This window comes from Morchella sextelata, assembly GCF_020137385.1.
Source record: "Morchella sextelata strain SCLS chromosome Unknown scls_2, whole genome shotgun sequence".
NCBI lineage: Eukaryota > Fungi > Ascomycota > Pezizomycetes > Pezizales > Morchellaceae > Morchella > Morchella sextelata.
In genome coordinates, this window is record NW_025408617.1 from 1,621,699 (window position 1) to 1,723,876 (window position 102,178).

Consider the following 102,178-nt stretch of genomic DNA (forward strand, 5'->3'; position numbering starts at 1 on the left):
AGTTAGCTGGCCGGTCATTCATGATGGCCAGCGCGCTGCACATGTCGGTATGTAGGTACACTGAGATTGAATCATGAACTGTTGCGAATCATGAACCTCCACCTCCCTCGCGAGTCATAGCTATATATAATCCTATGATCACAATCATTTCCACTCTATGTAGCTCGAGCGTCATTGTTATATGTCTAATTCGTTATTATCACTAGCTTAATTCCCAATACCATATCACCAACATAACCACGCCGTGGGGAAAAAGCTTCTTATCAGACGATCTCGAGTGCGAGGGGCGAGGGCGGCCGGCTTTCCGCGACCGACCCCACGGGCTTGGGCTCGAGCATGAGGCACAGAAAAAGAAGGAAAAAAAATTAACCCGAGGTGTTGTGTGTGGGAAGGAAAAAGCCTGGCGTGGCGTACTCTTCTAGACAGAACATGTAATTAATTGTTTGTGCTCTATCACGTAGTACTAGCTAGGTAGGGCCCTAGAGTTTGCCATGTGCGCGACGTGCGGGTGATACGATTTTTTTGGCTTTCGGGCTTCGGGCTTTCGAATCTGGCTTTCGTGTTTCCTGAGATGTATTGTTCTTTAATTCTTCAACGTCTGCTAGTGCCGTGATGTACAGTTGTGCATACATACTTCATCATCATATTTGAGTCTAGTACCGGGTATTTTGTTGATGTTTCTTTAACCTCCCGATTGGTGTTGGTTATTAAATCTCTATCTCCTCTATCTTCTTTATCTGTTCTAGCAGCCCACGCCACGCCATGCCGTCCCAGTTGGATCCTCATAAACCAAAGTAGATCTGAGACCACTTTTTTTTGATTTTTTTTCTAGTGCTTTGCTTGTTTTGTTGTCCAGACCCTAAAGTACTAGTGCGGCATGCATGTCTAACAGCCATGAAATCAAAGCTGATAATGTATTCTCTACCAAAAATACCCATCGGGGGAGATTAGAGTCTGTAAAGTATGTAGTTGGGTACTATCGTGTAACTAATACTACCACATACTACTTAGAGTTGATGTTCCAGAGGATAGGTAGGATAGGATAGGGGTCTGTTGCTATCTACATGTAGCTGGTTAGTGGTTACTCTAATGTATGTAGAAAAGCCCATTTTTGGCACTTTGTCTTGCAATCTATCTAGAACTCTAGCTGAGAACTTCGATCCCCCACAGAACAGGAAACAGCATGCGTTTTGCTACTAAAAGTACTTACCTCCTCTCTTCTTTTCGGCCCCCAAAGTCCTGCATACAGTAGAGTAGCGAACGAACGAAAGGAAGAAAAGAAAAAAACCTTTTTAAAGAATTCAAATCATATCTAGAGTACCCTCTAGCTTCATACCTAGCTCTCTAGCTAGCTAAAACGCACGCAGCGCAGAATTAACCTGCATATCCATTCATTCCTCTAGGGTTCGATTCGCCCAAGTCGAGCCGAGTTGCGGGAGAGAGGGAGGGAAGGGAAGGGGTGTCCCACTATTTTTAACGTGCCACTTGGGAGCGACGGATGGGATCTGCTGCCAGGGGTGGTGGTGTGTGTGGGAGAGGGAAGAAAAAAAAACAAGAAAAAGATCACCATGGGGAGCTGACTGGGATGGGGAGTGGGGTGGTGGAGTGGATAACTTGTCGTTCAGGAGAGAGAGAGAGAGGGAAAGATGGAGTTGAGTGAGTGATCAGTGAACGAGTGAGTGATTGAGTGATTGAGTGTAAGTATAACCACACGCTAGGCAGAATCGGGGTGTTTCCCGAAAAAGCGTAGCTCACTGACTGGCGGTGGCAGCCAATGATGGATGGCTGAACCGGGGACTGCCATGGCAGGATGCTTTTTCTCTCTCCTTTGCGTGCGTCAACTCTATTTTGGTTGTGTGCCACACAAGGGTAAGTTCTTGCTTGCAGTGGAGTTGAGAGGGGAAAGGTCGACAGGGGTGGCACCGAGTGGGAATAGGAATAGGTTGTGGATGGTGTTCGCTGGTTGGTCGGTTGGCTGGCTGGCTGTACTGGGCGGGCAGGGAACTTGCAGGCAGAGCAGCGAGCACACCACCAATCCAGTCCACTCAAGCAGGTCCACTCACTCGCCTTCGCTCTTGGGAAGTCGCACTGAGCTTTTGTGTTTAAAGAAGCCCTCGCCCTCCCCACCAAGAATCGAATCTCACCACCTCACCACAGAGACATTATTAAACCACACAAACCAGATCAGATATCCACCCTTCGGATTCTACAATAGTCTTTGTTGATCTTTAGCATTAAAGATTCTTTCTAAATACCTTTTATACAAATTCAAGAGCCTCTTTGTTACTACTTTACTTTAGTAGCTTTAGCTTTTCCATACATCACATCATACATACACAACAACAACCACATAACGTTCAGAATGCTCGCTATCCACTTCCCAACCTCACCCATCGTTGAGTCGCACTCACCCTCACCCTTCTCATTCCCCTCATCACCTGCCCACCACCACCAGCAGCAGACATTCTCACCACTGTCATTCGCTCCTCTGCCACTCCAGAAGAAGCCCGCTGCCCGACCAAAGCTCTCGCTCAAGATCACTGCGGCAGACACCCGAACATTCGGCTCAAAGTCGTCATCTGCTCTCAAGGCACCCCTCACAGCTGGTCCCTTGAGCCCCAACGCCCTCGCCACCATGCGAAACACCCAGATGAATGCCCGCCGTCCCACCAGCGAGGTTCCCCAGCTTTCAATGCCAGCTGTCCAGTCATTTTCATCTTCTTCATCCTCTTCTTCAGATGAGTGCAGCACTCCAGTAGATGATGACATGCACTCAGAGATGAAGGAAAAGAGCCGAAAGCGCCGCTTCCAGCGTGCATCTCACTCATCTCGTGATCTCTTGGTCAGGACTTCTCACCCACTTGCTCCTTCAGCCATCCCGCATAACATCGAGTTGCCAGCGCCCCAGCCGTCAAAGCGGGCCACTAACCCCTCGGCTCGCCGTGTGCACTTTGCTGAGGGCCACATTGTCATCCCTGCCGTTTCAGTGCTTGTCACCGAGACATATGATAGTGCGGATGAGAGCTCCAGCGATGATTCATCGGACTCTGAGGCCGAGGAGGCACCAGTAAGAACTGTGATGGAGCAGATGGTCGAGATCAACAAGCTAAAGAGCAAGGTTGAGGCGATGGATATGATGATGCAGACACCCAATGCGGGCGCTGGCGAGAAGGAGGAGAAGGTTGGCGGCGAGTGCAGCAGCTGGATGTTCAGGCTTGGGAAGATTGAGTACGACGAGATCTCGAAGCAGGAGGCATCGGAGCAGTGTTCGACGCCTGTCGGGTTCGGATTCGGGTCCGGGATTAAGTTTTGATTTTTGGGAGGACACGGGAAAAGGAAAAATTTGTTTTGGGGGGAGGGGGGGGGGCGTTTGATTTCAGCTGGAGGGGTTGCTGGATGGGGGCTGTACTATAATGGACCATTATGATACTGGACTGGTGGGGGCTGGATTGGGCTTTTTCTTTTATTCAATTCTTTTGTATATCTTATTTTCCTTTCTCGCACTAACTATTCTTTCATCTTTACGATGGCTTTTCTTTTGTTTTGGCTTTTTTTTTTTTTTTTTTTTTTTACTATTGGGTTTTCGGGAGGGGTTTGGTTTTTTTATTATACGAACTGGTATTCTTCTTTTTTTGCACATTTTTCACAAAACCACCCTATACTTTACTTTCTTCTTTTGTCTTATTACTACTACTACTTCTACTACCTTTACTACAAACTACTTCATTAGTTAGTACTGCTACTACCAATTATCAAAAAAACTACCTCGACTGGTACTTTTTTTTTTTGGCTATCATCTTACTGGTCTTCCATTCCGTTCGCTTGCTTGATCGTGTGATATGTACTATGCCGTGAATCCGTTCGTTCGCTTCCTTCCTTACTCTTCGGGCGCTTAGTTACAATTGGTGGCTTGCCTTTTCTTTCTTACTTTGCCCTTTGCCTTGCCCTTGACCCCTCACGCGGATTACTTTTTTAACCGCTTTTCTCGTATTTCTGCGCTGAGCAAACATATGTAGTTTTTCCCACAAGATATCAATATTATATACACATCCTATATAATCATAATCTATCTGCTGTATCTAATAACTAACCCAGCCAACTAGACTATTAGCGATGACAATAAATAGCAATACCCCCATCCAAACCACCAGCTGCACGGCGAACCAGCGGGTATGTAGCTGGTGCATAGTCTACCCCCCCCCCCCCCCCCCCCCCCCTTACTCTACCTGATCCTCTACTCTACCCCCTCTACATATCTCTACTCCACCTCTACATCGACTCTACTCTGCGTTCAGCCGGGGGTGAGGGAAGGGTGGTGGGCGGATAAAATCAAGTAAATTGCATAGCCCCATTAATAGATTTTTTTTTTCTTCTTCTTCCGTAGTGGGAGTGGGTACCACAACCCCCTTTTTCGGTTTGGCCGTTGTGGTTACGTGTTACATGCCTTTCTACTTGTGGTGTTTAGTGAGCCTGTGTAGCTATGTAGAGGGAGAGGGAGAGGGGAATGTGTAGGTTTAGGTTTCGGGGGATACGTGAGCGGGCGGACTTCGGGATCTACTTTTGGGTGTGTACGTACGGGAACGGTATTGTGTCGTATTTTTGTGCACTGCTACTGGTACTGGTACTAATCGGTGGACGATAACTACATGAATTAGGTAGAGTACTGGTTTTGTTTCTGGCGGGCACATACCGTACTGTGTGTGTATCCGTATCTTACTCGGAGTTGCAGTAGGTACAGTACCGGCCGGTGTTGTTTCTAGCGTTTGAGTTTGGCCGTAATTGTTAATAGGCGGAAATAATTAATGCAGAATACTCTACTACGCTACATTTGTCACTCGGTATCGTGGACTAACTCGATTTTCTAATATTTGAGTTTCCAACTTACCGACTAACTCACTCGCTCGCTAGCTAGCGCACAGGCCCAGAGGTAATCCAAATCATTGATCATAGGGTTAGGTTAATTTCCCCCACCCAGTTCAGTCCCAGATCCAGCAAAAGAAAAAAGTAAAAAGAACTCTCCGACTCCCAAATACTCTTCTTACCTGTCCTCTTTTTTCTCCGGGGAGCCGAAAGGAAGAAAGTGCCGTTGTCGCCCTACGTATCTTCAGGGACCCCCGTTTTTCTCATCATGTAGGTATGAATATGTATGTATGTATGGCGCCGGCCGTAGAGTACCGGCATAACCTATAGCTCTTAGACTCTATATACAGATAGGTAATTATTAGTAGGATCACGATCTTCAAGAAGCTCTTTGATGTTCATCCCACGTTTTCTAGATACCCAGGAAACAGATCCCCATAATTGCAATTAAGCGGGACAGGTAGCCTGTGTGCCCTACCTACTCTACTCTAGGTACATGTATCTCCACAAACATAATCAAGACAAGAAATTTAACGGCATGCAAAAACACCCACAGGTACCCCGCACTTTCTGTCTCTGTTTAATTCCTCCTACATAGAGTGTCTAGGCTCGCTTCACTCTGGCCCCGGTACACTCTACTGAGTACTCTAGAGTTACTAGCTCTCCAAATTTACAAATTGCCGATTGGGCTGGCTGCTAGTAGCTGGGCATTGGGGGAAGGATGGGAGGGATGGGATGGGACGGCATCTTGTTGGTCGTTGGAATCTAAACTAGCCAGCCGGCCAATCGAATCGATCAGAGAGGGCTCACTAGCTAGAAAGGGGGGGAGGTTAAACTTGTTGGAGGTTATTGTTGGTTCCGTCTCGCACAGGGTGCAGCAGCAGAAGCAGCAAAAAAAAAAAAAAAAAAAAAAACGAGTCGTTGGCAATTATCTATGGAGGTAATTGGTGGGGTTAATTTGTTCAGGGTTTCTATTTCTATTTTACATATGATCATGATGGTGGTGGGTTTCTAGATCGTCCCTCACGCGGACACAAGGGAAAAAGAATTTGGGGGTCAATATAAAAGTAAAACCCTACCTATCCTTGAGGTACTGGCCAACATCTCAATTGAATCAAAACCAATTCAATCAATCGGTTTTTACAGACCTACATGGTAAGTGACGTACCGTTCGTAGTGGGGGCCGGGATGAGATATTATCGATACCAACGTACGTGCGCATACCCAATTCTGCGATAGAATAGTAGAGCAGATCAGAGAATATCAGGCTATCCGCGGTTTACCCACATCCACCTCTCCATTGTCGTCTTCGGGACATTCGATTCTCGTACGAAAACCCACAAACCCGCAATTGAACGAATGACAGGTAGGCGAGCAGGGCTACAGATCTCGGCGCCTAACCGTCTTACTGATCCTCCTTTAATTCCGCGAAATAACCCTAACCCACCCTTATATGATGCCCATCACATGAGGCTCCACCAAGCAAGCAAACATTCACATGTCGAGCGCCGCGGCGTTGGAGAGTGTGCATCGAGCCCCAGCCAATCGAGGTTATTCCTCTCTGGCAGCATGCTGTCCCTTGCGTGAGAGCTACTTCAGCCGGGTTGTGGTGGCTCAGCAGCACTGCAGGCGGTGCAAAGCAGGAACAAACGTAGCCACAGGCCAGTTACAGGGACCAGGAACAGATCCTGCGGTGGCGGTGGCACGCTCGGAGGAAAAAAAAAACGTCATGTACCCTAGATACCTGGTAGCACCCGGTGCGGTGATGGGTAGGTGGACGTGTTTCTTTTTCTCCCTCGGTGGCACTTCTCGGCGATGGAATATTCTAAATATTCTCTCAACAGGCTGGTGGGGATCGGCAGAGATCTACACGCATGTCTAGCAACAAATGCGAAATAGTTACCGTATGTACATGCAAAAGTCCTTGCCTACTTTATACAGAGTATCATGTTCACCGTGGAACATATATTGAAGGGACGTTGCAAACACGGCGACATGAGTATGCAACGAAATGTTTATCGAGATCTGGGTTTGTGACGTCAGGGCAGATCTTTTACATGAACCCTGCATCGGTGATAATGCAGATCAGTTTGTAAGGCTTCGAGCGAGAGTTGCTTGATATGATCTGCACCCTGACCTTGCTTTGCCTAGCTGGGGTTGTGGTAATGTATTGGAAGAAGAACGTAGAGTAGTCGGCGGTTATGACTGGAACGGGCGTGTTTTTAAGAATAGATGAGTATGTGCGAGCCTAATCATGATTCTCATGAGTTTTAATTTCCAAAGTTAGAACCTCGCGCGCTTCCAAGACTATAGCTGACTCATGGCAACCGGATCACCTCTTGCCTTGTGTCGAAAAGGTTGGTATATGTTATCTCAGCTGTAAGTTATATATCTGCAGTGCTCATTCTCGGCGGGTGCGGTTGTTTGGTCCGGGTCAATGAATACCAGTAATTTTTAGCGGGTTTAACAAGGGAGAATACTTTGTCAACTATTCGTCTCATGTGACCGAGTGATATCGTATGATTCCATCGTTATTGTATTTACTACAAACCATTCCCATGCGAGCCCCACGATATCTACAATTTTGATATCGAGGCCAAACAGCATTTGAGGGTATCGTATAGAACACCCAAGTATCCACAGCTTCCAAGCCCCAGGATAATGACTTTAGGCCCGCTCTGCTAAGGCGTTCAGTGAAAACAGGCCCACGACCATTTACTGAACGCCTAAGTAGTCCGTTCAGGAAGGTCGATCATTCAGTCGGAAAATATTTCTTGGCAGACAAGCGCACGGAGATAGATCTCCTATGGATGCCAGTTCTCTTGGGGATATTGTAACTTCCTAAATAAATAAATTGCATACCGATAAAGAATTTCTTTTTCTTTTGTTTAATTCAGATAATATTTCATTACTCATACTGCATACTCAAATCATGTTTCTGAAACCCTTTATTAAAGGTACATAGTATAATATATGAGATATGTGCCCGGAAATATCGCTAGAAGATTCGCCGATATGGCTTCACGGTTTTCAATTGAACGCCCATTAGGATCTGTATGAGTTGATATAAAACCAATCAAAATTTGGAATTTCCTAAATGGTGTGGGAGATTCCTTAAATTTCGATGTATAAGCCATTCTTTTATATACCGTGATGCTCGCGGGGACTAGATTCAGGTGTATCGAATTCTTGACGAACCAGTAGGTAGGTGATGGACATTGTATTATACCAAAACCTTCTTGACTATTATGAGGCCGATGCAGCCGTATAGTTGGTTATGTGAGAAGTCTCATACTATGGTCACCCCTTCCAGGAATTTAAGGCACAACATTACTTGGTAGACCGGGCTTTGTCTGTTGTATTCATAGATATCCAACCTTCTAATCGTATAGAATAGAGAAACCTTGGCTTATTCGGTTTCCTCTTCGAAGCTTCTTTGATGCCATTTCCGACCAGACGATCCTGCTTGAAAGGCCCCCCTCGAGGCCCCCCTAACGTTGGGAATTGTTCAATTATACCTCATGGGGTTAAGAGCTTAAGCCCCCGGTCATTAGATAAGTATATCACTGTAGACTCTTTCGAGGAAAAGGCAGCGTAAATGCAAAAAGGATAGGCCGAGATAGTACGAAAGTTTTGAAAGCAATTGTTCTCTGCCTTCCTAAATCATGAGGTAAAGCTTACCGGCATCCTCCCAATCTTGCTAGACTTTTTCCAACTTGTCACCGTTTTTGAGAAAATTGGTGGTAGTGGTGGTGGTTGGGTGGAGGAAATTCGAAACGTTGGATGGTACTGGTGGTGCATGAAGTTTCGAAGGAGGAACTGATCATGAAAAAAGACGTACTAGGATGATGGCGGAGAAAGGAAGGACTGCATTAATATCGCATACCAGAATGACTGGCACGGCCCTAGATAGAAGAGATGTTTGTCCCCAATTATTGAGGTGTCAAGATAGATGGTGTTCTTTAGCTATAGTAGGAGGTCGGGTCGATATCCATCTACGTATCAGTAATGGGACCCGCTCTTAGTTACCCGCTCCTACACCACTACGTGACGTAGATCTAGATGTCTTCCTATACCGCGGGGTATAATTAAAAGACAACTTAGGTTCGGGATATTCTAGTATTTTCTCAGAGAGATGGGATCTCACCAAATTCATTTACTACACCTAACGATCCGGACTACCACCTATCTGGTGCGTGATTCCAACCTCTAATACGTGCAGTACACAGTACCGTTATACCGTACATAAAGTTATTATAGGTAGCTAATACTGACGTTAACCTTGCTGCTCAGGACAGGCTTGGAAATATTGCAGCGCACTATACCCGCGAATACTGGCTACCCACGAACATGACCGTGATCATGGTATCAAAAGATACCAACACATACTCCCATCCACTGAACCGGAAGATGCCAAATAGCTAGGACTACGTATCTAGTTCAGTTTGTGGATAGCTAGTGTTCCTTATTTGCTGCACAGGCGTGTTAAGACCCTCGTGCATGGGTTTCTCTTATCCCCAGAATTACATATGGCCTCTCAAGAACGTTGGATTATGGCCTCGTCTCGCCTGTTGGATATACAGTTCAAGAGGCGCGAATATGAAGACGAGTGATAGTACATGATTATCTCATCCCTGTGCGATGGACAAAATGCATCCACAAGGGAAATCAGTTGTAACATCATCAAGATTTAGATTTAGATATGACTATCTGGTCTATACTTCCCGTATGATCGATGTGGTCCAAGAAGCCGCCCCGGCGAGGTGATAATATTACCTCGTGATCGATAAACGTCGCTCTGGTGAGGCGTCTGTGACTTTTTTTTTTTTTTTTTTTTTTTTGGGGGGGGGGGGGGGGGGGGGACCATCGTGCGAACGGACGGCTTTTCAAGATGTTTGAGGCATCTCAGAGAGTATCAGCATAGACATAGCTGTGGGTCAGTAAAGGGTGAAACTCATAAAATGAAGTGTAAAGACCCTACCAATCTATTCTATAGATATATTTCAGTGTAGTTCTCCAAAGAGCTAGTCAATATTATCATGATATCTTCTTTGGCACCCAAATTTAGAGGTAGATCTATCGGGGTGAACCGGCAAGATAACTCGTGGACCATAGCGCCGGGGCTTCACCTACGTACATCATTCAGTAGGCCAGGTGTTCGGATAAATCATTATCTCCCTGCCTGAACCATTCTTTCTTTTCTTTTTGTGTTCTTCTCCCCATCTTTGCTCTTCTGTTTCAAGGCCGGCTATGGAAATTTGCTAATGATAATTAATGAATTATCAATCAATCAATCAATTAAATTTGCTAACATTGATGATTACCGAGTGATTTTTAATGACTAAAACGAACGCTAAACTTAAGCGACCACATAGAATTGGTGGAAACCTTAATCAATTAATCCCAATTACGGCTCTCTGTGAATAGTATATTATTTTGAATATTATTTTGAATACTAGAGTCAAGACTTCTATCACGTCGGCCGACTCTATTAGCAAATATTGGTAAGAATCTACTCATATTTCATATGGCAATAGGCTATGCAAGACTCATCATACGATACCGTAAAATCTGAGAAATTTCGTTGCGCTGCAGCAGGGATCTTTTACACCAAAACTTGCAGATTGACGTTAAAAGACTGCCTCTGATAGGTCTATATGCGCATTTATCCCTGCTGCAGCGCAACGAAATTTCTCAGATTTTACGGTAGTGATGATCAGAAAAAAAAGAGACATAAGAAGCTAATTAAATAGATAGTTAGCCGTACCAAGCTAACGTGTGTAGGAGTTCCAATTAAAAAAAAAAAAAAGGTCCTTGTTTCATACCCCCATATTCGAAAATAAATAAAAGCCCATGTAGTCATTAAAAACATAAGAAAGGAGAAAAGAAGGAAAGAAGGAAAAAAAGAGGAAGAAACGCTTGATAATCCAACATGCAACTTTAAGTTCTCACTTTTGTCCTTTGATCTCTCTGATTTACTGTTCCCACTCTTTTCCTTTCCCCTTCTTCTTCTTCCCAAACATTTCCCTGAATAACCCACCAAAGATCCTCTTCCAGATAGCAACCCCACCACCCAGCCCCTCCTTCCTCCCCTTCAATGTGGCGCTTCCAACCTTCTCGTCCAGCTTATCACCACCAATCTCCAACATTGTCTCAGGCGTTACCTCATGATTTCTCTTAAATAGGTGTCTTATTGCCTTACTGGTCTCCCTCGAGCACCTCAACTTGTCTTCCACCCCGATAATCGCATGGCATACGGCCCTAAGATCTGGAGTAGTCTTGTCGAAAATCTCCAGAAATATCGCGGCAGCTCTCTCAGGTGTTGTGTCCAATTCCTCGGATAACAGCCACGAATACTGTGTTACGAAGTCCTGCACAGTCATAGCCGCGGGGTCCCACCCCAGGCCGTGAAGGAGGGTTTCGAGGTATGCTTTTAGGGCGAATGCTGTTGCAGCCGTGGAAAGGATCTTTCCAGCGGGGTATTGATCTGCTGGGTGCATTGGTAGTGGGGTAGGCGGGGGGAGAAGGTCGCGGGCAATCGAACGACCGGTGGAACGACCCGTGGACCTGGAGGTGGGGGTGGAGAAAGGAGTGGCGAGCTGAGCATTGTGAATGGGGGTCATGCCCGCTGCTATGGCGGGGCCGGGGCCGCGGCGGCGTGGAGATGCCATTGTTGGTGATGAGTTGGATACTCGGTGCGTAAAGAGGTGTAGGTATAGGTATAGGGGTGGATTGAACGCGTCCCTTACTTTCTTCCCTTTCTAGAAGCTATAGGTATGTTTACTCAACAGGGGAACCGCGAGCTTCTTTGTGTAGCTACAAGCTAGCCAAAGTGTAGCCTTATATGCAAGTAGTCTGTGATGTCCAGTGTTAGCTCATCTGCAGTCATCTGTCTGTCGTCTGTAGCCGCCCGAGGAGCTGGAGACGGGAGCGCAGAAATCGAGGCATAAAATGTAACAAACCTCGACAAGAAAGACTCGTATGCTATATATAAACAGGTAGTAGAAGATGTGTGGCCGCAATTCGTCACTCGTAAGGGGGAAACGAAACGAAACAACACGATATAAAACTTCCTCCTTTGAATGAGCAACCTCAGCTTCGGGGTTGGGGGGTTGGGGGAAGTTAAGCAACACAAACAAGCTAAGGAGCGAGTATTATTGAGATAAAGCTACAGGACGGGCTACAAGGAGATAACTGGCCGGCCAACGAGAAAAAACCATGCGGGCTAGCTAGGTTGACAGCAGCAGCTCAGGGCCCGCATTATGGTTGGTGTGGAGCGTTGTGCTGGCTGCTCTTGGTGGCTGCAAGGGTGCGCAGAGGGTATTGCAATTTGCTGTGTTTTATATGATGAGCTTTTGAGACACAACAATTACAACAGTTGGTCAAAAACCGCAAAGCAGCTCATCGGCAACAGATAAAGAATGAAGGATATCCAATTCGACTGCTCTTTTTTTCTTTCTCCACAGACTCGCTTCTTCTCCTTGTCTCTCTGTCTACCATCTCTCCATCTTGCCTTTGTACCCATGGATCCCACTCAGAAACCCGACAAAAAGATTGGCGAGCAAGACGGGTTATCCCATCCTTGCAACGGGAACCTACCGCGCCCGGGATGAGTGGATACTGTGTAACACTGAGACTCACCCTACTGCGAATTGGGAGCAGCTCGCAATTCTAGTTATCGGGCTAATGTTCGATATTGACATAAGGCGCAAGCCAAGCGAGGTCCGCATCATCTAACATATCGTGGGCATCGATAACGATACCAATTTTCCTAAGCCAATGGTTGTAAACGGGGAATCAACTGATTGACTGGAACTTCAGCGATGTGCGCGGTAGTTCAGCTATGACGAGGCGGCCGGCCACGTCGTACGCATCCAGCTGTTCCACAGAAGTGCAGAGTTTGTAGAGATCTCTACACACTATTCTCCTCGGACTGCGATGGGAATTCAATTGCGCATTACCATGTAAATGAGTATTCGGCTGTGTCATAAAGGAGAAATAGGCACAAAAACTAGATGCGTTGCATTGATCACTGGCAAGAAATTCAATAACTGCTATCAATTTCCTGATATTGGGTCCTTGACTTATCAACACATTGTCATAGTCTATCACTCGACAACCGCTGTTCCCCTGCAGTCCTGTTAGCTTTCGTTTTGCGACCCCAACGAGCACTATCGACCACATAAAAACGGCCCAGCCCAAGAGCGATCATTAACGATAGTTCAGTTTTTATACCGATACAGCTGAGGTGAATTAACCTTGTGTCTACGGTCAGGAAGGGAGGCAGTCAAACGGAATAGGAAAAAAGGAACCGATCTTGTCACACCCGCCGAGTGAGGGTATATTGCAGTTTTCTAAGTACGCTAGCGACAACTTTAATTTGACCACATTCCTTCGATCATGCAACCACATTATTTTGTTAAGATACGCCTAAGGATATCGGAGTTACTGCTGGAGTTACATCAAACGGAATCCTGGCCATCAATTATATAGTATCTCTACCCCCAACTTTTCCACCACTACCGGTAGTACGGAAAGCGCATTCTGACTGTTAATTCCTTCAATCACCTCCCCCGAGAAATTTCCATAAGCCGCTATCGCCGCTGGATAACCTTTTGTAGAATTTCCGGACAGAAAGGGGTCTAGTTATCGCCATCTTTTAATCAGCCATGGAGCCAAAAAGAGGATTAGAAAGAAAGAAAGGCAATGGCCTACAATCAGTGCCCGTCATCAACCTCCCAGCAACTCCAAACTCATCCAGCGCCGCTAGTTGCGGTCTACTGACAGTACTAGCCGTATCAAAGAAATAACCTTTGAACTGGTCCAATACGTCTTCAGGTCGATAACCTCCAAAGGCAGGCTTCTCCACTGAGTATGCCACTCTCTCCGCTAGGAATGGGAGAACACCACCCCCATGAGAGAGTATCATGTTGATATATTGATATCGGGCCCGTGTCCCGGTAAGGAAGAGGTTCATAATGGCTCGCATGGTATCGAACGGGAATTCAATCAACGGGGGTGCATTTCCCAAAGAGACATCTTTCCAGCAGTTTGGTACAGTAGGATGTACAAAGGCAGTCAAGTTGCGGGCGCTTAGAAGGTCGAATATAGGGTCGAGGTTGGGGTCACCGAGGTAAACCCCGTCGTGGTTTGTGAAGAGGCCTACACCGGCGAAACCCAAAGTGTCCATACAATACTACAGCACGAATCAGCATATATTCTGACTTACAGTTGAAACTTTTATAACCTCAATCTCCTCCAACGCAGCCTCCACATTTGGTAGTGGTAAAACGCAAAACGCGCCAATTCTCCCCGGATACAGTTCCATCAGCTCAAAAAGATAATCGTTCAACCTTCTCGTCAAGTTCACCGCGGCGGGGTTTCCATGCAAGAATGCAACACCGGGTGCAGATAGGCTCAGTACTGAGTAATCTACTCCGTTTGTATCCATCGTTTCTATCTGTGCTTCGATGCTCCATTCAGGTATTATAGTTCCTTCTGACCAGACTTCCGTCCCATTGCGAATTTCGGCATTACCGCCGTTTATGAGGGCTTCCCGGTAGAAGTCGGGAATAAAGTGGGTATGAACATCAACACGAAAGTTAGAGGGGACATTAAAACGGGCAGTTGCAAGTGTTGAGAAGATGAGGAGGGAGGTAATGGTGAACATGGTGGACATGGTTAAAGATATAGAGTATCTCCGTGGCTGTAACTAAGAATAATATATATTCGACCCATACTTCTATATATTTGGGGGGAGAAAGAAAAGATATATACTTGGTTGTGCACCATGAGTCCATGACCACGATTCAGGCACCATTCGCCGCCGAGACTTCCAGTCCGATTGGGCAGGGCCACCTCCGGTCCGCATTAACTGAAGACACCTGGGTATTCCGCAATACGTCTAGTCTTAAATTTAGTAATTGTTGGTGACCATTATATAGGCTGCGTTTAGTAAGATAAGCGAAGAAGCAGCGCTCGGCAGGTATTATCCGATATTCATATGTAGCTAGCTGTATCCGTATGTAAATCATCCACATCTCAGCTGTGATAGAGCTTTCTCAACCCCACAACAAGGGTACCCAGGTCTTTTTAGTCGGTAGCTATCCGTAAAGAGGACAACTATGAATCATGAGCAACATACTTATCATTGACTATTACTTCTTTGTTATCGTACCAGACCGAGGCCGGGGTATTAAACAGCACACTCCTTTTGAGTTTCTATTGGTGGTCCAACCAGTACAGACTCGCCGAGCAAAGAAATAAGCCCAGAGGGAATTAGAGCCTTTAATTTACCCAATCTACTCGGGCGAGTAAGTGAGGTTAAGGGAATGCCTGATAATTCACAGTTATCTCACTCCTACATGTATACGTAGTATTCGTATCTTCCTACTCTCCTACTATGCTTCAGATCTCAATATTTGGGTTAAAAGGGTCCGATATAAAGTTGTGATGGCTGTGGTGTCGACCTTAAGCTTTGCCAACCCAAGTCCTAGTCTCGTTCTAGGTAGTTTTCTCATATAAACAAACTGCACCGACGGACGAAATCTTCCAACTCCAGGGTTCTTTCCGTACGTGTGATATCATGATGTCAGAGTACCTATAACTATGTAGGCTTTCGTACTACTAGTAAGGATCAATTTACCCTGGTAGCGTTCAGCCTGAGAATACTCCTACCACAGCACGTATTATTAGATCTTGGTTCATAGAAGACGGGTCTAGATTAGAGCACCTACATAATGTACCTACTCTACCTACTCTATTTACACTGCCCACATAGATGTATCTAGCCATGCTGCGGCGTGGTCGGCGACCTATGTTCAAGGGTTCAGATCATGGAATGAAAAAGAATGAGTTATATCCGTAAAGGAAGACTTAGTTGACGTACTGTCGGATTACCAGCAGAATCTGTCATAGCTCTGGCCTAACCTTAAAATTGAGCCAAAGGATAAGACCAAAGTGTCACTCTGGTCTTAACACCCAACCACTCAACTAGCCAATCATCCACAACTGGGAAAACTGTCGGATCGAAAATCCTTGCTACCATCGGCTGTTACTCCGTCGGACCTGGCTTTAATAACTCTCACGCCCGCCATCACCAATAGCTCTCAGAAGTATCGATTATTCATGTACTATATGTAAGTTTGTGCTTTCGGCCGGCACGTGCGATTCGAGAGCTCAGCTCCAGGTCAATCTGTGGGATGTGGGGTGGAAATTTCGATCTCACCCTAAGGATTCTATATTTGCGTCATGTTCCCCCATTATTGTCCCTCCATAAACTGTTCTTTCCGGGGGGCGAGTGATATCTAATGATTTCACACTGAGAAGTAATGACCTGACCAAGTATAGAATCCCATTTCTTCAGATAGACGTGCTCTACTCATCGCTCGACTTGGGTAGGACTAAAGACGAACAGCCCTCGTATACTGCAGATACGATACAGACCTAATACGAGTTACGAGTAAGAAGGAGTGCAACTATCTCCGACTATTTCTGGAAGTTATTCGTCAACTGGCTCGATGTCTTCAAAATATGTTCCGATCGCCATGGACACAGACTTTATTTCATTTGAGCTCTTCTCCTGGGCCCGATAAACTCGCGTAACAACATACTCCGCATGGCTGTTCGACCTACCAGGTGATCCCAAACGAACCTGAGAATAAGCCCAAGGCTATCTAGTCTATTGAGAAGGGGTTTTGGTAGAAGTCTGACTGGAGGATGAGGGTCTTGATAGGCAGAGTGCCGAAGAAAGAGTTTAGAAATGATTTATTAACGATAGTAGGCTACCTAAAAATTGCAAATCAATAATCGGAGTCCTTCGCTAATTGAGGAGTTTAAGAATCGACCTGGTTTTGATTTATGGGAAAAATATGACCCCCACCTTCCAATCGAATTCTATCGCGAATCGCAAATAACAACGCGCCATAGATCCAAGATGGGTACTGCGAAAAGGGCCAGTGTACCTAGCGGTATCAAGAGCTACTTCTCGACCGGGTTTAAAATTTAGCATCAGATAGTTTTGAATGTTCTTAACGGAGCAAGAGCGAAAGTTTTCAGCGACAAAAGGCAGTTATATCGAAGACCTCGGCAAATACGCCGGAATTAGACAGTCAGCTTCCTAATATCTGCCCCGTCATAGGCGTTGGGTCTAAAATAAATGGTATGGAACACCCCAGAGAGAAAATATAATTCGTATCTCTCATAGCTAACGTATAGGGTAGATCATTACAGGCTTACTACCCGTCGCTATTAATGAAGTAATCAATCAATCAATTACTACCCGTCGCTGCACATTTGCTTCACGGCTAATCACTCGCTCGATTTATACGCACAAGAAAATTCTTACAAATATTCAATAGGTCCAATAAGGTCTCACGATTTCCCGTCTTGTAGAAAGTTGCTCTCATCGAATTCCCCGGCGAGGTCCCGGGTCCTAGCACCGGGGCCTAGTCTTGTATTCCCATAGTGACAGGAGGTAAGGGTATTGGGGTACTCACATCGCTCTCTCTGGAGTAGAGGTTTCTTCTTCTACCATGGCGAGAATATACGAGTTACTACTATCTATGATTGGTATTTACAGTTATTTGACATCAAGTTGTTAAAGTTTGGTATACGAGTGATAAAATATGACTAAATATCTCGATTTGGGTTTACGACAAGCACAAAATACTGCTGAGGTGCAGAAGATCGTTGGAGATCTAGGAGAACAGATAAACCTGTTATTTGTGCCATCACAAGAAGCTCATTACTCGCTTTCGTGTACGATGTAAGAAATAATCAAATGGAAGCAATCGATTCCTTAGTCAAAACTTTGATAAAGCCAGGTTATCATTGAAGTATATGGACTAGAAAGAAAATAGATCTCACTGATAACATCAGAAGCTGACTACAATGATAGGTAGAGGGCAGGAAAAGATTAATAATAATTCCAATCAACACTGTAACTGATTGAAATTGTGCGGCGAGTTGATACATCACGAGCAGACTGTGTTAAGGGCTGCTGTGAGAAATCAATGCTCATTACATTCGACATACAACATATCATGATTAAAGTAGCTTCATCTGGAGTCTGTAGCGTAAGGAGTTAGATGGTTGAGTAATCAAAAGGTAATGATAGGATCAACAAGATATTCACAATTGACGCTAAATATCATTACTACTAAGACTTGATGAAACCAGGTCGACTCGTTGGTAACCGATGAGGTAGTCGGTGCGTTTTGGGACAATTTGAGACAATTCGAGGACATGGACCCGGGACAGAGGGGCCCCACTCGAGGGTCCCGCTCGAGGGTCCCGCTCGAGGAACCCGGAGATTACTTCCCATCAGACCCAGCTTCTAGACTCACGGTAAAATCGGGGGCGGCAAAGTATATGATATGCATCGTTGCGATATCTCCCCTACTCTAGCTGATTGTTTTGGGCTTGGCTTCGAATCAGGATCAACTATTGATCATGGCGATAAATGATATACGCCGCTTACTACATGCAGTGTATGTGCTACCAACCTAAGGCGGAATAATTTCAATGCAACCCTGGACAGTAAGAAGAGGCGAAATATAAGATTGTGATGCACGTGGAATGAATAATGGTGGGATTAGAAAACCGAGTGCGATTATGTGCTGAAACCTACCTCGAATGAAGCCGGGGCGGCACGCAGGGATTAAGAAGTCCACAAGTCTTTAGACTTTATAGCGTAGTCTGGGCAGATTAAACCTAGAAGGCTACTAAACAATGCAGCTTAGATCTAGTAGACTACATACTAAATAAGGCATCTGAAACAAACGGTTTGAAATCGGCTTTGTATAAATAGCCAGGACAGCATATAGAAAGAGACCCTACCAATAAAAGCACTCAACCGGGTAGTCACTTACATGTAGAGTAGGTATCTCTCAAACACACGGGGATCCGGGACCTTGTCACCGTCATGGTTACATGTACTCTAAGCCAGGCAACCGTCCCATACATATCAAGTTTGTCTTGACATGTCGCCTGGACTAAGTGAATAGGATTGGAAGCGATCGATCCCCCACAGTCCTTCACAGCACTGACGCTCGGGTGCAGCCCCTGGAATTCGTCTTCGGTAATTTAGCCCTGAATGCTTGAATGCTGAGTAGCTATAGCTAAAGGCCAAAAGGCCAAGCCGGAATCGGCACGGACGGATGAATAACGAGCTGGAAAACTCTATCTAGACCTTACAGGCCCGAGAATACTAGAGTTAGGGCTGTAACAGGTCTCTCTTATTGATTGATTTGTTCGTTTAGGACATGCAGCATTGCATCTTTTATTGCAAGTATGTATGTGCTCGATAGTAGTATGTGAGGAACTACATTCTGGTTTGTTTCATTGCATAAGCTAGTAGGCCCATGGCTAGAGGTTTCACAAGACTTGTTAGATCAGCACTAAGCTCGAATAAGTGAATCAGAATAATAGAAAGTCAAGTACCATATGTAGCACAGTTACCAGTAAAACGAAAGCGAAGATGGATTGTAGGTTCTAGGCTCCCCAGGCTGCCACTGCCGGAGTGACTATACCATCTATACTCACCGAAAGTCATGCCGTATCGTAACATGATAGAAATCATCTCCTTATACAAATTTAGTCTTATCCCCGGACCCTGAGAATTGATTGTTTTGCTATCTGAGGTCCAATTGATCAAGGATACATGTAGTTGCATACGGGAATATTCTCAGTGAACTGTGGCGCCTGATCATCGATTTATAAGTATGTAGGTATCTAAGCAGCTAGAAATAGCTGTCACGGTGGAAGTGTTACTTTTCGTTTTGGACAGCAGCGTTATAATACGCACATGTGGTATGTATACATGTATTTAGACCCTTTCCTTCAAGCCACAATACGTATTGCAGAAACAGACGTGAATACTGATTGGTTAAATTCCAAGATCACTGCAGCTGCGGATTAGTATTCGATGTTTAGCTACACTTCGTTCTTTCGAAATATCGTTGGTTCCGCTTGCCTTACCTGGGCTAGAGAGGATCGTGCGCACGGCTAGTAGCTTAGCTAGTGCATGTTACACACTGTGGGGAGGCTGCTCTACAGTTCCTGAATATTTCCCGCATCTTGGAGTTCCCTAGTGTGCACATGCACTGCGTACATACTCCAATGTGCGTGGAACAGTCGAATTGATGTCGCACCATGAATACATGTATTCAGTAATGATAAAGGGGTAATTATTTGGATTAATGGGTTACATGTACTTACCTGACTTGTCGTTTCCCGGAGCACAACCTGAGAGGAGAAAGTAAATGTAGGATCGGGTTGGACTGTTTTCGACCACCACAGACGTACATCTACACTACTTGGACAAGCATTCTTCGGAACCTCCGGAACTCTGGAGCTTGCTAATGGCCGTCTGTGGGGAAAGAAAAAGAAAAGAACTGCTATCATGACAGGCGGCAGATTTTTTTTTGTTCAGTGAAGAACTCCCAGCCGGCAATTGAACACTCCTACATCATGTAGTGGGGGCATGTATCATGCAGCTTCAACCAGTAAGATTTCAACGCTCTGTTAGACCTTTTGGTTATACTTTATTTGCTTCGGCCCGAGGTCGAATGGGCCGGGTGGCTGTCTGCCCGTATGTAGGTACATTTATTGTTTGATTAAACAATATGTAGTCCTAGCCCGGCGCCTGTATTCAATACATATTTCCACATATGTACATACATGTACGTACATACATGTATGTATTTGCCTGCAGCCCGAGACAAGTGAATGCAGAACCGTTCCTAGTTTCTCAGCGGTTAGACAAGCTGTATTGATATGGTATTGGGGACAACAATAGAGAAAAGGCCGCCCAAATTGAGCTTTTATTTGGCAACATGAGCTTTTTAAAGTTCATGCAGAGCTTTTACTCTATGCTGTGCCTTCAACTATGTGCTCTACTCTATCTCATGCATCATGTTAAACCCATAGAGCACGTAGAAATACGAATGTTGACATGTCAATACAGTGTAAGGTATCGTCGATTCGATCAATATTTGGTCACGCACCCTCGGCAGGTGTTAGCTTTGTAACCTGTCATGTCGACTCCGTTTGGCACTCCGTGTAAGAATCTAAAGTGTTCATATCTAGGACCAAAAGAGGTTCTCTTCCGGAACTAGCAAGTCATTCCTACCAGAAAGCATATATAATGGGTGTTAATACTTCGAGTAAGGATCGTAATGGAGATTATGCCGTGTTTCTAATCATCTGTTAGCTACAGAGGTTCAAACTACTCCTAATAGATCATGAAACCGAGTAATCTTTCGCCTCGTCTCTATTTCCAGGTCGAGACAGGTGATAATCAAACCGCATCCCGAGAAAGCGGCCTTTTACGCAATGCCGGACTTTCTGATCTGATGTTTCGTCGTTAAAGCGGAGAGATTTCCATTCCAGATACCAAACCTTCGGAGAACGAAGAAACAATTCCGGGCCAGATATATTGTCACATAAGCAAGACACCGGGTCATTCGGAATATCATTTCTCCGGAACCGAATACTTCAAATGGCCATAAATACCTAGGAAGCTAGTCATATGATTTCAGCAACGGATTTGAGTCCAAAAGTTCTTTTTTTGAGGTGTTCAAGAAGCTTTTCGTTTCATTAATCGTAAGTCTCGCCTCCGACTATTAGCAGCGAATTTAGGCAACAGACATCTGCCCGCTTGGCGATAGAACTTTCGATCGCTAAGTTCCTGCAGGGGGAATATATTCATGCAAGGTCTTTAGTGATTCCCGGTCAGGTCCTTCTTTGCACATCGCACATCGAACGGGTATCTTATGACTGGCGGCCAACTATCATTGGGATAGCGTCACGTCTGTCGTGCTTTCTGAAGATGTTAGTAGACATGTATGCAGAGAAGAAAGGTCTCAGTGCATGGTTTCAGTGGTTCGCCGGGTTCTCGGGCGAACCTCTCGAACCCCCTCTCTAGTACCCACCTCGTCTGTACCGTTGTGATGTGGTTAAAAAAGATCTTGCTTGCGGTGAAAGGGTAAAAAAAAAGAACTTTGTAACTGATCACAAGTCCTTTTTTTCTTGCTTGCATGAGGGCGAGGTGATCGTGATCGTGGTCAGGCTGAAATAAAATAATCCCCAAAACATGATTCTTTTGTTAGATGCCTCCAAAGTAGATCCCAATATCAGTTCGCCAGGTTAGGACATGAGCTACGTACGTACAGTCGGCTTTACGTATAAAGGTTCAGGTTGGCCAGAACTTGTCTTGTGATATTATCGATCGGTCTTCAAAGTGGAGGTCCTCGGAGGGAACTGCGGAGTCGGTATGGATTTGTTAATATAGGATACGTGGGGAGATGTTGGTATCGATATTGTTAATTGACCTCTAAATTTCGACCTTGGGGACATCGATATCTGAGGTAATTGATGACTGAGAAAACAGGTGGTTTTGGGGGCCAGTCAGCAAGTCTGAGGAGATTAGAGTCTGCATTGACTATGAGAGCTAGTAAGGCTGTATGTACTTAATATCCGTGAAATTATTACAGGGGACATGGCTTTAGTTGGTGGCATTATTATGTACCAAGGAAACCCCAGTCGGAAAGATCTCGATACGAAAGTGTCACAAGCACTCATATATTTCTCTTGTAGTGGTGGACGTTTGCTTGACCACCGGACTGATATGATGTATTATTAATTTGGGAGGAACGACCGATAATTCTATCGCGGCTCAACCAACTAAACACCAGATATTACTCCCCCTTCATACTAGTCATCTACCAAGTGAAATCGTAACTACATGAACCATGATTTAAAACATCTTTGCCCCCAAAATGCTTTTGGTCACCCTAAATTTTGCAAAGGACTCCCGATCCCCCAGCAAATATAAAATAAAGACCAAAACAGCCTGAGAGTCTCCCGAGACTTTCAAGTTTTGGTATGTGGAAGTAAAACATGACATCGCTGCTTCAACCCCTTCATGTACGTACGTGAGAGAAGTGGAATAAATAAATAAAAGATCAACCCCGCGCCCCAGCCCCGGCCCCACCAGGATTCATAGAACATATGAAAAACAAAAGAAAGAAAATGCATAATCAAAGTGCTGGCTCCAAGTCGAGTAAAAAAAAAGGACTTAGGTTCCAAAAGAAATAGACAATATGTAATACAGAGTCATCCGAGTAGATCTCAGAAAGTATAACAGACATGCGTCAAAATAAACCAAGAAGTGAAAGAAAATGTGTGATATCGCCTTCTACTCAATACCCCAGGGATTAAGTAATAGTCTCAAAACCTTCCAATAACTGGCGCCGGCGTAATCACTAATGTAACGTGATTCGTTGCTCGTATTGTCACCGGATTCCACCCTTCTCCTCCAATATGGCTCAGCCATTAGGAAGTTATACCCTCATCCCCGCATTGCGAAGATAGACTTGTCTTCTATCCTCAGCTTCTCGGATGATTTCTGCCGACATTCTCAAACTAGGTGCGAGGTGGGCGTAGCGTTCGACTTCCTCGATGACATCTTGGAACATTATATCCATTTGCTCTGGTGCGGGGAGAACCGAAGCAAGCGACGGGGACATTGTTGCTCCCATAACAAGGAGAGATTGTGATACAATGCTACATAAGAGTTAGATACGTGTCATATTTTGCCCTCGCTCGGATAGGTTATACTCACGATAATGCTCCTTGCCAAAGGTAAGGCATATGTCCAGCGTGACTAAAACCTAATGTCAGTGGTACCCCGAGAAGGCTGGGTAAAGTCTGACTTACTGTTCCGTAACATGCTCTAACTGTCGAATACACGCCTCCAGACACTTGCGGCAATTTTCCCGAACCGTGCTATCCATCCCAAGCTTCTCATTCTCCAGCACTGCCAGAATATATGGCCTAAATATGATAGTCCTGCAAGCAAAATATCTCAACCGCAAAACTGTTTGTACCGGGTTTGATAACATGATTCTGCTATGTGGAAATTGAACTGGTATTGGTAGACTCTCATACCACTGTGTGAGCTGGTAATCAAGCTCCGCAACAATGGGTGCTAGTGAAGATATCGCAGTGGATGTGCCTTTGGAGTAAATGAGGTGGCTCACGCGGTTGAGCAACCGACGTAAAGCGATCTCGGCAAGGAAATACCACAGATCATCACGACCTCCACCAACGGGTTCCTCGTCTTCCTCCTCAAACCCACAAGGCAGTCCTACGGATTCTTCGAACTGAACTATACCCGAGTGAGGCAGATCAAGCTCCGCAAGAAGGTCACTAATACAAGTCAGTTTCAAGAAATATAGACTTTAGGTCAAGATAACTTGGTTATTACCTTTCAAACAGTAAAGCATTCCAGTAAACCCTTTCACTCAACTCCCTGCTGGCGGTTGGCAACATCGCTGGAGGGTTGGTGCTTAAAAGCAATTGTAGTTTCATGCTGGTGCTACTGAGCAAAGTCCACGCTTCGAGTGGCCTGACAATATAGAACAGGTATGCCGACGTAAGAATCATGCATTGAGCAGAGATCATTGTCGTTCTTGTCATAAGTGATGGCAATAGTCCCCATGCCGCCGAGAAGTATGACATCCCGGGAGGGTCTTCGTCTTGCGAAATGCGGGAAATACTGCCTCTAGTACTGGCACAACCAAGAGCTAATACCAATAGAACGATGCAACTCTCGGGCCCGCTTCTGAACCCTTGAGACAGAGCTGTTCGATAGTAGCTTGTCCAGTTATATGGGTTAACACAGGCATACCACACATTAACTCTCTCGAAAAAAGCTTGTACATATGCGGCAGTATTAGATAAATCAAGTGTCAAAGAGGTGTTTAGTTGTAGCGGGGTTCGAGCCAACTCAAGTTGTAGCAGATGTGATGGGCTGTAGGGGCGCGAGACCAATTGCGATATCTTGGGCCATTGAAGGAGATGGAGCGCAGGCGTTGAATGGATTTTGGGCATGCTGGAAAAGTTTGACCATGTCCCCAAACCGACCGGCCCAGGGTTACCAATACCAGAAAGATTGAGGGTGGATTTCATCAGCATATCCTCAGTACTAATCCCGGTGGCATTGCTGATAGCTGGAGATCCAGCTGACATCGGCATACCATTGTTGCTACCAGAAGGGCTTGAAGGAAGTGCGGTTTGGAGTAGGTTTTCGATTCGGGAGAGATGTTCCAGGATGAGTTTGTCACCAGCGTCGAGTTTAATGCCGGGTTCCCGGTATATACACTCTGCATTCAGCTCGATACAAAGACGACATTTCGGTCTTGAACCATCGCATCGTGACTTCCGAGAACGACAGACCTCACACTATTTATGCGTTTAATATCAGTAAGCTGGTATCATATGATAGGTGAAGTTTAAGGGTTAGGGTTGTAGAAGAGAGTAAGCACTATGCTTAGGATGGAGCTAGCTTACTGCTATTGTTGCACGTCTGCGAGGGTATTCCACACCGTCTACACTTTGCCTCTTCCTGCTTGTAGGAGTATTGACTGACCCATTAGTACCATTCGAGGCTGTAGACAAACCGGTCATTGTAATATCTCTGTCAGAACTCTGTGAAGGTGCTCTCTCGCGGCTGTTACTTCCTCCATTCTCACTGCCATTTCCTGTTACTGTACTTCCCCCTCCATTTGAATGACTTCCGCCGCCGCCGCCACTACCCCCTCCAGTTCCGCCGCCGCCGCCCCCTCCCCCTCCCCCTCCCCCCCCATTCGGAGAAGAAGAAGACAATGAGAGCGGGAAGCTGTCTCGAAGGCCGGGTAGACCATTTTGAGGTGCAGAGGTAGTTGGAGAGACATCTGGAGATGATGATCCTAATATGGACGCCATTCTTCCCATGCTTCTAATAAGAGGGCTTCCGCTTCCGCTATCACTTTCGGTGCTATTCTTGCGAATACCCGCCGGACGGTAAATCGAACGACTGCTCCGACGGCGAGGCCGAGGTGCAGGTGCCAACGTAACAGAAGACTGATCAATGGTTACGGACTCCACGATGGGTGGCTAGGGATGTCTACCGACCACGAAGGGTGGTCTTGGTGGGGTGATGATAGATAGGGCTGAAGGGTCCGGAGAGAAGGAAGGAAGGATGGTTTTGGTGGCCAGAGCAGAGCACAGTGAAGTGGCTGCTTCCCGTCGGTTCCGAGTAGTATTTTAAAGGATATACGGCGTGAAGGCGGTGGACAGTCTTCCGAAGAGTAAATTGAAGGACAATGCTTGATAGAGCAGTTGCCTGTCAAAGCGGGTTGCTTCTGTGTTGCAGCTCTCTTTCTAGAAGCTCAATATATATCTGATACGAGAGAAGTGGTGACGACAAGACACCTTAAACCTTGATCTGTATATATATCGATCTGGTGAAAACTGTAGATGGCTCGGAAATTCCTACTGGAGCTCTCTCCGATATTAATATTTCAAGGCCCTGAAGCTTTCTGGTGACAAGAAGGGGGAGGAGTGTGAAAATATAAGGGTTGGAGTTGATCTACTTGTCGCTTTCCGACTCCGATTGCCCGTAGTTATTTTTTATACATGTGTATATAAAAACGTCTGCGGGGTGGACGGACCTGGACAAAAGGAGAAAGCAAGGGGAAATAAGAGAAAAAGAAAGGAAAAGAAATGGCGACAGGGAGATGAGGAGCAAAGATAGGCCCGGAGAGGGGGAGTCCTTGTAAATAGAGTACAGGGTGCTTTTGGGCAACGATGGAGTAGAGTACCTACTGTACCCACACTACACGCGCATGCACACACATACATACACACCGTAGGCTAGCTAGGGTAGAGAGCACACGGGCACACATGCATAAATAAGACTTGCACAATGAGTGTGTGCCTACTGACTAGTTTTGTCAAGAGGTTTTGGGGTTTATACGATGGCTTAGGTGTGGGGAACTGAGCAGACAGCGGGAATGGCATGCCAGGGATATCAAGAGTGAAAAACTCGGGTGCAGGCTGTATGCTGTCAGTGCGAGTTACTCTAGAGTAATCTGGGGGCGATAGATCCCCCCAGAGCCTAGAGTAGGTAGGAGGATGGGGCAAATGTGATGATGTGATGTATGTGATGTATCAAATTTTTGGTGGGGATGACATGGGCTACCCCTGTACGTCGTGCAACTGGCAGGAGTGACAGCAGCAGATAACTGATTTGGTTTCTTAGCAAGTGAAGTTTAATGCAGACAGCTAGATAGGTACATGTATCTAGGCTTCGGACGTTCGTACTTCAATTTTTCTGTGTGTACACAAGCGAGAAAACATTGTTAGTCAGATACAAGAATTTAGGTGGGTAGAAGTAGAGCGGACATAAGATGTGGCTTGCTCAATATATTGCGATTAACGGGTATTGAAAACCCTTACACTGTGGGTATCATCAGGGTTGTACAATTCCAACATGGGTATGACATTTAGTGTTTGGGCAGTTAACGGTTAGATCGATGGTGCTGAGTTCCTGCCTAGGCTCTCACGACAGCAGCAGCAGTCTCCATGACCCACCAAGTGCAACCACCTTTACTACATACATGAGCCACGGAGCATCTAGGCTCCGAGAGGTTCACAGAGATACGACCTGGATAAAAGAACGAGCGAAGTGATCAGTGACATGATGGAACGAACTTCACTAGCTGATCTACACATCAATGTCTGTCTTTAATACTCCTTCAAAGCGTCAAGACATGATAGGTACCTACGTACTTCTAGACTTATTTGTCTCGAGGGGTTCCTGTCTAAACGTTCCGTGATGTAGATATAGAGCCGGTGTGCGTGGACATAGAGTACATAGGGGAACTCAGCCTCTCTCGATCGCAAATCGAGTTACAGGAGCATGCAATATGAGGTCAACAAAGAAAAAATCCCGAGCCTCTCCAGCTCGTTTAACGTGGTTACTTCAGCCGGAATATTCTGCATATATCTCAAGCGCCAGTATTACACAACTTCCTGCACAGTGCCTTTTTGGTCTTGATTTGGTTGTACATATTCATACGGTACCATCAGCTCATTTGTTTCGCGGTGGCCGCTCGCCGTTCATCTGGTCAGGCACAATCTTCTGAGGAATTCAACATCTGGGGTTGAGTTCGTTCACACCTGTACCATTAATTATTGGCAATTGTCCTCTATCACAACGACCCAAAAAATCCCTCATGGTTAGCCTAAAAAATAGACTTCCGGGGTATCAATAATTATAACTGGAAAGAGAGCTTGGGGTTGAAAGAATACGGTGCCTGTGTTCCAAAACCCCACGTCCCAGTCCGTCACACCACGAGTACCAAATCGCAAAGGCGGAATCAAAGTGTGGTTGAGTTCTAAGAAATAAAAATCCAGGAAATCTCATTGAGCCTGCTTCAAACAAGCTTTTGATTAACTGGGCACGGGCAACCTGAGCACTTGCAGCAAGCTTGATGATTCTATGTTTCCCTTAAGCTTATCTGGGATAGGTAATGTCATCTCATACGCCTAGGGTACATGTTCTTACATGTTCCTGACAGGTTCAAGGCCATCGCAGGGTCATCGTTGCTACTTAATAGATTATGGGCACCTCAACCTTTCTTAAGATAAGGACAGCAATCATACTAAAACATGAGTTGAGAGCTCCCAGTATCATGATTCATATTGCAATCTCAATCCATCAAACCCGTTGCCTACGGATGAAGCTTTATTTGCTTATGTTATATCACCATAATTTAACCTACTCAGTTCTGCCTCATATCCTCTAATTGGACCTATTCGATCAGAAGAAGATCATTAAATCGTACCTTGCATCAAGGATAAACAACTCGCCAGAGTGCTATCAAGCTTGTGATTGATCCGGATCCTTGCTTCATCATCACTATATACGGGCGTTCCAGTAATTTTATGTGGATCTTAACATGATAAAATGCTCGAATTAAGGATCCGCGAACGGTTTTACCTTAAGTGGACCTATGATCCGGAAGCTTTGAAGGGGTGGATGTGTGGGGTCCTGCTGTATCATCTCCCACAGGAGTTACTCCAGCCAATGAGGATTTGCGCTTGAAAATTTCAACCTGGTTCGAAAGGAGCATGAAAGGTCATGTGAGGCACCTTACTTGTCAAAGTAAAATAAAATCCCGGGGCATGAAGTGTAAAAGGCGTAGACAAAGTGAATCTCGCACAGAAGGGCCAGGGTTATGGGGTTGGAAAAAGCAATTTACACGGATAATCTTTATGCATTGGGGTATCAAGGACTAATAATGGTACATGGAAAGAAAGGTACGAACAAAAAGCCTTTCCTTTCATTTATGAGGTTGGTAGGCTCAGATCCTATCGAAGGTGCACGTAATTAATGCCAATCAAGCCCTCATACAAATTTCCTGGTAGATGATGGTTTAAGTTGGTTTCTGCAGCAGCAGATATTCTGGAGATTAACTAATCTCTGGTATTAGGAAGGACAGTAATCATGAACGATTTTAATGGTACTGCTAAGACCTATCTCTCTTTACTGCTTGTTTCTTAGGCGGCGAAAACAACACGATAGATTCAAACATTTGGAATTCTTACGCACCGGAGACATCTTCCTGATTTACCGACAGAGGATTAAGGGATTGACATCCATCAGATATTTCGGAATATCTATTCCTAGAATGCTACTCAGCTTCTTGGTTGGGGTCGAATGAGCCACGCTTACACCGTTTTCTCCAGGATCATTGTGGTGCTTGAATCATAATGTATGTAACCACATCTCTAGCTATTCAGACACTGTTCTCGCTTGTCACATTAATCGTGTCTTGATCTCGACCCAAGCCTGGATGAAGAAATATCAATCACAGCATGAATCGTTCCTACCAGTACGTGTTCGTTTACGATTGTTTCGTACTTGAGCAAATACGGATAGTACGTAATGGCGCAAATACTTAAGCTAACAATACGTTACTGTATTCAAGGGGAGCGGTGAGGCAAGGTTTTCCAAAAGGTCTAACGCAGGTTGTAATGGGTTCCGCACTGCACCCCGCGATCGATGCGAGTGATTTTCTAACGTCAATATGCATAAAACAGCTTTCTTTTAGAAGGCGCAAGCAGAAGCAGAACTTTCCCCTTCCCTTTGGGACCTGAGCCAAAGTGGTGTTCCTACATAAGGAATGGACCCTTATTATTCATTTATCCGACGCCTAATATTATTGATTCTTCAAACTGAGAGTCAACCTTTCAAGCATCAAGTATACGCTTCTCTACCCCTTCCCCGCAAGTTCCCCGCAGTGTAGTGCGACCACACCCCACAGTTCTCTTTCGAATTACTCAGAAGGAGAAGAAAGAAATAATTATTACTATCCCACCATATGTGCGGAGGATTTCCGTAACTGCAGCCCAGAGCGTCTCGGAGCTGTGCGAATCCCAGCTTCACGTTCCTGACATAGGGCTCCGGGACGTGCTTGTTACCAGACGCCCGTTCAAGAAGGCAAAGGTCAATAATAGCCGATATTATCCCAGCTACTTCTTATGGCACTTTTAATGATCCGAAGAAGTATCCAGGCCGACAGCCTACTTGGAAATAGGATAGGAGCGCTAGCGGCGGTTCCGAAGCTCGGATGCCTCCCCATATTGGTCTCGACAAAACCAGGCCGAGGTGTGCATCTATAGAGTCTTTGGGATTTCCAGAGGATTAATGTCGAGGACACAACATGTGTTCTAAAAACAATTTATGTATGCATAATCAACCACGTTTCTTTCCATTTACAGAATGGTGGTTCGCAATAAGCAACAGCTCATGATCACGTTGCTTCCCTTGACCCAAGGAAAAACCGAAATTCCGCAGGAGCGGTTTTCGTAATAACTATGGTATAATATATATCCAGGAATTGCTCTTGTTTCGTTAGAACTCGTTTAACTAAAGCCTATGCATGAAACCGAGAGAGGCGCATTGAAGATAGAGTACGTTTAATTGATATCACTATTTTCCTATCTAGTGAGACATCAGCACTTTATACGATATTCTTGAACACAGCCAAGAAACAATGCAGAGTGAGTTTCAACGCAATCACAATAGAGTGTTTAGTCGGTGACAATTTCCATTTTTTGCCATTGACGCACTGCTAAAATATTATAACTTTGTTCGGTGAATTATGAATGAGAGAGACTGACTAAAGCACTCTAAATGTGGTGAGACGGAAGGCAAAGCTGTTCCTGATCTGCAATAACCGCTCCCCTGATAATTAGGTGGCCCTCGGAAACATCTCCAATCAAGAAACGCGTTGACTACCTGGCTCTCGGCCCGAACGTCCGCCATGTGGTTCACCAATACGGCCAAAACCGAAATTAAGGTGTAAACAGGGTATTAAAAGAAGGGAAGAGACACAAAGTTGAAGAAGTGATAACTGACGGGCTGACTCAGTAGCTGATCTCTGACTGGCTGCCCGTTGTGTAAAAAAAGTACATAGTCGCAGAAATATTTACTCCATGCAACTCATCTCATCATGCAAGATGGAGACTTAATATATACGAGGAAGGGACAGTAATTACCCCTCTCAGCTCGATGATCTTCTAAAGATCAAGATATGTTATGCAAGGGTCGAGCTTTTCTGCACAAAATAGGATGATGGCCGTCGGGAAGAACATAGTATTAACTCGCCAATCTCTGAAATAGAAAACTCACTTATTACCCTCGAGGTTTGAGGATTCGGTTTAAATTATGAGGTATCTTTCTCCAATCGCAACTAGCTGAAGCTGAATCTGATATTATATACTAAACAGCATTAATCTTGTTATGTAGTTGGCCAATAAAACTTAACTACCATTAATCGTGTACTGGAGATTGTACTAGTAAATATATAGGCATGATTAGATGCATAGCTGTGATGTGTCGTGGATCGAACGATGAAGAAATAAACTAGGTCCAGATTGAAATGAGGTAAAGCGACGGCAGAAGTGGGAGTTTATCACTATCTAATGTACATGTAGTCATCTACAAAATATTCACAGGTGTCTGGAGTCTAGATGGTGAGAGTGCACAAGGATAGATAACATTAGTTTAAGCCCAAAGTGTTCATATCTGGTACTTCCCCACCGGCATTTTAATGCAGTATCTGAAATTAGCCACTTGATCTATGCCTTCAAGATTCTTTTAGTGTCGATCAACTACCTAATAACGCCCGTTCATAGTTCTAGTTGCTGCTGTTGGCACGTTTCCTAGTATGCTTTCCCGGTCTTTCACTACTGCATTACCGTGAAGTTCCCCACCACATTAATTAACCGAAGATATATTACCTACACATGCACATGCACATGCACAACGAGACGACTTTTGGGTAAGTAGCGGAGTTCCGGCTGGGTTGATCTGATGACCACCTATAATGAAGAGTGGCAATTTTCGACCTCTTCGAATCCTGTCCGTCTTGATGAGATGGGGAAAAAAAGATCTATGCCAGGTTAGAGAAGAGATTTACAAAGCTATAACACTTCGGTACAAGTGAGCTCCCGTATATCTGTGGTCTGATCGCTTTATTACTGTCTGGACGACGTATAGATGAAATACAGGTTTACAAATATAAATATTAGTTGTTGCTAAAAATCTACAAGAAACCTAGGTCAAAGATATCAAAATACCAGTTTTGACATTTTAAATAAACATTAAGAACTATTCTACATCTGAAAAAGGAAGAATATCGCTTATTGCAATTGTGTCATGATGATTGTCCCAGTAACTAAATTCACGGCCGGCCGGCCGATTGGTGTTTCCGAAAATTATGGTCTTCAATGAACACCTAAAACTAACCATTGACTCTGGAAAAGCACTTACTCATACCGAAAGCGTGTCCTTTCATTCGTATCAACAACAGAAATATATCGCGAGTACACTATCGTCAGAAACAGTTTCCTCTCAAGCATTGCTAGATAGGGTTCACGCAATATCACTCGTTAACACTCCTCCGCCAGATCACCAGTAGAAGCTAAACCTACTGTCCCCGTATAAATTCTCTAATGCCACTACCTGAAATACACGGTCTTCTCCCCGTAGCTTTGATCTTCTCTTTTATATTATAACCCTCTCATCCTCGAGAATGCCACCGACTAATACGTATCAGGACAGATTAGAACTGATCCACTGATGTGAATGTATCGTATGCCGTGGCCAAAATTCCCCAAATATGATGCCTGTAAATGGGAGGTGTCCGTCAATGTGTCGGTCGTCGTGCTTTGTATCATGGGAGGCAGAGCTCGAGGCATGAAAGGATTGGTGGGGCTGCGGGGTAATGCCCGAACGTTTCTTCCAGGAACGCGTCAATATAGAGGAGCTACTATACTAGTTAGAGCTTTACAAGGGTTTCGACTAAGAAGACTTTTAATATCTCCTAGGATTGTGGGATAAGGCTCGGTTGTGGGTGAGAAAGGGGAGAGGTATTCGGCGCGGAGCTGGAGCCTTAATTTGTTGGACATGTTTGATGGGAGGCAGCTAGAAAGAAAGATTTGGTGCATGGGAATTCAAGGTATCCCTTGACGGATAATCTTAGTTATTATACCTCGGTGGGTTTCTAGTCTCCTAGTTCTCAGACTGTTTTCTCTCAATATGTGCATGGAACTATAGTCGGGAAACGGGATATCTAGCTGGTGGGAACTATTGATGACTCTTTCAATAGGTAATGTAAAACGTGGAAGCCTTGAAAAAACACACAAACACAAACTTATTTGCGGTAGTAATTCCCGCAATATAGTAGTCGTTTATCAGTTCACTACATCACCGTCCTTCGATTCTATCATATCAGCCAAAGATTTATCCGTTTTGGGTCATTATATTCATCAACCAAAAACGGACTTCTCTGCTAGAGCTAGAGTCCTATCGGGATCCGAATTATCTTTAATTAGATGCTCGTTAAAACTTAAAAAACTGATCCTCCATCGGCTGGGCTTTAACACGGATTTTTGTAGGTATCCCGTGCTCCCCACTCGCGAATATATTGAAGAATGATTCCAGTAGGTACTCCCATCCCCCTTTATGGTATAACCCATCGTATACCAACTCACCAGCGTCCTCCGTCATCGCCAGTCATGGTCGTCATCTGGGTCAGCTGAGGGAGCCAGCTTCATAAAAGTTATAAAAGCTACCGTAGAAGGCTTAAGGTGGGGTCGTAGAGTACGTAGGTCCGAGTAGACGGCCTTTATTCCATGGGAAATAGTAGAACTCAGTGATCAGAGCAGACGGTAGGACCATGGTACCCGTGTCAGCGATAGGGAGTAATGTAGTGCTAACAGCTAACTTAGCACCGTGATAAGTGGCCCGGCTCGGTAGTATGCGATAGTGGGGAGAAATGGCGGCGTTGCGGGAAATTCGAAAGGGGAAGGAGGGTGAGCGTCTTGTTTGTTGGGAATGTGAATGCGTTACTGACTGTGTCTAATATATGCAGTTGTATCACTGTGCGGACTTTCAATTGCAGCCTGCGAATGGAAAGTTCCATATGGCCATGCAGGTCATATATATGGGGCTCAGACTCCTAAATATATATAAGGACATTCTTCGCCCTTCTGATAGTACGTTGCTACTGCAGGAGAGTTTCTCTCGTAACTACCACTATAATCCCGGCATAATTTCGGTTTGGGAGTCTTTATCTCTCTGTGTAGAAATCAGTGAATACTTTATTGTCTTGATATGTGGTTAATTCTGCAAGAGTTACTATTTATGGCCGATAATGGGCTAGCACCGGATACCAGCCAAGTGTGACTAACCAAAATTAGTTGGTTCGGCAGCGGCCCGCAGTACTCTAATAATATCAAACCTCGGAGCGGCCCCAGCTTGCGGATTGGAATGGTTACCTTGGCACGCGGCCAAATTGTTATAGCTTGTAGACTCTCTACCTACATGTAAATATACATGTAGTTATAGGACATCACGATCAGTCTCGCCTACACTGATCAGTCGCGTCTGGATCTAATCATTCGCCTTTTCGAGTGTCAAATGATGGAGTTTGATATGTAATGAGCCATATAACTATAGTCGTACAATACATCAAGGTCGCCCATGGCTCATGTGGTCATCACCTTGAACTAAAGATTACTAGACCCTTTTGGCTCTAGAATCTTTGTTCCAGACATTAAATACCGGGAGATCGTACTCCACGCCATATATGTACCTATGTGACATTCATGATCCAAAGTAGAGAGATGGCTCTAAATGTTTTGGGATGGAGATATTTTTCTCAACCTTTTAGGTTGCATAAGTTGTATGACCAAAGCGTAAATAGAATCAGGATGTGAAACTGAATATATACTTGTAATGAAGAAATAAACTTACAAGTACTTGGGTAAAATATATGTACATGTATATATGTAAGTATGGTTTGATGATTGGCACGAATCCTTTCAAACCATGATTCAAGATCAGAGTTCGTCATTCCCAAACACTTTAACCTCCATGTATATACAAAATCCCATTTAAGTATCCTGGAAGAACCCTCTCCGTACAACTTAGCATTGTCCCCCTGTGTTGCCTTTATATCTAGCGCAAAATTTATGGCCCAGCAATTTTTGCTTGGACTTCCCTTCTAATCTTGAGTTGCAGCCTTAATAATTAGCGCGAAAACCTCCGTAAATCCTTTCATTGTCAGTGTTGAGCACTGCGCGTAGGAAAACCCTTCCCCCATCTCCTCGTTCTTCTTCTTCTTCTTATTCTTATTCTTATCCGCCCCGAGAATGATTTCCTTCACCTTCTCCTCATACCATCCTCTCTCCGGATCCTTATCTGCCATCAATCCTACAACCACAATCGGCACATCTTTGGCCGCATGTTTCACGATGTTCCACCACTTTGTTTTGATATTGTATATACTCTGATCATTTCCAATTTCAAAACACAAAATAAATGCGTTGACCTTGGTATGGACGTTGAGGAACAGGACGCGTAAATGATCGTGGTTGGGGCTGCCGCCGAGGTCATGTAGAGATATCGTGGCGGTAGAGCTATCTCCGAGTATAATATCGGAGGTGTAAGTATACTCGACAGTGGCTGTGTATTCGCCCGAGTAATAGTTACTGGTGAAGGTCGTTATAAGGTTTGACTTTCCTATCTGTGGGTCGCCGAGGAAGGCGACCTCGATAATGCGCGGTTTGGATTTGTGAACGTTGGCCATTGTGGTAACTTGGTGTGATTGATATGTTATAGATGCATTGATAACTATTAATTAGGTAGAGGGCTTTATATAGTTTGATGCTAGTGTATGTCGAGAATAGAATTATTTTCAGGTTAGTTCTGATACATTTCTATAATGTCAATTCTTATAGAATGAGTCGACAAAAGTATACATGTAGTAGTGAGCCTAGCCCGAGTTCTTTCTTGGATTAGCGTACACTCTAAATTTCTACGCGGTAACTACATGTACATGCATATATGTATGTGTTGATAGTTCGTAGCTTAACTTTACCCAAACAAAAACGACGTTTGAATCAATTCTTTCAATAACTTTTGGACTTTTTTCATATAAGGGAAAAGGGATGAAAGGGGATCTTGTCTCCCAACTGTCATTTTCCTGATTTACCAACTCACAAGGTTTGAATGCCAAAAACCTTGGTTTGTAGAGTTCCTCTTAATATGAGGTGAGCGCCGAGATTCCTAGATCTAGGGGTTTTTCTTTCTCCAATCTCTGAATAATCAACATATAGTACTAAGATCGATTAAAAGTGAGAACTATTGAAAGAAGCTGCAATCGAATGGAGTCTGGCACATTACTTAGTCATGAATGATCACTCGAAGTTGTTGTCTTTCACTATTACTTATTGTCAGCCTGTATTTTCCCAAAAATCTAAGACCACTCATAGGCCTTGGCTGTGTATAAAGTAAGTGATTCGAATAAAAATTCCCCCAAAGAGGCCGTCGACAATTTGATCTCTCTTTGGGATAAAATATTACTGGCCCTTCAAAATCCGAAATACACAGATTAAAACAGGCTTAAGGTCATAAACGAAACCTTTGAGCTACATGTATATTAAGGCACCTTCGTCTCACAAGACGAACTCCATGGATCCAACCACAGATTCCAACAACGAGAGAGAAGAGTGGACTACAATCGAGGTCCTTGATTATGAGATACATGCTTAAGTGCAATGTATTCGGCTACACACCTGTTATATCCCTCTTTTTTATTCAAGGGCCATTGGGCTTATAGCTAGTCTTATATCCAAAGAGCATAGTTAAGCCTAACTCTTAGTCATCAGCATAAACATTTCTACTGGCTGATTTATAAGGACTTTTCTGTGTTTAGGCCTAGGTAGTAGGTAGTATGGTGGTCACCGTTAGAGTGAGGTTTGGGCGAGACCAGAGAAGTTTATCTACTTCAGTAAGGAAACCCGATCGTTAGACATGCACAAAGGAAGAAATGACCAACACGCTCAAAAGCTGTATCAGATTGGTTACTATCCTGCCGAGTTTCCTATTTGTCCATTTTTCTATCGGATAAACCAGAGCGTAGGTAATTGGCCGCGGAGTTGTAGTATCCAATGAATCGTTATTCAATCCCTTCGTCCACTCATATTATAGCCCACTGGAAATACCCTGCGATGTATCACAGTACAGATCTATACCTCTCAAAGCAGGTGATTGACGGTCTGGCGGTGAGGTTGATCAACGACTAATTGAGCCAAAAGAGCTGGATTGAGTGCTTGGGTCGAAGGGCTGTTGGCGAGATTCAGCCAACTGCTCATCCCATTCGTCACCACACCCAACTCGCTAGCTCCCACTCACCAACCGAATTATTCCCCTCCCAAAGTTGTATGCTCTGTAATACAGGCGATGGGATGACAACACCTCCTCTCATACCTGACTACGAGTCCATGTCTTCAGGGTTTTATCCTCAAACCGTTCTCTGCTTTCAGATCTCTATTTATTACGGGGTTTCTGATCAGAGCATAGTATCCTGCGGAACATCACTCCCTCTGATAGGTGGGCACCAGTTGGGTTCTTCATCTCGCAGATCAAAGGAATTGTTGTTTTCATGAGATCAGGTGCTCCCATAAATCAAATTACAGATACGTTTTTCTGATTATTGATCATTCACCATATCCCTTGCCGATATTTAACATGAAGAATCTTCCAGGAACGTTTGTCGGCTGAATCCGCAAATTGATCTCACTGGTACAGCTATTGAGGATATCAATTGATCAGTGTCACAACATGCCGCAGACCAAGTCAAGGACGAGGCAGCGCTTCTAATTCAAAAGGATTTGGAATGGAATAGAGTGTTACAGGGCTTTCTTGCAGTTTTCAAAACCAAGGCCACATGGGAATGTCGTCTCACGCAGAAACACTAAAAACCAGGCCTATTTCAATCTCCCAGCCAACTGCTTCGGGCTGTTATCGTATCTCGCTATCTCCTACAATCCCCTCGGGCTCGCCTTCACCGTCCCGGTCGTCCAACTTGTCGTGATTCCCATTATCGGAGCCTGTGCTTTCACCCCCGGTCTTGGAGCGTTGGGCATATCTCTCCAGAAGCTCTTCTACTCGTACTTGGACCGCCTGTTCATCGAGGAACCCCTCTGGTGCCAGCCGTCGCTCCCGTATGTGCGATAGTTCTGCCTGGTACGATGTTTGACGCTCAGCAAAGGTCTCCACGTCTTGCAAAGCGCGTCGGTATCGGTAGTAATCGGCGGCTAAAGCTTCCTTCTCCTGCGACCGCGCAACGGCAATAGCATTCCGGATCTTCGCTACGGCAGCAACATTGCGAGATGCATTGCTCGCCAGGCCCTCCAGCATCTATTGTTTTTTTTAAGTCCTTAGTCTCAACACCTCCAGGAAAATCGAAAATGAAATCTCGCACTTTAACCACATCACATCTCATCAGGTCTCCCTTCGTGTGTCCCACAAACATTCCACATTCCGACTCCAATACAAAATACGGGTTCCCCATATCAATGGCGAGAAGTCCTTGATCAGGTGCTCGTGGAGGACTCGGACTACGCTGCCGCTTCATGCACTCCACTTGCTCTTTCCGCGCTTGTTTCCGCAGCCTTGCAAGCAGCCTGTGTCGCTTGACCTTTTCAGGGTCTTTCTGCTTCTGTCTGATGTAGGCATCGTGGTTGATTCTCTTGGGGCCCTTGATGGGACGGACGTAGGTACGATAGTACTCTGTGTGTACGTTTTTCAGGTGCGAGTTGAGGTTCTTTTGGGCCGTAGTGCCACCAAAGGAACGGCGGCAGGCGGGGTCAGCGGGGCATCGAGTTGGCGGGGGAGCGGTCGTGACGACGGACTCGCCGTCCATTATCGTTTCTTTTTTTTTTTGGTGGTAATTTCTGGATTTCTCTCCACTGAAGAAGAGCAAGGAGCTTGAAGGTGAGGGAAATGATATGCGGGCAGTAAATGGGTGAGATTTGGTGATACTCTCCCTTCGTGAGAATTGAAATGGAGGCTGAGAATTATGATGAAACTTTGTGGGTTCACGTGACGGCGGCTAGGTCGGTTGTTTTAATGTTTATGGTTAGTGAAAAATTCGTATCGAGGGCTCGGTTACTGTAGAGGGGCGGGATAGAGGATTGGACGGGGATACCCGAAATCATAGCTTTTCACTCGGTGCGGATATCTGCACGAGGAAAAACGAATGTTTCCACTTCTCAGCCAATTTATATGCGACCAGATCAATGGGAGATGAATACACATGTCTCTACTAGAAAAAAACATCATCCGTTGGAGAAAGTCTGGACCTTTCGACAAACCAACACACATGTACTATGCTATCTCCATTTCTGATGTTGGGGGGTCTGGCCAATAGTCGGTGCCGGTCTTTATACACACTTTCCATATCTTTATGAGTGTTAAATTCGTATCGTCGTCGTCGTGCTCCCCATATTGAATGTTTTGATAAATCCCTTGCTTCTGCTTCAAGTGGTACGGATGCCTCCTCACTTCGGCTGCAGCCTGTACCTTACAGATTCGACCCTTACTTGCGCTTGAAACCGACAGGTAGATAGATGCCCAACCTCTGTAGATCTGTCTCGAAGATGGCTATCAATATAGCCCACCTTTATCCACCTTCAAACCAGGTCACCAACCATAATCTCTAAACCCATATTTGCAACAATATCTATCATGAAGGCCACGATATACTTCGCTCTCTCAACCCTGTTCTTTGCAACTCAGGTGTTTACACATGCAAACAATCACCTACATCGCAAGTCACCTGGCATGTCAGAGTAAGTAGATCAAAAATTTTAATCTTCATAAACAAGACTAACATGTTACATAGTAAAAATGACGGTCCAGAGGCATCACAACACCTTGAGAAGCAGGAGCCTGGATACGTCCCGGAGCTCATGACACCCATCTCTTTACCCTCAGGGTTAGATGGCTCCTTTTGTGCAGATAAAACAGGATTCTGTGGATCAAAAGGTATAGAATACAAACGCCTTCATAAGATCTTGCTCGTTAACAAGTTCCGATAGACGCCTGCTGTAGTATGGGTGGGGTCTGTTGTCCTAGTGGTGGCTGCTGCAACGAGCCTGGTACTGGGTGCTTTCCTGACAAGGACGGGCGAACCCTCTGTTGCAAGGTTACCGAGAAGCTGTGTGGGAACAAGACCTGTATACCGAAGAATACAACTTGCTGCAGGAACGGAAGCTACGTAAGTTCCCGCGCTGGATTTGTGCTATTCTTGATTATTTGGCGCTAATGAAGAGTTTGATAAGTGTGATGCTGGGAGTACTTGTGTTAAGGGCGGATGTGTAAGTTGTCCCTTTTTCCTGCGGGCTTGGAGTTCTGTTGCTTATAAGTAATAGTGCAAAGCCGGTACGATCTGTAACAAAAAGACGGGCGCAAAGTCGAGTGGCCCTGACACCAGGGCTATCAAGCCGTCGAGACTCAAGGCGACTACGTAGATGTATATTGCATGATGGTGACCTTGCGGGCTGTGAAGGATCTCTCTGGTAACAATTGATATTTGAATATGTGCAATATCACTTGAAGTATCCTATTCTCTTTTCTGCGATGTGTTTGTTTTCTGTCGGCATACTTTATCAAGATTATCAGTCGAATCATCCTTAATTGATTTCTTGCAATCGTGATATCAAAAGAAATGGTTGAAGCCAAAATATTTAGTAACATTGGTGACTTGGTCCTAGCCGCGATGATACTAAACGTCAAAAGGTGTTGATTTGATGCTTGACAACGCGAATGAGTCCGAAAACGAGCTAGCCTTGTCGATGTCGTCGATAGAACGAACCGTTGACGCCGGTTTCTCCGTCCACCAGGATGTCGAATCCGCAGAGCTCGGTACAATCAATGCACCCATGACCACCGATGATTATCGCGAAAGGGTTGACGGTTTGCCGTTCCGTCCCCCTTCCCCACATTTGAAGAACCAGGCCTCCTCGTCGGGCTAACGAAGGGACAAGTACTCACTTCGATCATGAGTGACATCATGCTAGATTATAGCGATATCAAACCCTTATGACGCGAAGTGGTGGTGGTGGTGGTGGTGGTGGTGGTTAACGTTGTGGGGCCAGGAAGCTAGAGAAAATGATGACGACAGTGTCCGGCTAGAGGAGCTAAACCCCTAAACACCAAGATGTTTCCCTTAGAGAGCTTCCCCTGGATGTTCGAGAACGACTTCGATCAGCGGCAAGGCTCAAAGAGATCAGCATGATGTTGAACACTATCCATCAGGAATCAGGAAACTCACAGAAAATCCCGCGGAGTGCGTGATTTATAACGAACCTGTGGGACGGCTAGTTGGTTTATAAAATCACAATCCCATCATCCAACTTCTAACCATTCCTCACAAATGTTCCGAAACACTCTCCAAAAACTACCTGTAACTTCTTTGAAGTCGTTTATCACTCTTCCCCAATCAGCAACTTTCACAATGAGCTCCCGCAAGCTTGCCGGTGATGATAACCCAATCCACAGGGCCGCTGACAAGGTTGGCGAGAAGATGCCTTCCGATGCAAAGGTTTGAACATCTCCAGTTGGTTCTGCCAGTGGTTCAGCCTTCTGACAAAGACACAGAACCCTTCGATCCTTTCATCAGGCGGTGCAATCGGAAAGCAGTTCAATCGTAATACTCTCTGAAGATTATCTAAAGATCGCTGGAAACTGACCCTTATTAGCCGATGGGGCGATTGGCCAGATTGGCGAGAAGATTGGAGGTCCCTTCTCCTCCAAGGGAGCCATCGGAAGCCAATTCGATGCTGCACAGGGCGGAATTGCTGGAACTGTTGAAAAAGCAGTTGACGGTCCAAGTCAGCAGGGGCAGGGCACGCCTGGGAAGAACAATGGAAAAAAGTGAATTTTAGTTAATTGTTGAATTGGTTGGACGTGGTAGTGGTGATGTTTATTTGTCTCTTTGGTTATTTCGCCCAGTCGTGGAATAGGCTGTAAATATTTATTACCATCCGAGGTTAAGCAAGAAATCTTCATGCTATCCATGCTGCAATTTAGTACCTCATTCGCGAATAAAAGCCAATTATTGCCGCCCCTCTCCTATGGAAACTCAGTTCTGTTGACCTGATTCAAGGTGGGTCACAAAATATCACTCGTCATAAATAATCGGTGCCAAGACAGGCGCTTTCATATCTCGGAACTGTTTGTGGATACATACCTCGATCGCTCTTAAGCAATATGATATTGAATTATGCAACTCATTAACCGCCTGCATACACACCGTTATCATTGCACATATTAGCCCAACCAAAGTTCGTGCACCGTAGGAGCCCATTCTTGAGGTCTGTATTCTCCGGTTGCCGTGGAACTGCTCAGCGCTGTCGCCACCTGTGCTGTACTGCATGTGGGGAAGCTTGAAATCTACCACCCAAGTTTTCCGTGCCATGCATAATCCAACCCAACCCCTATTCAAGCACCAGCAACTTACCTGCTCTCTCTTATACGTGAGTCTTGAGCACTCCTCTTCCCAGCCGGCACTCCCACTAATACTTTGCATGCCTTAGTCCAAGAGTTTATAATCGCAGCTGCAAAATGGTATCAAGAGTCGCGGAATGGAAGAGAAGGCAACGGCAACTGAGCAAAGAGCTAGCTACAACCGAGTGGAGAATTGAAAATGGAGGGCACGTTACACAATGGCCAAAGGATGCGCCCCAAGAGTCGATAGATACGATCAAGGAGACGGGAGAAGTCGCTGCCAGGGCATGGAGAATACATAAAACACCGTGTGGCCCTGGCGAGGAACACGCTAGCATGGTATGTCAGTTTATTGCGGATTGGCCCGAGGGGATTGGGATGAGAAGTGCTGTTGGTAAAGTGTTGAAATTGAAGGTTCTTGACGCAGGTAAATCCATGGTTACTGAATCTATGAGCGTTGAGCTGTTTTGAATTGAGGTCTAACTTTATTCTTTTGTAGCTATACAGGATATGAATAGCCTTTTAGAATCCCCAAAATGCCCTAAGGGCCAGGACCATCGTCGCCACCTGCAGGTTCTGTCCTTTCTCAATATCCAGAGAATGTGTCTAGATGGGAACAAGTCAAGAACGAAACTATCACTTTCTGTGGCTAATACCTATGGCAAAGGTGTCAAGCTGTCAGAATCAATCATGTGCAGAGAAAGGGACTGGGTTAGATGTAGGTTCATTGAGCCTGGGCATCAAGGGAAACACCAGAAATTCAAAAAGAAGGTGGTCAATGATCCCCAGGGCGAACTCCTTGCCGGTACGCAGGAAATGGTCGTTAATGAAGACGGGCATGCTGCTCAAGCGAAAGAAGTTTCGGTTTGAAACGGAAAACGAATAGAAGCTAGTACTACCCCCATAATTTTCATGTATGTATCACACAGAGCACTGTCCTCTGGAAGCTTGCGCCTCTCCTCACCCGTTCGGCCAATATATGAATTGATCTTCTATCCACTTTCTTATCCGAACTGTCTACCGTCCTAAAAAGACCAAAACAGTCACCTCAATCTAATTCCAGTCACAAATATGAGTAAAACTGATATCTCGGAGTAACTCCAATTGCATCCATCCCCGCAGTCAGAGATAGATTAATTACTCGTGGATGCATGCGCGCTGTATGCATGCACAGATAATCCAACTTTCGTTCCATATTCCTCAAAATAGTAGCTTTCAAATCTACTTACCTAAGCAAAACCCATTCTCTGCGGGTTGATTCTAATTCACCCTCACAATCATCACTTCCATATAGTATCTCTAACTTATACCCAGCTGAGGTCCAAGTCTCCATCATTCGTACAGATATTGAAATCGACTGAAATACCACCCCGCCTTGTAGTTTACAACCCAAACTCCCGTTGGTCCATAATCTAATCTCTTGGATCGCATCATGGGCTAGCACCCCGGGGATTCTGGCAGTGATGGAGAGCAGAACCCACCTCTCAAATTGCGGATATGTGCTTAGATATTCTGGAATGGTCTCGAATAACAGTGCTCTGCTCGCGTTTGTTCTCGTAGCAGGATACCCTAATCCCAAAACCGCCGGAATCCTCTCGCCGTTTATATAGAGTGGCGGATCAGTTCGGTTTACCCAGGTTGCGTATTCGATAGCGGAAAGATGCGATGAGAAATGAATTCTGGCGAGCTGGGTTTTTTTCTCATCATCGCGGGAGATAAAGATGCTTTCGATTTTACCGCCCCGAATTATTGAAGCAATGTTTATGGGAGAGATTCCCCTAGGTATGTTGGTTAGGGTGACGATGCAAGGAGAGGCCTTCTCGGTTGAAAATTGGGAGCTAGATGGTGCTACTCCTCTGAGGCTTCGGGGGGGGAGCGTTTTCGTTTTCCAAATCGCCGGCGCCGACAGGTTCTTGTCAGCAGGCAAGGGCTGAGGTACAGGCTTAGAACGTGCAGCACCACCAGATTCTAAATATGGGCTTGAGCACCTGTCAACTTCGGCAATGACTGCAGAGAAGGTGCCGGCTGTCTTCATCCAAGACACAATATCAAATTCGTTTTTACGGCTGGTGATATAAATGTTGGAATTAGCCGGATGAGAATGGAGCTGTTGTGTTTCAATTGGAGTAATACCTACATGTCTTCTTTGAGAATTTCTGCAGCACGGTTTGCGAGCGTTATAGGTGATTCTTTGAGGCTTTCAAGCTCGTGGGTGAGAACATTATTCCTTTCATCACTGCAGACCAAAGCCTTTTCCAGGGCATTGTTTTTTGCGCGAAGAATACTATTCTCCCCAAGTATTTTTGAGGTAAGAATTGAAAGAGTTGTTATTTGTGTGAAATTATCGGAATTGTGTCCAATAGTGCTGGGGGAGCTGGAGGATTCTGAATGGTCTGAATGTTTTTCAGCCTCTAAAGAGGCAAAATAATCCATCTTGTATAAACTTTCTTGTCAAACCAATAGAGGGGTTTAGTCTGGGGTTGGTGGTTGGTGGTTGGATCGAGACTCCTAGACAAAGACTCTTTGTGTTGATATAATTACATGTAGTTACAAGCCAGGCTAACAGTGGTTGTCTTGGCACTAGTGGCAAGCCTCAGCTCCTTGTAGGTACATAAGTTGTGGGTTGGGTATAAAATTGATCTCTCTAACCCCATAATCGCAGCTTAGACAACCTTAGTTCCGCTCTTGACCCTCGGCGTCATCTTTTGTCCTTTTATCGCAGTTAGACTTCATTCACGCTTTACCGAATGTACCCTCTAGATTGGAAATGCCAGAATTCTTGGCAGAATTGCTCTGAGTGAGATTGTATGATGCAGATGGCGAAACGCCTGGCATCGTTAGCATGCTGCATATGTTCGGTCAGTATATATCTTTCATCACTTCCTCCAATACGTAAAGCCATATATATCAAATCATTTGTATGAAAAATTGTGTGGTTACTAGAGCAATAGATGGCCAGCTTACCAGCAGAACGCGTACCACTAGATTTGGAGCGAGCGGGTGTGAAATAAGAGACCGAACGGACAACATACTGAGCTTCCGAAATGCCTATAACTTATGCCGGGTAAGAGAAACTGGTATGCACCTATGACCTGTTCTCTCCCGGAGGCCAGGGTGGTGTGCTACATAAGTACATTTCAGCATCTGGTTCCGAGTGTATTTAAGCACCGTACCATTAACCCTCTAACACTCCACTCATCCTCCCTTACATCTTTTCGTCAACTTCTCTTTATACTGATCTCCTGAGCGACGTAGAAATATAAAAACGAATCAACTGTCCACAAAATGGCTTCCAATGCGGGACATAACCCAGCGGCTTATGACCCAGCGGTAACGAAACCTCCCTACATCTACTCCTCAATCATTTCGCATCAATCTCACCTCTCCTTTAGGTTATTTACTGGGATTGGGAAGGCACAAAGGCCCTAGTACGTCCGTCGCCAGGGTTAGAACATCCTTCAAAGGCTTTGAAATATCCACCAGGGCTTGGTCCTACCGAGCAGTCCCCATGGGATAAGCCTGTACGTTTCTCTAGCCTTTATCAAGACAATCAATACGTTATACAAGCTAACGTACTTCTGAGCGACATCAACAGTACTTCCAACGACCAGGAAGCAGGTCGAGGGCAGGCACATTAAGGCGTGCTGATGCCCTTATTGGGGACCCGAAAGTCCAGCCAAACGTCAATCTCGAGAAATTTACTGTTTCTATTGAGGCCCGTCGAGACTCGGAAGATAAGGTGAATAATATTCTTCTTGATCAAAAAGTCATATTTGAAAGATCTAATCTCACATCTCACAGCCAATACCTCCCAAGAACATGCCCAATTTTCCGGAAACACTTTACTCAGAATCCAAGCGTAAGGCCTTTGAAGAAATGGGGAATGGATTTATTGATAGCCTGCAAAAATTGGATAAGTCTGGGACTGGAATAATCACTGATTTTAGCCCCATTTTGGAGGATCATTGGAATCAACTTGCAGAGTTTTATTCAGCAATAGTTTCCGCAGCCCGAATGTTGAAGAGTGAAGCCGCCAACTCTACGCATTTAGCTGTATTTAATGGTTCACCTCCAACCCTCCAACCATCACCTAATCGTAAATCTTCCCCGCAAGAAGAGCTTACAACCAAGGAAGCTTTTAAGGTTTGTCTACTTCGTTCCTATCTTCAAGGTTATTGATACCGCGCTCATGGTAGTTTCATTACCTGAATCAAGTCACCCAAAACTTTCTTATATAAATAAACTCAAACTAACTCTTGAATTTGTCAGTCTTACTCTACCCTTGTGGAGGAGTCTAAGAAAAAAATATCTTCTACTTCCTCAACACGGGGACAATGGACAACTTATGACCCAACTAATGAGGACACAGGCGGTCTAGGACAAGAAGGTTTAAGAATTCTGGGTCTAGTCGACGACACAGATCTAGACTTTTCCATGACCGAACAAATACCTGATGCCAAAGTCGACAAGATTACACCTGTTGCATCTGCAATTAGCACATTCGAGAAGAAGCTTTCAGAAGCCATCAAGAGCGTCAAGGTAAACTTAAAACCACTTGACGCCACTTGGAACGAGTCTCAGGCGGAGGACGATGGGCACGCCGAAGTTGTCCCTAGAAAGACTGAAGGAGCTGCTCTACACGCTGACACTCAAATCGAGCTAGAGATGCAAGAGATGATTCAACGAGAAAATGATGGAACTTTTACTAAAAACGACAATTTACAGGAATCCGGGGCTGTTACCGCGAAAACTACCCAGAATGAGGATATCGGATACCCTGAGAAAAATAGACAGAATTTTCGAATGCCCTTTGCAGAGGTTATTGAAAAAACAGATTTCTATAAGTCCAATCATTTCAACCAAGCAGAAGCCTCTGTAGATACCGATATCAAGAAGTCGATCGAGTGCATGCAAGCCGAAGACACATGTACCAGATCGGCCAACGACATCACCCTAAAGACAACAGGTATGGATGCTGGTCTTAACGAATCATATATCAAGGGAGAGGAATTTATATTCAAACCCTGCGAATCAGAAAAATACTATTCTGTTGTGAAAGATGAAGCCGTGAAAGAGTCTTATCTTTCAGGAGAAACTGATAAACCAGAGCTGAGCCACACTCATAAAAAGACGTCGAACCCGACCGCAAACAAAAACACTCCGTTTTATTGTGATTACAGCGACGTATCGTCAGCGGCAGATTCTTTGTTCAACATTGATTGCGGCAGTACTCCCGAAGAAATTACACCCGGAGAGGTCAGCCATCTACCATCAATTACTGCTGACTCAACAAACATATCAATAATAGACAAAGATGAAAAAACCCTGGGTCTACTTGAGGCTGATAGTAACGACTCCTTCTCACTTTCAATTGAATCTTCTCTATTCGTAGGGTCAACTCAAGATGAACTTGAAAAACTGCAAATTGAAGTCACAAATCAATTGGAAAAGGCGAAGGCTGATGGTGGCTCATTTACCGCAAAATGGATTGATCAATTTGGCATCAAAATGGAAAAGAGAAGTGAGATTGGCATCAGATCCGATTCTGAAGCAGGGGTTGATCAAGCTGGTGAAGATAAACATTCCGCAAGTGTTTATTATGACGTTGAAGTTACTAGCAGTGATAATGAAGACGAGATAACCGATGATATGGAAGAAATACTCGCACCTATGATCGAATCAATTATACAAGGATCTGAAATTGATGAAAGTGCAAAAGAACACATCTACGATTTCGAGGACCAAACAAGTACCAGAACTAATGATAAGAAGGCAGATCTCAAAGCCAATAGCGACGAAAGTGGAGATGGTAAAAACCCAGAAGAGGGCGGTGATAGTTTGGGGCCGCTTGAACAAACAGTAGCTAAGCCTGAGAAAGAGCTCGGCATAGGGAGAGAAGAGGGTGATCATCAAGCGGGAGATCTGGCGGACGGAAACAATGTTGAACTTGCAAGTAATAAGAGTCAGACAGGAGGTAAACCTGACGAGGCTGTTATCCGTATCAAGGACACGGAGAATAATAAAGATGGTGATAAGATGGGCAGAATGAATTCAGAAGAGCTGGGCACTGCCAAACTCTGAAAAGAGGCTTTTGAATAAAAGCATATGCCAAAAGAGGAGGATACTGGGACCACCAATAACGATCTTGAGGCGGGCACTGGCAATTGAAATTGGCGTTGATTCGGTTCTATAAGGCAATGGTATCTAGCTTTGATTTTTCTTGAAGTTTGAAGATTGACTTGCTATCGGTGCGCCCTCTGGAAGATTGTTCTTTTAGAAGATATTATGATAATGATTTCTTGAGACAAGGAACTCTTCTTAATACAATGATCCGATCATAAACATTGATCTTTTTTGTACTTTACCACAGTGTAGAAATGTGCGTGCGTCCAGGGATACTCACCCCATAGAGTAACTCGACCAAAAACTTCGTCCAAGATTTGAGAGTGTAGATAATGTCGCATAGATACATCTCTGAAATTTGGAGAAAGTTGCCATCACGACTCGGATCGTCTCTCTCAACCGCCTAACAAGCGCGGAGAGTGACGACATGACGTAAATACTTGTAGCGCATGTTCGGCCCAGACTCCACAACCACAACCGCACACCCGTCCTCCCCACACTGGTGAGACTGGTAGATCGAGATTCGCGAGGAAGCATGAGATTCCGGGGAACTTTTTACTTGCGCTCATCCGTCGGCGAGTCTGAGCTGTTTAATCGACGTCACCCAGCCGCAGAGATGAGGGCACACCGAATGCTCAACTCCACCAGAGAGGGATGAGGAGAAGAGAGAGAGAAAAAAAAAGGGGGGGGGGTGGGGGGAGAGAACACCATATAACCATTTCCCCAGCCCTCTCACCACCCATTTCCACTTCTCTTTTTTTCCCCTCCCTTTTCAAAAAGACCTCACTACTACCATAGCAAGAAACAGCGCGACAACAGAAACAGAGAGAGCTCGTTTCCCAAAAAGCCAAAAGGAACTTTCTGCAACAGCTTTATGAAAGTCCACCGATCCGTTCTCACCGGGGCCATTCGACGCAATCCGGCCGCATACCAGTACCGCCACATCCCGTCCGACCGCGCTACAAAGACCTTTGCCGAAAGCGTCAAGCACAAGCGCGCCATGTCGAGCACTGGAGCGCCGTCGTCGTCGTCGTCGCCGCCGCCGTCGCAGGTGAAGGGGCATGTGGTGTGGATTAAGGGGGCTGTCAACGTGAGAATTACTCCTACTCCCTCCTTATAAAGTATGGATGGGGCCTGACGGAGTGTATATATATAGGAAATGGTCGGCCGCATGTCGGGGTCGGAGAGCTGGACGAACAGCGGGAGGGCGGATCAGGCGCATGCGATTGAGGAGATGAGGGCGGCGAAGACGGAGGGCGATGCGAAGCTGGGGCTGGATAAGAGGGGGCCGGGCATGCTGCAGGCGGAGGGGAAGATGGAGGGTATGGCGGGCATGATGGTGGGGTGCCAGGGGATGAAGGAGAGGGGCGCGGTCAAGTGTGAGACGGGGAAGAGGAAGAAGTCGTCGTAGGTTTTTTTTTTTTTTTGGTTTTTTTAGTGTATGATATTGCAATGCTGCGCTGCCCGGATAATCGCCAGAGGGGGGTTGTTTGGTTGTGAGTTGGGTGTTGGACAATTAATGAATTATCAATTAGTGAGTCAATTGAGTTGTGTGTTGAAGGTAGTGTGAGTGAGAGAGTGAGTGAGTGAGTGATGGGTTGTGATGTTGTTTATGGATATAACAAACTAACAATCCTCTGAGGATGTAATTCCTCAATTCCTAAATGTTAAAGAGAAATAGCTCACAAACACTGGTAGTCTGAGTGCAATATCAAAGCAAACGCAGAGCAGAAAGTATCAAAAAGAAAAAAAATCAATAAATACATGTAATCATGATCCAGCAGTGTTCACTCGCCATACGTTATTGGATAACCCCCCAGTCGATGTTGTCTTGCTGTGCTCGTAGTACCTACATGTACTCAACGCTCCAGATAAAGTTGCACCGGTACCTGTGTACCTAAATCTGCGAATAGCGACATCAAGACATACATACATATAGTTACACCGCAGTCACAGTCACTCTATGCTGCAACGTTAACTCCCCCACGTTACATCCCATGTCCCACCCCATCCCGCAATCCCCATCCCTGCAACCCAGCTTCCATCCTCCAATCCCTGGAAAAGTAACTCCAGCCTTGGCACGCGCTCCCACGCCAAGGCCCGTTCCCAATCCGTAGCACTGCAGCAGCTTCTTTACCGGCGAGCAGGAAGGGGAGTCAACACAACACCCCCTTAAACCTCACAACTCGCGCATCGGAATGCGATGGATGCGCATCTCAAGCGGGCGAGCCCCCCCCCTTTTTTTGATGAATCGTCAATCGGACCAGCATGTGTCTGTCTCGCGGTGCCGGGAAGTGTTGAGATCACGTGTGGGGTCGTATTCAATAGAGCATCACCCCCGGTGCATAAATGGTCACTCGACTCGGTGCCCCAGGCAAGCCCGAATGACAATGTCAATGTCCATGGTCCGAACCATCCAAGATCTCTTGGCACCGGCTCAGGCTGTGTGAGCCAATCAATCACTGAGCATCTGCCCGATCTGGTCACGACCATGCTCTTCTTTCTTTTCTGATGACTTATCGCTGCTAGCTGATACGGGCTGTTCGTACAGCAGAGTATGTGATTATGTATGTATGTAGGTATTGCCAGCAGAGGTCTGTCTGTCTGTCTGCGAGCCAGGGAGAGCCAGGGAGAGCCAGGGAGAGCCAGAGGGAGCCAGAGAGAGAGAGCCAGGCAGGCAGACAGACCTGCACCCTCGCACAGTCGCACTAGTCTCGGCGGAGAGAAGGGCAGCTCTTTCTCTTTCTCTTGCGCTCACACTCGCTCACTCTCGCTCACTCATGCTCTCTCGCTCCCTCGCTCCCTCGCTCGCTCGGTCGGCCAGTCAGCGGCTCCCAATAAGGTGTTCAGACACGTAGGTGAATGCACCAACCACCACAGAGCTGTCTGTCTCTCTCTCTCTGTCTCTCTTTCTTTCTTTCTTTCTGTCTGTCTGCCTGTCTCTCTCTCTCTCTCTCTCTCTCTTACTCTTTCCTCTCCCCTTACTGCATGCACATTGCAAAAGACCCTTACACTCAGCTACTGAAATCCTACCCCTTGGAAGCTTCCTTAAAGCTTAGTAGAGCTCCAGATAGGTGTGAAAATTTATAATCCCTCCCCCGATAAGCTTCAATTCGCCAGTAAAGCTAATCTCAAAGCTCTAGAGAGAGAGAAACAGAAAGAAAAGCAATAAAAAAGAAATAGGACGTCGTCATGTCTTCCTCCTACCTAGCTCTCCCCAACGAACTCATCATCCTCACAGCCCACAGCCTCAATCCCAAACATCTCTCCTACCTGCTCCGCGCCAACCGCCATCTCTTCGAACTCCTCAAGCCCGAGCTCTACCGCCATGCAACCCTCGCCCAATTCTGCGACAGCGCGTTCTTCTGCGCCGCCGCGACGGGCAACGAGCGCCTCATCCGCACAATCCTCGCCCATGGCCACGAGCAGATGGTGGTCAAGACCCGCACCGGACGGGTGCTCCACAAGTGCCCGGGCGAGTGCAACGACGAGGTGCTGCAGACCGTGATAGCGGAGGGCGCAAACATCATCGTCAGCAATTGCCGCCGCGATTTCTCAGGCCTGCAGGCCTTGATACCGGACGGCGCAAGTATCGTTGTTAGCAATTGCCGCCGTGACCTCTCGGGCCTGCATTGGGTATGCCGCAAGGGGAGCATCTCGCTGCTCAAGATATTTCTAGAGTCCGGTGCGGACCCAATGATCTTGGACACAACTGGTCGGACGCCGCTGCACATGGTCAAGAACGGCGAGGCCGCCCGGCTCCTCATCAAGCACGGCGCGGACCCCATGTACGTCTCCCACGACACCCCCAACGTCATGACACCGCTCGAGAGCGCCGTCCAGCTCCGGAAATGGGACGTCGTCAAAGCCATGCTCGAAGTCATCCCCGTGCAGTTCCGGCACCAGTACGGCAAAACCTCCCTCCACATCGCCGCCGAACTCGACGACGAAGTCCTCGCCCAGCACCTCCTCACCAAGGGCGCCGACCCGGCCCTCATGGACGACCACAAGAACACCCCCCTCCATCTCGCCGTCCCGCACAAGAACGCAAAACTCGTCCGCCTCCTCCTCGAGCACGGCGCCGACCCCACCATCCGCAATAAGCACCACCAATCCCCCATCTTCCTCGCCCACCGCCGCTCCTTCAACCCCGTCTACCGCCTGCTCCTCCGCCACTCGCGCACTGACTATCTCACCAAGCAGCGCCGCACGCTCCTTCACCTCGCCATCGAGCCCAAGAACTTCCACCAGCCCCCGCCGCCATCAATCCTCGACAGCGAGGACATCGCCCTCGTCAAGCACCTCATCGAGAAGGGCGTCAACATCAACGCGCAGGACGCCACCGGCCGCACCGCGCTCGCAATCTGCGCACAGTACGGCTGCGAGGTGCTCGTCAAGCTGCTGCTCGAGAAGGGCGCCGACCCGAACATCGCAGATCTCCACCAGACGACGGCGCTCCACATCGCCGTGCAGCCGTGGAGTCAGCGGTTGGTGGGCGCGCTGCTGGCGGGCGGGGCAGACGTGAATGCGCAGGATGCGGACGGGAGGACGGTGTTGCACCTCGCGGCGATGAAGGACATGAGTTCGCTGCTGTCGGTGGTGCTGAAGCGGGGCGCGGACATTAATAGGCGGGATAGGCTGGGACAGACGGCGCTGCACATGTGTGCGGTGTATGATGGTAAGAAGGCGATGAAGGTGCTGCTGGACGCGGGGGCGGACCGCGAGGCGAGGGATTGTAATGGGAGGAAGGTGCCCGAGTATATGATGAAGACGTGCTCGGAGGTGATTAGTGGGCTGTCGTTTGGGATGGAGAGGCTGAATTTTGGGTATCAGAGGGCGCTGTAGGCGGGTGCTGGTTGTGGTTGTGGTGGTGGTGGTGGTTAATGGGTGGGTGGGTGGGGATTTTAATGTATTGTTTTTTTTTTTTTTGTGAGGATAGAGGAGTGGAATATGAACTTATGAGGCTTGTAATGATATTGACTTATGGTTTTGTAATGCAATTAGTTGGATTAGAGGAAGTTTCGGATTCTTGTGTATTTCAATCGTATGGGGTAGTTGTAGGCTTAGTACTCTTCTTACTCTAGCTTCGGGCAGGAATGAATATGTTGTGTAGTTACAGAAATAGGTCAGCTTGAGGATCCACCCTAGCTACATGTACTTAGCCTTTATTTCTCTAAGGCTTTCACCCGCGTTACAAATTATCTTGGTTTAAAGCCACTCGTTGGCTCTCTCTTGACAATTGCAAGAAGTAGCTAGCTATCATCTCGATCAATGATAGGATCGTTATCGAAAGCTTGCAGTGCGTAGAACTGATACATAACGGGGGCAATCCCTATGCCCATATACAGCACGAAGTCGATATGGGCTCAATGGCATGGCCAGCGGTCTACTCGTAATATATATAGCTGACGTTAGACCCCCCCCCCCCCCCCCCAGCCTCATAGAAGTCGATTACCGCACACCACTAAGTTTTGAACTTTTCGGCCAACTATGGAAAGGGAGAAAAACATGGAGAATATGGTTACACCTGTTTAGCAACAGACCCCCCTTATAGCTGAGGCAGTTTCGAAAGCTATATATCAGGGAAGCAATCGATCAATGTTATGTTAGCTTACTTCACCTTGGAGTATATGCACAAGAAATTTGCCGATATAAATACACACATGTATCTTACTAAATTATAGTCCCCTTTATCAATTTGTCCGTATACGCGTGGCGTAGATCACATCCAATCCGCTTCCCCCACTGCATACGTACACATCTATTAACTCTACGCGTACGGGTTCGTGGATGGCATAGTTAATTCAGCTATTAGCTTACGTGCCAACTCTACTTTCCGGCGCTGAATTGGCGCGGCAGATCTCCCCAAAGCCACGCATCAATGCCTGCTCTCCATGGGTATCGCCATTCATATCTCCATGTCAACCTTTGCCCGGAACTGGGTATATCTTAATTTTATAGTTCGGTCACAATACCAACTGATGGACCGGCACCCAGAGTAAGTCTAGATTACTGATAGCAGGTACCGTGACTAGCTACTGAAACTATCAGGACGACTCAGCTGAGACTGCATCTTGGATCTACAAAGGCGGGCGGTAGTAAATGCGTATGTATACAGCGGAAAACTAGGGCTAGAAGGTAGGATAAAATCATTATGAGGATCAGTTAGCCCTCAATTCTGCATGCTGGACGATGATGACAGGTTAGAAGTTAAGGGGGACAGATCTACGTAAAAAGCTTTGGTAGATGTTCAGCTAAGTACATGGTATCTTCTTTAAACCTTCGCCAAAATAGGTGTCTTTATAAAGCGGTGTCCATCGATAGGACAGAGAGGCCAAAAAAAGGTATCAATCGAAAACAAATTCTCAAGCCCGCATCGAGGTATCAATCCATCCTTTAAAACGAACCACTCATCGATTGAGAGAAAAATGACTTCATGTGTCAATGATAGTTTTAACACAAAAAGACTTACAACTCCTCATTTGACATATGAACTAACTAGTAAGTGTTCAAGCGCCAGATGCTTCACTTGACTTCTTCTTTTCCCACTCCTCTTCTGTAAAGCACTTTTGTGTCCACGCATGCACCCTCGAAATCTCGTCCTTCAACGCGCTGTTGACCAGTCTATGTCTCATGAGCGATGTCTTCTTCACAAACTCTTGCGACCTATTTTTTTTTCCATTTGTTCATCATGAGTTAACGGATTAACCCAAGAAAAATTCATCCCAAGAGAGTGGTGGTGGTGAGTAATTACACGATCACCGCTTCAAACATTTGTCCGCATCCACCTTCTCTTTTCGTCAGCGCAGCGCTCTTCATAACACACCATCACCAGGAATAATTCGCCGGATGCCTACCTGATGTGTCCTTCAGCTCTACATGCGTTGCCTTCAATTTCTCTATAATCGCAGCTTCTAGAGCAGCCGCACTCACGCCTTCGGTGGTTGACATTGTTACAAAGAGTTGGTGGTAGGTTGAGAGGGCTTAATTGCTTATCAGATATCGTGATGAGTTTCCAGTCGAATGTTGGAGGAGGGGTTGGCTTGGCAGAGGTGGGGTTATAGTGCGGCTCAAACTGCACCCTGGTGTTAGGGCCAGGGTTCTATGTCGTTAATGCCCTTGCCCTTTATGACAAACATTTTGACCGGTTCATGAAGGATCACTCATGAGCTAACGTGTGTGGTTGGCCACACACCCACCCTACATGTTCCTGGGGTAAAATCAAGGAAATTTACTGAAATCCAGACTGGAGCCTGGAAATTGAGTACGAGTGGCCAACACATTTTATTTGGAGTTGGTACCCGAGCTGATCTATAGATCTAGATAGATCACACCCACGAGCTGAGAGTGCATACGTGTACGCATATATGTAGACAGATTTCCCGTATAGAGAATAAGTCCTAACAGCCTAAGTTGCTTTCTTTCTCCAAAAATCTCACTCTATTTACAACTCATAAATTACTTCCTATCATAAAAGCATACACTACACCCTTATAACTAAGCATAAGAGAAAGTACCGTACCTTTCAAGTAAGAGACGATTGGAGAGATACCGGAAAGTACGAGAAACATTTAAAATATCCTGTATGGAAGCTGCCCAAATATTACGTGGACGTGTCAACTATGTCCTGGGCCCAATACAAAGCTGTAGGATTCTTACATCATCGATTCTCTGCTCAATCTAATAAAATCTAGATCTCTAGGCCAAATCTTGTGACGAACAAGACTCTCACTTACCATTTCTTATCTATATTACTAGAGGCAGCAAAGGGATCCGGACTTTCGACATTTGTACCGATACCTGATGAACATCACCTTCTAGCACGATGATTACCTTAGAGATTTTAGTAACCGAATTCTAGGTAAAATCCTCCAGACGATATGGAAATAATTGGCGTTGTCATTAGCAATTGCTGGTAGGCTGTATAAAAATAACTGTAGGCTAATACCTAACCTCGGCGACCTCCTAGAAATAGAAAACTCGATTTAAAGGATTTGGATTACAGCCAAGAGCTTACTGCTAGATATTGATTCCGAGTATCACCATCTATAACTGCCGTTCTCTCGAGTGTACTATGGAATATCTATTGGATGGTGTTAATGTGCTAGATGTACGTATTCCATGTTAGTAATTGAATTTGCTGTTAATTATCCATCTACACAAAATTCTAGGCCTTGAATCAAGATGATAGTGAAGTTTCGAAAACTGGATTGATAGAGATCGCAATTAAAGCACTCTTACCCCCCACGGCGAGATTCTATTTCAGTGATTAGTATAAATAAATAATAGAAAGTAATATAGGGAGCAGAGATGAAATTAAACTGATTTGATGATTGACTAGATGGTGCACGATATATATAAGCCATGATTCCGGGTGAGATCGATCATAATGTATCACTCGCTAAGTTCAATAAAGCCGTCTTTCGATTTGCGGGGCTCCGAAAGCAATGCCACGTACAATCGACTCTTCATCTTTCGTATCGTTCTCTTCACTATAAAACCTTGCTGAACTCTGAAGTTTCAATCCATACAAGTATGCCAAAGGGAATATCCAGGTTTGTATCCATTCAATTCCAACACCATTGCCGGAAGAAAACAGCAAATACTGAAAATAGCCTCAGTCCCTGGGCTGGTGGAGAGAACCAAGACATTTATACGAGAAACCAATATCTCTCGGATCATACGATGTGACCCTATATTATGTTATTCTTCATTAGAGGTCTAGGCGTGCATATGTGTAACCGGGAAAGCTTCACGGGATCCGGTTCGTATGTATGTATTTGCCTCAAACACAGGTATCCAAAAATACCGACTTATTCACTGACCCTAATTGACCAATAGGAAATTTCTACCCTCTGAGGATAAAAGATCCAAGTGCATGGGCCCGATTGAATAGGTAATTCACGAGCTTCTCTGTGCCAGAACTCAAGGACTACAGGTTACACATCGCGAGAAGTTTCGCCTAATAGGACCACATATGCAAACAATATGTATGTATCCTTTTGGCAAAGCGGAGTAACACAGAAATCGCTTCTCAGATTCTCAGAACCAGTGACAATCCATACTAATAATAACCGCTACTAAGGGCTCTTGGCCAGCGCTCCCGCCCAATCGGAGAATTCCGAACAGACAAAATCCCGTGAGATGTTACTATTTCCGGCAAAAAAAAAGCTTGAACCTGCAATCGTGGAAGAAATACTTTTTAGCGAGTCTCAATTGGCGTGTTTGTGCACTTCGGCAGAGGAATAAGAACACATGACATCACATGGTAACACAAGCTTCTTTGATAAGGATAGGGCTATCACATGGCCTATCAACTCTAAATCATCTTTACAAACCTCAATATTCGCAGCTGATACAATTGCAGATGAATTTAGATCAGAGATAAAGAAGTTATTCACCCTAGAGAACCATGTTATCATTTCATGTATTAAAAATACAAGAGACTAGTATTCTTTAATTTTCATTAGCACTACGTATAATGAGTACATACATGTAGACAGTATGTACATGCATGTGCTCCACGGGTTTATTACTGGCCCTTGTGTTTGTGTACCTGAGTGTTAGTATTAATTTCTCTGATGCGGGGTTACAACCTAGTAGACGTACACGGTGACAGACGAAACTAATTATAGGAGTACTCACGATCTGGATCGGATGCAAACCACAAACCTATCAATTGAAAAGTGATGGGAACACAATGAAATCACGTCCCAATTTATCACGTAATTGGAATGGCGAAATATCACGCTGCATGTCTCCGAACGAGGAGGAGGGCCCGCGGGGGGGGAACTCTATAAAACCCCGGGCCTATTCTCAGGAATTCATCAAGTCAATCACCAAACATTCACTCGCTTTTCAAACAGTCTATCGCTTTAACATTGCAATGATTTCAACCCCTCTAGTCCTAACGTTTTTAACGTTCCTTCTCAACCTTGTGAACGCAAGTCCTGAGTACGTACTCATCTATCTCAACTGCATTATTGAAAAGGCAGTTTGCTGACTGTGGGGTACGTCTTGATAACTATAGTAGGACAACAAGAACCAGGCCTACTCCTACTCCAACCAGGTGTGTCCCTACTGCTACTGAAACAGCACCGGGAACTATATCAGTCAGTACTCTTTTAAAGTGATTTATAGTAGATTTGGAATGATTGATACTAATAAGTCATGGTAGTACCCTCAATGGCCTAGCGCTGGTCCTGGAGAAGGAAACTCTCTCTCCTGGAGCGTGTATGCAATCCCACCCCATTGTCTCAGTCTCATATCATATACATGTACTCACTAACACCTTTTCCAGAAACTGGGTTTTCATCGCCTGCTCCGTCTACACCAGCAGCAGCTGCACCGGCGACACCACCGGCTGCGACCCCTCCTGCTGCAACAAAGGAAGCTGCGGTCTCTCCTCCTCCACAAACCTTCTCCTCTCCCCGAGTCCTTCCTCACCTTACTACACCATCTCTGCACTCGCCCCGTCAACGGCCTTCACACTCTTTGACGTGACCTTCACCACCGGCTACTTCCTCCCTCAATATCCATCCGTCACTATCGAGATCACTGGAACCCGTGCCGATGGGACTGTTCTTGCCCCGCAGAGCTTCATTATTAATAAGCCATATGGTACTTTCTACACCACTGTGGCCAAGAATCTGGTGCAGATGGGGCTCGGGAATGTGAAGGAGTTGAGATTCCTGGCGTACTACACAGGTACTTGGGGTGCAGGTGGGCAAGGTCCGGATGGGAGGGTATTGGCTGAGTCGAGGTTAGACGGGGACGGAAGCGGTGGCCCGATTAGATACGAGGCTTATACGCCGCGTTGCAGGAGAGGATACCGGAGGAGGGCAGAAGTTGAGGAAAGAGACGGGGGCAAAAGTAATATCGTGATTGGGAGTAAGAACGGAGAGAATGACTGGAATTGAACATCATAGCTTTGATGAATGGTTGAAGTTTCCCGACGACAGTTTTCTTTTGTAGTTTATTTATGATATTCATTAAATAGTAAGTCTTATGGCTTGGATATACTCTTATCAATCGAATCATTTACATACTCAATAGCCTGAGTTGGAGTCATGAAATATAAACCGAGTGACAAATTGTGAAAGAAAACAATACGCTCTAATCCATCCAGGAATATGGATATATCAGCAGTATACTAAATAAAAACCTTTGTTCGCACCCTTTGATACTTGTTTTTCTGTCAGTATTAAATAACTCTTCTTCCTAATACATGTTATCTGTTTTCTTATCTGTCTATTTGAAGGTGAACTTAAGAATGGCGAAGACACTTTTTATAATTCAAGAATTCAAGGCAGGTTGGAGTTGCTGCGCCATGACCATATAATTTAATTATTAGTTAGGTTTCCTTGATTACCCCTTAATCCGTTTGGATGACTCCCATCTAGTTAGTTAAGAATAGTAATCCATCTCAACATCAGTCCCCTTATCGATACTAATCTATCCACCTTCACAAAAGTGTCCCCCCTATGCCCCACTACGACAGAAAATGCCTCTACCTTATTAAATGCCGATTATCGCGATACCCGCATTATCGCTCCCTCTAGTTCACGCTTCCTTTTCCCGATTATTAAACACGTATGATTTTCTCTCCCAGTGCCGTCAAAGTGTCTGAGTCTACCTAAATTCGGACTTATATCCGGATGGAACTCTAGAACCCTTCTCTACCAGGGAACGATATAAGCTTAGACTTAAACCCAGTAGTAAATTCTTGTCCGGAGCAATCCTTATTCCCTCCGCTCTCTGCTATGTAAATATCGGATTCAGTAAATATGGATTCCATATTCTCGCCATATTTAAACTCGGTAGAACCACATCCCTCAGATAGAAATGATGCGACTGGAGGGGTCGCCAATATTGGCGGCTGGTCTCCAGTCTCCTTGCTGGTCTTCATAGCGGCAGGGAAGGGTCCAAAGTTCTGCACTAACCCCATCGTGCATCCCCGACTATGGTGTTTTGATCCTTCTATGGGCCTTGGCGACTTCAGTAGAGAAAATCGGCCCTGCTTTTCAATATTTTCAAACGGACTTGGTACCTGCGATATTACTCCCGGGATAGGCCTTTCCTCAAACTTTGGACTAAACGAGAATCCAAAAGATTGAGTATACATTGGCTTTGTTATGGGTGTTTTGAAAGATATGGTGTCCAATTGGTCTCCGCAAGCGTTTTTTGTCGCACTACTAGCTTCCATGCCATCTTTACTGTGAATCAAGATCTCAGGTTTGGTAAGACAACCTAATCTATCAGGAAGAGAACTTTTAGAAGTCCCAAACAACCCATATTTAGGTTCGTCGTCAGAAATGGTCCTACGGTCGATTTTGAGCCTCTCGTCCGAAGCTAACTGGGCCCAGGCGCTCTTAAGAATGGAAAAATAATGAGCACATCAGTCACATCATGAAACAGACACAACGGTCAGGCAGGAATTGGTTTACCTCCTGCGTGTGCCCAGTCGCAACCCGTCTCAGCCGATCCGGACGAAAAGCTCCGACCGCTGCCCCAGGCAGTTCAGGGCGTGCAGAGGAGCAGGAAGACTTGCTTGCACCGATCCCGCCATCATCAGTGCTCTTGCCAAGTGCATCCGTGCCAAGGCACGCACCCTGTCCGGAGCTCGGAGATTCGTTACCCTTGGTTTCAAGTGTCTGATCATTACTACTTCCGCTTGACAGGTTTGTTGACAAACTGGAACGGGTAATATCGTCGAGAACCTTAGGATTCTGATCGGCAGAGACAGTCGGAGGTGATGGGTGCTTTGAACGGGGGGAACAGTTAGTGTTGATTTTTCTTTCTCTAGAGACTGATGAGACCAGAACTGAAATGTGATGATGAGGCATTCTTACGCCTTGTCCCATTGGTTCTTGAGTTTCGTGGGCTCCCACAGTCCTCTGGGGATCTTTTGCAATTGACTTTATGTTTCTTCTCATCCTCTCTAGCTCCGAGGACATGATATAACGTATAGAGTAGCCTAGAGAGGCAGTTGTTATTCTCGTCAATCAAATAAGTGGCAATGGATGTGCTGACAAGAGTGATCAAAGAGGGGAGGAGGGGAAACCGGTAGATTGATGACCGATGGAAGCAAGGTGGTTGAAGCGGCTGGTCTCTGCGCATACATAGAGTACACTGTAGAGTAGGTATATACAGCACAACATGTACTTACTCTACAGAGGAGGGGGCGGGCACGAGACCATGGAGTTAAGTACATACATACATGTAAATACCTACAAATGCGGGTTAGCCATGCACTAAGGCGTCCTGCATGTGGAGGGGTGGATGGTTCACAGGCATGATTACATTAATATTATCCATATTGCTCACAATTTTTATTTGGACACATTCGAGGCTGAATTATAACACATATAGGTGATCTTGACGCTGATATACAGTTATCGAGTGACACGGTGTGAACAGGTGCATTTCGTGATGACTATAGCTATAGCTACATGTAGTTATCATAGACACAAACAAAAAGTAGAAATAATCATTACATGAATAATATTGAAATCGTAGCCATTAAGTAGTCGTTACCGCCCCATGCAATATGCCCCAATTAATCCATCTCGTTCCGTTCCTTTCCCCCCTTATTCCACCATGCCATTAATCTAGATGTTGGGTCTACACCAAGTGCTCCGTCTCTATGTTAAATAGTACACAATTGCCCGGGTTTTCTCCACCACTAAAGATATAATATGTCAGCATAAACTCTGAGATGCTAAGAAAAAGCTCCTCCAGGTATCCGTCTACTCACAAGTAAATAGTGTAAGTTCCATTGTCATTGCATGCAAGCCATTTGTCCTTGTACTGATGTAGGTATCCGAAATACTCAATAGAGGTGTCACCAACAGTCTCGGTATCAATTGTGAAGTTGTTCTGTAGAGTCCACTCGGGTTTGGGTTCGAAATTGGGGTTTCCCATCTTCGCTTGGTAAGCCGGATGCGTCCAAGTAGGCTTTAGGTACCTGTTGCCATTTCGTCAGTAACCAAGCTTGATTGATCCTGCATATCTTTCTTTCCCAACTTACACTTGCAGAGCCGTATTAGCAGCATAGAAGGCTATACCATCATCTGAGTTGTACTGGAGGAAGACTTGAGCGTCTTTGGCACTCGAGTTTTCCGGGAACCATCCCATCTTTCCGACGTAATTCACGATGTCTTTGCCAACCACGCCATCCCACTGGATTATCCCAAGACTTAGAAGCTCTGCAGGAGCATCTGGTGCAGGCTTCAATAAGAACTTATCCGCCTTCTGCCGCTTCACCAATGTTGTTTTGGTTGGGAGTGCTGCCGCGACAGAGAGGATTGCAGCAAGGGCGGTGAAGAGTGAGGTCCTCATGATTAAGTCGAGTATATAGTAGTGGTAGAACGAGAGATGAGTTGGAGATGTAGAATGTATGTGATTGTGATTGTGTTAGGAGGATATAAGTGGGCAATGGTGGGATGTCTAAGGAGAAGGGACCAGTGCCTTTTATACAAAATACACTTCCACCACCGCTCCTGAAGAATACCACCTGCGCCGCGGCAGGGCTAGGATAAATCTCGCACATCCGCTACCACATTCGATCTGCAAGTGCCAGAAAAACCAAACAGCATCTCACAGAGCACCTTAGACATAGAAAGGGAAAGGTCACACACCCACCCACACACCCACCCAGACATACACACCCCACAAAAGCCACTGATGGCTGCTGGGTAATCACACCATGTCACTCCTATCACGATGCTTATTTTTGTGATATGTACCTACATACATGCCCGTTGCGTCATGCTCAGGCTGTGTGAGATTTCTTGTAATCTTAATTGATCCAACCAACAATTAACGGTGGTACTTTCCACACAAGTATCCAGAGGTACTCTATTGGGGGGGGAGGGGGAGGGGAAATTTTGTGGTGGCCGGAGCTAGCTGAACGGTTACTCTAGGAAGGACGCTCGCTCGCAGCATGGTCATATGGGGGCATAGGCATAGCGGTGGAGAAGCTAAGTGTAGGTACCAGCAGCAGCAAGCTACAGTGCGACTAGAGTACATAGAGTAGGACCCGCTTGTAGATCACCCCATCGAATCCGGAAGAGATACCCCGCAGTTTCCCGATCCGCAATAGCCACAGTAACAATAACACTGGTAGAGTAGTTCAGGGTCTCCATGAGGTCTCCATGAGGTGGTTGGTGGTCAAACCCCCCGTTGGATGGGATGGTGATATTGGCTGGGGGGTGACAGACATAACGATAGCACTAGGACACAAGTAAACAAGCCGTATGCATCGCCCGTTGCCATGCAGGGATTTGTACTCAAGATTAAGAAGGAGAGGCAATGTAACACGCGCGCGCCTCGTAAACTGACGGCGCAAAAGCCGCCTGTTCTCCAAGATACATACATTTAACTTCCGCCGTTTCACTCTAGTCCGAGTGGTGAAGCTTCTTTAGCCATGGCTGTGCGCGTCTAGTTAGCTCGAGTAGCTAACAGCTAAATGTAGATGTACTTTGACTGTAAAAGGTGCAATTTATGAAAACTTGTGCGCCTGTGTACATACATGTACATAGAATACATGTACTCATGGCAAGAACTAGAAGGTCACAGCAAAAACTAAGACAAGAAGAAGAAGAAGGCACAAACAAATCGAGTCAAATGACATACCTACATCTACTCATCGTTAGGCCAGGAACAACCATTTAGGATTACCGTAATTAAGGTCCCTTGACTCCAATGGAAACGTTAAACCTCTACCCTCACAATCAAGCTACATGTAGTGAGGGATCTTGCTAAATATTCCATACCAGATCTAAAAGTAGGTACCTTAATTCTGTCTGTGTCTCATCAGTGGCGCGCGATTGCGCATGCTATTTGAGCAACTGATTATTCCGAGTTCCATATAGACTAGTACTCTGTTCGCAATACCCAAAGATAATCTTTGTCGTCTTTGTTGTTGTTGTTGTTGTTGTTGTTGTTGTCGTCGTAGCTGTTGTCAATCGAACGTTCCTCACTCATCCATCCCGTTCAGGATAATTACCTCAAACTCATGATCAATAGTACTGGATAACCAAAAAGGCTTAGCCGGATCATCAGTTGGGATGGCACAGCAGCTTGTTCCTATTTTTAGAACCGCATGTAACGGGTTCGTGTCTGTCAAGCGATTTCGCTCGCGGATCTCGGCCGCGTCTTACGTTAAAAGGAGTTTCTAATCACTGGATGACACGAGAATCGTCATGGAAGAACTACATAATATTTTATTACAGATCTTGCCTCAGTCCCGAATAAAGCCGTATGCAGATCGAAATACAGCCATTAACATCCGTACGAATGGGTGAAGGGTATATAGGTGCTTTACATGGTATGTGAAGGGTCCTCCTGTCCATGACAGCATAAGTATATACATGTATTGTTTACTCAAAATCCTCCGAGGCACTTTAAATTTCTAGCTTTTTAAGGATTATTGCGATCTTCGTTAATGATGCTCTACTGTACTAACATAAACCATGTACTACTCGAGGTAGAGACAAGGAGAGTGCATGAGGTTAGGAGTACATGAGGGTACTTAGATCGTCGTTCCTTGATGTTGGACGTTATCGCCAAGAAAGAGTGCTAACTATTCTGCAACTCCAGGAAGTGCCCTCACGGCTATGCAACACCTCTATTATTTCCGGGACAAATGTGCACAAAGCAACCTTGAATTTGATACCGCACATACTCTAGAGTCCCTGCTCTACTCCCTACATGCACTCATATTCCACAAGTTATGACAGCACAATGAGCATGAGGGCGGCCCGGGTATGTAGCATATTGGTGCCGTGTCCGTGGATATAGCTTCACCGAATGCCAGCCTAACTGATCCCAGGGTTGCTGCGACCCGTGACACAAAGTACATGTATTGACCCGCGCTTGCTTACTTGCAGGGTCCAGTACTCTGCTTGTCTACATGGCCACTCATGTATACGTACCGTACTATGCTCTGCTCTACAACCTGAATGATTTGAATTCACTAAACGCCACCAAACACTGTCATATGGACTATGGAATCCCAGAAGCAGCAAGGTTAATCGTTATACTCGGGTGTGGGCATAAGAACCAGAAAATGCAAGTGAGGATACAAGAATTATTTGTATGGAGTGGCGCCGCTCTGCCATACATATAACCCTATTGCATTTTCTGGTTCTTTCTCTCATAACCGAGTACACATAGTTTCCGATATCGCTCATTTAGCTTCTATTATTGTTTCTGTCGTCATAGATCATGGAATCTCAGCAGCAAGGTAAATCTCGTTTACGATTATCCTTTCCGATATCGTTCGTTTAGCTTCTATTATTATTTTCGTCGTCGTCATATCTCCTGGGTAAGTTTGAAAATACTTAGTGATCTGTGGAGGCCAGATGATCTGACTATGGGGTCCAGAGGATACAGAGCGTGCGTCCCACATAGCCTGTGGAACGGTATATCTATGCGACATTCTTTGATACGAACAAATCGTGGTATGGAGCGGAAAGATTTTGACACTTGACAATTTGTCCTGAGAAAAACTGTATAATTAGATGCAGAGCTCGGTCAACTCATCACATCATGTCTCCTCTTTATAATCTGCCCGACTAATTAGCCCCGCTACATCCGCCAGAAAAAAGCTACCTTCCGACGATACATACCCTGCATCTTTCCAATTGCAAATATTTCATGCCCCCGGGAATTGACGGGTAGAGTACATATAGGTATTGACGGGTAGAGTACATATAGGTATTGACATCACAATCCTCTCAGCCAAGAAAGCTCTCACCAAACATATCCGTTGCCCGATGGAAAAGAAATTTGTCTGCAGATATATGCGCGACTACTCTATGAATAGCTAGGGAGATTAAGTCGACCCTGTTCACACCACACTCTAAACGAAATCTTTCCGTGTGGGGTGCCGAACTGAGCCACACGAAGGACCGGACGATAGTGGCACTTGCGCGGGATCTCTCGACGATCCAAAGTAAAAGTCTGCACCTCCAGCTCGGTCCCAGATTGATTAGACGAAATTATTACTTTGCGGATTGAGGCCGGATCGCGCAGAACATCCACCCTCCCCCGGTCTCGCACGATGCGCACCGGATAGCCGTACGAATTCTTGGGCGGGTTTTTGATATTGGTGTTATCTGATATCTATTACATACCCCTCGTTACTATTCTAGATGACTAAAAGGATACCGTGGTGTGACTTATTTCATCGATCCGACCAAGTAGTCTACTCTATATGTTTAGGTAACTGTGGGATGTTTGTGTCGTGATAGGTAGGTATGTTCTGCATCTATCGAAAACTCGACGCACCGAGTGATGACTTATGAATTTGTGGTAAGACGTCATTTACATGAAGCGTTCTAAGTTGACGTTCACTTAACTTCCTTGGCTTGCTTCCCACACGATACAAGACTACATAGGAGCTTGGCTACAATAGGGTTAGGGTTCCTCATGATTGGTCTAATCCTGGTTCCGTTACGTTTCGGACCGCCATGGGTCAAAAAACGAGGCTCTATGATGGTTGGATATAACCTACTCCCAAGCTGGAAATCGGAGCAGTACTGGCCAACGGTAACCTTTGTTACCTACCACTCGGGTTATAAAGCGCACGCGGGGACAAACGTGTGTCGCAACTTGTGGGTGTTCAATTGGCATCCAAACTACATTCCCAGGAATTGCATGTATATTCGACATCTGAACGACACAAGAGAGAACACGAGTGAACGAGTGGTTGGTTTGAGTCTGCCACGAGGAGTCAGGTACGTACGCCGTTCTTTTGCACGAGCATAATTCGGGAGTAGGGTAAAGTGTATTATTCCTCATTGAGCTTTGTGTATTTATGCTCACATGTTGAATCCTCCATATAAATAATGAGACTGCTTTCGAATCGCCCCCGATACTCTACATATCCTTCTCAGGCTATTATGGTTTCACCATTAAGATTCACACTGTGAGATATATCGTTCATTTTCCTTGAAAAAAATTCAAGCCGGGTATCCCTGAATGTCCCTGCAAGCAAGATCGACAGTGGTTTTCCGTTGGTTCGCCCTACAATTTATTTTTCTGCCAACGAGACGATGCATGAGTACTATATGTGCCGAATACGGGACATATTTTTTCTGGGTTGGTGTGAGTTGGTGTAAATCAATTGTATCGCATGCCATGGTAAACTCTCCATGTGGTCGTTTGTGAGGAGCCTCGTTTTTGGAGGGCTATAAGAAGTAGAGACGGACCGCTATTAGGGGATCTTAGAGAGAGAAGAGCTTTCTTTTCCTCTTTACGCCTCTCAGACCGAGTCCCCAGTTTCAACCCTGTTACAGCCTGGCTACCCGTCACATATAAAAAGATATATCGCAATAATCACCACCACCGACCAGGCTCTCTACACCTAGGCCACCCCATCTCTAGAAACAAACATGTACCACGTTCCCCGCGATGTCGGCTCACCTCAATACACCTACAACAGCAGTTACCGGGAGAACAGAAGATCGACCCCCAGCTACGCACTGATACCGCACAATTCCAATCCCAATCGCCGCCCAGTGCAGTACGCCACTACCCGCTACCACAGCGAACCTGTCCGTTACCGCGCTGAGCCACGCTCCATTCGCTACCATTCCGACCCACGTCTGTATGGTGATAGCCGCGACCATATTGAATACCAGGAGCAACGATATGTTGTCCCACACAACAGCAGCAGCACTAGGAGGGACACACACACGCAGTAGTGAGTATACCAGAATACGCTGGAGTTAAACCAGGGCTTACCGTGGTACTATGGCAGCCGGACGTCGAATTCGCATGTCGGTCGGAGCAGAGAGGCATATGCCCCCGTGAGGTATAGTCAGTACAACGACGGCCGGACACGGGCGTATAAGTACCGGTCAAGGGAGGTTGTAGACCGGCCGGTTCCAGTCTGTGCGTGTGTTATCATGTAGTGGCCATGGTTTTTACTTGGTCGTCTTCTGTTCGATTGTCACTCCTTTGCTTGCGGGCGAGCTTTTCCCTTTGTTCTTGATTGGCAGGGCTGTAAAAAAAAAATGGTTGGATCCGGTGGCGTATGGGTGATGGTGTGGTTCTCTGTTTTTTTCGTACTTGTGACGTTTTCTTGAGATGCAGTGGTGATGTGATGTGGTGGTTGGTGGTGGTGGTGGTGGTGGACGTGGTCCTATGTGTGCCAATCTGCTATCATTGTTGACAGAGATAAACCGACATGTCACAGACTGTAAGTTGGCTCTCGGCCTTGTATATATGTTTTTCCAGCTCGAGCGCGCAATTTACTTTTTATATGTATCGTTCATCCTGCTCAAGCATCGCTAGTAACAGAGTCGCCATTGACCACTACAGCCCCAAAGTCCCCCAGGGCTTTGGTTCTTGAGCCAGCACCGTAAAGGCCAAACAGTGGGAGGGAGGGAGGGAGGGTGCGAACTCAACGTAACACGAACAGAACTACCGATGCAACCTCAAAACCCTGAATATGATGTGCATGCCAAGCTATGCGCACACAAACAAATCCTCGATGATCCGCAGCCGGGGGTGGGGGGGACATTGTTTTGATGTTCTATGCAGTTGCATCATCATCGGCAGGCTGCACCGCGAACTTTCGTTAATTTGGGAGGAGATTTTGCGAAAATGAGATGGCGGGGAAAATATAAAAAAAGATGTGAAAGAATACCACTGTCTGTGTGCGCACATGCCGCTGTGTTGTTCACGGTACAATACATCATTCACTGCACGAAGCCTCTTCTTTCTTTCTCTTGGGGAGGCTGAGACGAGTGATAGCTCATGATGGTGTGTGGTATTGCTTGGCGGCGGGGTAGTAAGTAGGAGGTACTTGTATCCTTAAGAAAGGGCTGGGGTGCCTTATATAGCATGTGAAAAACAGAGGGCACTAGCTAGGCAAAGACCGTCTCTGCTTTATTAATATCACACCATCTCGTTTGCTGCTGCAGGAAAACCGGGTTTGCGGCTCCTCCACGGTGCACCATCTCCGCCTGAGTTGCGCAATATATATACATGTGCCTTCTTCGACAAAATGTGTGTTCTACTTTATTTTGTACCGTACCGTACTTGAGTACATGAATAGAGTATGTCATCTAGGTAGAGCAGATACATTGTACATACATCTAGAAGCTTAAGTCTGCTTCGTTGGGATTCTCATTTAATCGAGTGAGTATGTACAAGCAAACCCGGAATTTCACCTCACGCTACCAGGATAGAAATATATGCGATCATTGACCGTGGCCGGACATCTCTTATGAACCCTCTGACTTCTGTGAACTGTAGGTACTGTACTTCGAGTACCTAATAGGGTAATGGGAGTTCTAGTACCACCTCAGGGAGTCTACATCCGAACTGCCTCAGGGTATTGAACCTAAATCTAGATCTCTGTAGACCCGGGCAACAGTCCACGAAGGTCATCCTGGCTATTTTTTCTCCTGTCTCGGGAGTTAGAATACTACTAACTCTCTCTAGAATATCTAGATCTTCCCAAAACACGAAAGCACATAAATAGCCACAACAAACCCCGCTAGAATATGTAGGTACACGCCCTCAACCTCAGATATTTCACGCCTACCTATCCATCCAGGTACCTGCCTAGAAAAACTTATACTCAATTGAAGGGTTTAAGTATGAAGGGTAATTGTAGGTACTCTGCATATAGTAGGTATCGTGGTGCCCAGCTCTTGAATATCTGGGCCTAAGCTCTCCTTCAATTGCCTCGATGATCAAACAGCAGCACAAGGCGCACGCTGCGGTTAATGCGTGGACTGCACTACGTCATGCGGCGCAGGACCCAATCAGAAGCTGTATAGCGGAAAGCAGGGATCATCCCGGTCCGGGAATCAATTGGATCCTGGGCTGGCTTGGAGTTGAACTTGTGTTTCTACCGGGTCAATTGATTGAAGCGTAGTAGTCTAACCTGGGTGGGAAAGACCCCGCATGGAAATGCGTGATCCCTTGTCCTGGTGCACTCTAAAATGTTGGAGCAAGTTATCTACTCGTAACTTCCTAACGTTTTTGAACGCGACTGATATTGCATACCATACAAAAATACGCCAAGACCCTGATTTTGGGTGTGTGCAATAGTGGCCCAGTCCAAAAACGCCAGGAAACTACGAGTAGAGTGTGTACTTTATCTATGTACTTGTAAACGATTGATCATCCTAGTGACTGCATCAGTCGCCTCAAGTGCATTATTTCGATGGCGAATCGCCAAGTAGACAGTACTTACTTGCAAACGAGTATGCATGTAGCTCGTAAAACACAGAAGTGGCTGCGACGATCGACCACAGTTAGGCTAAACTTGACATTACCGGCCTACTTCGACGTCAAGGCCATCGCCGGCAACGTATCATGCTTCTACGCCTGAGCTGATACCTTCAGATTCCATCATTCCAATGGTAGAGTATATCGAGGCTGGAGGCTGGGAACTAGTAGCGTCGAATCTTTGATCCTCTACCATGGTTCGGTGCCCTGCATGTCCCGCTGCCCTATCCTGCCAGGTAGGCATGGCATACTTTAAATAGAGTTCTCGACACCCTCATTGTTTGTATGCCCGGGCCTGGATAAACGTTCGTACACGACTTCACAGGCTATCACCCGAGCGAATATCGAGCCTGCACTGGATCGCGAAAATGACGAGGCTGGTGGCAACACAAAGCGTTCTTTCTGTGATTCGTATAACGGATAGAATACCGAAAGTGAGTTTTCAAACTTGCTTATACACACCCAAAGATATGGAAGACTTCCTACTTGTGGGAAAAGAAGGCGCTCTTACTCTGCATCGTTTCGATTCAGGGGCTCTTTGAAAGAGTTTCCAGCTCAATTTCTTCAGTCTAGCGCATGTCGAGGCCAGTTTAGTACGTTGGTTGTTCACAAATCAGTCCAGTAACGTGCGCAGCTGTACAGGTGTGGGTCCAAACTTGGCTAGTGTGACAGCAAGCCAAAGCTGCATGCAACAGTTTAAGGCTTCCTTACATTTTGCGGGGGGCGGTGCTCGGAAGAAGGTCCTAAAGCGAGCTTGGAAGACATCTGGGCGTGTAAATTAGTACATGTGGTTTGCACCAGTACATAGAAACTCTTACCATGTCAAATCTGTGGAACACAAAACAATAGAGCAAGTCATATATCGTGCGCGTGGGTCAATTAATTGACGCCAAGTAAACTTGCCTTGTTGGCAGGTCGCGGACGACTTGTATCAGAATGTCTAAGAAGAATTTTTCATTATATATATGAAGCAAGAACAGTATTTTCAACGCCCATGTGGATGGTAGTGGTGGCTGGAGGTGTTGTTGGATCTGTGATTCTCAGTTAAGTGCACTTTGGATTGATCATAAAACCTATCAACGCCAGGCACAAACATCAGTCGTTATTTCCAATATTGTACTCGTAATTTCATAGCGTTTGTGAACATAGCTGGGTCTGCATATACCAAAATCTGGAGCCTCATGCAGGATTTGGCCGGTATGCAACCCAGTTGTGTTCACAAACGCTATGAAATTACGAGTATGGCCCGCTTCCATTAGCGAGCGTGAAAGGGATGGGACGTTTACCATCTAGGTGGGTTCAGGTAGATCAAGCTGCCAGTCATTCTTGCCCACGAATTGCACCCAAGAACCGCGAAAATATCTTCGACGCAGGTGTTGACTATTTGCCAACATAAACCCAGATATTCTAGCCAGTTGAAGGCCTTCTCAGGTTCAGACTCGTATCTGCCACGAGTGCAACAGAAGCAAGCAATTTGGCGGTCGTGTGAACAGGTTCGTTCGGCCTAGCGATGAAAAGGTACCTGACATCCGTCGTTTGTCGTTGCTTCTGTGGGGATGAGACAGGCAAATGTCTGCGCAGATGGGCGTCTCGCTCCTCTAAGTGGTGAGGAATTCCAGGGGTTCAACGACAATTATAAATCGCTTTTTACGTTTCTACATACAGCTCTAGCCCTCAGCCCCATGCTCATGTAGAAAGTTGTGCTCGTAGATCTTAATGGTAGGCGGGCGGCTTAGAAGCTGGCCGGAGCGAACCACAGAGTACCTTGGCTGGGATTATGAGGTAAAGCTTTTGGGGAATGTCTTTCCGTGGTGCGTGCGGTTTCTTACGCAGTATTATTTAACTGCACTGTTTTCCTCGAGAGTCCGAATAATCACCAAGCACCTTCATCCTCTGTGAGGAAAATCAAGTCAGCAATATGCGTTTCACTCCTTTTACTCTCTTTTTGGCCCTTGTGTCATTATCATCCCAGTCTTTCCCTGGTTTTCCAAACGAACACCTTTACAGACATGTTCGACGACAGGAGTCCACGCCAGGATCGATAGCCCCAAACTCTACAGCAGGGCAAATATCTTCATCTCCTTGTCAGGAGGTTGCAAATTTGTCTGCAAGCTCATGTATGTTCCAGCATAGCTTATCAGGTTAATCCTACATTTGTGTTAACATGGAGTATTAGATTATGTTCCGGCAAGCGTTGCCTACAATTGTCTGATTTCGATGCCTTTTAACGCCACAATTGGCGTGTCCTTCATTAAACAATTCAAAAACTACCTTCAGTTCCAGTCAACACTAGCATTTCTTGCAAACCCTCCTAAAACGTCTTACGGGGTTGAGCCTGTTGATCTTATGAAAGGGCTCGATGAGATCTCCGAGACTGCTGAAAGCGGTGGATATGCAAACCACTATGAGTTTGAGGCTGCCATCAGGGTGTTGATACGCAGGGCGCATGACGGTCACTTGAACTGGCAAAGCCAATGCCTGGAGGGTACATTCTATTTCGTGCGTGACTTCTATATAGTCGCGTTGACCGACTCCCCGGAAGATGTTGTCCCTAAAATATATGGTATGCTCGGACTATATCACCCACCTATGCATGATTGACTAAAGAATATGGTAGAATATAATGAAATTGAGGAGAAACTCAATCTCAATATCAGCCATACTTATAACATCTCGGCAATTTCTCAGATTGATGGCGTACCCGTTCTTCAGTATCTGTCTGATTGGATCGAAACGAACGATCAGCTCTTTTCTGATCCTGATGCAAGATGGAACTCGCTCTTCGCACGCAATAAGGATGGCTTTTCCCCTGGAGCATTTTACGCGAGCCCACTGTATCTAGGAGACAGCGTCAAACTTACTTTCGAAAATGGCACCAAAAAGACCGTCCAGTGGCAAGCTTATGTCTCCGGCAACTTCACCGGAATAACTAATGGGGAAGATTTGTATAAAAACTGTCTAAAGCCAACAGCGACATCCACACCAGCTTCGGTATCAACCCCAACAACGTCTCCGACTTCAGATCCGACTCCGGCTCCTGAATATATACAAGGCTATCCCAAGACCCCTCTATATGTCGCGCAAGATGGTAGTATCAGCGCTTACAACATTGATAAAACCGGCATCATAGCAATCCATACGTTTGCGGGCTTTGAATCTCAAGGCCGTGTATTCCAGAATTCAGCAAAAACAATAATTAGTAGGTTCCGAGAAAAGGGGATTGCTCACATCATTTTTGATGTTAGTGGAAACGGGGGTGGCAATATCGTCCTGGCATATGAAATGTTCAAGCAGTTTTTCCCCAACGTGGATCCCTTCATCGCATTAAACATGCGTGCGCATCCTGCTGCAAAGGTCTTCCTTGAGGTTGTTTCCGATCAGATCAACAATTCTTCATTGACCGAAGAGGAGAGGCGGGACTTTCGGGCGATTCCTTTCGCATACTACTACATGGATGATATTAATGGCACGCCCTATCGAAACTGGGAGGAGCTTTACGGACCTATCGAAAACTATGGAGATACTTTTACGAACTATTCAAGGTGGAACATAAGAGATAAGGAAGCCTTTGCGATGAACTTTACTGTGACTAATGGAGATATGATGAGCAACTCTACATCTCCCTGGACTGCTAATGATATAATTATTGTAAAGACTCTGTCCATTTCCTTATCATCATGATGAAGACTAATAATCTACTGCGAATCAAGGTTGGCGACGGACTTTGCGCATCTACATGCTCGTACTTTGTGGAATTAATGACACAGGTTGGAGTTCGCACCGTTGCTTATGGCGGCCGGCCGCAATCAGGCCCAATGCAAATGCTTGGTGGAACCGAAGGGTAAGCATGTATCCTATTCCTATTAATAAAGGTACAAGCTAATAATGAAAATCTACATACAGGAGTCTTTACGCTGCGTTTTCAACTCTCAAGACATACGCTCAAGATTTTGCGCTCCCAAATAACCCCGAAAAAGCCGCTGAGTGGAGCGAATTCCTTCCAGGGCCACTAGATATTCCACCATTTAGGAGTGCGGGCGGTGTTAATCTTATGAATTCGTTCGGTAGGGACGACTTAGATACTCCGCTGGACTTTATCTACACTCCCGCGAACTTTAGGGGTCAAATGAGTAAAGATTATTTTAGGGATAGTAGTAACCTCTGGAAGGATGTCATAACCAAAGTTTGGTCTAATGGGACTGTTTACAGAAGGCACTACTAGTTCATTTAGTTTTCTTTTGTCAATATCCTAATATACCCCCACGAATTTTCTAACTCATGCGATTTTGACTTGTTGCGCATGCGATTACATGTAGTTGCGAATTATTTTGTAATGTTAATGGTGTTTAGATACATGTAGTTATAGATTACATGTAGTAATTAGACATCCACATATATATCCGTGTACTTGATATGCAAGGTCATACATCCTATAACACTCTTAGTTTCAAAAACTACACATAGGATCTATGTATCCATCTACGCTTCTTTAACGAATCATGGGTATCTGTACCAAGTATCTACGAGTGACTTCGCATGACCCAACCTAACCCTGATCATATTATTCATGACATTTCCCCCATTATCAATACCCGCACCGTGCTTTATCCTAGACGATAAGTCTCGGCTTACGATACGGAGTCAATCCTAAGTGTAACAGCCTATCGTATAAATTGCCCCGCATCCCCCCACGATCAGTGCCCGCACTGTACACACGCCCATATATATGGCCCGTAGAGTTATACGTGCCTATATACAGCATATATACTCTATATAAACCGCACACATACGTCTTATATCATGACAGTGCTACTAAACCTACCCAACGAGGTCATACTCCTCATCGCCTCGCACCTCTGCTCGCCGGGCGATCTCAATTCGCTCCTGAGAGGCAACCGCCGGCTTGCGGCGCTCTTGGCACCGGTGCTGAACAGGGAGCTTGATGGGTACTTTGCGGCGTCGTGTGATTTTGCGCTGGGAGAGGCGGGGGGCATGGTCATGAGCTTGGGCGGGTTTGGCTTTTAGATGTGCGTGTAGTTAGAGTATCCTGGGACGAATTTGATTGGACACGAGGCAGGTGCATAGAAGGTTGTGGTGGACGTATGCGGGATGGATAGAGTACATATGTGTATTCAAATACATCCCACTCCTGTCCCGTACATACTCTACTCCCATTCCTCTTCTCCTTGACACACACAGTTGCGTCTATCCATCCCATCTGTTATTGTCTCTCTTTCGTGAATCACACAGGGATACCGTTGACGCCGATAAAGAGTTGAAAACCGATGACATCAATGGGGCAATTGCAACTTCAGAACTCAAAGTCATGGGACATCATCCCACCCCAACACCTCTGAACATTCCAAGTGCGAAATATTCCACAGATGCCTATCAATATGTATCTTGCTTATGTTTTACAAAAAGAAAGGAAAGTCACCTCCGTGAATTGAGATCAAGCCAGGACACTCCCGTGGGAGTTGCCGGAAAGAAGCAAGTCTGTTAGCTTCACAGAAGTGAGTACATATTGCCCTTCAATATGTGCTGCAGCCTGCAGGCGGTCATACTAGTATTTCGCTGACGTTTTTGAACTGGGCCATTATTGCATACACCCAAAATCATGAGCTTGGCGTATTTTTGTATGGCATGCAATATCTGTCGCGTCCACAAACGTCAGAGAAATACAAGTGAATAACTGCAGGATCCGAAACATAGAAAAAAGAAACCTTTTGTACGTCTCAAAACCAGTATATCAAGGCCTCAGCGTCGTTTCTTATGATCTTGTCTGCTTGATCTTGATTCTTCACCTTACGACCCGGGTTAATGATGCCGCACAAAAAGAACAGTCAATTGCAATCAAGTGATTTAGGACACTCGTCTCCGAGCCCGTATTATATAGAATCTCACTTCGCACATATATGCATACTCGCCTCCTATACTACTCTATCTAAGAGTAGTGCCTTTATGTACTACATAGCCGCGGAATTGGCTCTCTACGTATCTCCAAGATTAAGAGTGGCACGGCATAAGCTCCCTTGCCTTGATCGCTTGCGAGCCGAAGCAAGGCATGCAGGGCCACCACCGCCCACTCGTCCCAATGTCTTGGCCACTCCGAGTACATAATAATAGGTACATGTAAGTTCTTAACCACGGTAGAGTACCTAAGCGGATGCCTGTCTAAATAACTAATTAATTATGCGCCCTTCACGCCATAATTAGCGCCTCAATTACGGTTGAGCCAATAGCCAGGAGCGCAGCGCCAAATTTCTTGCTTTCCATCGCAAATTATTTCGAACTTTTGAAACTGCCAATGAGAAAACCGCCGTTTGAAAAGCTACGATGGGACAAAGATGCCTTGCTCGTCCGTGAATGCAGCGGATGACGCTGATCCTGGCTCAGAAGAATAAGCGCCACATTCCTATCGCTATAAGAAGTAATCAGCATTGCATTAGTAGGTTTTCATCTACGGCTGTGCAGGGAATATAAACTTCCAATTAGAGTACTGATGAGCATTTAACTAGGTTCACGATATTTCTGAGTAGGCTGTATAGTAAGTAAGCAGCATCATCTCACGTATTGTACATACTCATACTCACAGGCTTCAAGTGTCACTGCCGTCGACCGGTGCTGATCAGGATCTTTTCGTCTAATTTCTTACATACATAAATTCTCGGCTCTTATATCTTTATTCTGTTCCCGCACTTCTATATAAACACTGTTAGCTTCGGCTTTTCCTTAGTCTGCATTCTTTATTTCGAAAGAAAACACCTCTAACAACTTACCTTTATATCTCTTTCACACTACTACTAGATTTCCTTTCGACAATCGCAAGATAATGTCTAGCTCCCATCTGCCCCCACTCCGTCTCCTCTCTCTTGATGGTGGCGGGGTCCGCGGCCTCAGTTCCCTCCTCATTCTCCAAGATATAATGACTGAGGTCTCCAACAGCGAGAAGAAACTCAATCTCCGCTCCCCCAAAGACAACACGCCGCTCAAGCCCTGCGACTATTTCGACCTCATTGGAGGTACCTCGACCGGAGGAATAATTGCAATTCTCCTCTCCCGGCTCCGCCTCGATGTGCCAACATGCATCAAGATCTACACCTCGCTGGCCGAGAAAGTCTTCAAGAACGATAGATGTGTGAACGTTCTGGGCATGAAATTGAGACTATTTGCACCCACAAGATTCTCTGGAGACGTGCTGGAGAAGGCCATCAAGGATGTTCTGAAGGAATATGGCTTTGATCCCGAGGAGAGGATGTGGGACGAGACACTATCGCTGAAGGAGGAGGAGCAGGAAAGAATGTTTGCTTATGGCGGCAACGGTTCTCGTCGAATTTCGACGGGGAATATGCCCAAAATGGAGGTTATGGAAGGCGGTAAAGTCCAAGAGATCATAGAAAATAAGAAGAAGAACCGTTTTAGTCTAAACAGAATGTCGACCTCTCCTACTGCGGGAGGAGCGAGACGGTCTCTGTCATTACTAAAAGGCCGTAAGAGCACTGGCCTCGCAATTCCTCAACAGCCCGAACCAACCGTCTCCAAGATAACCGCTCCCGCTACTTCTGTCGAAGAGCCCACAGCAGAGACTGGCTGCCACGGCTTGGTGGTCGCAGTGTATAAACATGCTGTTGGGGTTCCCAGGCTCTTCCTTACCAGTGATCCCAACGATCCAACAAAGATCTGGCAGGCTCTTCGCGCCACCTCAGCAGCGCCCACTTTCTTTGAGGAGATCTCCTTTGGCTGCCCCAAGATCACGTATATCGACGGTGGCCTTGGGTACAACTCTCCCTGTGTTGAGATTGATAGCCAGGCCAAGTCCATCTGGGAAGGGAGGTCAGTTGGCTGTGTTGTCAGCATTGGGACGGGCCTGCAGACAATCCCGAGTGTGCAAAACAACAACGGATGGCTCCCGTTCGGGCTTCACGATGATCTCTCAGTCGCCGGCGCAATCCTGCAGATGGCCACCAGCACCACCCGAGTCGACAACGAAGTGCAGAGGATGTACAGAGGCACCGAAACCGAGTACTACCGCTGGGACGTCGACACCGGCATGGGCGACATCTCGCTCGAGCAATGGATGCGCGAGGACGAGATGGCCAGCGCATCCCGCCGCTACATGGAAGACCCCGACCAAAAGATCCGCTGCCGAAAGCTCTCAAACACACTCGCCCGCCTCTCAGCCGGCCCCAAAGTGATCGAATGCTCCGCCGGGCGCTTCACCGTCGGCCTCAAGGGCGATGGGTTCAACACCCGGGACCCCGCAAACCCGGGTGTCCCCTGCTGGCTCATGGAGAACCTCGACCTGAAGACCGGCTACCCGCTCGGCATGAACCCCAACCGCAACAGCGAGCAGGAAAAGAAGCTGAAGCGCCTGTCCGTCGAGGGCCCCACCATCCCCGTCGAGATCGACCTCGACGGCGACGGCAACAGGAGCGAGGCCCAGGTCATCACCTGCGTCCGCGCCGAGGGCATCTGCCTCCGCACGCTCATCACAAACGTCCCGCAGGGCCGCTACAGCGTCCGCTTCGTCATCTGCCTGTACACGCAGGACCCAAAGAGCCCCGTCGACTCCCCGCAGGTCCGCAACTTCCACCACGCATGGCCCGAGGCCGGCAAGGGCATCTCGACCAGCGCTGCCGCCGGCCACGACGCCGAGCCGCCCGTCAACCTCATCTTCTCGGCGGGCAGGCCGTACGATGCGAAGACGTTTGTGCACCGCTACGTGGACCCCGTCATATCGGCCGACATCGGGTCCGTCATTCTGCACCCGGATGCGGTGCGAGTGAGAATCGATGAGGATATGTGGGGCTCGCGCGAGGGCAAGGGGTGGTTTGAGATTCGGGGCGATGTGGAGATGAGGGTGGGTCTGGAGGGCGAGGTGGGGGTCGTCATCAATAAGGTGTTTGAGAAGGAGAGGCAGTGGGTTGGTGGGTGGAGCTTTGGTGGGGTGAAGTTGGTGCCGGTGCATGGTGAGGAGAGAGGCCGGGAGTGAGGAGGTTGTGTTTTGGAGTATGTATTTGTAGTGCTTTTGATTGTTTTGTTTGTTTTTTATGAAGCGGGAGTAGGATATGGTTTTCTTTGGGCTTTAGGGTTTATATTGTTATAATTAGAGATTTTCAATGGATTTTAATCTTTTATACATTGTAGTTGGCCCCAGAGACCGGGAGTATAGACCGAGTGATAAATGGTGACGCAAAACCAATGACCACTCGCTTGCACCTACACGTAGTAGACCAGAGCTATTTTACGAGACGAGGGGTAAAATCAAGAGTTGGTCCTTGCCATTGAGAATTAGACCTCTGATATTGGCCCCGTGGTCCCTTCTCTTTCTTCCGCTCGCCGTTGATCATGGAGGTTCTTGTCGATATATGGCTTAACCACTACAAAGCTCACCACTCCTCGTCGGGAACTGGCCAATTTATCTATGCGGCCAAAGTAACGCGCGGGTCCTGTTACTATTGGGTAGGCTCAGCTGGCCTGGGGCAGTCATTTGGGCTACTGCACCGAGTTTCCTGTCCGCAGATGGTATGGGGATGCCTCTGCACTTGGGATTCGAGCCCAGGATCTCCTCACAGCACTATCTCTTACTTACTGAGATTTGAAGTGATATAAAAAACCTTATATTTACGGGAAAGGTCTAAAATGACACAGTTTTCGGTATACGTGCTCTAAAATAACACATGATGCAAAATGCCGTAATTCGCTGTGATTTAAAATAGAGAAGAGTCTGCTCGACCTCACGCCGAGAGCACAAAAACATCAGGCAAAGCCTCTTTCTCCTCTAGAGAAATCAAAATCAAATAGCTTCCTAATTTATTTCACTACAAATAAAAAAAGAAGGAAGGAAGGAACAAAAGGTACTGCAGCGACTCATTATTAGAGAGCGCTACTACCCCCACCCCTGGTTTGAACCCAGGACCTTGCATGTGTATCCTGGGTAAACACTCGGTGTCTAACCTGACGAGCAGTCTAACCACTAGACCACCCGCCCATGGTTGATACTGCGCTGGAAGTGATACTTGAGCTTGGCAGTGTGCCAAGATGGAGCAGAACCCCTAACCCTTCGATGTCAATGCTCGGCCATCCATAATTTTTATTATGGCGAACTGTGTTATCTTTCATCGTGTGCTATTGTAGAGCACGCCTACCGGAAACTGTGTCATTTTAGACCATTTCCGTAAATTAAAATTTCAGTGAATCACCACGGGCAATATCTTCGGATATAAGTTTACTGGATTTACCTGACGATGATTTAACACCATCCGAACTGCTTGAGCTACATGTAGCTAGTTGTAGGTGTCTCGGTCCACCTGGATTTTTCTGCACACCGACAAAGGCCGACGGAGATGATATATATATCGAGGGGGCTAGTAGGATTCTTTCCCGCGGGGGTTCTCGCTTCGTATGGAGATGGGGGTGACGGAAATGGCGGGGGATGTTGTTGTGTTGTGAATTACGATGCGTCATGGGCTATCACTCGACAGAAATTATACTTTGTGATTGGGTGCGCCAAGGCCATCCATAAGCACAAGAAGGATCCAAGGGCAACCTCCCACCTCCCACTCTCACTGGCCCCTCAACCACACAATCTCCGATCCTCCTTCCGCGATCCGACTTTCAACAGGCCCACTTTCAAGACGGTGATCGCGGAGCTGAAGAGGATGAGATTGACTGGAGTTTTGGGCCTTTTTTATGAAGTCTAAGTTTATTGGTTGAGTCCCCCCTTTACTAAAAAAAAAAAACACGGAAAAAAGTGCTGTTCACACTATGAGTGCCGCCTCAACGTGGTATGATGGTTGTAGCGTACTCGAAGCCCGGGGAAATACCTGGAGTAGCCTCCCCACTTAGCTTTGAGTCGCCGGACTGTCACTGGTGTCTTAAACCCAACCTATACTAGTAGACCATTTGAGTCTTCTTCCTAGCACGCTGCAATCCATGAAGCTATCGACGTCGTTTTCCATGCTCACCAAACAGGGCGCAGGACGTCTCCTACCGCCAAGCCAGCATATCACCTCACATCAAAACGAGCACAGAAGCAGCACGCACTATTAGCAAACAACATTTCCATAACAGTCAAAAATATATACGTGAATTGCATCTACGAAATACATACACCACCCCGGCAGGCCAGAATCTAGAAACCAGATTACTCTCCCACTGGTTACTGGTTACGATACTACGAGTAAAAATTACAAGAATTTATCCCCCCGCCCCCCAAAGCACATGCCACCAAGAAAAAAGGACTCATGATGATACAAGAACGAAGAAGAATAGAAAGAAATGGAAGAAAAAAAAATCAAAAGGATGACTAAATGTAAACTACATACCCTCCCCAAAACCCTACCATCCTTCCCTTCCCTAGCCTGCCTAACTGTATGAATATGATCGCCATTAATATCATGATAAAAAGCAAACAAATGGATATGAAGAAAAAAAGCGAAAGATGAAAAAGAGAAAAGAACTCCTGTCTTTTTTGAAATACCATAGAGAGAAAAAAACGCAAAGCAAAACCCCGTCATGAGAAACGCAAGAGACAACTACAAACAAAAAACTGCCAGCTCGTTGAGAGCACTAACCAATCTCCCGTGTCGCGCCCAAAAAAGAAGCCCCCAGTTTACAAAAGAAAGAAAGAGATCATTTATAAAGAAATAGAGAGAAAAAGGAAGAGATGAGAAAGAAGAGATGAAGAACCTCAAGTACCGGAAAATATGAGCATCATCTATGCCCAAAAACAAACGTATAAAGGTATCGCCATGTAACAATACTAAAAGAAACAAACACCGGTATAGTACACTTCGTTTATCCGTGGGGCACTTAGCTCCTGACACTCCTACAACACATTAACTTTTACAATTACTACCACAATTAAAACCCACTAAAAGGATCATCTCCCCTCCAGAAACCTTCGTCATTACTTGCTGGGCCTAGGCCTGGAGATCCAGCATAGTCAACGCTACCGCTCCAGTGACTCTGTCTAGAGCTGCGGCGGTCACGTCTGAGCCTAGACCCATACTCCTCTTCATCATCATAGTCATACCTCGGCCTCTCAACAAAAGCCTCCATGCGCACGGTTCCAACTGGTCCATTATCCCAGTTACCCAAAGGAGGGTTAGGGTGACCTGAAAGCAACGAATTGCCGGTAACGATGCCGATACCGCCAACGCCCATTAAGGGAGCACCATAGTAGTCTGCAGTGTTACTGCCGCCAAAAGATGAGAGCATAGCTGGATCATATCCATTGCTGATAGAACGATGGGTTCCAGGGCGTACTGCAGAGCTGCTCCGCTTCCGAGTGTGTTGACCCGGGAAACGAGGAATGCTCGGGGGCTCAGCAGTGGAGGACCCAACGCTCCTGATGCTTTCAACTTCAAGGATGGAGTCGTTGCGTGGGGGGAATCCATTGACCTTTGCCGCCTTCTGTCGGGACTTCCCCTTCGCAAGGCGAATGGAGTCGCGGACAGGGTGGAACGGTGTATCGCGGTGCATCGGGATCGGTGGGATAGGAGGCCTCGCTGGGGCTGAGGGCTGTTGGTGCTGTACCTGCTCATATTCAAATGGCATTGGCGGCGGCAGAGCTAATAATCCTTCACTCCCTTGCGGCGAGTGTGATAAGAAGCTCAATGCCGTCAACCAAACATAATGCCTTTCCTTATTCGGAGCGGTGAATTTCAACGCCCTTGCTGGGGTAAGGATCAAGATGCTACGATTGAACAGGGGCTTCGATGGATCCGCGCCTTTTGGCAGGGGTGTTTCGTCCTTCACGTCCAGAACCGATTGAATCGGGACTTTGCTGGTCAGTACTTTGTCCAGAGCGCGGTTGAGGCCGGCGGGGGATTGGAGGATTGATGGCTTACGTTTTCTGCCACTCTTCCCGAGTAGGGCGTTTCCGCTCGTGGGTTGGCGACTGGACCACATGACGGCTCGTTCATACGGGGCGAGCCATACCCACCTTTTGTGACGTTGTCCACCTGCAGAATCGTCGTTTTGTGGGGATTCGGCAACACCAAAGGATTTCCTGCGTCGAACATACTTCCACATCCACTCTCCAACCATAGTCTGTGCAATTGCATCTACAACACTAGTTTGTTGAATAGTACTGCCAACAGAGGCGTTGCCGTTGGTAGTCGCTGATGCTGAGGTAGTTATGCTCTCCACGCGCTTGTGTTTAATAGAGCCATGTTTTGGCCTCTCAAACGCGGACGCACGTATCTCGTCCCTACGGAAAGGCAAAATGGGGCTATCAGGAGCAATGGATGAGGCGCTCAAGGGCGGCGGTGATCGGTTTCTGCCGTTTGAAGTTCTCAAACTTGGCAAAGCAGTTGCAGATCTGACCTTTCGTATCGACTGGACTGAGGGCTCCCTCTGATGCCTAGGCTGAGTTGGTCTTCTAGAAAACCCAATTGGCATTGGCGTAGGACTTTCGTTGCGAGGGTGACTCCCATAGCCACCGGGTTTCCTAGAGCTATGACGAGCTGGCACGGGGAAGGGCGGCCCAATCTTTGTGCCGCCACTTTCACTGTTGCGATTGCTCTCGAAACTTGGACTTCTGGGACGGTTATGAGCCTGGGAACCGCTGGAAATCAGTGCTGTCTTCCGGATAGTAGCACCCTTCCTCTGAAGACCACCTCCTGGCTTTGGAGCTGATGTTTCGACAGGTGAGGGTTTGTTGAGATTCACATGCGGTGTAGATTTAGGCTTCTTCGACTTTGGAGCTGATAGTGCAGTCTTGAATTCGTTGACGCTGAGCTCAGCATCGTCCAAAAACTCATCCCCAGAAGAGCCAGGCACATCAGGATACCCGAAACTTCGTCTACTGAGTTCTTTATCTGGGCTTTGCATAAAGGTACCAGACCTAGGCGGTGAACTGAAGAAAGCGGATCCATGACCACTGTCAACCATTGGCACTGATCTTGGCGTTGTTCCTGAAGTCGTAACGGAGATGGGACCCATCGTAGAAGACCGTTTGACCATACTCCTCCTTGAACTCTTCTTGGGTGGACTAGGGGGAATATCCTCAAGTTGAACAGGACGAACCGGAGGATGGCTTGCCATGATTGCTGATGGATGAAGATGAGGGGCAATCTTCATCAGCCTCTCATCAAGTCTGATTTCCTCGGTTTGCATTGATCGACTTCTCGTTCGCGGCTTCGCGATTGTCTGAGCATAAGCACTCTTCATAACAGGTGGTGGGGGCGGCGGTAGTGGTGGGGTGGGCGGAGGAGGAATGACGGCAATTGTTGGGATGACCCGAGCTAGAGGTGGTGGCCGCATTGGTTCGGTTTGGACTCCTATTGTTTGCATTTCAACAGCAGGGGAGATGGGCGACATGGGTGGGACTGGTGAACCTTTTCTTGGGGGGATGGGGGGTGGAAGAAGTTTCTCCGTTTGTGATTCAGTCGTTGCATACATTGGAGTAACTTGAGACTCAGCAGAAATGCATTGAGGGGATGCAGTCTGCATGTCGACAGAGACATACTCCGAATTGCACTGTGTTTCTGTCGAGACATAGTCTGAGCTTGTTTGCGCTTCAACAGACACATATTCCGAGCTAGCCTGACACTCCGTAGAAACATATGAGGAGCTTGTCTGGGCTTCCGTAGAAATATAGGGAGGATTTGTTTGTATCTCGACGGATACGTAGGGCGAGCCGGTTTGTGCCTCGACGGAAATATATACTGGACTGGCTTGGGCGTCGACGGATACATAGAGCGGGTTGGCCTGTGCGTCGACAGAAACATATTCGGGCCTAGCTTGAGTCTCGGTAGAAACATACGCAGGGCTGACCTGGGTCTCGACAGACACATACGGCGGACTTGTTTGCGATTTGACGGATGTGTATGATGGGGTAGTTTGCGACTCGCAAGATACGTATATCGGAGTAGGGGTGTTTGCAACCGGGGAGGAAAGAGTCATCAGGGAAACCCCAGTAGATCTTCTCTTTCGCCTCTCGTTTGCTTCATATTCCCCGTCTTTTTCCTTGCCCTCAATTTCAGCTTCCGTCTTGGCCTTATCGTCGATCGAGATTGGAGATGAAACACCAAGTGCCTCTCGTTCGGCAAATGCTTTCTCTCTTTCCTCGAGGTTAATTTCCGCCTCGTTGAGATTTCCTTCCCATTCCTGAAGGGCATCATGCCGTTCGTTAAGACTTAACTCTCGTCGATCGAGGTTTGACTTCCGCTCGAGGACGGTGGTCACCTGATCGTCGAGTTCCGCCTCACGTTCATCAAGTTCCTCCTCCCGCTCATCAAGGGATGTCACTCGCTCCTCAAGAGCCGCCTTTTGGTCCTCAAGAGCCGCCTTTTGGTCCTCAAGAGCCGCCTTTTGGTCCTCAAGAGCCGCCTTTTGTTCTTCGAGTGTTGACTTTTGCTCTTCAAACATTACCTTTTGCTCTTCAAGTGTTGTCCTCTGAAGATCAAGGGCTGCATTTCGCTCGTCAAGGCTCTTCTCCCGCTCGGCAATCATTGTCTTCTGCACTTCGATAGCGACCTTCTGGGTGTCAAGTTTGCTCTCCCATTCAACGAGATCTGTTCCTTTCTGTTCAAAAGCCGCCTTCTGATCGTTAAGGTTTGATTCGCGCTCATCGAGTGTTTTCTTCTGATCGACAAGATTTTGCATCTGTTGGATAATGGTTGTCTGCTGCTCTATAACCGTCGACCCCCGTTGGGTAATGGTATCACCCTGCTTGATAATGGCTGCCTCCTGCTCGATAATGTATGCTTCCCGTTTTTCAAGACTTAACTTCTGCTCTTCAAAAATTTTCTCGCGCTCCTCAAGGCTCGCTTTCTGTACGTTGATAACAATTTGTCGATCGTCAAGCTCCTTTGACCTTTGCTCAATAGACATTTCTGTTGGCTCGCCTTCGACGACAATCGGAGTTGAGGCTGCAATGATTAGTGCTTCCCGCTCGTCAAGACTCTTAGATCTTTCCTCGATAATCTTTTCGAGTGAGATTTCCTGCGCTTGCAATGCTGTCCACTTCTCCTCCACCTCTTTCCCTCTGACCTCAAACGCCTTGATCTCCTCCGCATGATCTCTCTTTAAGTTGGAAATAAACTCCTCCCTTTCAGCGGCTTCCTCGTCCATCTTGTCGACCTGTTCTTCAAGTTCCACGATCCTGTAATGAGCCCTGTCAACTTCATTGTAGATGCTGTCAAGCTCCTGTGTCTTTCGGTCGAGCTCCACATAGGTTCGCTCCAACTCGGCGAGCTTCTCTTCAATCTCAAGCCCAAGAATATCAAGGCGTTCGACCTGTTTTTCGGATTCTTGGTGTAGTTGTTGTTGTTCTTCTTTTGACTCTTGTTCCTGGATTTCTTGAGTGTCATCAATGTCGACCTGAACTCCCATTTCATGATACGCTGTCATTTCGTTTTCTTCCTCTTGATCATTCTCCTCTACTGCGGATTGCAACCCATTGTCTGACCCATTCGCCGAGATCGCAGTGTCTTCAGCGAAGGAAAAGTCGGCGGTGCGGTCATCCTCATCGTACTCATCATATTCTTCGAGACCCTCCTCGTCATCCTCATCGTCGTCAAAATTCAATTCATCTGCCAAGCTCTTTCCAGCGTTGGGGGCCACTGAAAACCTGATGCCTAATCGCTCTGCCTCGTCGTCGCCCATCTTCCAGCTAGTTGGTCGGCCAATGAAGCTATCCCGCATACTTTCCTGGATACTAGCTGCATCACTCTGCTCGATTTCTGACTGATTTGCATCTTCGTGATCCTCTATTATCTCAGGAGGCGGCGGCTGAGGCGGTGGCAGAGAATTCGTTGCTGCTACTTCGTCCAGAACAGATTTCAGTCGCCCTTCAGCGACATGTACTTTTCTTTCAAGTGCCCTTTTTATAGCTTCAAACTCCTCCCTCTCTTGTTCAGCCTCCTTCTTCATCCGCTCTACATCCTCTTCAGCTGCACGCCTTGATTTGGTCAACCGCTCAACCTGCCTTTTGAGCTCGGCCACAGTATTAACAGCCTCATCCCTTTCTTTCGCTACAATCTCCACGGCATCATCGTTCTCGGCCCTTGCCAGCTGACGCTTGATGTCTCTAGCCTCCCGTTGCGCCGTGACAGCATTAGTTGCTGCCGTCTCATGTTCATTTCGAGCTTCGTGCAGGTCCTCTTCTAGTGTATTGACCCAATTTGACTTTGCTTCCAATTCACGCCGTAATGAAAGAATCTCCGCGACGAGGTTGGCATGTAGTGTCGGTGTGAATCGTCGGGGGTCGAGAATTGATATTGTCTCATCGAACGCGAGTTGGTGATGATGGCTGTGCTGCTGGTGCCCGGTGTTTATACGGTGTAGCGGGGAAGCCCGGCCCCCATTTGTAGCCGGAGGACTGCCGGAGGCCGAGTATCCAGACGGCGTGGGTGAAGGCGTTGCATGCCGACTGTGGTGCCGGGACGGGTGGGGCGTTCGGAAGGGTGTGGGTGAAGGCGTCGGTAAAGGTGCGTCTGTGGCATAATCTGTATACTCCTCATCGGAATCGTAGTCAACAGTCAAGTGGTCACCCATTGTGGCGTAGCGTTCGGTATTAATCTGAGCAGATCAATCAAGAACTGCTTGTTGAAAAATGGTGTATTGAGATAGTCGAAGCTTGACGGTAGGTGGGTGGGTAGGGAAGGAGATTTATATAAACAGAAAAAACTTTTCTAGTAGGCCGTGTTCGTGAAATTTTAAGAAATGTAGCTATCCAGTCTACTCTATTCAGGCAGCAGATCTTTTTTATTCTTATTCGTAAAATCAGAGCTTTCGAAGGGGGGGCGTTGCGGAGCTAAAAGAAAGAATAAAATTGTGTCGTGATGCCTTTCGTTCACGGTCCCGGTATAGTAGAAATTGATGAACGCTTGGATGACAATCCGGTCCCAGACGTGAGACGAACTACTCGCATGATGCATCAGTCGATCTGTACATTGAAGGGGAGATCAATAGAGCCAACTGCTGTATTACCTATTCAACTCAATTGAACTTCGGGGGTGCAACAAAGATGGCAAAAAAGAATAACTAAATGAAGGTGCGTTCTAGCCGTCGAAAGGGAATTAAACAAGACTCGAACCAAGAGAAGAACTGTCGAAAGCAGCAATAAACACAAGCTATCGACGACCCAGGTAGAGAGTAAAAGAGAGAGAGGTAGGTGGTAGTAGAGAGAGGGCGAGAAGTAGAATGAATAGAGAAGCTGCAGCCTCCCGATGGCGACGGGATGGAGATCGGACCTGTTCCTTTCCCCCCCGTTGTGTCTCCGTTAGCTTTTCTGTAGCTGCCCGTCCGTCCGTGAAATAAGACTCTCCAAACTAGGCTGGGTCTACTAACTGCAATCGAATTCGGGGGTGGCTCTTATTTTATTTTTCTATTTCAGTAGTAGGGTAGCAATTAAGCTGTTGCTGTCGTCAACAACAACGACGAATAAAGCAGCGTCGGCATACCACTTTGTAACCCTCTACGCTTCGGGAATATTGTTTCTCTTATTTCGTGGGGTTGTGGTCGTCGTTAGGAACTTGGAGTGATAGTAGTGATGTTTACAGTTCGGACCGCAGGGTGGCTGCAGGGGGAAGCGGAGGAGCGTTTGATCCTCGACAAGCAGACAGCCAGCAGCGAGTTTCCGGAGGAGCACGGATAACACACCAGGTTCTATTCGCTCGAAACAGACGCGCGCCTGAGATGTGGGAGGGGTATAATATGCAATTGATGGACTTGGAGGTAGCAGGTGGACTGGAAGGCTTGCTACCTAGCTAGCTATGTAGAGTATGTATGTAAGGTACCAGCAACCCCCCTGGGGAAGAGCAGATGGCAGTCCGGGATTAGAGGGAGCTTTCGAGAAAGCTAGTGGTTTCAGGAGCCACTGAATAAAGGTATTTACAGAGTGAGGAGGCCGAGAGGAGGCTGAGGGGGGAGGCTGAAGGAGTGGGAGGGGGAGAGTGTAGAAAGGAGCGGCGAGTATCGTGTGGGAGAACGACTGGGTGGGAGGGAGGGAGTGAGTAGGAGGGAGGGGGCGGAGGGGGCAAAAGATGATAGATAGGAGCTGGGGGGGGGGGGGGGGGGGGAAGGTCAATATGACGATACTAAAGGCGGAGGAGGAGGTTTGAGATGTCTGTCCCCAAGCTGATGATGATGTTTCCTCAGTAGGCCAATCCCAATTGTGCTACGAGTTTATTCCGAATGGATGGAATACCTTCTCCGGGACCCTCTGAACGCTCACTCGTTCGAATAAACTGCTATGTAGGTACTCGCTGCTGCTCTCCCGGTGATGCCAAAGCTCGACGATGGGGATGCATGCAATGCACTGAGCAAAAAAAGAGATCTGCTGCCTTCGAGAAAGGGGCGTTCCCTATCACCTCTTCCCAAAAGAAGCCAAAAAATAATATTATTTCATCTTCCCCCATCCCATCCCTCACATCCATCTATGTAATTCCTAACGCTAACCATATCCCGTGGGGGGGGTGGGTGTGTATGGTTGTAGGGATGAATGGTGGGCCATATCATAGGTAGGGGAGTCGAGAGGTTACATGAAGAGAAAAAACGAACAAAAAGAATTTTTGGCGAACCTGCACGGTGCTAGCTAGTGCCCGGGAGAAACAGGGGTTCGACTTGTTCCTAGTTAGAGGGTGGCCCGCCCGAGAAGAGAGAGATGGACAGGGTGCTCCTTGCTCTCTGGGAGAAGGGCTTTCCCTTTCCAGTTCAACTTGCTGGGGATGCTTTCTTCTTTGGGCCTTGACAGGACGGGATTGGAGATGAAGCCAACGATCAGTCAGCTGTGGTGCCGTCCGCTAGGTAACCAGCTCCTAAGCAAGGGCACAAGTGCTCTCGAGTCTCAAGCTGATCTGCCTGTATCTAAGTGCATCTTGGCCCAGCTAAACATCGTAGAGAACTTTTCTTTGACAGATGATGATGATGGTCAGCATGTGAAGTCTGCAGTGGCGAAACCCAAGAACTAACATATGCCACTGCCATTGGCAAGGTTGAGGTTCGAACGAAACCCCAATTGAAGTAGCATTGATTCTCTAAATATGTCCTGTCCACACAGAAGCATCAGACGAACAGTGCACGCAATCATACTCGTACCCACAGGCCTCTCCACGATGAGCATTGTCCCAGACCAGCTGCCAACCCGTCTCCTTCTCCAAGCCTCGCCGAACGAATCCGTGCGTCCCAGGCCTCTGGTTCTAAGCTTCCCTTCCTTCCTTCCTTCCTTCCCTCCCTTCCCGATAATGGATAATGCGTTCATGAGTTCTTGAGTTCCAGCTCTCGGGAACCCCATCTTGACAAGAAAACCCCAAGACTCCATGGACCCAATCTCAGACAACTCTATCATGAACAGTAATCAACCTCGGCACATCATGAGATAACTACATGTACTCTACTTTAGTTTAACTCACGCACGCACGCACGCAATATTTACGCCTGCCCAACACAGGGGGACGACGTGGAAGTTATCAAAAGACATCAAATAAATACGGAGATAACGTGACTCCGCGTCCTGCAGCCTGGGCGGAGAGAAAAAAAAGAAGCAACTCAAGGCAAATCCCACCCCCAAGTCTCGGCTATGTGTCCGTGCGTTCTTCCAATCCCATCTTGCCTGGCCTCATCTTCTTCTTTTCATCCCAGAACCCTGTGGCACCCACCAACTCAACCAACAGAAACGCCGAATAGGAAACAAAAAAATAACGGCGGCACACACCTCGGCCACACGGACGGACGAGTCGGAAATAACCCGTTCGAAATTTGATGGCTCATCATCTCATCTCGCCCAATTGATAGGTTAACCACTCTAGTTAAATTGGTGGTATGTAGTTCTGCCCCTGATGACCGATGACCGATGATAGAATGAAACGAAACGAGACAGAGTGGGAAAAAGCAGTGAAAACCCAAGTGCCATTTGTGTTAGTTGTACGATGGCTACTACATAATATAAGTAGTTTGGCCGAACCGTCCATGATCCTATCACCCAATCAACATACTGGAGTGATGGCAGGCCGAAACAAAACTACATGAAGCCGCGATAAATAACTTTTCATAACGAACGCCAACTCTAATCGGAGTCGGTACACAGATAACTAAATTTAACACATTTACATCCTCAGGTACTAGGTACTCGAGTCTCGAGTATCACAGTTAATATACATGCCCATATATGGCCCCTCCTGCATCTCGGAGAATTATTACCCCCAAGAACCTTCATAGGGGGTAGGGCAGCTCGCGGTAGATGCAGTTGGAATAAATAACAGCATGAACTAGGGCTCCCTGAACAAGGACAAGGACAAGGACAAGGACGGCCGGTATCCACACCCTGCCCTGCAGCCCGGGCCTGCTGCTCGCTTAGGTAGTCACGATAAGCTTCCCGGGGAAAGAAAGGTCGCTTTTTTTGCCTGATTTATGGAGAGGAAGTCACCTCCGACAATTTATCTTCGTGGATAGATAAATACCTATAGTACTTAGTGGAGGACGTCAATTCCACAAAAAGTCATTGAAACATGAAACACTAATATTTACTCAGTCACACTCATCAAGAAGAAATAATGGCATTACTTACTTACACCTATAACAAGATCATATATAAATATAAATCCTTGCTTCTAAAGTGTCACACATGCACAAATAGGAGTAGATGTGCATATCAGTGGTACCTGCCGCTTAAATATTAAGAAAAGGAAAGAACATTGTTCCACCGTTTCCACCGTTTCGCCGCGCCGTACGCAGCAGAATTTTGGAATTTTGCCCGTTTCATGTCAGGACAACAACTTTAATAAACATTGAAGAAGGAAGTTGGGCCGCATTTGTGCTCTCACACACACAACCCGCACTGCATACCGCGATACCAAAGATCTGGCTACCCGCCTCGCGACGGCCGGTGATTTGGAGCCGAAATATTATCTGCGAGTGACGTACTTACACGTACTTTTATCTAAACCGTATAGTATGGCAACCACCCCCCATGATGGTAAAAACATCATACGACTGCGCTGCATGCACGCGGCCGTTTCAACGGCTGGCCTGTGGCGATGTCGTGTGCTATATCGAGATGCGTAATTTCCGATTGAAAGAAATCAACAATTAGACTTACAGGTGTCGATATCGTTCTGTATATACGGCCATATATGTGCCTACTAGGTATTGTTATTGGATCCTAGGACCTAAGAATTGCGGAGGCCGGGGGTGCTGTTAATTGGTGAACCTTGTAGATCTTTGGCTAGCCACTGCTAAGATCTGAAGTGGCGCGTTTATTACAATCACGACAAGTCGTTCGGTCGGGATACCTAGGTAAATACCTAGACATGGTACGGCACGGTACCTGTGGAACATACAAACAACGGGCAGAACAGGATACCGAACCGGTTCGGTCGCGAAGAACCTTGATATTGCGATGTGGCACTGCGCACACCTCTTCATAAAGGATCAACACTCATATGAATGAGTGGAAATTAAGGGACTGTGTGCTTGTGGAATTCTCACTCATGTTGCTAGGCGAGTGATATGACATGAAGCATCGTGCAAGCTCACCATGAGCGCGCACTTGTTCCCACTTGGACTGCATTATCTACGCCACCTCGTTTCGCCCAGGAAGATCTTCCTGGGCAGCTGAGATCATTGGTTGGCTACTTTCACTAGTTAGCCCCAGAAATACATAAGCACTAGTTGAAATGGTCATGTATGAAGGGGCCTGAAAAGGAAAACCCAGGGCATGCATATGACATGATTAGAGGCTCGGGCAAAGCTTCACCACTGCACGGACCTTGGCTGCCTGCCTGGCGGTTATCGGTCACGGAAGTGCAGCCAAACCTAAAACCTTGGGCTTGGGTCGGATGCGAATGTAATGATTTGTCGGAGCCAGAGGAGGGGGGGGGGAATCACATGCTGTCGATGCCGATGACCTGAGCAGGCTAGGCGGAAAAAAACACGCAAGTACTTCGCCTTAGTGAGGAAACTGGAGGAAAGAAGGGTCCATCGATCTATGATGATAAACATAGTTTCCATAAGCCATCTTGTTTATTCTAAGCCTATCGATCACAGAAACCTCCGCATTTCTGACACCCCCGCGTTTCGGTATGTTTCCGGCTGTGGTCATGGATTCTCACTCGTTACATCATCCAATCGGATTCTCACCTGAATAGTTTCCCCACAAAAAGCCCCACATATGATGACTCGTTATCGTAGAGGTGTTTGGAAAGAATTCGGTTGTACGGTTGATATTAACAGTGACTCGAGGGATGAGTCCGCGCTTGTGCATGATGTAGGCACAGTAAGTGCAGTTGCAACTAGTGAGCCAATCGACATGCATCATTCATCCGGGCTACTGAACTCTGGATAACTGTCAAGATGGAGGCTTTGTAGTACTTATGCAGCGGTTAGGTGCGTGATGAGAGTGGTGCGGAACCTTCGTTATTAGGAGGGGTCAACGATCAGTATGCATATTGTTTGGTATGCGCGGATCCCGCGTATCATTTCGTGGCCACGCATTTGTATTCACGGCGCATAAGTTTGACATAATCTGAGCCTGAGATATTTTAAAGTCAGAGAAGGAAGGCTCTTCTGAAGTTGCAGATATAGAAACACGAGGGGCTGGTATATATCGTATTGACATTGCCACCAATGGCTCACCGAGAGGAATAGCTTAGGGATTCACTGGGCAAAACTCCCCGCGACCATCAAACTCGTGCCGACGCATGATGCCGGAGACCCGCCTCGGGTGATGGGGTTCGCATGGCGCGCGGAGTTGATCAGCTCAGGTCTGTTGGAGGATATCTTGGCCCGCCCGATGTGCTGCAAATTCCGCTGGCTTTAGATTTGTACCTATCAGAGGGAGAGAACGTGATTTTCTAGAGGAACTCCGAGTTTCAGTTTTAGTTCTTAGCTTTGAACCGCAGCCGTGGTGTTTGATTGTTTGTCTTGTGGTTGGGTTTTATGTTGATCGACTACAGAAACAATGAGAGTCCCCCCTAACATCGATGACGCAGAAGCCTGTCGATGTGCATAGGGAGTAACCCTAAGATGGAAAGACTAGTTTCAACAGTCTCAATTGATTCTCTTCTCTTTACCAAGGTCTAGAATGGTTTCTCATGTATGGAATTCCGCTTTTTCTTCTCGGTTTCACTCGCTCCCTTTAAAGCGTCCTTCTAGTTCCACAATCTGGTTTTCATCGCAGAGCATGCGAGAGTAAGAGACTAAGTAGCTGTATATTAATATTGAATGGCAATCTCACGTATAATACATGGGCCGGAAAGTGCGCAATTAAGGTTATGAATTGTGTGGTAATGAGGGATGTTCAAATTAAGATGCTTTCTAGACATAAGTAGTTCGCCGGACTTATGTAGTTTCTGATATGTCGCATCTTAAGTGAATTGTTCATATATAACGCTCTGCCATAGCAGATTGAATACCTGCCAGAACTAGCATTCAAACTCCACCGGCACCTCTTCTGTGTTGATAGTACATGTGTGCTGTGATAATATGCCATTATCCACTGCTACCCTCGCCGTGTTGGCAGCCCGCTTTGGGCTGATATGGCAGGTAAATTATATAACGAACCAAACTTTGAAGTAAAGTCCAGAAATAGAGCGATCGAGCTTTATTATGTAAAGCTCGCCAAAAAAAAAATCAGTAACGTGTGTATGTACGCAGGGAAAGCAGATATAACGCGCCAGCCATAAGTACCGAACCACTCTCCATGTTCTTAAATTGAAGTCATGAGATATCACTCGCGTCGCGAACTCATTTGGTTTTCGAGCCGGGGGTAGAAGAAGCTGGATCTACTATGTTTTTAATAAGCCGTAGAGTAAAGACAATACATAGATACGTGTATCTTTCGAAAGATTAAATTTCTTCAATATCATCTTTCTTTATAATACGTGACGGTGACGCGGCGGCTGCGGCAGGACAGCGCCGGGAGTGTGGCCCACGAGGGGGCTCGAGGCGAAATTTGAGAGTGCCCTCGAGGTAAGAACAGGTAATGTCCTTGGGCACCGGTACCTTGTCCTTCTAGACTACTGTACAGCTGTCCTTGTATGTCCTCGTCGGCCACACTGCATGAGATTCAACCCGACGTCATTCCCCAGATCACAAAAAAGCCCGACAAACACACAATCCCCCGCTAGTCAAACATTCATACATCTATCTACATCTCTACAGACCAGACCGCCTGCCAACAATGGGATGCATTCATTCGCGCCCCTTATTCACACGCAAGTTCTGCGTCACCTGCGGTGATGACATCCCCATCCACCTGCAACTGAAGACAAATTCCCACTGCGAGAAAATCGTTTGTATGTTTCTAGAGCCTTGCGGCGCTATCGTTTCGTCACGGCCTAAACTAACGTGTTACTAGGCAAGGGTGGAGATTACATGCGCAGGGTACAGGCCCAGAAGGGGAGGGAGATGGCGAGGTTTGAGTCTTATGAGTTTACGTTTCTATGATATGATCTGCGCACCGGTTTCTTCGGATTTGCTTTGTATTTGACAAAAATACGAGGAGAGAAAGTCTTGTAGTTGGAGAACATAGAGAGAGTGTTTTATATCTTTTACGAATGTGCCATTACTCCATCCGGACCCACGCCGCATCATACATCCAATATCTTACTACCAATTATCGGCCACAGAGAAACAAAAACGCAATAGAAAAACCAATAAAGCAGATGGACGTTCCCCTAGAACAACACAATCAATGCAAAAGCAAAAAGCGCAATCCCAAGCTGTTGACCAAACTCTCCACGAACCGGAGAGGACCCCCCCGTGAATTCTGTTGGCGGAGGGGTGGTGGCAATGACAAGGGAAGTGGCACTGGTGCTTCTGGTGGTGTTTGTTCGCGTCGTAGGGGTTATCTGTGAACATGTTAGGAAAGACGTTATCGAGATAGTGGATAAAATAATTCTTGAAGTAGGGGCACTCACAGCCTGCACTCTTGAGGATGTGGTACTGGTGGTACTACTTGAGATTCCTGCTAATAAAAATGAGGAGCTCGTGGGGGGAGTACCTAAGGAAGCACGGTAATTAGCTATAGCCTTATATATATAGGGTTACGGAGCAATCAAGTCATACTAGATGGAAGGACAGTTCTTGGAGTTGTTGTCGTCGATATTGTGGACGTTGTATTTCTAAACACCGTCTGCACCGCCGCCACCACCGTCGCCGTCACAATACCCGTAACCGTTGTGGTTGCAAACGAAGCCGTTACCTGGCACAACTGTAGGTCGCCGGACGTGTTGCAGAAAGGTGCCGATGAATCACTGGTGGCCGGGGTCATGGGTCAATGATATTTCTCACATGTTTTGCCAAAAAACCAAGATGTGAAGAAACATACCAGCAGAAACTACCGCCGCTGTTCCCACTGCTGCAGACAGGATTGTCGGCGTCGAGACAGCTCGCTACACTGTTGCATGTGCTTCTGGAATGGGGGGAGGTGGTTTGGTTAGCTAACTACAAAATTAATCGTGATGCATGGAAACGTTTTTCTATTTACCCTTGGGGACAACATGCTGGGTTGTTGTTTATAGATACACAGACTTCGTCCATACGGCAGGAAACTGTACAAAAACACATGTACTATTAGCGATCCCACGATATCATCTATACTATATCTCGAGCCAATCACATACCTCCCAAGTCATTATCACAACAGGGGCCTTGCGTTGCACATCCAGCACCACAAGGCGCTCCAAAGACACACGATGCCTGTGCTTGTCTTCCTACCAGATCATGCATCCGTCCTTTCCCTATGGCCGGTGCTGCTGCCATGGGCCCGAACTGGAACGACGGGATCGCGGTGCTGTAGTGGATATAGGCAACGACGAGAAGAATTGTTCGCTTCATGATGATTTTTGATATATTGCTGAATAGTTGTAAAAAAGATTGTAATCGATATTTTCGAAGGGGAATAAAGTGAGTGTGGTGTGAGATGGGGGGGTATTGTAATGTTATGTCTGAGTAGAGGATCTGGGGAACCAAAACGACAGAAATACTGCGTGAATAACCTCGAAACATGTTTGATGACGCATCAGTATTTCTGAGAAGTATTTCAAAATCGTTTTGGCCGGAGGGAACAAAGAAAATTACAAACTTGAATCAGTTTTGGCGTGCGTAAATATTGCGAAAGTGCCAACAAACGTTTAACTCCCAATCCGGTCATTTTTTTACTGATCAAAGAAACTTTCATAGAAAATTGGAAAACCATACGGCGACCAGCATTTCCAGCGAGTTTCTGAAGGTAAGGAACTAATTCGCTCAATTCGGAGAAGGATATAATGGATATTGGTCATTGGTGCATAAGAAACAAATTTATGAGGTTAATAAGATGGCTTCATTGCAATACCTCTTATATATCTGTCTTTTTGGCTTTCCTTGGCCATCTATTTCATTATTTCACCAGCCGCATGCGTCATACGTTTGTGGGTGATTCTACAGACTTTTGAGAAAGGGTTGATGGGATGGTCTCGCGATAATTATGCTTGTTTGCTCTGGGCATCCTCTTAGATGACTAAGAAAAAGCCAATACCGAATTATGTATGTCTCACCTAGGCCTAACTAGAGTACTCTACATGTATGCACTTTGCTGCAGTCTTCTGGTTGGAATCTAGATCAGAGCAAATGATTCCTATTGGATCTCGTGGCATTGATGTAAATGTAGTACATGCAGTGGTACCTAAGGGGATTTAATTACTTCATAGCCACTTGCAAAAAAATAAAATCTGATACTTCTCCAGTCTGCAGGTAGATCAGACAACAATATTCTACTAAGTTACATCAGACTATTGCATTAATAGCCAGTGGAGGGATTTCAACTGCACATACCTTTCAATTCAGAAATATACTGATATCTATTCGTTCATCCCCTGTAGATATTGACGTATTCCCTTTACAGCAAGTTCATGATCTTCCTCCTGAGATAATCCACTTATAACAACCACAGCAACAACACCCTCAACGCCCCTGACTCTAATTGGGAACCCTCCGCCATTTGCAGCATAATCCCCCTCACTCAACGCATATTTTGTTTCGAACGGCACTAGCGATGAGTCCATCTTTCTCTTCATGTAGTATGATGAACATCCAAAACGGAATACTGTGGCTTGCTTTCGTTTCACCCAGAAAGCGTTGTCTGGGGTTGTTCCAGGGCGGGAACATGCGTGGAAAAGGACCTGGCCCGCGTTCGACGAAGCGATGTGAATGACAACAGGCTTCTGGTGCTCCTGTGCTAATCCACGACAGATAACACCGAGGTCCCAAGCGACATCAGAGTTAAAAGTAGAAAACTGAAGCTCCTGCTCCTGAAGCTCGAGTTCCTTGAGCTATATATGCCGCGCACAAGGAATGTTAGATAGTTCCACAAGGACTAGGATATATCATTGATCAAACACTAACTGAAGTCATTATGAAATAAGTCTTCTAAAACCGATGATAGAAGCTGATATGAAGATAATAACTAGTGATGGTAATAGATATAAATGAAAGACGGAAGTTTATTATGTGCGGGGAATTCGAAAGATTAGTAATAATTAGGGCTTGCGCCAAGATAGGGGGTTATTTAATCTGAGCCGCACACAAAGTGGCTTCAACCTACATCTTCTTTCGCTCCGCCGACACAGTAGATGTCTTGACTCCGAACTTATTGTGTTGCTTCAAATCTAGATCCGAATATAAGGTTCGATCACCTCAATGGAATTGATCAGTCCAGCTCACGCAAACAAAAAATAAGGTAAATCAAGCCTATATTCAAACTTTATTTCCTTATTCTTCCTGCATGATGGATACTAGAACGGCTTCTGCTGCCTTTCTTACTTTACCTGCTGGCAGAAACCCATAACTATGGTTTATCCTCACTATTGGTGTAACCTTTTGTATGGCCATGCCCAGGTACCATCGAGAAGGCTACCAGAAGTCTGAATAAATTCAATTGACATCAGTTGGTTGCGCAATTGCACGCCATGAAGTTCGAGAGCTAATCTGACAAGAATACGGAGCTTTAAATCTAACGCCACTTGGCCTTAAATAACCTATTTTTATCATTCATATGCTAATTGGTTGTCCTCAGGCTTTTATGCCAACTTGCAGAGCTAAAGTTCACCTGTAGACACCCTATGTGCCTCCGAGAAACGCCGCTGCACATATATTCAAACATAAATCCTGATCAAAATGTATATATCTGATCAAGTAAGGCCCACTTTTGCCATTATCACTCCTAGCGAGTATTGGCATACGAGTCTGTCCCTAGTGCGTTAATATTCGGCGTATGTATTATTGGTTTCCATACTCAACCATATATCCTTCAAGTTATCAATGATAGGCAGAGCTTAATATACCTCAGCCCTTGCGGATCGCTTGCTCGCTGCACAGTGCACCGTCGATCTTCCCCTTGAAATCCACGTGAGTATCTCATATCTGCACATCAAGCCAACCGGAAATCAAAGAAGAGCAAATTTTCCAATTACAGAGAAACCTATCATAATTCTACCCTCTCGAAATCCCATCCCTACCAAACTTACAGCGTTCGGAGGGAGTAAAACCTGTGGTTTGCTAACAAATACCTCTCTCTAAATTCCATCCCTCCGATAATTCCAGCCGCGGGGGTGGAACTATGATAGGTTTTGCTGTATACTGTAATCAAAAAGAACCCGAACCCGCAAACTCTGCAGGCGAGAATCCTTTTTTCTTTTTTCCTTGCCGGAGGCGATCGAATGTGAAATAATTGTGTCAGCCGGCCGATTGGTGATATATCATGTTCAGGTTGAGCTTTGACCAGATACGTACACCCAATCTGAGAGACCGAATGGTCTTTAGGAAGAACCAATAGCTGATGGCCAGACTGCCATAAGCTGGCTTCAAAACCCTTCCGATAGGAGGCGAGAGATTGGGCGAGGATGTGCCTGAAGTGCGTCAGACCCAATTGCCGACATATCATGTTGATGACTTGGTAATATAAGATATCTTGTGCGATATATCGGACCCTTCTTGTGCAACGGAGGACTGTAGGAGGAAGGCATACAGGCATGTACTCCGAAGTATCGGATACAATCCTCTGCGCCGTGAGAGGGTTGGGTGCACAAATGACCAGAGATAGAGACATATCAATGACCGTGACTACGGAACGGGGTTTTTCGACGAAATATCCTCGCCATGACCACTTTGTATGTAATCGGTATTTTTTGTTTTTTTATTTTTCTTTGCTTGTGCATTTTGTGATATCCCATGGCTCGGGATCTCCTGTGAATCCCGAGAGCAGGAGTTCGCTTTAATTGCGTGGATTGATGGCTGGGTCCGGATATGAAATCGCACCTAGTGTCAACACAAATGAATTCCCCAACTTCCCAATTGGTCCAATAATTGGCTAGTGTTTTGATTACTAACTTTTTATTTGAGCTTCGAAAGCTTCGCGGTCCGTGTGAACATCATCACCGACTATAAATCCCCTACCCAACGACCAGGAGTTTATCGATTTTGAGTCGAACCCCGCGGAATGATTACCATCAGATATATATGCATACCCACTGATAACTGCCTGCACACAGTCCTCGATTTCGGAACTTGATGTCCTCTCTTTCTCTCCTTCCTTTAGAGTACCTACAATATCTAAGCCGGAAATCACTGCCTTCACATAGGCGTGATATGCCGATAAGTAGATCGGCATATTGATTCAGCAACCTTTTCTGAGACCTAAATCATGCCTTAGCGAGATACCCATTTGTATGTAGCCGTCGAAGATCAAACATCGGCGGGGCTTGACTTCTTAATTGGCCTCAGTCCCCCGAGACCGGGGAAGGAGTGCCCCACATCTGTTCAACTACTTCACTCTTTTCTTCTTTTCTGGGATGGGCGACCCAAAGGGAATGCTTAATTTTTTTTGCCGTACGTACGAATAAAAGAAAAAAAGGTTACTGTTGCATATATGTGCTCTATTTACCTGCGCGGGTACAACGCGTAAGATCTATATCGTTATTGTACCAGACACAGCAGCCCGTGGGGGTTTGGGGGGGGACTCCAATTGGAACTTCATACATTCCGGGGGAAGCTCAAACGTATCCACTTTTTTTTTTCTTTTCTTTTCTGTATTGCTGTAATGCAGCTAGTGGAGACAGTCTCCATGTTTTTCTAGAATAATTAATCATAAAAATGCTTAGGCAATGTCGGTATATTCCTTCTTAATTAACATAAGTCACTTTGCTTGATTCCCAAGCATATGTAGAGCCATGACGATTGAAGATGGCCTCTGGACAGCGCCGGGCGAGCGGACGGGCGGGCGAGGGGAAGAACCACGGTGTTGGTTGGTGC

At 46.2% G+C, this 102,178-nt stretch overlaps 30 protein-coding genes across 30 annotated transcripts; 16 read left to right on the forward strand and 14 right to left on the reverse strand.

Annotated features, from left to right (window-relative positions):
* Positions 1 to 2,362: 2,362 nt before the first annotated feature.
* Positions 2,363 to 3,313, forward strand: H6S33_005681 (uncharacterized protein; the record flags this gene model as incomplete). The annotated part of the gene is made up of 1 exon (XM_044837053.1): positions 2,363 to 3,313. The coding sequence occupies one exon, from the start codon at positions 2,363 to 2,365 to the stop codon at positions 3,311 to 3,313; it is 951 nt and encodes a 316-aa protein (XP_044698990.1).
* A 3,045-nt stretch (positions 3,314 to 6,358) lies between these two features.
* Positions 6,359 to 6,629, forward strand: H6S33_005682 (uncharacterized protein; the record flags this gene model as incomplete). Its single annotated transcript, XM_044837054.1, has 1 exon — positions 6,359 to 6,629. A coding segment is annotated over one exon (271 nt), but the record flags the coding sequence as incomplete, so codon positions are not given.
* Positions 6,630 to 10,835: 4,206 nt separating this feature from the next.
* H6S33_005683 (uncharacterized protein) lies at positions 10,836 to 11,531 on the reverse strand (the record flags this gene model as incomplete). Its single annotated transcript, XM_044837055.1, has 1 exon — positions 10,836 to 11,531. The coding sequence occupies one exon, from the start codon at positions 11,529 to 11,531 to the stop codon at positions 10,836 to 10,838; it is 696 nt and encodes a 231-aa protein (XP_044698992.1).
* A 1,810-nt stretch (positions 11,532 to 13,341) lies between these two features.
* On the reverse strand, positions 13,342 to 14,539 carry H6S33_005684 (uncharacterized protein; the record flags this gene model as incomplete). The annotated part of the gene is made up of 3 exons (XM_044837056.1): positions 13,342 to 13,502; positions 13,576 to 14,056; positions 14,108 to 14,539. 3 exons carry the CDS (start codon positions 14,537 to 14,539, stop codon positions 13,342 to 13,344), a joined length of 1,074 nt encoding a protein of 357 aa, XP_044698993.1.
* Positions 14,540 to 19,236: 4,697 nt separating this feature from the next.
* On the reverse strand, positions 19,237 to 21,171 carry H6S33_005685 (uncharacterized protein; the record flags this gene model as incomplete). Its single annotated transcript, XM_044837057.1, has 7 exons — positions 19,237 to 19,244; positions 19,303 to 19,394; positions 19,733 to 19,769; positions 19,840 to 19,866; positions 20,868 to 20,892; positions 20,993 to 21,058; positions 21,112 to 21,171. 7 exons carry the CDS (start codon positions 21,169 to 21,171, stop codon positions 19,237 to 19,239), a joined length of 315 nt encoding a protein of 104 aa, XP_044698994.1.
* A 2,033-nt stretch (positions 21,172 to 23,204) lies between these two features.
* H6S33_005686 (uncharacterized protein) lies at positions 23,205 to 25,629 on the reverse strand (the record flags this gene model as incomplete). Its single annotated transcript, XM_044837060.1, has 5 exons — positions 23,205 to 23,427; positions 23,486 to 23,527; positions 23,581 to 24,072; positions 24,131 to 25,107; positions 25,216 to 25,629. The coding sequence occupies 5 exons, from the start codon at positions 25,627 to 25,629 to the stop codon at positions 23,205 to 23,207; spliced, it is 2,148 nt and encodes a 715-aa protein (XP_044698995.1).
* A 7,723-nt stretch (positions 25,630 to 33,352) lies between these two features.
* Positions 33,353 to 34,385, forward strand: H6S33_005687 (uncharacterized protein; the record flags this gene model as incomplete). Its single annotated transcript, XM_044837061.1, has 6 exons — positions 33,353 to 33,368; positions 33,444 to 33,653; positions 33,707 to 33,727; positions 33,923 to 33,930; positions 33,991 to 34,074; positions 34,134 to 34,385. The coding sequence occupies 6 exons, from the start codon at positions 33,353 to 33,355 to the stop codon at positions 34,383 to 34,385; spliced, it is 591 nt and encodes a 196-aa protein (XP_044698996.1).
* Positions 34,386 to 35,267: 882 nt separating this feature from the next.
* Positions 35,268 to 35,852, reverse strand: H6S33_005688 (uncharacterized protein; the record flags this gene model as incomplete). The annotated part of the gene is made up of 1 exon (XM_044837062.1): positions 35,268 to 35,852. One exon carries the CDS (start codon positions 35,850 to 35,852, stop codon positions 35,268 to 35,270), a length of 585 nt encoding a protein of 194 aa, XP_044698997.1.
* A 2,216-nt stretch (positions 35,853 to 38,068) lies between these two features.
* On the reverse strand, positions 38,069 to 38,972 carry H6S33_005689 (uncharacterized protein; the record flags this gene model as incomplete). Its single annotated transcript, XM_044837063.1, has 2 exons — positions 38,069 to 38,467; positions 38,532 to 38,972. 2 exons carry the CDS (start codon positions 38,970 to 38,972, stop codon positions 38,069 to 38,071), a joined length of 840 nt encoding a protein of 279 aa, XP_044698998.1.
* Positions 38,973 to 39,796: 824 nt separating this feature from the next.
* Positions 39,797 to 40,581, forward strand: H6S33_005690 (uncharacterized protein; the record flags this gene model as incomplete). The annotated part of the gene is made up of 5 exons (XM_044837064.1): positions 39,797 to 39,900; positions 39,954 to 40,096; positions 40,150 to 40,328; positions 40,393 to 40,428; positions 40,483 to 40,581. The coding sequence occupies 5 exons, from the start codon at positions 39,797 to 39,799 to the stop codon at positions 40,579 to 40,581; spliced, it is 561 nt and encodes a 186-aa protein (XP_044698999.1).
* A 279-nt stretch (positions 40,582 to 40,860) lies between these two features.
* On the forward strand, positions 40,861 to 41,085 carry H6S33_005691 (uncharacterized protein; the record flags this gene model as incomplete). The annotated part of the gene is made up of 1 exon (XM_044837065.1): positions 40,861 to 41,085. The coding sequence occupies one exon, from the start codon at positions 40,861 to 40,863 to the stop codon at positions 41,083 to 41,085; it is 225 nt and encodes a 74-aa protein (XP_044699000.1).
* A 482-nt stretch (positions 41,086 to 41,567) lies between these two features.
* Positions 41,568 to 41,990, forward strand: H6S33_005692 (uncharacterized protein; the record flags this gene model as incomplete). The annotated part of the gene is made up of 3 exons (XM_044837066.1): positions 41,568 to 41,654; positions 41,711 to 41,759; positions 41,812 to 41,990. 3 exons carry the CDS (start codon positions 41,568 to 41,570, stop codon positions 41,988 to 41,990), a joined length of 315 nt encoding a protein of 104 aa, XP_044699001.1.
* Positions 41,991 to 42,676: 686 nt separating this feature from the next.
* On the forward strand, positions 42,677 to 43,429 carry H6S33_005693 (uncharacterized protein; the record flags this gene model as incomplete). The annotated part of the gene is made up of 2 exons (XM_044837067.1): positions 42,677 to 42,986; positions 43,059 to 43,429. The coding sequence occupies 2 exons, from the start codon at positions 42,677 to 42,679 to the stop codon at positions 43,427 to 43,429; spliced, it is 681 nt and encodes a 226-aa protein (XP_044699002.1).
* A 355-nt stretch (positions 43,430 to 43,784) lies between these two features.
* On the reverse strand, positions 43,785 to 44,992 carry H6S33_005694 (uncharacterized protein; the record flags this gene model as incomplete). Its single annotated transcript, XM_044837068.1, has 2 exons — positions 43,785 to 44,625; positions 44,697 to 44,992. 2 exons carry the CDS (start codon positions 44,990 to 44,992, stop codon positions 43,785 to 43,787), a joined length of 1,137 nt encoding a protein of 378 aa, XP_044699003.1.
* An 852-nt stretch (positions 44,993 to 45,844) lies between these two features.
* On the forward strand, positions 45,845 to 48,640 carry H6S33_005695 (uncharacterized protein; the record flags this gene model as incomplete). Its single annotated transcript, XM_044837069.1, has 7 exons — positions 45,845 to 45,889; positions 45,952 to 46,080; positions 46,155 to 46,298; positions 46,361 to 46,702; positions 46,829 to 47,098; positions 47,285 to 48,368; positions 48,438 to 48,640. 7 exons carry the CDS (start codon positions 45,845 to 45,847, stop codon positions 48,638 to 48,640), a joined length of 2,217 nt encoding a protein of 738 aa, XP_044699004.1.
* A 916-nt stretch (positions 48,641 to 49,556) lies between these two features.
* On the forward strand, positions 49,557 to 50,093 carry H6S33_005696 (uncharacterized protein; the record flags this gene model as incomplete). Its single annotated transcript, XM_044837071.1, has 2 exons — positions 49,557 to 49,772; positions 49,839 to 50,093. 2 exons carry the CDS (start codon positions 49,557 to 49,559, stop codon positions 50,091 to 50,093), a joined length of 471 nt encoding a protein of 156 aa, XP_044699005.1.
* A 1,781-nt stretch (positions 50,094 to 51,874) lies between these two features.
* On the forward strand, positions 51,875 to 53,527 carry H6S33_005697 (uncharacterized protein; the record flags this gene model as incomplete). Its single annotated transcript, XM_044837072.1, has 1 exon — positions 51,875 to 53,527. One exon carries the CDS (start codon positions 51,875 to 51,877, stop codon positions 53,525 to 53,527), a length of 1,653 nt encoding a protein of 550 aa, XP_044699006.1.
* A 1,664-nt stretch (positions 53,528 to 55,191) lies between these two features.
* H6S33_005698 (uncharacterized protein) lies at positions 55,192 to 55,633 on the reverse strand (the record flags this gene model as incomplete). The annotated part of the gene is made up of 3 exons (XM_044837073.1): positions 55,192 to 55,348; positions 55,437 to 55,470; positions 55,540 to 55,633. The coding sequence occupies 3 exons, from the start codon at positions 55,631 to 55,633 to the stop codon at positions 55,192 to 55,194; spliced, it is 285 nt and encodes a 94-aa protein (XP_044699007.1).
* Positions 55,634 to 58,568: 2,935 nt separating this feature from the next.
* H6S33_005699 (uncharacterized protein) lies at positions 58,569 to 59,601 on the forward strand (the record flags this gene model as incomplete). Its single annotated transcript, XM_044837074.1, has 5 exons — positions 58,569 to 58,636; positions 58,713 to 58,794; positions 58,860 to 58,915; positions 58,983 to 59,389; positions 59,450 to 59,601. 5 exons carry the CDS (start codon positions 58,569 to 58,571, stop codon positions 59,599 to 59,601), a joined length of 765 nt encoding a protein of 254 aa, XP_044699008.1.
* A 746-nt stretch (positions 59,602 to 60,347) lies between these two features.
* On the reverse strand, positions 60,348 to 61,638 carry H6S33_005700 (uncharacterized protein; the record flags this gene model as incomplete). The annotated part of the gene is made up of 3 exons (XM_044837075.1): positions 60,348 to 61,052; positions 61,129 to 61,443; positions 61,534 to 61,638. 3 exons carry the CDS (start codon positions 61,636 to 61,638, stop codon positions 60,348 to 60,350), a joined length of 1,125 nt encoding a protein of 374 aa, XP_044699009.1.
* A 667-nt stretch (positions 61,639 to 62,305) lies between these two features.
* H6S33_005701 (uncharacterized protein) lies at positions 62,306 to 63,022 on the reverse strand (the record flags this gene model as incomplete). The annotated part of the gene is made up of 3 exons (XM_044837076.1): positions 62,306 to 62,366; positions 62,439 to 62,648; positions 62,712 to 63,022. The coding sequence occupies 3 exons, from the start codon at positions 63,020 to 63,022 to the stop codon at positions 62,306 to 62,308; spliced, it is 582 nt and encodes a 193-aa protein (XP_044699010.1).
* Positions 63,023 to 68,082: 5,060 nt separating this feature from the next.
* H6S33_005702 (uncharacterized protein) lies at positions 68,083 to 68,394 on the forward strand (the record flags this gene model as incomplete). Its single annotated transcript, XM_044837077.1, has 1 exon — positions 68,083 to 68,394. The coding sequence occupies one exon, from the start codon at positions 68,083 to 68,085 to the stop codon at positions 68,392 to 68,394; it is 312 nt and encodes a 103-aa protein (XP_044699011.1).
* A 4,759-nt stretch (positions 68,395 to 73,153) lies between these two features.
* H6S33_005703 (uncharacterized protein) lies at positions 73,154 to 75,158 on the forward strand (the record flags this gene model as incomplete). The annotated part of the gene is made up of 4 exons (XM_044837078.1): positions 73,154 to 73,499; positions 73,554 to 74,584; positions 74,647 to 74,777; positions 74,840 to 75,158. The coding sequence occupies 4 exons, from the start codon at positions 73,154 to 73,156 to the stop codon at positions 75,156 to 75,158; spliced, it is 1,827 nt and encodes a 608-aa protein (XP_044699012.1).
* Positions 75,159 to 75,736: 578 nt separating this feature from the next.
* H6S33_005704 (uncharacterized protein) lies at positions 75,737 to 75,961 on the forward strand (the record flags this gene model as incomplete). The annotated part of the gene is made up of 1 exon (XM_044837079.1): positions 75,737 to 75,961. The coding sequence occupies one exon, from the start codon at positions 75,737 to 75,739 to the stop codon at positions 75,959 to 75,961; it is 225 nt and encodes a 74-aa protein (XP_044699013.1).
* Positions 75,962 to 77,768: 1,807 nt separating this feature from the next.
* On the forward strand, positions 77,769 to 79,928 carry H6S33_005705 (uncharacterized protein; the record flags this gene model as incomplete). Its single annotated transcript, XM_044837080.1, has 1 exon — positions 77,769 to 79,928. One exon carries the CDS (start codon positions 77,769 to 77,771, stop codon positions 79,926 to 79,928), a length of 2,160 nt encoding a protein of 719 aa, XP_044699014.1.
* A 2,873-nt stretch (positions 79,929 to 82,801) lies between these two features.
* On the reverse strand, positions 82,802 to 88,444 carry H6S33_005706 (uncharacterized protein; the record flags this gene model as incomplete). Its single annotated transcript, XM_044837082.1, has 2 exons — positions 82,802 to 83,721; positions 83,791 to 88,444. The coding sequence occupies 2 exons, from the start codon at positions 88,442 to 88,444 to the stop codon at positions 82,802 to 82,804; spliced, it is 5,574 nt and encodes a 1,857-aa protein (XP_044699015.1).
* Positions 88,445 to 90,992: 2,548 nt separating this feature from the next.
* On the reverse strand, positions 90,993 to 91,184 carry H6S33_005707 (uncharacterized protein; the record flags this gene model as incomplete). Its single annotated transcript, XM_044837083.1, has 1 exon — positions 90,993 to 91,184. A coding segment is annotated over one exon (192 nt), but the record flags the coding sequence as incomplete, so codon positions are not given.
* A 4,884-nt stretch (positions 91,185 to 96,068) lies between these two features.
* H6S33_005708 (uncharacterized protein) lies at positions 96,069 to 96,334 on the forward strand (the record flags this gene model as incomplete). Its single annotated transcript, XM_044837084.1, has 2 exons — positions 96,069 to 96,183; positions 96,246 to 96,334. The coding sequence occupies 2 exons, from the start codon at positions 96,069 to 96,071 to the stop codon at positions 96,332 to 96,334; spliced, it is 204 nt and encodes a 67-aa protein (XP_044699017.1).
* Positions 96,335 to 96,564: 230 nt separating this feature from the next.
* H6S33_005709 (uncharacterized protein) lies at positions 96,565 to 97,160 on the reverse strand (the record flags this gene model as incomplete). Its single annotated transcript, XM_044837085.1, has 3 exons — positions 96,565 to 96,738; positions 96,808 to 96,890; positions 96,956 to 97,160. 3 exons carry the CDS (start codon positions 97,158 to 97,160, stop codon positions 96,565 to 96,567), a joined length of 462 nt encoding a protein of 153 aa, XP_044699018.1.
* Positions 97,161 to 98,730: 1,570 nt separating this feature from the next.
* On the reverse strand, positions 98,731 to 99,283 carry H6S33_005710 (uncharacterized protein; the record flags this gene model as incomplete). Its single annotated transcript, XM_044837086.1, has 2 exons — positions 98,731 to 99,201; positions 99,275 to 99,283. 2 exons carry the CDS (start codon positions 99,281 to 99,283, stop codon positions 98,731 to 98,733), a joined length of 480 nt encoding a protein of 159 aa, XP_044699019.1.
* Between the last annotated feature and the right edge of the window lie 2,895 nt (positions 99,284 to 102,178).